The sequence below is a fragment of the Cervus canadensis genome, chromosome 12, assembly GCF_019320065.1.
Source record: "Cervus canadensis isolate Bull #8, Minnesota chromosome 12, ASM1932006v1, whole genome shotgun sequence".
NCBI lineage: Eukaryota > Metazoa > Chordata > Mammalia > Artiodactyla > Cervidae > Cervus > Cervus canadensis.
In genome coordinates, this window is record NC_057397.1 from 76278295 (window position 1) to 76422279 (window position 143985).

Here is a 143985-nt window from a genome sequence, read left to right on the forward strand (position 1 = left end):
TCAAGGCAAATTCCTTCATCTACTTCACTCCTATCAAAGGAAGACAGTGCCATCCACACCACGGCACTATGGTGGTCCAAACGGAGTGTGAAAATCATAAACTTGGTCTGTCCCGGAGGAGGCACTTCTAAGTGAACAGACTAACAAACGACCCCCTGCACCCAACAGCATCACCTTGTCCCTTCAGGAGTCTCCCTGTGGACAGGAAGACACTGGAAATCCTTCATGAAACTGACATTGGTGGACGGACTGAATGTCATTTGTTAACTAACCTTGTTATTCCATCATTCACCCTATCTTTCACATTTTGAAAGCTCGAGCAGGCTCTGTCTGCTTTACTGATGGTCTTTGTTCTAACCACGCTTCGCCATGACGTAATCCGTTGAGAATGCATGTTAAGTCGCTCAGTCGTGTCCCACTCTTTGGGACACCATGGACTGTAGCCCACCAGGCTCCCCTGCCCACGGGATTCTCCAGGCAAGAGTCCTGGAGTGGGTGGGTTGCCATGCCCTCCTCCAGGGGATCTTCCCGACCCCGAGATCGAATCCACGTTTCCTGTGTCTCCTGCGCTGGCAGGCAGGTTCTTTCCCACTAGTGCTGCGTGGGAAGCCCTGTCTATCATGTGCTTAGCCCTTTCAATCGTGTCCGACCCTCTGTCACCCCACGGACTGCAGCCGCCAGGCTCCTCTGTCCTTGGGGCTCCCCAGGCAGGAACACTGGAGTGGGGTGCCCTGCTCGCTTCCAGGGGATCTTCCCCACCCAGGGATCAAACCCCCCTCTCCTCCATCTCCTGCATTGGCAGGTGGACACTTGCTGGCACCACCTGGGGTAGAGGATGGCCCTTCAGATTAATCTTAAAATGCTTTTTCAATATATAGGATAATGGAAATCTGCATAATGATTGCAATGGGGCAATTTATAAAGTTTGAACTGGTGATTAAGCAAGAATAATTTAAAGCAAATATTTGTGTGGACAAACAGGGCTTCAGGGGGCTTCCCAGGTGGCGTTAGTGGTAAAGAACCCACCTGCCAACACAGGAGACATAGGAGACTCAGGTTCGATTCCTGGGTTGGGAAGATCCCCTGGAGGAGGGCACGGCAACCCGCTCCAGTATTCTTGCTGGAGAATCCCATGGACAGAGGAGCCTGGCGGGCTACAGTCCGTGGGGTCGCAAAGAGTTGGACAAGACAGAAGCAATTTAGCACGCATGCATGGGGCTTCAGGAAGGCAGATTAGTTAGAGATGAAAGGTAAGTGGAGACTTTTGTAAAGAAATAATGGGAGATTTCCAAGTGAGCCAGGCCAAACACAAAGAGATGGTACAGATTTGGAGTTTGCTCAAAAATGACACGTCGGGCCACCTCAACTAAATGGGCCCACAAGCAGTGCAAACGGTTTGCCAGAAGGATACAGATCGCTTCCAAGCCAGCCTCCAGCCTGGCGACTCACGCAGCACACTCGGGGCAACAACCACACGAAGTCACGGACGCAGAGAAACCACCGGTTCCCTCCCCGTGTTCCGTCTGCCCGCTGAAGTGGAAGCACGTCAGCCCACCTCCTGCCGAACAAAGGAACCCCTGCCGCGCCACCATCACCTAGAGTTACTTCTATTTCTGATGTCTTCATGCATTCATGTTCCACAAAAGACTGTCAATCACCGGCTCTAATTTTATACTCATTAATCAAAATAAGGGCTGTGCTTTTGCTTAAAATGGATTAATAATGCTTTACTTATGATTATGGACAGGAATTGGAAGACAGAGGAAGAAGTGAAAGATGGCCCAAGGTGAACTAATGAAAGTATGCATAATGAGGAAGAGCAAGTTACAACAGCATTTGGGCTCATGCCCCAGAAATGCAGGAAAGATGAGCAGAAAAATACGGTGGATAAAAGTGGAACAGACAAAAACGGGAGGGCACTCAGTGTGGGAGGCTGATAATTCCGTTTCAGACCTCAATCCTTCAGATGCTCCATCAATGATTTATTTAGCAGGATCTTGGAGAAACTGGTTTTATAATACGTGAACGGCTTTATGTCCAAGTAAGATTTTACTGTATGTGTTGAAAGATTTAAATATGTTTAGAAATGTCTTTCGTTTTTTAGCTAGGTAATACATTAATTTCTCCTTTACGGAGGAAACTTTGTGGCTGATACAGCTTGTGTGTATGTGTGTGTGTGTGTGTGTGTGTGTGTGTGTGTTGCTTAGTCGTGTCCAACTCTTTGCAACCCAATGGACTGCAGCCCACCAGGCTCCTCCGTCCATGGGATTCTCCAAAACCCAATGGACTGCAGCACTCCTCCGGAGTGGAGTTGTCATTCCCTTCTCCAGCGGATCTTCCAGGCCCAGGGATTGAACCCAGATCTCCTGCATTGCAGGCGGATTCTTTACCATCTGAGTCACCAGGGAAGCCCCTGATATAGTTTACGTGGATATATTCATAAAGCCATCCTCAAAATATTGTGTAAAAATCTGTGGGGTTTACTTTTCTGAATATGTCATATCTACAAAATGTTTCCTTATTTTCTCCAGTTCTTGGAACCCCAGAACCTTCCAAGTTCACTTACCCCTTAATCTGAAGCTAGTTAAGAATATACTTTAAAATTAAACAGACCTACGCTTGGGTTCTTGCTTCTTACCAAGTAAAGCAGATTACCTCGCCTCTCTGAGCCTCGGTGCTCATTTGAAACAGAGATAATGAGAGTGCTCACCAGCTTGTTGTGTTGAAAGGCGGACACGTGGAAGGGCGTGTCGGGCGTGCAGGTGTGGACCCGGCATCTCCTGAGGCTTGGGAACAGCCGAGCCCAGGGCAGCGGGGGCTTGACCGGGTGCTGAGCGGGCTTGTCTGTGCACAGGCGAGTCACTTCCGCCTCACGCGGTGCCCACCGGCTGTGCCACTGGGAGCTCAGAGTGCAGCCGCAGCCGGAGGCGCAGGAGGAGCAGAGGAAGCTCCCTGAGACGCGGAGCTGTCCATATTCCTACCAGTCAGAGTTGTCTTTGGTGATGGTGGGATCTCTGCGCATGTTCACGGACTTGCACGTTTAAGGCACCCTAGTTGACACTTAATCTGAGGTCACCTCCTCAAGGTCACCTCTCACTCTGCTTCCGACTTCTCAGTCACACTAGCCTTTTCAGCACCTGGAATGCTCTACTTTCCTGCCCCAAACCTTCAGGGACGACATTATCGCTACATTTTCTTTCAATAGAAGAATAAAGCCAAAACCGACGGAAACCTCAACTTCCTGCTTCTGCAGTCTGTCCGATAAGTCTTGTTTTATGAGTGATGCTTACAAACTGTTCTATAAACATTGAAATGTAAAATGTAAATACATAAAGCGAATAGGCATGTGGTTTAAGGACACAAAGAAATAGGGAAATGAGAGAAGTTGATGTATTTGTTGTCAGATATCAAATTCCTTCAAACATTCTTGGAAGCGTTTTTCTTTTGGTCTAGTCTCACCTTTCAAATATGTCAGAGGAATACTATTGATTCAGTGTGCTGTCAAGGCATAAAAAGCTGATACAGAAGTCACTTCCTAAATTTATTTTCAAGGTACAGAACAGCCATCCTGACCAGACAGCATGCCTTGTGCCTTGGTCGATGCCTTACTCAATTGCATAGAGAGGTTTTAATTTTAAAATGTTTGAAAGTAAATATTATTTGAGTAATGTTATTCCATTCTTTGTTCACAAGCTTCTGCTAAGAAGTGACATCATCTAAGAAATTTGTATTTTGAGATATGTAAATAAGAATTTCCTCATGTACATGCTAAGTCACTTCAGTCGTGTCTGACTCTTTGTGACCCCATTGACTGTAGCCAGCCAGGCTCCTCTGTCCACGGGATTCTCTAGGCAAAGATCCTGGAATGGATTGCCATTTTCTCCTCCAGGAGATCTTCCCGACCCAGGGATCAAACCCACATCTCTTATGTCTCCTGCATTGGCAGGCGGGCTCTTTACTACTCACACCACCTGGGAAGCTCTAAGAACTTCCTTAAATTTAACCAGTTTACTCATGAAATTCTTGCCCACATCAATAGCGTTTCTGGAAAAATGATGGCAACAAAAACACAATCTGCGCTGGCCTTGGATTCTGTCTACAGAAATATGACAGGAACATTTTAGACTTTGCTCTCAATTACCCAACGTTTTGTGGTCTGTATGCCCACCTGAACAGTAGGGCCGGCTCTGGACACGTGTGCAGTGAACAAGGCCCTTCCTGACCCAGCTACTTCCGCAGGCCCCTCTGAGGGCCCCGGACCCCAGACATCCTGTCTCCCAGCCCTGCATGGCGTGTCTCCACCGGGACGCCCCGGAAGGGGGGCCCCCAGCACCGTGTGTGTGCCTCTAGCAGGGCACTGACTGCTTTGGGTGGTACTTGTTTAAGTCCATTCCCCACGGAGATGCTCAGCACACGCACACCAGAGGTTCTACAGAAACGTGATTCATATGAATGGATGGCCTAATCTTGGAAATTAAAAATAATTTAAAAATAAGGTATCTGAACCTTTTAGCCCTCAGACAATTAATGCCTTATAATTAATATGGACTCAGAGGGTCTATTATAACTAGAAGTACTTTGATAATTAGCTGGTTTAAACTGACCCTCGGCAATAATCCCGTAAGTAGCAAATCTGCCTTTCCCCCAGAAGCTACTATGATTCGAAAAGCTCTCCCACAGCGGCTGAGGGGTGCAAGTTTGCAGACAGACTCTACTTCACTAGCTCCAAATCCTAGAACTGTCATGGCTGATGGGGCCCATCAAGTAAGTCTTCTGCTCCAAACCCTCATCTTACAGGTAAAACCTCACTCCAGGAAGATGACCTGAACACTGACCGAGCGGTAGAATGCTGTGGAAAACAGGGCTCTGATACCCCGCCCGCTGCTGTTGTGTTTGGTTCTATCCATAAAGATGGCATGGATGTTGGATCATAGCCGCTATCTGTGTGTTAACTTTTTCACAGCCACCGGAGAGAGGTTCTCAATTTTGTCCTTGAGTCCAGACTCCAGTTCTACCGTTTAGGCTTACATCGATCGAAGAGACTAGTGAAGAAAGGTCATCAACATATTTTAAGTAATTAGTTATTTAGTTGAAGTGTAGTTGCTTTAAAATGTTGTGTTACTTTCTGCTGTGCATCAGAGTGAATCAGCCACATGTATACATATATTCCCTCTTCCTTGGGTTACATGCATCACATTTTAATACCAGTAAGTGTGATGCGTGTGTGCTAAGCTGTTCCAGTCCTTTCCGGCCCTTTGTGACCCCCATGGACTATAGCCCACCAGTATCCTCTGTCCATGGCAAGAACACTGGAGTGGGGCACCATGCTGTCCTCCAGGGGATCTTGCAGACTCAGGAGTCGAACCTGCGTCTCTTACATCTCCTGCCTTGGCAAGCAGGTTCTTCACCACTAGTGCCCCCTGGGGAGCTCAGTATAGATCAGTCAATTCAGTTCAGTTCAGTCGCTCAGTCGTGTCCGACTCTTTGCGACCCCATGAACCTCAGCACGCCAGGCCTCCCTGTCCATCACAAACTCCCCGAGTTTACCCAAACTCCTGTCCATTGACTCAGTGATGCCATCCAACCATCTCATCCTCTGTCGTCCCCTTCTCCTCCTGCCTTCAATCTTTCCCAGCATCAGGGTCTTTTCCAACGAGTCAGCTGTTCACATCAGGTGGCCAAAGTACTGGAGTTTCAGCTTCAACATCAGTCCTTCCAATGAACACCCAAGACTGATCTCCTTTAGGATGGACTTGTTGGATCTCCTTGCAGTCCAAGGGACTCTCAAGAGTCTTCTCCAACACCGCAGTTCAAAAGCATCAATTCTTTGGCGCTCAGCTTTCTTCACAGTCCAACTCGCACATCCATACACGACCACTGGAAAAACCATAGCCTCAACTAGACAGACCTTTGTTGGCAAAGTAATGTCTCTGCTTTTTAATATGCTATGTAGGTTGGTCATAACTTTCCTTCCAGTGGTCAAGCATCTTTTAATTTCATGGCTGCAATCACCATCTGCAGTGATTTTGGAGCCAAAAAAAATAAAGTCTGTCAGTTTCCACTGTTTCCCCATCTATTTGCCATGAAGTGATGGGACCGGATGCCATGATCTTAGTTTTCTGAATTTTGAGCTTTAAGCCAACTTTTTCACTCTCCTCTTTCACTTTCATCAAGAGGCTCTTTAGTTCCTCTTCACTTTCTGCCATAAGAGTGGTGTCATCTGCATATCTGAGGTTATTGATATTTCTCCCAGAAATCTTGATTCCAGCTTGTGCATCTTCCAGCCCAGCATTTCTCATGATGTACTCTGCATATAAGTTAAATAAGCAGGGTGACAATATACAGCCTTGAAGTACTCCTTCTCCTATTTGGAACCAGTCTGTTGTTCCATGTCCAGTTCTAACTGTTGCTTCCTGACCTGCATATAGGTTTCTCAAGAGGCAGGTCAGGTGGTCTGGTATGCCCATCTCTTTCAGAATTTTCCACAGTTTATTGTGATCTACACAGTCAAAGGCTTTGGCATAGTCAATAAAGCAGAAATAAATGTTTTTCTGGAACTCTCTTGCTTTTTTGATGATCCAGTGGATGTTGGCAATTTGATCTCTGGTTCCTCTGCCTTTTCTAAAACCAGCTTGAATATCTGGACGTTCACGCTTCATGTATTTCTGAAGCCTGGCTTGGAGAATTTTAAGCATCACTTTACTAGTGTGTGAGATGAGTGCAATTGTGCGGTAGTTTGAGCATTCTTTGGCATTGCCTTTCTTTGCAATTGGAATGAAAATTGACCTTTTCCAGTCCTGTGGCCACTGGTGAGTTTTCCAAATTTGCTGGCATATTGAGTGCAGCACTTTAACAGCATCATCTTTCAGGATTTGAAATAAGTGGAGTCGCTCAGTCGTGTCTGACTCTTTGCGACCCCTTAGACTGTAGCCTACCAGGCTCCTCCGTCCGTGGGATTTTCCAGGCAATAGTACTGGAGTGGGCTGCCATTTCCTTCTCCAGGGGGAATCTTCCTGACCCAGGGATCGAACCTGGATCTCCCACATTGTAGACAGATGCTTTACCATCTGAGCCATCAGGGAAGATCTGGATTTGAAATAGCTAACTGGAATTCCATCACCTCCACTAGCTTTGTTTGTGGTGATGCTTCCTAAGGCCCACTTGACTTCACATTCCAGGATGTCTGACTTTAAGTGAGTGATCACACCATCATGATTATCTGGGTTGTGAAGATCTTTTTTGTACAGTTCTTCTGTGTATTCTTGCCACCTCTGCTTCTGTTAGGTCCATACCATTTCTGTCCTTTATTGAACCCATCTTTGCATGAAATGTTCCCTTGGTATCTCTCATTTTCTTGAAGAGATCTCTAGTCTTTCCCATTCTGTTGTTTTCCTCTATTTCTTTGCACTGATCACTGAGGAAGGCTTTCTTATCTCTCCTTGCTATTCTTTGGAACTCTGAATTCAAATGGGAATATCTTTCCTTTTCTCCTTTGCTTTTCGCTTCCCTTCTTTTCACAGGTATATGTAAGGCCTCCTCAGACAGCCATTTTGCTCTTTTGCATTTTTTTTCTTGGGGATGGTCTTGATCTCTGTCTCCTGTACAATGTCACAAACCTCCCTCCATAGTTCATCAGGCACTCTATCAGATCTGGTCCCTTCAATCTATTTCTCACTTCCACTGTATAGTCATAAGGGATTTGATTTAGGTCATACTTGAATGGTGTAGTGGTTTTCTCCACTTTCTTCAATTTCAGTCTGAATGTGGCGATAAGGAGTTCATGATCTGAGCCACAGTCAGCGAGCAGGGTCAATAGCTTCCAGACTGAGCCTGGCTGCGCGCATCCTATCCTCCTTCCTGAAGGCCTTGAGAATCGCTGCCCATTCCAACGCTGGAAGCTCGCAGCTAAGGATCGCTGTGGCTCTGAATTTACTCAGTGTTGCGCCCTCAGTCGCAGCTGCAATCTTGTCCCGATTCCTCTCTGCCCTGAGCCCTGAAAAACCCGCCCCTGGGAGCCGCCTGCTGGAGAGGTTACTGGTGCCTCTCGCATGGCTGAGCAAGCACGTTGGCTCCTACCAGTCCCTTGAGAAGCAGTCAGCCCAGGCGACCCCCAGGGAGCGCCGTCGCAGGCCCCTGTGCTGGGGAGGAGCCCCCAGCGCTCTTGCAGCAAACTTGGGGTGGTCACCGGCCGCCTCACCTCACCGGTGCACAAAACGGAGCGTGAGACGAAGCAAAACAGGGTCCCAAAGACAACCGACTTTCAGGCTCAGTTAAATCATACAGGTGGCCTTGCTGCCTAGGTCTATAAAGAAGCAGGTATCCGTTCTAAAATGTCGATGAATAAAATCCAAACAGCATTTTTTCACGAAAGGGGCTGCCTCTGGCCGAGTTTAGCCGGTTGCTAGTCTTGGCCTTGGCGTTGAGCTCGGAGGGCCTCCTGGTGGAGGGACGCCGGTGGGAGGGGCGCCGGGGAGGGGCGTGGTGGGAGGGGCGGCGGTGGGAGGGGCGACGGGGAGGGGCGCCGGTGGGAGGGGCGACGGGGAGGGGCGTGGTGGGAGGGGCGCCGGTGGGCGGGGCGCCGGGGAGGGGCGTGGTGGGAGGGGCGGCGGTGGGAGGGGCGCCCGTGGGGGGGACGCCGGTGGGGGGGGCGCCCGTGGGGGCGACGCCGGTGGGAGGGGCGCCGGCGGGAGGGGCCCCGGCCGGCGGGGCGGTGGCGGGAGTGACGCCCGTGGCCCAGGGTGGCATCGCGGCCTCCGGGGAAGCGAGTCCGGGGAACCAAGGCCCGCGGGTCTGGGCCAGGCCGCTGTTCCAGGGTCTGTCTGACTGTAAGGAGGTGAAGCCCAGGAGGCGTCTTCTTGAGTGACTGTCTCATCTGAGAAAACTGGGCTACCATCCCAGCCAGATCTTCAAGAGCCAAAGAGGAAGGCATTTCATTTACTGTAGAATTTTTGGTCAATTGTTACCTTCACAAGGGAGGAACATAAAACTGACTTTTGCCTTACTCACACTTATATCTGAAATTCCAAAAATCATTATCAACTACTTTTTCATTGTAGCCGACTTCAGTGTATCCGTTTGTGTTATTTGACCTATTTTTCACTTAGGATACCAGCTACACAAGGTTGAAAGTTGCCTGTTTCTAAAAGTTTTTCGTAATTCTACTCCCTATATTACCTTTTTCTCACATTCTCTTTATTCTGTTTTCAAAACTTTTCTTGGGCTTTAACTCCTTTTTTACTTCAGCTAGTTTTCTAAACACTGTATGCTCGATAACTTTTGTCACCTTATTTTGAAAAAATGAAATTCTTCCTCTTTACTCCACGTCTTGCTTTTGAAGAAGACGTTCAGAGAGAAGTGGCTTTGCTCAAATAATTAAAAGAAAGCTGCTTCCTGACTGCGTGGAAATAGGTTTTTCCACACTGTCAAAGTACACGGTAGAAGCTAGAAAGCCTCCTGGACTTCCCGTGGTCCCAGTCCTTCCTCGTTGCGATTCCCACCGCCCGGCTGTTGGCCAGTCCTCTCCCAGCCCCCAGCCCGCCGCATTCTCTCCACGGCTGCAGTCACGAGCTGCATGCTCTGACCCTCCCGCAGACCGCCCTCCGCAGCCCTGGGGTCACCGACGGGCCGCACACCCACACCGGTCTCCGCCCCACCCCTGGCCCGCCCGCCTCCTGGTACCCTCTGCCCAGAAAGGCCCCCGCGTCCGCCGAGCCTCTCGAACCCGAGGTGAGCGCCTCTGGCCTCCCTGCGCCCAGTCCCCGAAGCCCGGGTGGGTCTCCTCAGCTCACTTTGGCCCCTCTAGCTGTGTCTCTGTTTTTGTGACAGGCTGCGCTTTGTAAACCGCAAGTTGAGCAGCACTTAAAAATCTTCCCTTGCCTTCCCAGTACCTTCAGCGTGACCCAAACCCTCCCTTAGGGTACGGAGGCCTTCGGCACCCGCTCCCAGGGGCCTCACCTTTCCCCAGGCGCCGTCCCTAACCTTCCCCTCCCGCTGTGCCGGTCCCCCTGGAGCCCGGCCTTCTCTTTCACCATGCCCATCGGCAGCGCAGACCAGACCTTTTCAGCACTCAACCCGGCAACAGCTGGTCCGGAAGGCCAGCCCAAGGCAGCCAGGCAAGGCTGGAACCCTCACACATCACACTGCACTGCCTTGGGTGTGCCCGCGTCCCCTGACCAGACTTCCTGAGGGCACGGAACTGTGCTTACCCGTTTCTGAAAACCTAGTGCCCGCCAGAGTGGTCGCTGCGTACACTGGAGAAGCTGTGAGCAAGGGAACAATGGAGAATTTTTGCAACTTCTCATGTGCCGGGCACAACATGGATGTTGCCTGTATTGTTATATTTAATCCTAATTTTGACCGTGTAAAGATATCTTCAATACTTATCTGACACACGAAGGAAATGAAGACCAACAAAGTTCAATGATGGAAGGTCACTGCGGTGGAAGCTGTAACGTAACTTCCGAATCCCCTTCAGCAGAGGACTGACGGGCTCACCCCCTGGCAGCGTGGCCTGTGGCTCTCCTCACCCCGGGACCATGCCCTCTGCCAGGCAGCCGCACTCTGAGTGAGCGCCTCGGGGTTGCCCGCGCTCAGGCACGGCTCCCTGGTGCCCTCTGGGGTCAGCAAGGCCTCCCGTGAGCCCGCACCGCCCCTCAGCTTCTCTGTCTGATCCCGTCCTGGGGCATGGATGCCGCAAGTCGGCCTCCTTCAGCTTGCTGTGTTCTCTTCCCAGGGAGCCTCGCCAGGAGGAGTCCGGCGGCCAGTCATTGATGGACCGCGTGGACCAGACCGCGGCCCACCTCAGCGGCTCTGCTGGTGGGTCCCTGGACTGCACCCCTCCTGTGGTAATCAGGCCTTTCTTTCCTTTGTGTCCGCGGTACTCAGCGCAGGTGTTCAACAAGCATCTGTCAGTCAGCTTTTGCTCTTTTGGCTTGGTTGCTTAGGCTCATTTGTTGACAGTTCTCGCCCTCGGAAACCTCACAATGAAGTCTGCTGCCTCGAAGGGGCAGGCAAGTGATCTTCTCAACTCATGACTTAGGCTCAGGTCAGAAGTGGTCAACTTAGTTGCAATACCGAAACCCTCTAATGTTCGACTTTGTTTTCTTTATTATAATGTTTTCAGAAACTCATTTAGCAGTTATATTTCTCCTCCTTAAATAACCAAGCCTGATCCAAGTCTTATTGATGTTATTTTACTAAGTATCTTTAAAGCCATTGAGAAGGGAATGTTTTAAGAGAAGGAGAGAGAACTCACAAGCGCTGACCCTGGGCCTGGAGGGTGTGTGTCACACGCGTCCTGTCCTGCACTGTGTGACCGGCGCTGAGTGACTTCACGTGTGCAGGCGTCAGAAGCCACGGGATGGCTCCATGCCCCAGATCCTGCACAGGCATCTTCAGGAACGAAGTCAGAGCGAAAGCAACTCAAATGCCTTTGAGCCTTCCTTTGAAAACATGATCTTGAACTTGTCAATCTTGACTAAAAACTACACAAGGGCTACATTTTCCAAGGGGACTCGGGAGTCAGCGTTCGAGCTATTATTGGCTCAGTCTTCTCAGCTAAAGTTTGCTTTCTTTCTCTGCAAAAAGCATACATGTTCATTAAAATAAAACCTCTGTCAGAAAAATGTTAGAAATGTAACCAATCTGGCCCAGTTTCCCAGGAGCTTCTGATACAGTTTTAGGCTTATGTAATTTTGTTATTTTGCATTGCCCGAAGTAAAATAATCTTCTTGTTGTTGTTCAGTCACTAAGTCGTGTCAGACTCTGCGGACAAAATAACCTTCTAGGAGATATACTAGTAGGACACATGCACTTTTTTCTCAGTCTGGACCTCTGCTGCCCTCTACAGCCAAAGAAAGACAAAGAATGATCTTTTCTTAGGTTCTACTTGCCTGGAACTTTTTTTTTTTTTTTTTTTTTAAGGCTTTTATGCACATGTCATCTCGTGAAGGAAGCACTTGTATCAGCAGAAATACAGGGAAGAAGTTAAGGATATAGGTATTGAACTAAGTGAAAATGTTAGTCGCTCAGTTGTGGCCAAGTCTTTGCAGCCCCATGGACTGTAGCCCGCCAGGCTCCTCTGTCCATGGATTCTCCAGAACACTGGAGTGGGCTGCCATGCCCTCCTCCAGGGGATCTTCCCAACCCAGGGATGGAACCCACGTCTCCTACACTGCAGGAAGATTCTTTACTGTCTGAGCCACCAAGAAAACTTGATTTCAAATTCTTCATCCTAATTAGCAATTGTATGACCTCAGAAAGTTGCTTCATCTTTTTGAGCCACTTTCAGATTTATTAATGACTACATATATTAATTAATTAATATCTAATTCAAAGCCATGTTTTACAAACTAGTGAAATATTGAGTAAGACCTTTTGCACTCAGTTGGCATAGAATTAGCACATGACAGGTGGTGACAATTGTTACCTAAATTGCCTCTGTTGCTTTGAGAATTGGCAAGAGGAGGAAGAAAGTAATTATTAAGCATTAATTTTGTATCAGGTACTGTACTAGTTTTACATATATATTCCCGTTTAATTCTCACGATAATCCAGTGATGTCAAGTATATAGTCATCCCATTATGTCATAAAGGTATTTCAGCCTCAGAGAAGTTAGGAAACTTTCCCAAGGTCACAGAGCTGGACTGTGGCCTACCTCAGAGCAGGGTCTGTGTCCTGCTTAAGCTCACAGCGTCTGTCACCAAGTAGTCTTTGGTGAAAGAATATATGAAAAAATGAATAATCTGGGGAACGCATAAAGTAAATATGAACCTTCTTTCCCAGGCAGTGCAGACTGTGCATATGTCACCCTCAAGGAAACAGGAGTCTTGCTGAAACGTTAACAAATCACGTGGACTGTTATTATGCTTTCGTAAAAGGCACAGAGAGCTCTGCACACCACTTTGTGCAGGATATTTTGTTTTATACATTTAGTTCCAAGTACTTAAGGAAATCTGTGTTCAGTTATTAACTGACTACCATGGAACAGAGACTTCACTGGACACACACAACAAAGACGACAGACAAAATAAATAGTTCAGAAAAGTAACTAAGCAAGCAAATAAGCTCAAGAAACAACAAACACTAAGGGAAGGATTATAATATTCACATATATGATATTCAAAATGTCCTGTCTTCAACAACAAAACAGCCTGACACACACAAATAAATGAGACAGTGTGCTCCAAGGGGAGCTCCACAAGGGGAAAGCCGTCAGTAGAAACTGACCTTAAAACAAGCCAGATGCTGGACTTATTAGACAAATATTTTAAATTGGCTATTTTAAAATATCTTCAAACAGCTAAAACAAACCATTTCTAAAACACTAAAGGAAAGCATGAGAATAATTTCTCACCAATAGCAAATATCAATGAAGAGAGAGATTTCATGAAAAAAGACCTAGCTGGAAATTCTGAAGTTGAAAAACACAGTATAACAACTGAAATGAAAATTCACTAGAGAAAATCACCAACAAACGAGCAGGCAGAGAGAAGGAATCAATGGGTTTGAAGACAGATCAACTAAGATTATCTAGTCTGAGAAGAAAAAATGGGGGGAAAAAATGAACAGAGTGTAAAAGACCTGTGTGAGACCACCAAGCAAAGTAACACATGTAATTGGATGCCCGAGGGAAGAGAAAGAGACAGAGAGAGGAAGAGGAAGGAGCAGAAAGAATATGTGAAAAAATAATGACAAATACTTCTCAACTTCAATGAAAGATATGAATCAACAAATCCAAGAAGCTCAATGAAACTCAAGCTGGAAAAACTCAAAACGTCTACACACATTTTAATCAAATTGTCAAAAGACAAGAATCTTTAAAGTAGCAAGACAGAAGAGACTCATCACGTACAAAGAATCCTCCATAAGATTAACAGCTGTTTTCTCATCAAAAACCATGGTGCCCAGAAGAAAGTAGCATATTCAAATTTTTAGGAGAAAAAAATTGTTACCCAAAATTTATAACTAGCAGAACTATTCTTTAAAAAAATGAAGGAGAAATTAAGAACTCCCTAATAAAGAAAAACTGAAAGAATTCATTGTCAGTAGACCTGCCTCACAAGACACGCTAAAAGGAGACCTTCAAGCAGTAATGAAAGGGCACCAGACTGTAATCTGAACCAACGCAAATAATGAAGAATAGCAGTAAAGGTAGCTACATAGGTAAGGGTTAACCAGCATGAGTATTTTTAGTTGTAACTCCTCTTTTTTCCTTTTTATTTAAAAGGCAAGTATATGATGTAATCACTGTAAGTCTGTGTTTACAGGCACACATGCCTAAAGATGTAGTTTATGCACTATAAAGGGGGATGGGAGATATATAGAAGCAAAGTTTTATATAATATTCAAGTTGTTTGTATTAATTTGAACTAGTTTGTTATAATTAAAGTGTTATTTGTAATCCCCAAGGAAATCACTAAGAAAATAAATCACACAGTGAAAGAAGCTGCAAGGGAATTAAAACAGTACACTAGAATGTATTTATTTGCTATTTATCTACTAACTTTTTGAAAGAAAGAAGAAATGGAGAAATTAAGGGGGAAAAGACATAAGACATATATTATAGAAAACAAGCACCAAAATGGCAAATACAGTAAGTACATTACATACGAATGATTAACTTCTCCAATGAAAAGGCAGAGATTGGGGAATGGATTAAAAAAAGAAATATCTAATTTTATGCTATCTACAAAAGGCTCATGGTAAATTAAAGCACAAATATAGGTTGAGAATAAAAAGATGGGAAAAGATACACCATGCAAAATGTAATCAAAAGAGAGCTGAGGAGAGTAGCTATACAAACACCAAAGTAGACTTTGAGACAGAGATGTTGATGTGGAAGTGACGGCAGGAAAACTAAAGTGAACCTCTAGCCTCTAATTGAATAGAGCTTTAGAGGTCACAGCTAGAAATACACATGCCAGCAGGACTGCTTCAACTTTAATCCCCATGCTGACTCAGAGCTCAGAGGATAGTGTTTATTAAATATTAGTTGATTGAATAAATGTATATGAGCAATTTAAGTCATTCTCTCATAGAAAGCATAGCTGAAGCTATAATTTAAAATGATACCTATGAATAGTATAGAAAAGAGAGAGCAAATAACTGAATTATTAAAAATCTGGGAAAGATTCACATTTATGAGTCAGGAAGAAGACTGAGCCCTCCAAAGAGAAAAAGATGCAAGAGTTGGGACTGACGGAGCACGGGAGAAAGTTGGAGCGTGACAATCAGCAGCCTTTCCAAGAGCAGGGGACAGACACATACTGTATTCATGTAGAGAGTATGTGCGACTGTTGGAGGAGGTGGTGACCCGCTCCGGTGTTCTTGCCTGGAGAATCCCATGAACAGGGGAGCCTGGTGGGCTACAGTCCATGGGGTCACAAAGAGCTGGACACGACTGCAGCTATACATGTCTTAACACACGTGTATAATTTGTACTTAAGCATATATGACCCACTTGGGCACATTTCATACATATAAACATACTACATAAAACCATGCCAAATGCCACCCATGTGTCACCCTTTCGGTGCTTCACAGAGAAGCCTGGATTGGAGATTTTTTCTGGATGCTGAAAAGAAACATTTACCCTCCTGATATCATAAGTAATACTGTAAAGACAGCCTTCAGTAGCCTGTGAATATCAGAAATGTTCAGGAGAAGGATTCATAATCAGAGGCATTGCCTACTTGCTCAGTGTTTGAACATCTCTCTTCTGAATAACAGTTTTACTGTTTTGCCCTGTCTGTACTTTGTCAATATATACTGTCTTTTCTTTTTTTTTTCCAAAACAATAGCTCCAATGTCTTCTATAAAGTGCAATAAAACTTCTGGTCAGCCAGGAAACAAATAATGTAAAGTAAATTTGAAGTTGAAGTATTTTAGCTAATTTAAGAAATACTGTGGATCACAACAAACTGGGAAATTCTTGAAGAGATGGGAATACCTGACCACCTTACTTGTCTCCTGAGAAAACTGTATGCAGGTCAGGAAGCAACAGTTAGAACCGGATATGGAACAACTGACTGGTTCAAAATTGGGAAACGAGGATGACAAGGCTATATATTGTCACCTTGCTTATTTAATTTATATGCAGAGTGCCTGCTCAGTCATTCAGTCATGGCCGACTCTTTGCAACCCCATGCACTGTAGCCCACCAGGCTCCTCTATCCATGGGATTCTCCAGACAAGAATACTGGAGTGGGTTGTCATGCCCTCCTCCAGGGGATCTTCCCAGCCCAGGGATCGAACCTACCACTCCTGCACTGCAGACAGATTCTTAATGGCTGAACCATCTGGAAAGCCCATTATATGCAGAATACATCATGCAAAATGCCAAGTTGCATGAAGCACAGGCAGGAATTAAGATTTCCTGGAGAAGTATCAACAACCACAAGTACAAGTGATACCACTAGGACTTTAGCAAAGAGGAACTAAAGAGCCTCTTGACGAAGGTGAAAGAGGAGAGTGAAAAATTTGGCTTGCAACTCAACATTCAAAAAACTAAGATTATGGCATCCAGTCCCATCACTTAATAGCAAACAGAAGAGGAAAAAGTGGAAGCAATGACAGATTTTATTTTCTTGAGCTCCAAAATCATTGCAGATGGTAACTGTAGCAATGAAATTAAAAGACACTGGTTCCTTGAAGGGAAAGCTATGACAAACCTGGATAGCATATTAAAAAGCAGAGACATTACTTTGCTGATAAAAGATCCCTATATTCAAAGCTATGGTTTTTCCAGTAGTTGTGTACGGATGTGAGAGTTGGACCATAAATTAGAAGGCTGAATGCTGAAGAACCGATGCTTTCAAATTGAGGTGCAGGAGAAGACTCTTGAGAGTCCCTCGGACAGCAAGGAGATCAAACCATTCCATCCTAAAAGAAATCAACCCTGAATATTTACTGGAAGGACTATTGCTAAAGCTGAGGCTCCAATACTTTGGCCACCTGTTGGAAAGAGTGGCTCATTTGAAAAGACCCTAATGCTGGGCAAGATTGAAGGCAGGAGGAGAAGGGGACGACAGAGGATGAGATGGTTGGATGGCGTCACCTTCTCAATGGACATGAATTTGAGCAAACTCTGGGAGGTAGTGGAGGACAGAGGAGCCTGGCGTGCCAAGTCTGGGTCAAAAAGAGTCAGACATTACTTAGCGGCTGAACAGCAACAAGAAATACCTTCTCCAGCAGAAACATCAGTATGTATCTTGAAGAAATGAAAAGTAGAGACATGAACTAGACTTTGACCAACAGTTTATAAGTTGGTTCCACTGGGCTGTAATGAAATGCTACCAAGGTATCCTTATTGGTCCTAGCTTCTCTGGAATTTTTCCTTTCTCTTTTTCTTTCTTCTTGCTTGGACTCCTAACTTTAACAGATTATTCAGTTTGTTTTAGTAAGACGTAAACGATTGTGGTGTGTAAAGTATCTACTACTCCAGTTTCTACTAAATAAATCAGTGCTCAGACTCAGTGTTTGCCAAGAAGGAGGAAATGCTGCAGTTAAACTTAATCATTCTCCGTGGGTGAGTGGGCATTTGCTGTTTGAGGTAGTATTTTAGATTTAGAAGGCCAACATCCATTCTGTCTTCTTCAGGTAAGAGAACCTTGATTACGCTTTAGCAAACCTCCCTTCCCGCTTCTCAGCTCATGAGCATCCAGGAAGCTTGGCCAATCAAATATTCTGGCTTTGAAATTTGATCCTGAACGGGATACCAGCTTCTTCACAATGGCCGCAGCTTACCTTTCCTTGTTGTTGGGGACTGAGAAGACGGGGTCCCTCAGTCTGAGCTCCAGGGCCTCTGGTTTCATTCCTCTGATTTGCACTTCCAGCATTTTCTTTGATTATGGAAACTATCCAAATCACTTCTAAAGAATCCAGGTTTGTCTCTTAAGTTGTGCTGAGTGTGCTGCATGCATGCATGCCAGTTGCTCAGTCGGGTCTGACTCTCTGACCCCACGGACTGTGGCCCTCCAGGCCCCTCTGTCCACGGGATTCTCCAGGCAGGAACCCTGGAGTGGGCTGCCATGCCCTCCTCCAGGGGATCTTCCTGACCCAGGAATTGAACCTGTCTCCTGCACTGGCAGGCGGAGTCTTTACCGCTGAGCCACCAGGTGTTTCTTATAGCCAAAGAGAAGGAGAAAAGCCTGAGAGATATATTGGAAAACACTTTATTTAAAAATACAAAACAGCCCTGACCAAATGGAGATCCATCCCTGGGGTACCACTGAATGCAGTGAAACCAGCTATTAGCAAACATCCCGGACTTTGTAACTTCCAAACAGAAGTTTTTCCATTCTAAGATGCCTTGCTGGAAACATATTTAGCTGACTGATTAGTACCTTTATTCTTTTGAATATCTCTTCAATCTAAGGATGATTTATACCTTTTCTCTAATTTCTTTCACTCCTTCCTTATTGTCAACAGAGGGGTAGCATTATGATTTTATTTCAATGTATTTTGTTTCTTTTTAGAATAAGAGGTCACCTTTTACAAAATTTATTTTGAACACAGGCATTTTAGTACTTCAAATCTACCTGTGCACTCATTGATAATGAGAAACTGATCTTCTTGCCCAAGGCTAACCAATAGAAATATAATGTGAACCACATATGTAATTTTCAATTTCCAAGTAGCCACATTTTAAAATGGTGAAAAGAAACAGCTGAAATTAATTTAATAATATATTTTACTTATACATTTAAAACAATATTTCAATATAAAATCAATATAAAGGTATTAATGATTCTTATTATACTGTCTTTGAAATCTATGTTTTACACTCAGAGCACATCTCAATTCAGATGCAAATTTTAATTAGAAATACTTGCTCTGTATAGGGCTTCCCAGGTGACTCAGTGGTAAAGAATCTTCCTGCCAATCCGGGAGATGCAGGAGACCCTGGTTCAATCCCTGGGCTGGGAATATCCCCTGGAGGAGGAAATGACAACCCACTCCAGTGTTCTTGCCTGGAGAATCCCATGGATAGAGGAGCTTGGCGTGCTACCTGACTGTATATATATGCATATATATTTAATGCATGCATATACACTAAGTACTTGAAAAACTAAATACCCAAGTTTTTCCAGCATGCTTAATCTTGTCAAATAACTGGATTGGACTAGTTTTTACATTTAAATTAATTAAAACTGAATGAAATTAAAAATTCAGCCCCTTAGCTGCACTGGCCATGTTTCATGTGCTCATTTCATATGGCTAGTGGATACTGTTTGGACCTCACAGATCTAGCAGAACTATCTGGGAATGTGTGTTTAACTGGCTGGGGAGAGATGTCCAAACATGTCTCGGGTCTCGTTTATGAGCTTTCGATGCCTGAGGTATGTTAGGCTTCACTGAAGGCTTCCCAGGTAGCTCTAGCCTAGTGGGCTACAGTCCATGGGGTCACAGAGAGTCAGCCACGACTGAGTGACTCAGCACGCATGCACACAAGCTTCACTGAACTGTAGGTTTATTGTTTTCATCAAGCTTGGGAATTTCTCAGCCATTATTTCTACAAAGTTTTTTTTCTATCCTATTCGATTCCCTACCCCAAACAAGCCACCTCCTCCCAAAATTCATCCAGTCCACCACCAAAATTCCAGACTTCAATAACCTGCATGTTAGACAGGTTAATGTGGTCTCAAAGCTTATTCTTGCTTTATTTTTTCCATTTTTTTCTTTAGTGTTTTATTTAGGGTAATTTCTGTTGCTATGTCTTTAAGTTTACTAACCTTTCCTTCTGCAATGTCTAATCTGATGTTACTCCCATCTACTATATTCTGTTTTTCATTTCAGATAATGTATTTTTCATCTCTAGAATTTCAATTTGGGTCTTTTTTTCTTAGATCTGCCATTTCTCTCTTCATTGTTATCATGTTTTTTTCTTCTTTTTCAAACATATGGAGTATATTTACTATAGCAATTTTAATGAACATACAGAATATATTTATAGTAGCTGTTTTAATATCCCTTGCCTTCAAATTCTATCATCTGTGTCACTTCTGAGTCCGTTCCTACTGTGTGACTTTTCTCTTGGTTATGGGTTGTATTTTCCTGCTTCTTTGCCTGCCTGGAATTTTCACATTGGATGCCAGACTTCGGGAATGTTATCTGTTGGGTGCCAGTTTTATTTTATTTGTTCTGTTGTTATTAATTATTAGCTTTTATATTCCTTTAAGCATCTGGGGATTTCCCTGGTGGCTCAGAGGTTAAAGCGTCTGCCCGCAATGCGGGAGACCTGGGTTCGATCCCTGGGTTGGGAAGATCCCCTGGAGAAGGAAATGGCAATCCACTCCAGTATTCTTGCCTGGAGAATCACAAGGACGGAGGAGCCTGGTGGGCTACAGTCCATGGGGTTGCAAAGAGTCGGACAGGACTGAGCGACTTCACTTTCACTTAAGCATCTGGGGGTTTTGTTATGGGATGCAGTGAAGTTACTTGGAATCGTTTCATCCTGTTGCAGCTTGCTTTTAACCTTTTTATGGGTCTTCCCTGGTAGCTTAGACAGTACAGAATCTGCGTGCATTGCGGAAGACTTGGGTTTGATCCCCGGGTCGGTAAGATTCCCTGAGGAAGGGAATGGCTAACCACTCCAGTATTCTTGCCTGGAGAACCCCATGGACGGAGGAGCCTGGGGCTACAGTCCATGGGGATGCAGAGTCGGACACCGCGGAGTGACTAACACTTTCACTTTTAAGCTCTTTAGGGTGGACCCGGAACAGCCTTTAGTCTAGGCATAATTTGACGTCACTAATGAGGCAATATCCTTGCAAGGACTCAATCTGATGCCCTTTAGTAGGAGGTCTTCCCCGTGGCCGATGGAGACGCGTTCCCCTGCCCTGTGTGAGCTGTCGGGACTGACCTGCTGCTTCTTTCCAGGGATCCCTTCGTGTCACTCACTTCCTCAGACGTGCACACAGATCCGTCCTGAGCCAAAAACTCTGACGGGGCCCCTCTGCGGACCTCCAGCGCGCGCTCTCCCTCCCCGTGGAGCAAGCTGCTTTCCAGAAATCTCCCCTTTGGCTTCCCTGCCCCTGTAAGCCCAGCAGGCTCCCGGAGGCAGCGAGCAGAACCGGAGGCCTCCGTCTGCCCCCGTCGTAAGCCCAGCAGGCTCCCGGAGGCAGCGAGCGGAACCGGAGGCCTCCGTCTGCCCCCGTCGTAAGCCCAGCAGGCTCCCGGGGGCAGCTAGCGGGAACCGGAAGCCTCCGTCTGCCCCCGTCGTAAGCCCAGCAGGTTCCCTGAGGCAGCGAGCGGGAACCGGAAGCACGCGCTTCATCTGCCCCCGTCCTCTCTATTGCCTTCCGTCCAGTGTCTGAAAACCGTCTCTTCATATGTTCCGTTCAGTTTCCTAGTTATTTGAGAGTAGAAGGTAAACCCACTTCCTATTACTCTATCATGACCCAAAAGAGGTGAAAACCGTCTTTCAGGCGATACTGATAAATCTCCATTAAACGACAGCTGCAGGAGAGGCTGCAGGGACACCGGCTGGGTTGACCGGGAGGAGGCACGTCCCTGCCCCCCACGCAGCGCAGTGCGGCGGGGACGAAGCCGTGTGGGTCACCGCCGTGTCCCGGCGCAGGGGCCTGGGGGACTCAGTCACGCTGAGAGCCGCTGGGCACCGCCGCTGGGTCGGGCGGGCGAACGAGAGTTCTCATGAAGCCTGGCCCACCGGAGCGGGGACGGGGAGAGAACCCCAGGAGACAAACCGTGGGATTGCAGAGAGTCGGCACGACTCGGGGACTGGGGAGCAACAGCAAAAGAGGGGAAGCAATAAGAAAGTGATCGTTTAAGCACATATGCAACATAAACCGGGATAGGCGGCAGGGGAGAAAGTAGATGGCTACCAGAGCATTTAGGAGGGAGACCCCAGTTAGTCTGCAATCAGGAAAATATTTCCCAAAACAAAGGACGTTTTAACTGAGATTGAAGAACTAAGTAAGATGTGGTATCTGTGCTCTGGTGGGTAGAAAGACTGCTAAGAAGGGCGTCACATGCCAAAGGCCTGTGGCAGGACGGAACCGTCAGCCGTATCAAGTCCAACCCTTAGATTTCTCAGTGAAAAAACACAGACTGAGTTTATGACTTGCCTAGTTGTATTGTGTTCGTGGCAGAGCAGGAATAGGATCCAGAACTCCTACCTCCAAGTCTAGTGTTGTTTCCATTCCACTGGACCTTGTATTCCCTAAGCTAATGTTGGGAATTACTAGATCATTTTCTATAATGATACTTGTCATTTTATGGTCCGTGATACATTTATGGGCAACACATAATTTTGAATTTTACTTTCATTTAAAAATCATTATGGCCAAATTTTATCTAAGATATATTTTTAATTGCCTATATTTCTATGTATTTACAAAGAAGATGACGCAAACTGTAAATAAATGAACGACAGAGCCCAAAACATAAAAGAATGAACACACATTTAGCACACTGAAGCCACAATAGCATCATAATGGCCTGGGAACAGAAATGCAGCTCCCTAAACGGCTCAATGACACCCAGGAGATTCTCGCTCAGCAGTGGAAGCTGTTAGTGCTTCCAGACATTTTGGGAAATGCAGCCATTGCCCCATTCCAGGCTTAATTGGCATAATAAATGTCAATTAAAACTCCCTTAAGATTTTAAATTGCAAAACTCAATGAAACTATTTATGTGTAAACTCACACAAGACTTCTTTACAAGAAGCCTCGCCTAGGAAGAGTTGTATTTCTTGAACATTTACCCTGGGCTACAAATCTAACATGGACACACACTGCAAACCCACCTTCACAGGGAGGCCAGTTCTCTCCTCCGTCTTCCCTGAACACGTCACTCTTAAGTGGCTTATAGTCGATTATATGTTTCACATGTAATAGGATTCAGTTTTCTTTCAACAGATACACAGAGAGTACCAACCATGTGCCAGGACTGGAAATACAGCCGGGAACAGGGTAGAGTGGTCCCTCCATTGGGATGAAGAGATCCTCCAAAATGCTACTGGGAAGTCCCTTTTCATCTTAAAGGGATCCTAAATCTACACACGACTCCTTTAACTTTTACCTATGAGGCTTAAAAGACAATTATTCATCCAGTATAAATATAAAACAGACTCTGTGATGGCTTCGGTATTTGGCAAAAACATCGTCATGTCTTATGTACAGCTGTGTCCAAAACTTCCGTTCTAAGTAGCCCAAGCTGCCAAATGTTGGATGTCATCATCCTCTCCTTCTGTCCTCCTAGAAGATGCTGGAACAAAAAAAAAAAAAAAGGATAAAAATCAGTCACTGGTGACATTCACACCTTCAGCACAGAAAACAAGTAAGAATTATTTATTAAAAGGTCTATATTTATGAAATTAAAAATAAATGCTAAAAGAGATGTGTGTGCTAAGTCGATTCAGTCATGTCCGACTCTTTGCAACCCCATGGGCTGTAGCCCACCCAGCTCCTGTGTCCATGGGATTCTCCAGGCAAGAATACTGGAGTGGGGTGCCATGCCTTCCCCCAGGGGCTCTATATTCCTGACCCAGGGACAAACCTGTGTCTCTTCCGTCTCCTGCATTAGCAGGCAGGCTCTTTACGACTGGCACCACCTGGGAAGCCCATACACGCTCATTACTCTTGAAAGTTTCTTTTTTCTTGGCTGTGCAGGGCCTGAGGGATCTTACTTCCCTGACCAGGAATCAAACCCACACCCTGCAGTGGAGGCACTGCGTCTGAACCACTAGACCACAGTGAAGTCTACAGGAGAGGTCCCCTTGAGATAGGCCTGGCCATCATTTCAGGTCAGTATTTGACCACGGGGGCTGGGGTGAGGCACAGACCTGCTCGAGAGTGGTGTGCAGAGGACGCGCTGGGCATCCTACCCGACCCTCTGTCTGGCTGAGCTGGGAGCGAGGAGGAAGGCACATTCGGAAGTCTGATATTTGTCATCTTCTTATTTAATTCTTCCTGCTCCAGTTCTTCAAGTTCTGCCATCAGCTCATCCTGAACATAGGAGAAAGAAAGAATTATGGAGTTAACGTTTCAAGAAGTGGGTTTCCTCAAACACAATAACAAAAACATCTGCTACCCAATTGATATGTGAGAACCCAGTGAAATGGAATATTTATTTTAAGACTAAGTCTTTTTTGCAACACTGAGCAATAATTAAAATATGAATATTTGGGGTTGTGCAAATTTGTTGTAGCTAATCTTATAATACTTCAGTCAACAGCTTTTTTTTTTTTTAAGTAATTTGTGCTAGCTGAATATATAACCTCCAGAGCTTCTAGAAAATTTACACTTTGCCTGTCATTTTTGCAATGTAACTTTTATGTTCTACTGTTAAGAATTCAGAATCTGTGAAACTTTAATTAGAGGAAATATATATTTTCATTTTGGCTAATGCTACTGAAAATAAAACAGATATAGCAAAACCTTAACATACCAAAAATAAAAAGAATCAAAGATTCTATGGCTCCTTTGTTAAATTGCCAAAGCCAATAAAAACCATGCTGTGTGTCTGAGTTAAGAATAACTCCAGGTAGGTACATTGTATTTCTTTCTGTTAGCAATAGTCCCACACAGTCTGGTTTAATCTTAAACTACTCTGTCCCGAGAACCTTAGAAAAGCAAGTGCAGGTTGAGACTTTGAGGGTAAAGTCACCTTATGACAGAAATGGTATGACCTGAGATGACTAGCTCAGGCCTAACTGGCCCCAAGAGTCCTCAGGTTGAGTCCAACCCCCTGAGTGAGGTTGGGAGTCAAAACTAAACTTGTCATCATTATAATTCTGAGGTCGTTGTCATTAGAAATGACCTAAGGCACTCATATTCCACCAAGGAGACTTCTTCATGTATTCATTCGTCACTGAACAAATTTATCGAGAGCTCACTCCTGGCCAGGCCTAAGCTCAGGGCTCGGGACACAAAGTCCAATCAACAGTCCCTACATTTAAGGAGCTTTTTGAATGCAGGAGAAAGGCTCACAAACAAATAATTATTCTATCTTAAAAAATGAGAGTAACCATACTATGGCCAAGAGTGGAGATCTTGAAGTCAACCACAACTTTGGATCAAGTCACCATGTACCAGACATACAGTGAGCTGAACTGTCTGAGAACTGTTATATCTACCTCAAAAAAGGAAATAAACACAAAAATGTATAGCACAAGGTCATGTGAAATAGTGCCCCAGGGTAGTTGCTGGCTTCACAGTTCTCCACAGGCCGAATGAATAAAATACCTTCAGAATGACTATTCTGACATCCTATTTCTGCTCAAAAGAACAATTAGAAACAAATATAGCAAATGTAGTAACAGCAGAACACGCCACCCTACACTGAAAGTGCCCAGAATCGCCAACAGTGCTTGATGGCTATTAACAGCACTGAAGAGATTTGTATTTCCTACAACAAGTATGTGATCACAGAATAACCATCTCCATCATTTTCAGATTTCAGGTACCAAACACTTAATTATTCACTGGGAAAGGAATTTTAGAATGTAAGGAACTTTAGAACAGTCTAGTGATCATCATGTTCATTTTATAAATGAGAAAACTGAGGGTCCAAAAGTGAAGACTTCACAGAGCTCGTGGTGCATGGCAGAGCGGGCGTTCTCACGAGCCCAGGGCCCCCTTCAACACGTCGTAAAGCCTCCAGACGCTCACTAGCTAGCCGGGGCAGGCGGACTTCTCCTGGGAAGGGCCGGACAGCAATATTCCAGGCTCGGCCGACCGCAGACGGTCTCTGTCGAGTGGCCTCCCCTGTTGCTATTGTCATTGCTGCATTCATCCCTCAGTCATTCAAACATATAAAAAGCCTCTTGCTCCACAGGCCAAACAAAAACAGACCTCGGGAGAGATCTGGCCTGAAAGCCACCCTTTCCCAAGCCGTGGCCTACATCATTTCAAAAGCTGTTGAAGAAAGAGACCAGCAGACACAGAAAACAAGCTCATGGTTACTGAAGGGGAAAGGGACGGGGTTACATGAGGACTTTGGGATTAACATACACACACTTATGAATGAAATAGATAACTAACAAGGACCACGGTACAGGGAGCTCTGCTCAGTTTTTTATAATAACCTATAAGAGAAATGAATCTGAAACAATAGCTTTGTGTGTGTTTAACTGAATCATGTTGCCGGACACCCGAAACTAGACAACACTGGTAAATCAATTACACCTCAAGTTTTTAAAAAGGAGAATGGAGAAAAATGAGATGAAATAAAATAAGTATAGAAACAAAAAACGGTTGACACCCAGTCCTCACTTTCAAGGATTCTGTGGAAGGACATCTTCCTTACCAGATGTGCTGTTTTTCACAGTACATGAACGCAGGAAGTCAGATTCTTTCCCACTCGAATCTGAAACATTTCAAAACACGCACCAGGCTTTCCTGTGTGTGCTTTGAGGAGGACAATTGAAATTCACAGCACAGACTTCACCAGTATAATGATAGTCTGTTATTGCTGGACTGATGAATCTCAATGGAATGTGTGTGCTAATAAAGCCACTCCACGTTTGTTTCATATCCGGGTAATAAACAGAGGCCGCCCGAGCCCTGATTTAGCAGCAGCGTGCTCTGTCTGTCCCGTGCAGAGGGACACTGTCTGCCCTGTTTCACCCAGATGTGTGAGCACTCCATTTCTCGTGATGGGGCTATTTAGGAACCCGTCAACAATTAAACGTCACTGACATTACATAATCACATGCTGCTTTTCTTTAATAGCTGGGAACTTAATTAGGGGGCTATCTGCCAAACTGTGTTAATCTTTCCTTTAAATCAGAGCTGCCAGTACTTCATTCCCCTCTTAAGACAGGTGTTTTTCTAACAGACCATTTATTCTTTAGTGATATTAAAGGACATGTGTGAGGAAGCCTGCTTGCTTCTCATGGTGGGAAGCTCTCTTTTTTTTTAAGATTTTTTTTTTTGAGGTGGACCACTTTTAAAGTCTTTATTGAATTTGTTACAGTATCGCTTGCTTTATGTCTTGGGTTTTTGGCCCTGAAGCATGTGCGATCTTAGCTCTCCAACCAGGGATGGAACCCACAACCCCTGCACTGGAAGGTGAAGCCGTGAGCAGCACACCTCCAGGGAAGTCCCAGGAAGAGCTGCCCTTTTCAGTGGCCACGGGCTCCATTCTTTACACTGTGCTACCCACCTCATCGAAGTCACCGCCGAATCCAACCCGCTGAGAAAATGCTTCAGAGATTTCCTGGGCAATATCCTGTTGCTCTGTGATCTCTTGCATCAAATCATCTATTTTGTTCAGATCCCTGGGAAACAATGTTTCGTTGAAATATTGTAGAATTTTACTTTAAAATTATAAATTTAGATACAATCCCCTATGAAAAGTGAGTCAATTTAACATAAACTCTTAGTTATTTCAGTAGGACAATAAACATACCTGATGATAAAATTTATCAACTTTAAGAAGAATTTACACTTCAAGAAATTAATAATTCTGTATGTGCACATATATTTTAAATTATGTAAGTAAAATGGATAGCCATTACCTTTGGGAGTCACTAGGGGGCATACCTGTAGACCCATTTTGAAATTTTGTCTGGTAGCTCAGGGGCTAAGTGGTGTCCGACTCTTTGCGACCCCATGGACTGTGGCCCACCAGGCTCAGACTTTGTCCACGGGATTCCCTAGGCAGGAATACTGGAAGGGGTTGCCATTTCCTTCTCCAGGGTGAAAGGGCATATGAAACGGTTAAATACATGCTATGTATTAACTCTGCAGGAAGTGATGCCACGGGTCATCAAGGACCACAGTGAGTGAGATGAGCTAGGGTGGCACTCAGGGGCCGCCATCAGAGCTGCTTTCTGTAGAAGATGGACTCTGGAGACCAGAGATCTATTTTCCAGAATGCCACGTGGCCGTGAGATCCTGACTTCCTGAGAACTTCCCCACGGCTGCTGATGGGCCGGGAGACAATGGATGAGAGCAGGGTCAGGCTTGTGAAGGCCTGAGAAGAAGCACAGTGTCAGCAGAGGGATCACAGGCCCACGGCCGACGGCGACTCTCAAGCCAGTTCCCCTGAGCCCCTCTGGCCCCTGAAGCCCCGTGGGCTCGGGTCCGAGTGCCCCCCGCATCCCATCTCCACGTCAGCCCTCCATCTCTGAAGCCAGGCCACGCTGATGGGTACCGGGGAAGTGACAAGTTTACTCATTACTGAGTCACTATGCTGAAATTGTCATCCCCAGTGGAATTACTTTGCATGTTTTCCAAACTCCACATATAGGAAAAGCTGAATATTTGACAGCATTTCATGTAGTAATCAAAAAGAGAACGTCGACATCCTGCTGTGCTGTGCTAAGTCGCTCAGGCGTCTCCGCCTCTTTGCAACCCCACGGACCACAGCCCGCCGGGCTCCTCTGTCCCTGGGACCCTCCAGGCTCCTCTGTCCACGGGGGTCTCCACCATGGACCACAGCCCGCCAGGCTCCTCTGTCCATGGGACCCTCCAGGCTCCTCTGTCCACGGGGGTCTCCACCATGGACCACAGCCCGCCGGGCTCCTCTGTCCCTGGGACCCTCCAGGCTCCTCTGTCCACGGGGGTCTCCACCATGGACCACAGCCCGCCAGGCTCCTCTGTCCCTGGGACCCTCCAGGCTCCTCTGTCCACGGGGGTCTCCACCATGGACCACAGCCCGCCAGGCTCCTCTGTCCATGGGACCCTCCAGGCTCCTCTGTCCACGGGAGTCTCCACCATGGACCACAGCCCGCCAGGCTCCTCTGTCCATGGGACCCTCCAGGCTCCTCTGTCCACGGGAGTCTCCACCATGGACCACAGCCCGCCAGGCTCCTCTGTCCCGGGATCCTCCAGGCTCCTCTGTCCATGGGAGTCTCCACCATGGACCACAGCCCGCCAGGCTCCTCTGACCCGGGATCCTCCGGGCAGGACACGGGCTTGGGCCGCCAGTTCCTCCTCCAGCCGCCCTCCTACCACCCCTTATTTCCACTTCTTATATTTATAACAAATATATTAGGGTCATGTATTTAAAAATCGTATGTGAAAGGTACAGCTAAAATGTGGGCCCAGGAGTAAATTTTTCCCAAAAGGAACACCCGGGGAGGATGCGGCTGAACTGCCTGGGAGAAAGGCTGTGATTCTGGAACACAGCATCTAAGTCACAGCAATGACAGAGGGTAGTGACTCTGAGAGGGAATCTAACAATCCCTCAGAAGCTGTCAGAGCGACGGCTGATGGTCAGCTGGTTATCAGGACAGGAAAATGTCAGCAAAGCCGCCTTCACTGACCACAGCCTCTCTCTGCCCACCTTTCTCCCACCCACGGAACCATCTCCACGTCCCTCAGGCACTCGTGGCCCTTGTACACCCTTGGCCCAAATTTCACCATCATATTTAAGCTCAGGAAAGGATTAGGTCCCAGGCATTGATTCTCAGTGCAGATAAAAAGCAGTCAGGAGCCCCACTACCACTATGAATACTGATGACTGAGCGCTTACTTTGCGCTGGGAACTCCTAATGGCAAAGTATCTCATTTCTCATCGACTCTCACAAGAACCACGTGAGGTGAGTACGATTATTATCTTCAACTTACAGACAAGGAAACTGAATCGGGAAGAGACAAAGTACTGTCCAAGGGCAGTCAGCCAGGATCTGGGATTACAATCTAGAAAATCTGCCCCAAATCCACGTTTGTATCTATTATATTGTATGCCAGTGGTTCTCGAACATCAGTCAGGATCAGAATCACCTGGAGAACTTGGTTGAAAACAAAAAGGCCCAGTTGAGACCTTTCTTGAAGGAGCGTGGGCATCTCGGTTCTCTTTAGTGGTGATTTCTGAGCCGTCCCAAAGTTTGAGCCTGGGAGGGAAAGATCCCCTGGAAGAGAAAACGGCAACCCACTCCAGTACTCTTGCCTGGAAAATTCCACGGATGGAGGAGCCTAGTGGGCTACAGTCCATGGGGTCGTGAAGAGTCAGACACGACTGAGCGACTTCACTTCTGCAAAGTTTGACAGCCACTATGGTACAGTTCTAATACCCTCACGGATGTTACCACTTAAGCCTTTTTAAAATTATATGATGAAAATATTGGCAGGTGGAGTATCAGAGAACAGTGAGGCCTGGAAAACATGAAAGGCAAAATGAGTGCCCTTTATTTTCTCATGGTCTTTTCTTCTTTTGCTAATACATTAAAACTTCTGCTCTTTCTCTGTGGGAGCATTCCATTCCAACATGTCAAAGAGTCTCAGATGAGTAAGCCCATCCCTGCCCAAGCCATCAAAGAGTTCCAAAGCTCTGAGGGAACCCAAGACTCAGAGGAAGGCTGAAGTCACTCACATGTTCTCATGAACGGCTTTCATGGCTTTTGCTGCAAGGCCCATGTTCTTTAACACCTCCGTGTTCGTGTATGAGTTTTCCAAGGCTTCTCTCTGGAACTCAATGGTGGAAAGTGTGCCGTCAATCTGAGTGAGCTGCTTCTCATACCTCTTCTTCCTCTTCAGGGCCTGTAATGCAGCTAAATAAGGGAGAAGCCACATTTATAAGAAGCTTTACGTAAACTCACTTACTCAAGAGATATTTACTCAGCATCAACCATGGAGACCCGGGTTTGATCCCTGGGTGGTGAAGACCCCTGGAGAAGAGAATGGCATCCCACTCCAGTGTTCTTGCCTGGAGAATCCCATGGACAGAGGAGCCTGGCGGGCTACAGTCCATGGGGTCATAAGAGTCGGACATGACCGAGCGCCAGGTGAGTGAGTGAGTGAGTGAACCACGGACTCAGCACTTTAGAAACCCACAAAGAGGACCCAGACAAAGCTGAGGAATGTAGTGGCAGCATCTCTCTTGCAATCGCTTGTACAAACTGTCACTCCCTAAAACATTTTGTTATTCTCCCAAAACTCTGCCAGGTGTCAGAGGATGAAAAGTCAGAATACCATATTCTATAATACATACCACAGAAACATTTTTGTTAATGTTGGATTTTAGAAAAAGACTAGGTAAAAATAGAAGTACATATTGTGTAAGATGAAAATAAAGCTTATTTTTATGAAAATAAAGAGAAAGAGCCTGAAGGACTATCTATTTTAGCCCTATATTCTTACTTCAGTTAGCAATGATTGTGCCGTGAATAAACCTCACTGGTTATGACACTGCCACTGTGCAAAGTTATTCTTATTTCAAAGACAAGTTAGTTGAGACCCAGAGAAGTTATATGAGTTGTCTGACGTTAATAACAGCCCAAAACCTAGCAAGCCAACCATGTCGTGATCTGAAGTGACTATGAGACAATCAGTAAGGTTACACCTAATCATAAATGTCATGAAATCAACAGAGTCACACTCAAGGATTAGATGGCATACTGCTGAGGGAAAAGACTGCTGCGTTCAGAAAAATGATATCCAAATTCCCTCCCATCAGCCTCAGCAAAATCTTAACGCACATCTTTCATAAATCACAAAGCTAGCCAGTCCATTTGACTATGGCACCTTTGAAAGCACCCTGAAAAACAGGCCTTAAAATGTGAGTTTTGAAGAGGCACTTAGTGAAAGTACAGGAAAGAGCAGTAGAAGAATGCCAACACGAAGAAAATCAAACGGAACTGACGAAAGAACTCAAGTGGTTCTATGGTTTCAGAGTGAAACGTGATTGCAACAGATTCCTGAGAGAAGGCTCTTCTCTCTTTTGAACAATTTCTTCTTGCACTTCCAACAGATTTAGTATATTTATTCCAATGCTTTTTGTTTGGTGCACAAAGACTCCTAGCCATTATACTTTCTTGCTGGATTTTTATTAGTGATCAATAAATAAATATTTCTTTGTTGTTATTGTTTGTTGTTTAATCGTTAATTTGTGTCCAACTCTTTTGCGACCTCATGGATTATAGCCTGCCAGGCTCCTCTGCCCATGAGATTTCCCAGGCAAGAATCCTAGAGCGGGCTGCCATATGACTTTCTATCCATTTAATCCTCTTTACCTTAAATTCCATTTTGTTTCATATTAACATTTAATATAAAATTAGTACTTACAATACTATATATTAGCATTAAAGAAAATTAATATTTCAGCTTTCTTTTTGTTGAATTTTACCTGCAATACTTCTATGTGGGCCTCAATTTCAAATTTTTAAAAAAAAATTTTTTTGGTATGCCTATAACAGGTAGAATATATTTGAATGTTTAATGTGTATGATTATTTTTAACCATTTGGATACTCTCCAACCTTTAAGGTAAGTTTTTAAGTTATTTTTATTTATTGTAGTAACTGATATGTTATCCAAAAATGGTCTTTTTACCATCATCTTTTTTGTGTCTTCTGTTTGTTATGCTTTTTATTTTCTTTTTGCTTTCTTTTCTATATATAGATTAATTTCCCTTTGTTCATTTTATTCCCCTTTAATTGTGGGATAGTTATACATACTAAATTTATTCTCCTACTGGATACTCTTGTATTTAAAATATACACATGAAATTAAACTTAAGCTTTCTATTCATGTTGAAAATTAATCAGTATCTATAAAACTAATTGTTCCTAAACAAAATTGTCTTAACACCCCAACACCCCAAGTACTGAAATATCTTACTTTTATCAGTTCCAGATGACTACCAGTTTTAAAAATTATTCTTTCAATTTTTTAAGGAAATATTTCTTAACAACTGCATTAAGCTTCACAGACACAATTTCAACAGTTATTTACACTAAACTGAGAGTTTCTGCTGGCTTGTTTTCCTACTATGCCTTCTTGTATCCTATAATATCATGAACCCAAGAGAAGAGAGAATGTAGAGAATAAAATATGTTAAATAAAAATCTGTTAGAAACAAAACTTACATTAGTGTCTACAGAGAGAGCAAGAGGCTATTGTGTTATAAGACAAGAATGGGCTATCCTAAAAAATGAGCAACTAGAAAATAAGAAACAGTTCTTAGAAATTAAAAACATAACTAAAAAATAAATGTTTAAAAAGTAGAATAATAAATATAGCTGATGACTAAAGTAGTAACCTGGAATATAAAGTTAAGGAATTCTACCAGAACAAAGAACAAAAAGACAGGTAATTTAATAAATTAGAGGACAGAACCAAGGAATCCAACATCCAGCTTACAGGAAGTTCAAAAGAAAAAAAGACAGAATATTTCAGGGGAAGTGTGGATACTAATATAAAAATAAGCAGCAGTTTCAGGAAAAAATAGGCAGAAATAATGGAGGGGGAAGAAGCAATAAAGAAATTACAGAATGCGCTGGAACTTTCTGAGCACCCAGCGCTCAGGACTCTGCCCTGCCACTGCAGAGGGCCCAGGGTTTGATCCCAGGTTGGGGAACTAAGACCCTGCGAGCCACGTCCCGTGGCCAAGTAAATAAATCAAAGACAGTTACTGCTGACGACGAGATGAAAAGGAAAAAAGAAATTAAAGAGTACAGTTTCCCCAAGACGAAGGAAGATGATTCTTCAGAATACTCACTGAACACGTAGATGAGAAAAACAAAATAAAAGGCACATGCCTAGACCTCCACCAGTGAAATTTCGTTTCTCCAAGGTAAAAAAGAAAAAGAAAAAAAAAAACAAACTCTTCAATGTCTCCGGAGAGGAAACAAACGAAATGACCATTGACCAAGGGATGAGACAGTACTATCAGTAAACCTCACAAACTCTGGCTCTCCAACGGCATAGTGTCTTGCAACTTTGGCAATGTGTTGAAGCTAGAATTCTGAAAAAAATCCAAGCAATTATTTAAGCGTGAAACAAATGAAGTCATCTTGAGACGCATAGGTGTTTAGAGAATTTATATTTATGTACCCTTTCTGAAAAAGAATTCTTTAACTTTTACTCCAGTAAAACTAAAAAGAAAGAAAAAAAGTCTGAGGACAATCTAGGATACCGGAAGCAACATGAAGGAAATAAGCCAGCAGATGTAAATAGCTGCCGCAATCACAGCCACAGAGGTGTGTTTCTCCAGAGGCCTCCCGTAGACCCGGGCAGGGCGTGCCGGCGGGCAGGCCTGCTCTGGGGTGGGGAGGAAGCAGGCAGGCCGGGCGTTCCTGCAGCTGCCAAGGACGCGGCAGGTGTGGACGTTCTCCTGTCTCCCGCGCGGTGGTAACTTTTCCTCCCGTCCCCTCCGCCCGCGGGGAAGGCCCAGGGTCATCCCGCCTCCTCCCCGGGGCAACACCGCAGTGTCCGGGATCGCAGGAGCAGCACTTACTCCTAACCTTAACAACAGTTTTTATGTTTGTTTAATCTGTCCTTTAGGAAGGAAACTAAACAAAGAGGCCTCTGGCACAAGGGCCTTCCTACAGAATCGCGCAGCGCGGCTCTGCGCAGAGGCTCCGCACGGCGGCCCGGCAGCGCTGTGGGTCCGCCCGGGGGCCACGCTGCGCGCGGGCCTCCGCGGGACTGCAGTCCTGTGTTAGTAAAGTCTGTCCGACCCCATCTCCCCGCCCCTGAGGGTAAGCCCTTTGTCGAAGGATACAGCATCTCATTCACCTGCTTCCCCAGCGCCTGACCCAGCTCAGGGCACACGGCCAAACACAACAAAAACCAACTTTTTGGAGCACTTGAAGTGAAGTGAAGTGAGGGTGGCTCAGTCGTGTCGACTCTTTGCGACCCCATGGAGTCTACAGTCCACGGAATTCTCCAGGCCAGAATCCTGGAGTGGGTAGCCTATCCTTCTCCAGGGGATCTTCCCCACCCAGGGATCAAACCCAGGTCTCCCGTGCTGCAGGCGGATTCTGCACCAGCTGAGCAACAATTTGTTACACACCAACAGGTGTGAAGTGCTTCGTGTGCATCATGTGATATTGTTAACGCTCACAAAAACTGCAAGAGTAAACACTATCATTGATCCATTTCACAGAAGACAGGATGAATGAATGTTAAGCAAATAAATCTGATAATTTTGTGCACTGTCACAGCACGGTATAATGGAAAGAGCATGACCTTCAAGGCCAGAGGGTGAATTTTTCTTCCCTGACTTAATAGATGTATATTCTTGGATAAGTCAGTTCCCTTCTCTGAGCTCCAGTCTGCTGTGCTGGAAAAGGAAGACAGAATCCCCCAGAGGCTGGGTGATTATTCTAAGAATTAGGGATAATTTATGGAAACCGCCTTAGACTGAGCAACTAAGTATTGTTACTAATAACAGTGATTTATATAACATTCATTAATTAATGAGACTGTATATCTTATTTCTTTTTTGTTTCTTTTTTTAAAGTATGGACAGAGGAGCCTGGAGGGTTACAGTCCATGGGGTAGCAAAGAGTCTGACATGACTTAGCGACTAAACAACAAAACAGTTGATTTACAATGTTGCATTAATTTCTGCTGGATAGCAAAGTGACTCAGTTATACCTTGACACATTCTTTTTTATCCTCTTTTCCATTATGATTTACCTCGGGGTGTTGAATATAGCCCCGGTACTGTACAGTAGGGCCATGCTGTTTATCCATCCTATATTATAGCTTGCATCCGCTAATCTGAAACTCTCAGTCCATGGATATCTTGTTTCTGAGACCCTCTGGGCAACAAGTTACCTGTTTTTTCACCATAGCTCACCGTAACAGGAATATACTATTACAAAACAGCTCTACATTTCAATGGTGCAGTACAAAATATGATAATACAGCAGAGTATCCTAAGAAGTTAACTCTAAATACACATCTCCACCCAGCAGACCCAGAAGTGGAATGTCAAAGTACATCTCCTCCCTGCCTTGCCAAGCAGCCTCAGTGTTTATACTTTTTTGGAACCACTAACCCCAAGGCATTTTCTTTATATTTTGAGAACTTTACAAAACTTTTTCATTTAAAAATATGCCACATTTCCTAGGAAGAATTAATTGTAGATTACTTTCTGCAAATTGAGAAATATAATTTGGTATAAAAGACGGGGCTTTGGGGTCACTAGATCAACATTTTAATCCTACCTATACCAATTAAAACCTGCGTGTAATACCCTTAGTATGTGACCTTAATTCTCCTTAAATGATGCTTCCTCACTTGAACAATAACTGTTTTTGTTGCTGTTTAGTTGCTAAGTCACATCTAACCCTTTTGCAGCCCCATGGACTGTAGCCTGCCTGATTCCTCTGTCCATGGGATTCTCCAGGCAAAAACACTGGAGTGGGCTGCCACTCCCTTCTCCACGCGATCTTTCAAACTCAGGGATCAAACCCACATCGGCATTGGCAGTCGGATTCTTTACCACTAAGCCACCTAGGAAGTCCCCACAAACAACAATAATAACATACAGAAGATGAAAATAGAAGATTGTACTCTGGAATCAGGTTGCCTCCTTTCAAATCTAGCCTCCACCCGTCCACTGCTACATAGCGTTACATAGTTGCTTATTGGAAAATGGGAATAAAACTCACATTGTTGTTGAAGATTATATTAAATAATGTATGTAAAGTACTTAGGCACCTGGTGAGTGGCTAATAAATATTAGAAACCTTCATCATTATCATCATCTCCTTCACAAGATGTCAAACCATATGGTGGAAGCCACATGATGTAACGCCCAACCTTGCCAATATTTTTTTATTAATAATAAGTTTTGGTTTGGACACAGTTTTGAATGTTTGTGTTCACATATGGGTTTGGCTCTTCAAAATAATTGGGAGAAATGTGAAAATTCACCAATATGTGAGGTCTCAACTTACACTATAATCCACATACCACAAGCTACACAGTGGCCTGAATCAGAATCCTAAATTCTGAAAGCGAGCTGGTAATGAAGGAAAGTGACCAAGAAAGAGATGTTAAGGGGAAAGGCTTTATTTTCTCACCTTTGAGAAAGAGACTGTCACAATAAAAGACAGTGTAAGAGTGACAATAAACGGCAGTGGACGCTGGCTCTGGGATCGGGGCCAGCAGGAACAAGTGGGCCCTCTGGCCACCAGGAGAGGTCAAGCCTGACCCATGGAAGCAACACGTGTGAAGCCGCCGTGAAGCTGCACACCCAGCCCTCCACAGGCTCAAAACGAGCCAGATGTCTGGGTTTGCATCCCACATCCTTCAAATTTAAAAACTGAGCTACATTTTCAAAAAAACCTTGTGTGAGCCAAATTGATGAGGTCTGCATGGCTGGACCCAGCCCCAGGACAACTGACACTCCTTGTAGCTTCTATCTGGCACAGTAAGCTAAGACAGTAAGACAAGAGGCTTCTGTTTCAAAGAGCCAAGAGGTGTACATGTCAGGAATCACTCTGTGAACTGTTTCTCATGAAATGATGAGGCCATGGGCCCACCATGAGTTGGACAGGCTTTAACTTTGTTTCCTAATAACCAATCTAGGAAAGAAACAGCTGTATTTTTTTTTTCAAAGACATGCAATTAGTGTTGCAAATCAAGCATGCCGCCGGATTCTGCAAAGAAGGACACTTTTAGAATCCTGTAATTTAAGCTGTGTAAAATGTGCAACTCAATCTTCCAAGCTCCTACATGTGGTTTTCGGCAGCTGATGAAACCTGGGGAACATTGTTTTGAAAACAAAGGAATCTGCTGTACTCCACCGAGGGGGAGAGGCTCGCAGGGGCTTTGTCTCCCTGTGTGACAGGGATGCGCCTGTTGCAGAACAACGTGCCGTACGTGTTCCGCCGAGGGATACAGGAAGACCCATTACTGTCCAGCGCACCGAGGATTTGGGGCTGAAATGTAAGAATCACCTACTTGAACCAAAATTCAACTGGCCCTGTGCGACTTTATCACATTGCCAGAGGAGGAAGGCTTTCAGTCACCCGTTAAAAAGATACTTCAAACAACAGGAAAGAGCTGCAGTTTCATTGCTCAGATAAAGTACAGGGCATCCCGGTTAGAAAGGTCGATTTGTTCTTTGCTCATTCAAGGCATATAAATGTGTCCATTGTTCATCCATCAGGTGGCAAAAAAGGAAAAACCTTTTTGGAACCATCATACCCAGGGACTATAGACAAAACTGTTTGTGAAATACGCAACTGCTCCTCTCTCTCCCAGGAATGGATGATTTCTAGAGAAGGCCTAAAAAGACGAAGCCTGGAAGATTTAATCCTAGACAGCGCTTAAGTGACATACGCCACACATAACTGGTTATGGTTCTCTTTTAACTGAGAAGTCTCATAATCGTGTTGCTTTATATGAGAAACTTTAACGCAAGTCCTGTGACTCACATAAAACTCACTTGAGTCATTACCCAGTACCTTCAACTAATGGCTCCTTGTTATTGTTCTCAAAAAACACAATCTGAGTAAGCACCGCCACGAGCATTCCATAAATGGAATAAAAACAAAATGTCTCTCTTCAAAGTCACAGGTTAGATGGGAAACAGCCAGTGAAATATTAGAGAATTCTAACACTCATTTATTTGTCCAGGGCGAGGCCTTAATGAATTCTCTCTGGCCTTCTTCATTTATATATATATATATTTTTTAACTTATATAATGTATATATTCCTCATCTGTTCATTTTCAGTCACTTCACAAATATGTACTGAAGCATCACCACATGCCCATCATTGCGTTAGGCCACTGCAGGGACGAAGAAAGAAGGCTACGATCTGAGGAAGGAAGAGATAAAACGGGAGAGGGAAACCCTCACAGAGGAACACATCGACTCTCTGGAGGGTGACAGGCACCTTCACAGAGGAGGTGATGCAGATGGAGCTCGGGTCAGGGTGACTGTCTACACGGGTTCTCAAACACGCGACCCGCTAGAGACCACGAGCAAAGGTGTTACACAAAGGCCCTCCGCCCTCTCCCCTACTGCAGCCTCCTACTCAGTGATGCAAAGTTTCCGGCTGAGATACATCAGGAAAAAAGTGAGGTCGCTCAGTCGTGTCCGACTCTTTGCGACCCTGTGGATGGAGGACCAGGCTCCTCCGTCCATGGGATTCTCCAGGCAACAATACTGGAGTGGGTTTCCAGTTCCTTCTCCAGGGGACGGGATCTTCCCGACCCAGGGGTCGAACCCAGGTCTCTGGCACTGCAGGCAGAGGCTTTAACCTCTGAGCCACCAGGGAAGACACCAGAGCAAATCACACCAGCTGGCCACACTAGCTGAAACTTATAAGCAAGATCCCATTTTCGGAGGTCTCACTAATATTAAATGTCATAAAAAAAGGATGACTAGCAAGTTAAAGGGAGACTAGACCACGGAAATGATGTAGCAGATTATACAGTGGCAAAGCAGATGCCCAAGAAAGCAGTAAAAAAGGAATGAGACTGGACAAAGTAAATAAGAGACGTTCCCAGGGAAGGGCATTTGGAAGAGGAATGTTACTAAGCAGCTAGTAAGGTTGGGCTGAATTTTGTGTAAAAAAAAAAAAAAGAGTATTGATTAACATTGTACAGTGTGAAAGATTACGGTGAGGTGTCCTCACCCATCTGCAGAAAGACAGAAAGAGACAAGGGAAGCGGAAGTTGTTTTCCAGTAGAAATGTTCATCTCTTCATCCTAGAAAGCTCAGACTCTCTTTCAGAGATGAGCGGGTGCTTACTGTCAGGATGTCACCCAAGAGATCATGAGAGGAGATAAATCTGAGAGAAGAAGGTCATGACCTCAAAGTGCCATCAGGCTTGAGTTGACGAAAAAGGAAGAAAGTCTTGCATAAAAGACTCATTTTAAATATCCACTGAAATTCCTATTTTTTTTAAATAATTAATTGCTTCCAAGGTCAATTTCCAGGCAAGTAAATTAACTTGATATTGGAACATGATACTGAACTATTCATTAAGGTCTACTTGATATTCTTTGTAAAAACCCAATTAAGTGACCAGGCAGAATATATAACCAATTGAATGAATGGTTTCTTCTTGCTGCTAGTATTACTGGTAACCTCACACACTGGTAACCTCTGTGGGCCTGCTATTGCCGAGGATACAGAGAGAAAAGAATAAACCTGAAACCAGCAAATATGGAGCAAACTCTGAAACAGCTGAGTACGCTTCATTCTGCAGGGTAGACACAGGCACCTGTGGGTGTAATGTTGTGTGGTGTGTGTGTACGTTTGTGTCTGTATATACGAACGCATGTGTGTATGTATATACATGCATGTGTACATCTGTGTGCATTTGCATACATGTATATGCATGTATGTGTCTGTATGTGTATATACGTGTGTGTGTGATGTGCCTCTCTTTTCTGCTTGTAAGTAAGCATTCCTTGTTCACATGATGTACCGATATTTCCAACTACTGTCGCTGTGCCTTGTAGGTGCTGCTGACAAGCAACAAACCTTGTCTCTAGAGCCCCCTTCAGCTCCCACTGCCTGTGACTCCATGATTATTCCCCAGGGATCCCCAGGGATCAGCGAATCTGGAGGACTCCATAGCTCCTACCCCAAAGCAAGCTATCACTATCAATACCTTTAATTCTTAAATAATACATTTAACTTGATGAACGATATGCACTATTCTTTAGTTTTTCAAATGTGAGAGAAAAACACTCAGCAAATATAGTTCACATAAATAAAGCAGTCCAATTGCTCAAAAAACGATAAAACATAGGTTCTTGGGTGTATGATCTTTGAGCTACACAATATAAATTGGTTTAACATAATCGTAACTTTTTTCCTTTCTGCGGTTAACACAGTAGAAGTTCTGAGTTAGGATAATATCTTTATTCAAACTCCAAGGTTGTACTGACTTTCCCCTTACATGAATGAAATAGACGGGAAGAACTGGCGATGTAAATCGCACTGCTCGCTGAGAAAGGCCTGTTGAACAATGTTCCGGCTACAGCAAAGGCGCCACACTCACTATGACAGACAACATACAGCACCACGTGAGAAAGGCAAACAGATTCGCTAGAAACTCATGTTCAAACAGAGAATGAAATATCCAAAGTGCTTGTCAAATGTTTGGCCACACAATGGTCTCTTTCATGTGTGACCAAATATAAAAGTGTAAACTTCATTCATTTAAACTAGATGGTTGACATTAAATTTTAATTTGCAAAAACAGAACTTCTAAGGCAGGGATTCCCAACTTTTAGCAGAGAATAACCCACTTTTCCGTTCCTATACTTCTCAAGTCACCACTCCTGCCTGCTTGCTCTTGGAGAGCTTGTTTTGTCTGAGGGTAGCAGTTACACTGTTGGTATTTCCATCACTAGACTGCTGGATTCAGAAGAGCTGCCGGAAGCTGCACAGAGCAGATGGCTGGTGGGTCGGGCTTTAGCTTTCCCCATCCTCCCCCATCCTCTCACTGGAAATACCCACAAGGTAGAAACATTGGAGACAAAGGCTTAGCATGGGCTGAGAAAGCCTCTGGTCCAGGTTTAAGAGTTCTTACTGCTTTAAAGTATAACCATATAAACTTCGGACTGAGTCCTAGATATTTCCAGTGAGTTTGGAAAAGACCCTGATGCTGGGAAAGATTGAGGGTAGGAGGAGAAGGGGTCACGGGGGATAGAATGGTTGGATGGCACCAGCAACTCAATAGACATGAGTCTGAGCAAACTCCAGGAGATAGTGAAGGACAGAGAAGCCTGATGTGCTGTAGCCCATGGGGTCACAAAGAGTTGGATACAACTTAGCAATGGAACAACAATTCCCTATTAGTACCGTTTCTTTGAGGTAAGTAATTAAAATCTATGGTATAAGAAAGTTACTCAGGAAACAGTTTACTATTTGCTTTATATCTATTCCATACTCTTGTTTTTTTTTTTTGGTTACTTCACCTTCTGCAAATTTTTGAGCCAACTGTGTATGTTAGAACTTCTATCAAATGCTAGAAAAAGTAGGAGAAACTAAAATTACCAGTATATACTAGAAGTTCTGACTACAGTTTGCTAAAGCAGAGGACTGACAGTGTGACTTTAAAAAATAAATCCTCAATATTATCTATATATTTTAAGCATTGGTGATAATTTTGTCTGCACAAATAAATTCACGTGTACTTAAGCATGTAACAAAAATTAAATGCCAAAATAGATCAGTTATGTCCTTTCCAAACCAGAGCCCCAAAGCAAAGCATCATAAACTTTAAAACTCAGAATTGGAGCTCTTGCCTTATATCTCATATGTTTTGAGTTGTGGTATTATTCTGTTATCTTGAAAATAAAATCTGATCTGAAGTAAGTAGTCCTACATACTGAGAAACATACTAATAATACTAACTACACCTGAGGGCAATCTCACAGTCTTCTCCTGTCATAGTTTCTTAAAGCTACACAGGTCATGGGATTTTGGCATAATCACGGTATTAGTAGTAACTTTTCTATCTTATTCTATTTTATTGTGGCTGATTCAATAAACTGTAAGATAGCATAAATCATGGAAAATGATATTTTTGCTGAATGGATATATTTCCTAAAGTAAGCTGCTGTTTTTTTCAGCTTTCTGGAATTTAGATGAAGAATAATAACAAATGAATGATCCTATATTTATAATATTGCTTCAAATTTGTGAAGGAAAAAGTTAACTGTATATACAAAATGTTATGCAATACAAAAAATAGTAACAATTAGCCTCATATAAGGAACTCATATAAGGAACATCAGCAAACTGTCAAATTTTGTGCCACAGGTACTTGAAAGAATGATTCTAGAACAGAAAAACTATATACTCTAGTTTCCAAGGAAGTAGAAAAGAAGCCAGTGGTAACTAGAAGTCAATTCAAGTTCACAAAGATGAAAAGTGAGTTCAAAACTAATCTCATAGGCTTCTTTTCTTTGGGTTACTGAAAGCTGACCCTAAGAAAAAATATGGACCACCCACTGGCTTTCTAACCTTAAATATATCAAAATCACCCAGAAAGCTATGAGTACCACAATTCAAAGGCTTATCCCAGATCTCTTGAAACAGAATCTCCTGCTGGGGCAGCTTAAAAGCTCTCCAGGTGAATCTGATGAAGCTAACACACTATCTGTTCATAAACTGGCATTTGCGAACCAGAGGCGTGTGAATATAGTTTGGTTTTAGGAAGATAATTCACAAAGTATGTTGAGGCATTGTTAGGGAAAGAGAAAAAAGTAGAGGAGTGCGGTATATGGACCAGAGATAGAGGTCAGGTGTATTCCCAGCGAGAGCTGTCGAACGGGTAACCTCGCCTTAGCTGAATCTCACATGAAGCAGTGTTGCTCATGCAGACATGATCCTGGAATGAAGTCTCCAGGCGCATCCACCAGGCTCTGTCCTTCTGCGTGTGTGCTCAGCCGCTTCAGTCGTCTCTGACTCTCTTGCGACCCCACGGACTGTAGCCCGCCAGGCTCCTCTGTCCATGGGATTCTTCAGGCAAGAACACTGGAGTGGGCTGCCATTTCCTCCTCCAAGGGATCTTCCCAACCCAGGGATCTAATCTCTTGCATCTCCTGCATTGGCACACGATTCTTTACCACTAGCACCACCTGGGAAGTTTTATTCAGTATATTTTAACAAATACTTTGACAACAACAACAACAAAAAAGGCGACCGATTCAACTAAAAGAAATCACTCATAGTTTTTGTTGTTTGGTCACCCAGTCATGTCCGACTCTTTGCGACCCCATGGACCGCAGCACGCCAGGCCTCTCTGTCCATCACCAACTCCCAAAGTTTGCCGAAGTTTATGCCCATTGCATCAGTAATGCCATCCAGCCATCTCATCCTCTGATGCCCTGTTCTCCTTCTGCCCTCAGTCTTTTCCAGTATCAGGGACTTTTCCAATAAGTCAGCTGTTATCATCAGATGACAAAAATACTGGAGTTTCAGCTTCAGCATCAGTCTTTCCAACTAGCATTCAGGGTTGTTTTCCCTTAAGATTGACTGATTTGTCAATATGTCTTATGTCTCATTCATAAGACAATGAAATTGAAATTTAAAAATCTTAATTTTAAGACAACTGAAATTAAGATGATATTGAATAGACATAAATATAAAACACAGAATGCAAGCTTAACATATTGATTTACATAACGGGGCAAGGGTAAATCTGGCTGGGATTTTTTAACTCTTTCCAAGTCCAGTTGAACAAAAAGCAAGTAATATGGCATCTGAAAAAAGCAGATACAAACTCAAACTGTGTCAGCAAAAAAGAGACGCAACTCTGAGCTGGTCAGTACCTAAGTGTGTAAGTGAGTGTGTAAATCTATGCGGGACCCTTGCCAGGGCCCCGAGGGGAGAAGGAGGTATTAGGAAAGCAAGAAGTTTTTAGAGTTACAGCTTAAGTGAACAGAGCTCCCAGGGCTGGTTCAGGTATTTTAGGTCTCGGTAAAGAAACTGCCTGCCAACACAGGAGATGCAGAAGGCATGGGTTCAATCCCTGGGTCGAAAAGATCCCCTGGAGGAGGAAATGGCAACCCCCTCCAGGATTCTTGCCTGAGAATCCCGTGGACAGGGGAGCTGGCGGGCCACAGTCCACAGGGTCACAAAGAGTCGGAGGCGATTGTGCGGTCAGTGCTCCAGAAATAAAGTTCTTTTCCCTGACTCGGAATACAGTGTGGTGAAAATAATCAGATAACCAGAGACAAAAAGAACGCTTCATTCTGAGATGCTTGGGGGCACTCTGAATACTGGGGGACCCTGGCACCCTTCACGATGACTGTTATAGGACCCTGTGACTTTCCAATGCCGGTGCCTGAAAGGCCTGAAAGGCCTTGCCGGAGCCCGGGAAACGCGCCCTTACAGTCCTCATGCGGGAGGCGGTGGACGCTTCCCTTCCCACTGTCCGAGCCGCGGCAGGAGGATGGGAGAAACAGAGGGAGGGATGACGGAAAAGCAGAGCGAAGACAGTGCGCCCGTTTCCCGGCCGCTGAACGAGTCACAGGCCCGCAGACGGCATCCGAGTCACCGCGCTGTCTGTGCAGAGCTCAGGTTTCCGACGCCTCCACTCTAGGGGCTCAGGCCCGCGTGTAGAGAAGCTTTGTTCAGCAAGGAGGCCGCCCAGTCGGTGAGGCCTCCCCGGGGACCGTCCCCGCGGCCGGCCGTCTCCCGTTACCCGAGGCCCTGGCACTCACCACTGGCGCTGGGGTGGTTCTCGTCACCCAGTTCTTCGGGTCCCCGGGGTGAGGCTGCAGGACAAGTGTCACAAAAAGCCGGAGGAGAGCCCAGCACGATCTAACCCGGGGGGCTGTGCGCACAGCCCGACTCCGCGGAAGCCCCAGCCCGCACCCTGACTGCGCAGTCAGCCTGCACCCAGCAGCGCGCGGCTCGGCCTGAGCAGCAGACTCCCCACCCGGGCTCGCTCCTGTCACCCGCGCCTGCAGAAGGGGTCGCCGGCCTCCCCGGGGCGGTCCCCGCCCTGTGACCCGCAGGGGCCGCGGTCCGAGCCCCTCGGCCTCTGCCTGCCCAGGGCCCCTTCCCCGCAGCTCCGGCCCGGCCCCGCTTCCCGCATGGAGACAAGCCTGGATTTCCTGCGAGGCCGCCCCGGGGCCGAGAGGAGAGGGCAGAGAGGCCCCGACGACGCCCGGGCCCGCTCTCGGGCCGCGCTGACCTCGCCCGACGGGCCCGCCGCGAGCGGCCGTCTGCGAGCGGCCAGGAGCCGCGGGCGTGGGGCTGCAGACAGGGGCCCGGGGCTGGCCGCGGCCTCCACGCGCGCACGGCCTGCACTCGCCGCGTCTCAGGAAGCAGGACTCGAGCCCGTGCGCAGCCGACCTCACCTTCAAAAAGCGCCGCGGTGTCACAGAGGCGGACACTCACAGAGCCCCGGGTTAAGGGCTTTACACACTAAAGTCAAGCGCCCTCAGCTCTGAGGATCAACCTTATCAACAGCTTCACGCGGGTGAAGAGGCTGAGACTCAGGCCGGCCCAGCAAACGCTTCAAAATCACCTGCTTCCAAGCGGCAGGACGCGGCCAGGCTCACACCCAGGGCTACGTGCTCGGAAGCCCAGGCTCCCGAATGCAACACCAAGTTACCTTCTGTCAAATGTTTACATGTTTGATGGAAACTGAAAAGGTGTATGCTGATGTACGGCGGGAACCATCACAACGCAGTAAAGCAATTATCCTCCAGTTAAAACAAGTGTTTAAAAACAGATAACTAACGAGAACCTACTGAATAACACAGAGAACTTTACTTAATGGGAAGGAAATCCCAAGAAGAGGGAATATATGTATATGTATACACACACACACACACACACACAGCTGATTCACTTTGCCATTCAGTAGAAACACAACGTTGTAAAGCAACTAAACTCCAATAAAAATCTTAAAATAAATGAATAAAAGCATCTTTTAAAAAGTTCTCAAGCAGCGCTGGTCCTTGGTCATCCCAGGGACACATACAAATGTTATCAGTGCTCACGGATGCCATGATATGAACACGGCTAGGAAGCACTTGTATTTCCACCCCATTAACATGACCATGGATGTGGTTTCCTCATCCTGAACCCTGACCACAGGGCAGAGTCACCCCCGGAGGCACTTTCAAAAACTGAAGTCCCAGCCCCACTCCAGCCAGTTGCACTGGAATCTGCGGCGATGGGCTCCTCCGGGCATCGAGGCGACGTTCACATTCAGCCAGGATTGAAGACTGCTCTCAGGACAGTGCTCAGCAGAAGCAGGAAAAGGAATTAAGTGGTATCTAAAAGTTGTGCTTTTCCACAAAACAGGTTGCTAGTTATAAAGGAGTTCTATCATAGTAATTGAAATGAACTGTACTAAAGAATTTCTACTCTTCTCAAGTTTTTAACCAAACTGTGACCTTGCTTCCAAATGTTACTCTTTCAGATCAACAGGGCCTTGATACCACGGTTGTTATCATTCAGGATCGTTTAGGTAGAACATGGTAACTGCCAGAGAAGTCTGAAGGAAGCATTAGCCACCACTGCACGGCTTTGTTATGAGTTACAATGAAAGCAAGTTTCAGACTCATATCTGCAGATACACTTATTAAACAAACACATCTTGGCCACGCAGGCAAAAACAGTTTGTCCACCAGTTTTATGAGCTCACTAAAGCCCCAGCTCCATGTCTTTAAGTCCAATATACCTGATATGCAAGGCTCACTGAACACAGACAGTGACCTTCACTGGCAGGGTGCTAGGCTCTATGGAAGGCCAGACACCCACCTGAACCCAGGGCTGGACACTGCACTGATCTGACCAAGCCCCAGGCACCATCCTGATGCTAGTTATACACCTCATACGTTCTTAATGCCTGTCCTTACATTGCGAGCAAGGAAGCACCTCTAAACCCTTAGCCAATCCACATGTTTAGAATATCCACAATTTCACCAACGAGATCCCATTTCTAACATTTATTATGCTAATATAGCAGTTACTCATTTTACCAATAAAACCCATTTTTGACATTGATGATGCTAACTGTCAAAACTTCTGTTGTGGAGATCATGGAAGAATGTGAACTGGCCAGGAATGTGCAACATTCACTGCAGCACTATTTACAGCAGCCAAGACATAGAAGCAACCTGAATGGCCGCTGACAGAGGAATGGATAAAGAAGCTTGGTGCAGATATACAAGGAAATATTGTTCTTGTTGTTTAGTCACTCAGCTGTGTCTAACTATTTTGCAATCCCATGCACTCTGGCCTGCCAAGCTCCTCTGTCCACGGGATTTCCCAGGCAAGAACACTGGTGTGGACTGCCATTTCCTTCTGGAGTGGAATATTACTCAGCCGTTAAAAAGAGTGAAATAATGCCATTTGCAGCAGCAAGGATGGACCCAGAGATTGTCATAGTGAGTGAAGTAACAAAAAGAAGGAGAAATAGTATGACATTCTCTATATGCAGAATACAAAAAGAAATCTAAAAAAGAACCTAAAAAGAAATGATACAGATGAACTTATTTACAAAACAGAAACTCACAGACTTAGAGATTGCAGTTATGGTTGCCAGGGGCACAAGAATAGGAGGAAGAGATAGTGAGGGAGTTTGGAATGATGTGTACACACTGCTATATTTAAAGTGGACGACCAACAGGGACCTGCTGTAGGGCACAGGGAACTCTGCCCAATGTTACGTCGCAGCCTGGACGGGAGGGGAGAGGGGTTTGGGGAGAATGGATACATGTGTATGTATGGCTGTTTCTCTCTGCTGTCCGCCTGAAGCTATCACAACATTGTTATCAGCTATTCTCCAATGCAAAATAAAAAGATTTTTTTTCTTTTAATTGTTCTGTCTGGGAGTGTGGCCCTTTCTGAAATGATGTTAACTGGACAACCAGCAAGTGTTCTTGACAGCATGTTAGCTGACTAACGGCCTCTAGAAGTAAAACCTTCACTGCAGGTACACACATCACTCTGATTACCAGGTAACTTACAGCCATCCTAGCACTGACATTGTGTGGCACAAGACCCTTTTAGCACTAAGTATATTTGACTTTATTATGTGTGTGAAAATATTTCTTAGTGGCTAATGGAAAATAGTAGCCATGAGCATGTGAAGTTACTTGGTTTGTTTGCAAGATGCTGACACTGACAGTGTTTCCAACGCATGGTCTATGACGGGATTCTTTCATAGCTTAGATTACAGATGGCCTCACGCCAACCACACTCGTCCTATTCCAGGCCATTGCAGAACCAGGTGAGGGCCACACCAATGAAGCTCCCATGGATAAATGACAAAAGGTAAATGGCCTTTCTGAAATCAATTGATTATTAATATTTGAACTTGAGACTTACATCTGTAGATACTCTGATTTAAGGAAGTTAGATTGACATTCTTATTAGTGTTGTCTTTGTGTGTATCTTTATAAAGTCTACTTATAGACACTTTAGTGTATTGCCACCTCAAGAACATTTCTATATTATTTTACATTATTTTCTTCTGAAAGCAAATCTATATTTCCACCATGTCACAAAAGCAGATGTTTTTTCATTTTTCAGATTTTTTAAGCCAATATTTACTTAACAACCACTGTGGATAAAGCTACAAACAGATCCAAATGGATAACAAAACAAAACAAAAAAAAACCCTTGACAGACACTAAGCAAATGTCAGAGTGCCTATCAAACCAAAGAGGAAGGACCCAGGAAAAGAACAACCAATGGCTTTTTAGCAAGTCTTAAGTCAGAGTGTCTCTGCAGAAACTGCCATTGAATAACATCCCAAAATATTTTCAGACATGAAGTAAGAATAGAAACCAACACTTAACTCTAAAACAGGCCATAATGTGGACACAAGTTGTACAAAAGAGCATAGGAAAATGAAACTTGGTTTTTTTATTGTTGGTCATAAAATGGGCACAAATGTGGCGGGCACATTTTGGGGGGAAGAGCAAGACTTTTAAGGTCCATTCCAAGAGACATGATTCCTTTCCAGCATTAAACAATGGCAGGGTCATTTAGGGCGAATTAAACCTTCCCGAGGCTTCATTATGACTCAAGAAGCCCAACTTCTTGAGGATGCAAGTTCAGGGTTTGGTGGTGAGCAGAGTCCTGAACTGCCAGCCCAATTTCTGGGTCTGCCATCGACCTTGTGTTACAAGAGCAAATCATTTCAACTTGCTGGGTTTTTATATGCGCCCCCGGGGCTGTTTAAAATTGTTCTCTATAGAGAGAGCTGTTCATTGAGGAAAGCAAGTCACCCTGGCAAAGAACAAAGGGTTCAAGGTGCAAGAGAAGTGCCCAGAACCACTACTGACTCAAAGTCCTTCCCAAGCGGCAACAGCCAGTGGTAGAATTAATATTTAAATGTCTGAAGTTTTTTTTTTTTTCATATCTCAATGCACCACCGCCAGCTAAAGCCTTCAACAGCAAAGGGAAGCCGGAACACAGCAGAATATGCTCCCCTGGAGACTCACAGGCAAGTTACACTGTGATTCCAAATAACAAACGCAGGGCGAAGAGTTGGTATGTGCTGCTGGAGCCAGCAGGACTGGACCAGGGTGACACAAGCCAGGGGAAGACTTTAAAGTGGCACACACACACACAAAAAAAGATTATCTTATAATCAAGATAAGTAAGATTTTATTGGAATATTTTTGAAATTCAAAATTAAGGCAAAAAACTCGATGATGAAGAAGACATCACATTTTTACATGAATTTGAATTAAAAAAAAAAAGGCTGTACAGAACACATAGGTGTGTGGGTTAGTCGCTCAGTCCTGTCTGACTCTTTACGACCCCATGGACTGTAGAACACCAGGCTCCTTTGTCCATGGGATTCTCCAGGCAAGAATACTGGAGTGGGTCGCCATTTCCTTCTCCAGAATACTTAGGAGCCAGTTGCAAAAGACAAGAACCAATAACACCAATCCAGTCTTTACTTAAGATGTTGATATTTTGTTCATTACAGATGCTTCTGTGGCAACTTTGAGCTTTCTAAAGATATCATTAAAAACGCTGTACATCTTGATCACTGGGACTTTTGGCGTGTCTTCCTCTTTCGCCATCGAGGATGGCGCTGCGCTCAGCCCTCTCCCAGTCCGGCCCGGGGGTCACCGCCAGTTCCCAGAAAGGCCGGGCCAGGCGCCGGGCGGCCGGGCTGCCCCGCGCCGGGGCTGGGTGCCTACCTCGTTTGTTCTGCGCGCCGTGCTTCCTGGCCAGGCTGAGCTCTCTCTGGATGCGGCCTTCCAGGTACTCCTGCTTCTTGCCCAGCATCTCCTCCGTCTCCCGAAGTCGGGCCAGAGCTTCCTGGGCGCTGGGGGCCGCGCGGCTCTTGGAAGAGCCTCCGCCTTTGAAGAACTTGCCCAACTTGCTCATCGTGGTGGGGGGCCGGGCAGTCGTCCGCGGGGCTCGCGGCTCGGGGCTCCGGACGCGCCGGGGAGCAGGTGAGCGTCTCCGCCCGGGTCTCGGCCAGGCCCGGGAGGCGGCGCCCCCGAGTCCACACGCCGTCGGGCGCAGGTGACTCCCTCTCCCGGGCATTTCCTGGCGGCCGGGCCCGCCCCGCTCGCGGGGAGGGGAGGGCACCGCAGGCGGACGCAGCCGGCGCCGCCCGGTCCCCGGGCATCGGGAGGAAAGAGAAGGAAAGAGCTGGAAAGGCCGCCGGGGCCGCAGGCCGGGGCTGCTGCACCCACGCTGGGGACTCACCCGGGGCCAGTGACCGGTTTGATGTCGGCTCAGAGAAGCGCAGACCGCTGTCGGGGGTCTAGTGCGGGGCCCGAAGTTCAGTTCAGTTCGGTTCAGTTGCTCAGTCGTGTCCGACTCTTTGCGACCCCATGGACTGCAGCACGCCAGGCTTCCCTGTCCATCACCAACTCCTAGAGTTTACTCAAACTCATGTCCATTGAGTCGGTGATGCCATCCAACCATCTCATCCTCTGTCGTCCCCTTCTCCTCCTGCCCTCAATCTTTCCCAGCTTCAGGGTCTTTTCCAGTGAGTCAGCTCTTCACATCAGGTGGCCAAAGTATTGGAGTTTTAGCTTCAGCGTCAGTCCTTCCAATGAACACCCAGGACTGATCTCCTTTAGGATGGACTGGTTGGATCTCCTTGCAGTCCAAGGGACTCTCAAGAGTCTTCTCCAACACCACAGTTCAGAAGCATCAATTCTAAAGTACTCAGCTTTCTTTATGGTCCAACTCTCACATGCATACATGACTACTGGAAAAACCATAGCCTTGACTAGATGGACCTTTGTTGGCAAAGTAATGTCTCTGTTTTTTAATATGCTGTCTATGTTGGTCATAACTTTCCTTCCAAGGAGTAAGCGTCTTTTAATTTCATGGCTGCAGTCACCATCTGCAGTGATTTTGGAGCCCAGGAAAATAAAGTCAGCCAGTTTCCACTGTTTCCCCTGAAAGCCAGTGTGTAATGCACATGCACCTTGCTGACCTGGGCTGGAAGGACAAGATGCTAGTATTCCACACATGCGTTCTGCGTGTTTCTGTCTGTGATCACGTGTGAGCACAGGGTCAGGTCCCTGTCCTTGTGAAAAAGAGTATTCAGGTAGGTTCGTCCCTGTGTGCGTGGTGTGGGTTAGGAGGGTGGGGGGCACCGGCTTGCAGGGACACTTGTCTGCCTCTGTGATGCAGGTGTGATGGCAAGTGGCTTATTCTCCGAACACCTGGTCTGACTCTGGGCAGTTTGATGTGTGCTGGCTGCCAGTGGGCACGGGTGGATTCTAGATCACCCTCACACGGTTTGAAGTGGTGAGAGGCGAGGACCATCTCTTTTCCTAACGTGGGGGCTTTGGAGTGTGTTCGGTGGCCGCATTCAATTCAGCATCACTGTTAGTATCTCTCTCTCTTTAGTCACTCAGTCGTGTCCGACTCTTGCAACCCCATGGACTGTAGCCTACCAGGCTCCTCTGACCATGGAATTCTCCAGGCCAGAATACTAGAGAGGGTTGCTATTTCCTTCTCCAGCTGTTAATATATACAAAGTCTTTAATGGGGCGTCCTTGAATTTGGATCTATGTCAGATGCCTTTGCAGAGACACCTCAGTAACAAAAGGGAAAGAATGTCCTAGAGAAAAGCAACATTCTTTTGTTCCTTTTCAATACCTCACTCCCATCTATTAGAGCTGCAAACAAAGAATTTGGTAAGATGAAAGGACAGCAATAGGTAATGATTATGGATGATGAGATTCAACTGAAAATCTGTGCGGAGCATGCTACAAAGATGTGGAATATGGGACTGAGTCTGTGTCCTAGTTTTCCATGGCTATGCTGTCCTCCACATAATACATCGCTATTTGAGCAACATTACCCACCGCCATCAGGAGCTATTTGTGATTAGCTAACCACTGGTTATTAAAGGAGGGGAAGCATGCATTACTATGACAGACACGCCTTGGTGCTCAAGACCAGTAACCCACTTTTGTCTGCCATCACACCCACCCAGAAGCATCAGTTTGATCCATTTTACCCAACATTGGTAGATCCAGCATTGCATTTTGACAAAGAAATTGGATATGTTTCTAAGAGGCTTACTGGTCCTATATCTTAGACACACAAACATGTGAACTTATAATTTCCCAATAACTACAGCCTGCCACCTCTTACCATTTTCTGCCTGGCCATCCAAAGCTCTTATGAACTGTAATATATGTAATCTTGTGTATATTACACTATAATAAGCATTATCTTTTGTTATTATCTAAATGTTTCATAAATCTGTTTTGGAACTTATTTTCTTGCTTAGATTTTAAGCCCCGTGAGAGTGGAGAAACAGCACATGTTCTGCTGGTCAGTTTAACCAAAGTTTACTGAGAGTATTCTACACATAAGGCACTGGGAATGCAAATATAGTCTGCCCTCTGGGAGCTTACCTTATAGTAATAGCAGTAATGGGTGCCATATTTGAACACCTATCATATGGCAAGCACACCACACGTCCACTTAATAACCCCTACATCAACCACACAAAACAGGTGCTGCCGCTTCCATGACAGATAAACAACCCGCCTCAGCTGGTGACTTGGACAAGTTCACATAGGTAGTGAGTGTAAAAGATCCTTTTGTTTGAAAGCTTCTGGTCCTTCTACTGTTTACATGACCTTTCCCTCTGTATGGTTTGGACCAGAGGAGAAACTCACAGAGCATTTATTTAATTAAATAACATGGGGAGTATAGAGGGTGGTATGAGGTATCAACTTCCAGAGATCATACAAGCATTACTGAGTTCATAGAGGAGTATGTTTAAACAAGAAACTCTCCACTATAGAAAAGACATTCCTTTCTGGCTCACTAGACACTATATTTTTGTTGAGAGAACACTGAACAAGTGGAACAGAGGGACGGAAAGTTATAATGAGCTGCTTAGTCATCCATCTATCCGTATTTTCATTCAACAGCTATTTATGGAGCATCTCTGTTTCGGGCATTATGGTAGACAGTGAGGAGATGATTAAGAACAAGATGAAGGCATTTTACAAGTTAGGAGAGAAGACAGAAGGTAAGCAACTTATCCCACAAATAAGAGACTTTGTAAGTTAAAGTTTTATTAACTGCTGTGGAGAACTCGGAAGGACAGAGACCTGTCAGAACAAATTGTAGATAAAGTTGATTTTGTCTTGGGTGCCAAAAAAAGGTGACTTGAAAAAGTGACATTTAACCTGGAATTTGAATGATGAATAGAGGATAGCTTGGTATAGAGAAGGGAAACCGGTATTCCAAGATAAGGAATCATTCATTCATTATTTTTTTCTGAGTGTGTATAATATAGCCAGTACAGATCTAGACACTGGAGATTCAGCAGTGAAGAAAGAGAAACTAAAATCCATGCATTTTTGAAGCCTACTTTCTAGTCAGGAAATGATGGACAATTAATGAAGAAAGCAATGTACTCCATGAAAAAAATAAAGCAGGTAGTATTAGAGAATTAACGTCTCAGACAATGTGTGGAAAAACATTGAGTCTAAAGAAGACAGAAGAGCAGAGTGCTATGAGATTGTCTCTAAATGTCAGCTGAGTCCTGATCACATAGAGGCCACCTGATATTCTAAGGAGCTTGTTTTGTATCCAAACAGCAAATGAAACTCAGGCAGAAATTTAAATAAAGGATGTAGTCGTTAATTTATAATTCAATGGAAAAATCTATTTTACTCAATTTAGTGTGTCAGACTTTCAAAAACACATGTGGTGTGCAAAGCAAGCTACATTTGAATTAAAAATCATTCCCTTCCATTAATATATAATCTCAATAGGGAACAGATAACACTTGCAAGCAAGCAAGCCATCCAAATATATAGTAGTGTTTAATCCAGCAGTGGGATTTAGAGAATAAATGTTTAAATCAATGATGTAGAAGCTGAAAATAACACATTAATCTTCATTCAATACTCATCCTACAAATGTGGTTTAATAAAGAGTTCTCAGCATCTAGTATATTTTTCATTTTTTAATCTCAATTGATCTCAGCTAATAAGGAGGCTGTTGTTCAAAAGAATGATCTTGTTCAGAATGATTTACCATGGTTAAGATGGCAAAGGAAATTGGAAATTTATAGATCTGTTAAAAAGACTTAGATGTCAGGCTAATTGATACATTTTGGTCACCCCTTGAAATTACATCCATTTTTAGAATGCCAAATGAACTCTCCAAAGCAGCAGAAGAAGAATTATCCTTTAAACATACTGCAGAATCATCATCAAATAGTTATTTATTAAACAGCTCAGCCAGCATGTACACATTCTTTCCATCAGCAGTTTTTTGTTTGTTTCTCAGAACTAGATATTCATTGTATATAGCACAATCACAGTAATGAATACAAAAGTAGGCATTATGAAAAACAATAATTTTGCAAAAATAAAAGTTTTATTGCCCTAATTGATAATGAAGATCTATGGTGCCTCTGACTGAGTTTTGCCTGCACAGCTTTGAATCCATATTTTCTCATATCTTTGTCCATCCCTGATTACAAAGAAATTAAAGAATCTAAGTGTTATCAGATTGAGCTGTAAAGTGTTTTCTACACCAGCCACTTAATGAACATAAAAGGCGAGGTAACCCGTCTACCTCAGCACCATCTTTATCACATAACCTTCCCAAAGTTGATTCTTAACGTGCATGCTAAGTTGCTTCAGTCGTGACTGACTCTTTGTGACCCTGTGGACTGTAGCCCGCCAGGCTCCTCTGTCCATGGGGATTCTCCAGGCAAGAATCCTGGAGTGGGTTGCTGTGCCCTCCTCCAGGGGAGCTTCCCAATGCAGGGATTGAACCCACGTCTCTTACGTCTACCTGCAGCGGCAGGTGGGTTCTTTGCCACTAGTGCCACCTGGGAAGCCCCTGATTCTTAAAAAAGATCATTGGAGAATTGGATTCTCCCCCAAGAGCCTGCAGAAGGAACACAGTTATGCCAACACGTTGGTTGTAAGAGTTTTCACATCTAGTACTGTGAGATAATAAATTTGTGTTGTTTTAAGCCATTAAATATGTGGGAATTTGTTGTGGCAACAATAGAAAACTAGTACATATAACAAGGAGCTGATCTGATCTAGGGCGGGTCCTAGAAACTCTTTTGAGAGCTGGATGATGAGGAGGAGAAAACTAAATAAGTGAGGAAAGGAGAGAGCATCCCAGCCTGAGAGACTAGCCCACATGGTGGAGCAGAATAGCTGGTAAGAACAAGTACTTAGGTCAGTGGGAAGACAGAGAACGACAGTAGTTTTAGGTGCTAGGGACAAGGAAGCAGGAGGTGGGTAATTTTTTAAGCCATTCTATGAAATGAGGGTAATAATAGCATACATCTTAAAGTGTCATTATAAAGATTAAATGATTCACTTAAGTGCCTGGTACATAATAACATAATCCAAAATTTTAGCTGTTATTATTGTTCAGTTCAGTTCAGTCGCTCAGTCATGTCTGACTCTTTGTGGCCCCATGGACTGCAGCACGCCAGGCCTCCCTATCTGTCACCAGCTCCCGGAGCTTGCTCAAACTCGTGTCCATTGAGTCAGTGATGTCATGCAACCATCTCATCCTCCGTCATTCCCTTCTCCTCCAGCGTTCAATCTTTCCCAGCATCATGGTCTTTTCCAATGAAGTCCTTCACATCCGGTGGCCCAAGTATTGAAGCTTCAGCTTTAGCAGTCCTTCCAATGAATATTCAGGACTGATTTCCTTTAGGATGGACTGGTTGGATCTCCTTGCAGTCCAAAGGGCCCTCAAGAGTCTTCTCCAGTATTGTTAGGTTTGAATAAATATTCAAGATTTGATTTTGAATATATTGCGCAAGATAAGTATTAGGGATACAACAAACCTACTGAATGTTACGCAAACATATACAGACAGATTAACAAACAGTTATACAGGGAACATCTGTGTAACCACAACACAGCCCCCTGTCCTCATGGAGCACAGAGGGGAAGTACAGAGGGGAAGACAAACACTAATCAAATAATTGTATAAACAAATAGAAAATCAAATCTGGGACAAATGTTTTGGAGGGGATACGAGGTGAATGTTACAAAAGCAGGATTTGTCCTAGACAGGAAGAACAAAGAGGACTTTCCTAAGGACAACATACTTGTGGTCACAACTAAGGGAAAAGCAGAAATGAACCAGATCAAACGGGAGAGGGAAGAGCATTCCAGGTACAAGAACACCAAGGGTGAAGGGGGGAGACTGTGAGTGTGAAGAGGCCCTGGGGAGACAAACGGAACAGAAAGACGGGTTGTGCCAAGATTTAAAAGACTTTAAATGCCAAGCAAAGTCATTCCTTCCTAGATCATGTGAGCTCCTTGAGATCGGGTCTTAATTCTATATCAAACCTAGAATCATATTTGATAAATAATAGATATTCAAAGGACTTGCTAAATCGACTTAAGTGCAGATTTTATTTTATAGCTAATAGAAGCCACAGAAGTTTGTTTGTTTGTTTGTTTTTGGCCAGGTAAATCATAATTTTGCCTGGTTAGTGTTAGTAAGAAAAATATGTTTCAAGTCCCACTTACTATAGCAGATGGCTAATGTCCTGGAGGACTGAATTTTTGCCTGTGCATTCAGAAGTCTTTCCCAGGTGAAAGGTTGAAAGCATTACACTCTGAAGGTGGAGTAAGAGTGAAACCTGTTTGCTAAACTGTTCCAATCATAAGAATGACAGTGAGGGCACTTGTTAAAAACATAACTTCCCAGGACCCATCCTAGACCCTGTAAACAAGACCTCAGAAAAGGTGTGAGTAGCTGTATTTATTGACAAGCACTTTACCTGATTCTTATTCTCAAGAAGGTTTAGAAAACTCTGGTATAGAGGATCTTGAAGGGCAAAGGAAAGGCATGTGTAAAACTATGAACATCTGAAAGAGCCAGGAGGTATATTATGAAAATGACTGGGGAATAGGGCGCCTGAGAGGAAGTGGTTGTTACTGAGGCTGGAAATTGTGAAAAGCTTTACCGGTAAAGTTTGTTCTTACTAAGCTAAAAAATCTTGTGAATAATGGAGAACCAATGGAAGATCTTAGGCAAGGAAGTGAGTTTTGGGGGAGGAAATTATTCAAGAAATGGAAACAGGTTTGAGAGACATTTTTGAGAAATAATTGAGAGTGCTTAATGGCTACTTTTATGAGAGAAGTAAGAAAGGAGAGGTGGAGAATGAATCCAAGGCTTCTCATGTGGCAGAGCGCCTTTGTTAGGGAGCAGATGCTATGGTAAGAAAGCATTCCATTTTAGACTTAGAAACATGGAAGGAGAAACCTCCAATTTGGGAGGAAGTTCTCAAGGTAGAGAATATGGTTGTGGAAGTCACTGGAACCATGGGAGTTTCACTAGTATGAGGATGTAAATTGATAAATGGTCCAAGCACAAAATGATGGGGAAATGGGCATGCTTGAGTAGCACTTACAGAAACCTTTCCCAGGTGGCTCTGCGATAAAGAACCCACATGCCTGTGCAGGGGACGCAGGAGATGTAGGTTCCATCCCTGGGTCGGGAAGATCCTCTGGAGAGAGGAATGGCTACCCACTCCAGTATTCTTGCCTGGGAAATCTCAGGACAGAGGAGCCTGGCAGGCTGCAGTCCATGGGGACTCAAAAGAGTAGGACACGACTTAGCAACTAAACAGCAACAAGGAGAAATCAGCAAAGAGACTAAATGGGGATGGAAGAGTTAGCAGCTGTGATCTTGGCTATCCTCAGCACCTAATGGTGACCTCCTTCCAAAGGACTTACGCCGGGACTGTGGCCCTCAGTGCCCTGACCCCGCAGCAGGCCACCACTGACCCACGCCTCTGCCGGAGGCTCCTGGACACTCACAGCAAGTCCGGCTCAGTCTCCTGTGGGGCCACAAGGTTTCGTTTGTGCCCTCCAAGAGTCTGCTTCCCCAGTCCTGTGCAAGTTCTGTAACAAATCCCACCGGCCTTCAAAGTCAAATTCCCTGGAGGTTCTCAGCCCCTCTGCCGGATCCCCAGGTTGGGAAATCTGCGGTAGGTCCTAGAACTTCCACAACAGTGTGAGAACTTCTTTGGTATAATTGTTCTCCAGCTTGTGGAACCATCTGATGCTTCCTATACTCCCACGCTAGAGACCTGAAAGAACAAGCACATTTCCATTATTATTGCACTGATAAATATTTGCCACCTATCTAGAACATTTAACAGTAAAATTCTAGAAAATCTGCCCTCGGTTAATGCTATCAGATAAAGAAACACAAAAATCTAGATAAGCCACTGGTTTTTAATTTTTAATTTCTTTCTTTATTTTTTTATTGGAGTATAGTTGATTTACAATATTGTTTTACCTTCTGCTATGTTCAAGCTGGTTTTAGAAAAGGCAGAGGAACCAGAGATCAAATTGCCAACATTCGCTGGATCACTGAAAAAGCAGGAGAGTTCCAGAAAAACATCTATTTCTGCTTTATTGGCTATGCCAAAGCCTTTGACTGTGTGGATCACAATAAACTGTGGAAAATTCTGAAAGAGATGGGAATACCAGACCACCTGACCTGCCTCTTGAGAAACCTATATGCAGGTCAGGAAGCAACAGTTAGAACTGGACATGGAACAACAGACTGGTTCCAAATAGGAGAAGGAGTACTTCAAGGCTGTATATTGTCACCCTGCTTATTTAACTTATATGCAGAGTACATCATGAGAAACGCTGGGCTGGAGGAAGCACAAGCTGAAATCAAGATTGCCAGGAGAAATATCAATTACCTCAGATATGCAGATGACACCATCCTTATGGCAGAAAGTAAAGAACTAAAGAGCCTCTTGATGAAAGTGAAAGAAGAGAGTGAAAAAGTTGGCTTAAAGCTCAACATTCAGAAAACTAAGATCATGGCATCCGGTCCCATCACTTCATGGCAAATAGATGGGGAAACAGTGGAAACAGTGGCTGACTTTATTTTTCTGGGCTCCAAAATCACTGCAGATGGTGACTGCAGCCATGAAATTAAAAAACGCTGCTCCTTGGAAGGAAAGTTATGGCCAACCTAGACAGCATATTTAAAAGCAGAGACATTACTTTACCAACAAAGGTCTGTCTAGTCAAGGCTATGGTTTTTTCAGTAGTCATGTACGGATGTGAGAGTTGGGGCTATAAAGAAAGCTGAGTGCTGAAGAATTGATGCTTTTGAACTGTGGTGTTGGAGAAGACTCTTGAGAGTCCTTTGGACTGCAAGGAGATCCAACCAGTCCATCCTAAAGGAGATCAGTCCTGAGTGTTCATTGGAAGGACTGATGCTAAAGCTGAAACTCCAGTACTTTGGCCACCTGATGCGAAGAGTTGACTTATTGGAAAAGACCCTGATGCTGGGAGGGATTGGGGGCAGGAGGAGAAGGGGACAACAGAGGATGAGATGGTTGGATGGCATCACTGACACAATGGACATGAGTTTGAGTAAACTCTGGGGGTTGGTGATGGACAGGGAGGCCTGGCATGCTGTGGTTCATGGGGTCACAAAGAGTCGGCCATGACAGAGACTGACCTGAACTGAATACAGCAAAGTGAATCAGTTATATATATATCCACTCTTTTGTTAGGTTCTTTTCCTATATAGGCCATTAAAGAGTATTGAGTAAAGTTCCCTGTGCTATTCAGTAGGTTCTGACTAGTTATCTCCTTTATATATAGTAATGAGCATGTCATCCCAGTCTCCCAATTTATCACTTCCCCCAAGCTGGGATTCCCTGTGGCTCAGTGGGTGAAGAATTCGCCTGCAATGCAGGAGATGGGGCTTTGATTCCTGTATCGGGAAGATCCCCTGGAGAAAGAAACAGCAACCCACTCCAATACTTTTGCCTGGGAAATACCGTGGACAGAGGAGCCTGGTAGGTTACAGTTAATGGGGTCGAAAGAGCCAGACACAACTTAGTGACTAAATCACCAATCTCCTCCAAGCCACTGGTTCTTCAAAATACCGGAAGCTGTTGACACTTGGATTTTAGTCCAAACTCTTCCACTAACTTGGGCAAATCATTTAATTTCTCTGAACCTGCGATGCATGATACAGGGTGCTCAGGGCTGGTGCACTGGGACGACCCTGAGGGATGCGATGGGGAGGGAGGAGGGTGGGGGGGTTCAAGATGGGGAACACGTGTACACCCATGGCTGACTCATGCGAATGTATGGCAAAAACCACCAGAATATTGTAAAGTAATTAGCCTCCAATTAAAATTTTAAAAAAATTCACACACCAAAAGAATTTCTCTGAACCTGCTTATCTACAAAAAAAAACAAAAAAACAAAAAAACAGCTGGGATAGCTAGATATCTTCTGCTACTTCCAGCTCTAAAATCTAGTTTTTCTCCAGACCCAAACAAGCCTGAGATGAAAATTTTAAACAGATTTTTGAAGAGCAAATCTTGAAGTAAGAATACCTGTTTCCCAATCCACACTCCCCCTTCCTCAATGAATATTTGTTGGGAAATATTCAAAGTTATATATGACGCGTTGGATACTTTTACAGTTCTTGTCCTTAGCACAGCTTTGTCATTCATCCTCTCTGAGTCTTGTGGCGTCATGTCAGTGGCATGGCATCCATTTAACCCCACCTAGAAGAGCCTCTCTTTTCTCAGTACCTTTGGAGTGACTCATCAAGCACATGAAGCTTCCTACCTCCCCATGGAATGACCACAAGCTTTCTTCAGGATGTGTGTTAAATGAGTCTGTGCTCTCGCAACTGAGTGGCCCTAGGTGGCCCCTCAGGACTTCAAGAGCTAGAGACTTTTTGCCTGCCAGAACGTTAAACAAACAAACGTCTACATTTAAAAAACCCTGATTCTCTTGCAAGGAGTACTTATACCATCAAGTACTGGTGTAGGATGAGTCAGGAATTGAAACACACACACACACACACACACTCCTGAGGAAGCCTTCCGCCACACACACACACACACAACACACACTCCTGAGGAAGCCTTCCGCAACTCCAATTTCGCAGAAGGAAGATAAACACAGAGGGCACACAAGCACGCAATCTCCCAGAACACTGTGTATTTTTTCTAAGGACTGGGCGACAGGACTTCCACCCACAGAAACGCCCAACAAGTCAACAACCCTCCCACTGGCTCCGGACGCTCGGACCGGCCCGTCCCTCTCGGCACGGGTCACACCCCCACCGGTAGGCCCTGCCCCCTCCCCGCCCGCTCCCAGCGGGCGCCGCGCCGCCTTGCCCCGCCCCTCGCCCCGCCAGCCCCTCGCCCCGCCCCCGCCCCACCTGCAGGCCCCGCCCGCTCCCCGCCAGTTCCCAGTGGGCGCCGCGCGCCCTCTGGCCCCGCCCTCTCTGCGCCCGTCCCCCATCGCCCCGCCCATTTCCCCGCCTCCCACCTCATGCCCCGCCCCGCCCATTCCCAGCGGCGCCGCGCTCCGCCTTACTCCCTCGCCCCGCCCCTCGCCCCGCCGCCCCGCCTCTCGGCCCACCTCTCGCGCGCGGAGATGGCGGAGCTGGACGTCGGGCGGCACTGCCAGGTTGAACGCTGCCGGCGGCTAGGTGATGCGGCGCCCCAGCCCCGGCCTCGGGGGTCCTGGCCGCGCTCTGCCTCCGGGTCGGCGGGGCGTGAGGGCGACGGCGCGGGGCGGAGGCTGAGGAGGGGCAGGGCGTGTCCCACGGGCCCCTCAGTTGGCCGGGTCGGAGGCCTTCTGGGGGCCCTGGGGCCTGGGAGCTGCTTGTCCCCCTGAGGGGCCTGCGCGACTCCTGGAAGCACAGCCGGCAGCGCCCGCTCCGGTTTCTGAGACCGCCTCGCCGAGGAGCCGCGCACGCCCGCCGCTGTCTGACGAGCCCGGGATGGAGCGCGTTTCAGTGTGGGAACCGGGAGAGTCCCCCGGCCCGCCGCGGCGACCTGGGTCCTCGTCCGCAGCCCTTCCGTTGTCTGTCAGGGAAGGATGGGCTGGGTCAGCTTTGAGCCTCGTTTTTGTTGGCTGCTCAGGGGACGGACTTCCAGTGAGAAGGCCCCGAGCCTTGTCTTGGCAAGAGCGTCTCTGCTCTCTCAGCTCTGTCTTCTTTGGTTCTGTCTCTGACTCAGTAAACGCTTACTGAGCACCTGCTTTGCTTCTGGCCCACGTAAGGGTCTAAGATATGGCCATTTCCACAGAAAAGCTCTCAGGGTAGTTCGCTGCGTTTTAGAGCTTTAGTCAGGTGATGTTCTGTCTCTGCTAAACCGAGAGACCTTGTGACACTCGGAGTCCACCCTTACGGCCAGTGAGCATGTGGCACAGGCCTTAGGAACTGCAGCAGGCAAGTCCTGAAACCGAGAGCCACACAGAATGCCATCTGTCTCTGGTACCTGGCTTGCACTCCAAATGGGTGCTGTCACATCTGGCTTGTGCTGTTACACATCTCGGGGCCAAACAAGTTTTCTCTCCCATTGCAGCTTCAGTCTTTGGTAGCAGGTACCCTGTCACTGTTGAGAAGGGCTCTGGGGTCTAGCTCAGAATTAGTGGGAGTGCTCCCTGTTGGTCAGTGATGACATGTTGTGGACGATGGGCTAAAGGGCACAATCCCTACGAGGTTCTTGTTACTTACAGGACTCTGATTTGTAGCTTTCACCACTGACTGTCGTCCTCTGCCATCCTTCAGCAGGCAAGGACCGATGTTTCCTTGCAGACTCATAGGGAAGCTTAGCCGATTGGGTTTTGAGCTTAAGTTGTGTCATTCTGGTATACCTGATTATCAAGTCCATAATGTCTACCATCTGTTACATAGTTAATCTTCTTTTCCAACTTCAGGTGTCTCTTAAAGTGTAAGCACTGAAATGAAGCCAGGGTCTGGCTCTTTTGGAGTTTAGATTTCTCGCAGACTCTAGTGGAGAGCAGTTAAGATTTAGAGGATATTGTGAGTGTACTAAATTTCATTTAGCTTGAATAGAAGAATGGTGTCAAGTGTTAGGAAATTACCTTAATCTTAACTCTTACCCCTGGGTCCTCTTAGTTTGCGTCTAATACTTAGTTGGTCACCAAAGTCTCTAAAAGTAGCAAGCATGTACATTTTCCCCATTTTAAAGAGACAAACAGGTTTTGCAGAGTGATGTATATTTCAGTTTTCTTCTCTTTTTGACAAATGTATATCTACATACTTGGTATGGAACAGATGCTTACAGTATCATGCTTTCAGGACAATAGTGATAATGCATTAAGCTCACTTCTCAGGTGAGGGAAGAACTATATTAGAGTCCTCTTGTCCCACAAGCAGCAAGTCGGCAAGGGTCCCTTTGGGTTACTGTGCATATGTGTTAAGTCACTTCTTTCTGCTTCTGATGTCTGATTCTTTGTGACCCTGTGGACAGTAGCCCTCCAGTTTCCTCAGTCCATGGGATTCTCCAGGCAAGAATACTGGAGTGGGCTGCCATGCCCTCCTCCAGGGGATCTTCCCGACCCAGGGATTGAACTTGCATCTTTTACATCTCCTGCATTAGCAGGCAGGCTCTTTACCACTAACACCTACAGGGAAGCCCTGGGTTAAAATAGGACCTCTTTTTTCTTTTGGGTTAGGATACCCTGTAGGATGAGATCTTTTAGAGTGATAGTGGCTTTCTCTTAAGTGCAGTACTTCCTGTTTTCATTTTGTAAAGGCAGTGTGATTAGATATATCCAGCCTCACTTGTGTGTGTACTGTAATTTATTATGAGGTACATTGAAAACAGATTGGAGAATGAGTGAATGATTATATTCAGTGATTTGTGGTCAATTGCCAAATCTAAAAACAGATACTTTAATGTGCTTTCCAAAAATTCACTTCCTGACTTAATTGTTGCTTAGTCCTGACTTAGTTGTTCCTTAACAGCAAGGAAAGGAACAGTTCAGGACTAAATTTTATGCGATCAATCTGTCTGTTTAATTTCTGGAATATCTTTGAACATGTCTCTACCTAGTCACCCCAGGATTTTTCTCAGAGTTTGAGTATATTCAAAACAAGTGAATTGTTGTGATTATTCTTGTTAATTACAGTTTTTATCTTACTATTCTTATCTTTTACACATCTCATTTAGTTTTTACAATTACCCTATGAAGTAAGTGTGGCATATAGCACAGATATGGACACACATAGATATACATACACACACAGATGCACACAAACACAATGTACTTATATCCTATTTTTATCTATATTACCTAATAATATATTTTTTATTTTGTATACATATACATGCACTATATCATATACTGTATCAAGAAATATATATATATATATTCTGTGTGTGTGTGTGTGTATATATATATATATATATATATATATGTAAAACCCAAAGCTCTACCTTTAAGTAACTTGCCTAGCATTGCTGGATTAGTAAGCAGTGCAATCAAAATTGAAATCCAAGATTGTCACTTCAAATGCAGAATTTTTGTGATATATGGTCCTCAGAAGCAGCATCTGGTAAACCTGGGAAAAACACTCCCAGGACTTCTTTTTTTCTGATTTAGTTTGTCACTGCAAGTAATATTTATCTCCTGATAATCTGGTTACTCTCAGAGTACTTGAGGTTGTGATGGCTTTTGTTTAACTACTACTTGCTGCACTAGGATATTGTTCAAAAGGAAGGTTCTCCTGTAGCCACAGTTCAGTACTTGATTTTTTTTTTACTTAAGAAACCTAAATCAAAATCAGTACTGACCAGAACATATAACATTTTCCCTTTATTTTAGATTTTCTTCCATTTGTATGTGATGGATGTTCAGGAGTATTTTGGTAAGTTAAGGTTTTATGCAGGATTTGGCAGTAATTTTATTGTTTACAATATGAGATTTATTTCTAAAAAGCAGAATGATTTAAAATAGTTTGTACTTTAGCCATTGATATTTGATATTCACTAGAATAATCACCTGAGAAAAAAATAGATTAGTCATAGGCTCTGGTTACTTACGCATATATGTGGCTAGTCTTTAAATTTTCTATAGTTATGTGTGTGCTTTTATGTAAAACTTATGTATATTAATCACAAGGAGAGAATATATCCATAAAATAAAGAATATGATTTTAAAAATCCAATTATGATTATTAGTTTTTATTTTTATTAATACAATGAAAAGAGCCCATCCTATATATTTCTTAAATCGGGTACTTTGTGCATACATTACATGCAATGTAAAACCTGGGAACAAATAAGAATTTTGGATGTAATTTCAATTAAACTTTCAAGTATCAGGCATTTAATTTATTTAATAGAGCACTGAAAGAATAAGTTCTTTTCAGACAGTAGTTCAGAAAGACTTATTAGAAAGAAATAAAAATAGTACATATTTTTAAGTCATTCAGAACTAGAATACTCCTTTGACATATTATTATTGGTTATTTTTGAGAAATAAAAGGAATCAAAAGAGTCTGTGTTTTCACGCACCTTAAAACACTCAAAGTAAAAAGGAAATTGAGAGGTGAATTATTTGTACTCACATTGAATTTGAACAGTAGTTGGGTTTAAAACTTTTGAGACTACAGGTGCTCTGTCTTTTATTTGTCTTTTCAGCTTATTCTTACATGCAGAGTTGTTAATGTGGTGTGAGTGTAATTAATCTTAAGGATCTAACCATTAAATAGCTCAAATTTCTGCAGTTATCTTTAAGTACATTGTTTGATTACATTTAAATAAATACTTATCTTTGTTGTTATTTAAGCCTTGAACACAGGAGCAGAGAGTCCCATAGCTGTCCTGAGGTATGTTATTATCTCCTAGTGAAACGTGTTTGTATTTCAGAATTTGATTCTGTTTATCTATTTATTTTGGTTGTGCTGTGTCTTCATTGCTGCTCACGGGCCTTCTCTAGTTGCAGAGATCGGGGACTCCTCTCCAGCTGCAGAGCGTGGGCTCTAGGCACCGGGGTTCAGTGGGTGCGGCATTCAGACTCGGGCTCATGGGCTTCAGTAACTGTGACTCCTGGGCCCCAGAACGCGCAGGCTCCAGTAGCTGTGGCCCACGAGCTTCAGTTGCTCCATGGCAGGTGGGATCTTTCTGGACCAAGGATCGAACGCATGTCCCCTGCACTGGCAGGCGAACTGCTGTCCACTGTATTACCAGGGAAGTCTTGATTCAATTTAGTACCAGGGTACTGCAGATTAAAATTTGGCATACTAAATTGATCTATAAGAGGCTGTTACTTTATATTTTTTCTCAATTTGCTTTAAAAATAAACTCGTCTACTTGGTATTTATAAATTTTTATTCTTATAATTTTCTTTCCTTTATGCTACCGTCCTGTGTGGGTAGCCCACTTTTAGCTTCAGGCTCTGTATTTATAACTATGTAATGGAATTGACATCCTCATCATATGCTGCCTCCAGTTTGCTTCACTGTTGTGTTCGTTTTCACCGGTGCCTGGGGTTAGGATTCTGTGGTAATAAATTGTGCTGACTCCATCAGCCTTAGATCATCAGGAGCAAACCTGTAGTCCAGCAAAGTCCCTACCATAATTCTGCCCACATCAAGAGATTAAAAAGACCTGTTAGATAAAAGCCAAAATACCATCTTTGTGACTGGTAAAGAATAAGTTGAATGATGAAGCTTAATGTAGAGCCAAAAAGATCTTCAGAGAAAATCCGGAATTCGGTGGATTTGCCACCTGTCACAGCAGTGTTGCACCAGGTTAGGCCTCTTAGGAAATAAAGAAAAAGCTGAGCCTAATTAATTTTCTTGAATTTGTAATCAGAGAAGTTGCTCTACCTCCTCTGGGTCAGAGATCAGCAGGAAGTTAAACTGAATTCACTCCATTTGGAAAGAAGCATTTGCCTCCCATTTTGCAATTAATATTTCTTCCTTCCCACCATTTACCAGACACTTTACCAAGAATTTTTACCTCTGTTCTCTCAATTATAAAAATTAAGATTAAATGAGCTTCAGTCAAAATCTGGCCCTCTGAAGTTTTGGTGATTTGAGGGAAATAAAAATTAATTAACATATTGGTATTATTCAGGATTAACTGGAGAGAAATACTCAGTCATATAGTAAACAGTATTTCTCATGTAGCTTATAAATAAATCTCTGTGCTTTCTTTTTTCTTGTGATATAATTTGCTTTCTATGAATGTCTCATAGAATGTCTCTCAGTTAGATCTTATTAATTAAATAGTGAAATAAAAATCTTCTACCTTTAGACCATTGAAACAAATTTGGAAAAATGGTTAAGAAATTAATTCCGATGAGATGTAACTCTGTTTTTATAGAGGATACCCTTTGTTCATGGATTTCAAGCAATTACCATTGACCCTTGAATGATACAGGTTTGAACTGTGTGTGTCCCCTCAAACGTGGATCTTTTTTTTCTCTAAATATATGCTGCACAAAGCATTGAACCTGCAGACAACAGAACTGCAGATTTGGAAGGCTACCTGTGAAGACAGACTTGGATTTTTAACAGTGTGGAGAGTTTGTACCCTAAGTCCTGAGTTGTTCAAGGGTCAACTGAGTTCATTTAATTCTAGAAATCTGGTTACTTAGTACTCAAAATAGCCTAAGTGATCTGGATTTTTTTTTTTTTAATTTCATAAAATCTTTTTCCTCTGGTATAATATTTGCTAGTAATGCAGTAGGTGGCACTAGTGGCAAAGAATCTGCCTGACAATGCAGAAGATGTAAGAGGTGTGGGTTCTATCCCTGGGTTAGGAAGATTCTCTGGAGAAGGAAATGGCAACTTACTTCAGTAATCTTGCCCGGGAAGTCCATTGGACAGGAGCCTGGCAATCCACAGTCCCTGAGGTTGCAAAGACTGGAACCAGCTGAGCATACACACAAAGAGTATTGTATCGTTGTGAAAACTGTTTTTAACTGTATCATGGAAAAATATAATTTTAAGTGTTCTTTTACATATATTTAAGCCTCTAAAATCAGTGTGGAAAGTGGATATGACTTGTCATTTGAGGAGTGATGGGCTGATTTCCTCGTCTGTGAAAGTCACTCTAGTCATGTCTGACTCTGTGACCCCGTGGTCTATATACAGTCCATGGAATTCTCCAGGCCAGGATACTGGAGTGGGTAGCCTTTCCCTTCTCCAGGGGATCTTTCCAACCCAGGGATCAAACCCAGGTCTCCCACATTACAGGCAGATTCTTTACCAGCTGAGCCATCAGGGAAGCCCAAGAATACTGGAGTGGGTAGCCTTTCCCTTCTCCAGGGGATCTTCCTGACCCAGGAATCGAACTGGGGTCTCCTGCATTGCAGGAGGACTCTTCACCAACTGAGCTATTATTGGTACCTTGTGTAGTATGTTACAAAGTAGAAGACTAAACTTAGGGAGAATGACAGAGTAGTCATTTTAACCTGACTTAGAGGATAAACACACCACAGTAGGGAAATTTTGAAAATGTAGAGCAGTCTGCACAGTAATCATTCTGCACACAATTATTATAATCTATGCAAGATTGTGTGGGTTGCTTTTATAAGTTGAGGCAAAAATGCTCTGGATATCTAGAATAGATTTGTTGATTTGCTTTTAATGTGAAATATGATGCCATGCCCCCCTTCTTCCTTTTCAGGTGACTGTCCTCAACGAGAGACCGAAGTCAGACACCCATACATCTCACCCGTGCTCTTTCAGGGACTGTGCTGAGAGAGAGCTTGTGCCCATCATGTGTCCTTACTGTGAGAAGAACTTCTGCCTGAGGTGACCCCTGTGACCGTTCAAACTGTGTATCTGTTTAAGTCACATGCAAGCACATGAACCAGTGTCACTCTTTTGTTGCTCGCAGACACCGTCATCAGTCAGATCACAACTGTGAAAAACTGGAAATCCCTAGGCCTCGTATGGCTGCCTCTCAGAAACTCGTCAGAGACGTTATTGGCAAGTATCTGGACAGCGTGTCTGATGTTTACTTACTGCTGTATACTCGTGAGTTCCTGAGCCCTGCTTGTGTCAGCTTGCCAGTCATGGAAGGTGTTAGCCGCCCTGATGGTTATAACTTGCTGTAGATTTTGAGGACATTCTTGTGACAGTATTCTTCACAAGTCTTACCTAGCAAATGGGGATTTGGAAATTCCATAGAAATATCCGGCAGGTATTCTCTTTTGCTGGACCGCTTGTATCAGCTGGTTAACCATCTTGGCTAGAAACTACATTCATGAGGCTAAAGCAGTGGTTTACATTCTTCAAGACTAAAGTTAGGACTTTCCTGGTGGCCCAGTATTAAGAATCCACCTGCCAGTGCGGGGGACACGGGTTCAACCCCTGATGCGAGAAGATCCCACATGCCGTGGGGCAGCCGAGGCCGTGTGCCCTGGAGTCCATGTTCCTCAAGAGAAGCCTGGACACCGCCCCTCGGGAGGAGCCTCACTCGCCCCGACTAGAGAAAGCCCGCGTGCATCAGTGAAAACCCAGCACAGCCGAGAATAAATAAGTGAAATTTAAATTAAAAAACAAAATGTAAAATGATAAAAAAAACCTTTAAAAAAATGAAAGAGAAAGATTCCTTTTAAAAAAAAAGACCGAAATTTAAGCCTAGTCAGCTGTCCTGTGAATGCTGCTGATAATCTGACGTATGTGGAAAGAATATATCTGTGACATTGACCAGTCTCACTGCCAACATACTCAACTGAATTTTCATTTTATATTAAGAATAGTGATTTAAATTAAATTCTATTAATTAAGTAAAAATCTTCTGCAACACTTCTCTGCAGAAGTGCTAGTGATTGCTTTGGATTAAATAGATTTAAGTCGGAAAGCACATATAACTTAAGTATTTTAATGTGTGGCTCACTTACATACACTCAGTGGTATTTTTCCATTGTTCTTGTAAATATAATATCTAAAAAATGAATGTGGTCTCCATATATCTCTAGTATATGTAATTTATGTATGTTTCAAGGCCACAGTTAGTAATAATAAAACTTTGAAAAATGTGCAAGTTCCTATTTGCTTATATCCTTATGCTTGCTTCTTAGATTCCAAGACAGGAGAGACAGCAAGTAAACGACGGAAAGGTGCAAAAAATAGTGAAACAGCTGCAAAGGTAGCACTGATGAAATTAAAGATGCATGCTGCTGGAGATAAATCATTGCCACAGGTTGGTTTTAGATATTTAGGAAACAAAAAAGTTCCAGATACAATTGGGGCCCCCTTTGTACGCTTCCCTTTCATTAGTAACAACAAAACCTGAACTCAATATGTATCATTTCAAATATTACAAGGTATAAGCCTGCATAAATAATAGTCTTACGAGTTTTTTTTACCTTATAGACATGGCAGAAAGCCGTATGTATCCTTCTTCAACTTTTTTCTTTTACCCTTAGTATCATTTTTTTTAAACATATATCCGTGCTGATATGTTTAGTCTCTTTCATTCATTTTGATAGCTTACATTTTTCTATAGTATGTATATACCACAGCTTATCTATTCTCTTGGTGAACACGATTCAGATTTCTTTTCCAAGTTGTTTGCTGTTATAAACAGTTCAAAAGTGAGCACCCTGTGTACACAGGGGAACATTTCTCTAAGGCAGTTTCTTTCAAACCCCATATTATCACCTGTATTTTCTGTAACCACCCAGTACCTATATACCCACATACACACCTTAACACAGCTCCAGTAAGTGAGATCTAGCCTTACAAGGATGTGTATCTACTCTGATATTTTTTATTCTATTTAAAGACTATTAACTTTCTAGCCCCTGCAGGATTGAGACCATTAAAATGAAACATGCTATTCCAGGGAACATACCTAGAAATAGAAACCTGGAGAATGGGGTTTGCTCATCTTTGGCGTTATTAGATATCGTCCGTTTTTTATTGTCAGTAATTGTACTGATTTGTCTCCTTGCAGCATCTGAGTTTCCTGCCAGTGTTGGGCATTCTTCATTATCACCAGTCTGACAGATTGAAATGATACATCACTGAGGTTTACAGTTGACTTTCCCTGTGATTAGTGAGGCTCAGCTACTTTGCATACATTTATTGGCTCTTTGACTTTCTCTTGTGAATTATTTGTTCACATCCTTTGTGTGTGTATATTGTCTGCTAGGTTGTTTGGAACTTTTAAAAAGGTTTATAAGAGTCTGTATATTCTAAGTTCTGATCTTTTCTTGATTAAATATGTTGCACGTATCTTCTCTCAGTCTATAGCTTGTGTTTATTTTGGCTTTGATCTCTTTAGTGATCCAGACTTTTTAAATTTTAATGCATTATATCTATTAATGATTTCTTTAGAATTGTAATTCTTAAAATGAGTTTTTTGCTTACATTTTCCTTTAAAAGTTTTATTGCATTTTTTTGTTTAGCTTTTTATTCCACCTGGAACTTAATTGTAAGTAAGTAGAGGTAGAGATTTATTCCTCCCTCTCTCACCCAACAGGTTACTGATTGTCACAACATAAGAAAGTGAAGAGTTCATCCTTGTAATGTCGCTTCTGTTACACACCAGATTGTTCTGCATATGTGGGACTGGTCTGGGGATCTCAGTTCTGTTCCTTTGGTCTGTCTCTCTGCGTCAATATCGTTCTGTGTTAATCATAGTAGCTTTTACTGTAGTAAGTAGGACAAGGCTGTCCACCTCATTCTTGGCTTCCAACTGTGTCTATTCTTGGCCATTTATTCTTTTGTAAAAATTTTAGGATCACTTCATCTTGTTCTGTGAAATGGTGATTTTGATAGAAATTGTGCTCAATTTTAAGTAAGACAGTGGACATCTTTAAAATTTCATTCTTCCTTTTCATCTCCATAGTCTATCCCAACTTATTTAGGTCTTTATTTATGTCTTTAAATAACATTCTATAATGCCTACCATACACATTTAGGGGTCTTAAGTTTTTTCTTTGGCTCTTCATAATTTTTGCTGCCATTATAAATGGTAACTTTTTAAAATTAACATTTTCCTAATTTGGTTATTGCTGATTGTTGTATAATGTCTTTCTATCTAGCAAATAAACTCTAATAGTTCCCATATTTTGTAGATTTCCTGTCTAGTTTTCCGTGCAGTCACATCTTCTGCAAATGATAATTTTGTGTGGTATTTGTTTTTGTTTTCAAATTTTCTTATCTTTATTACTCTTCCTCCTCCTCATTATTCTTTGTGTTACTGTATTGGTCGAAACCTCCGCAACAATGTTAGATAATGTAAGTGATAGCAGGGGTCTCCATCTTGTTTCTGACTTCAGTTCCAATAATTCTAAAGTTTCATCACTAAATATTATATTTGCTGTAGATTTTTTGATAGTAGCTTTCCACGGGTTAACAATATTTTTCTATTCCTAGGAATTTATATCAGGAATGGGTATTAAATATTGCTATAATTTTTTTCCTCCATCTAGTAAGATGATTATATAGAGGTTTTTTTCCTTATTAATGTAATAAATTACATTGATCATCTTCTGTTGTGAATCACCCACATATTCTTAAATAAACCACTTGACTCTGGTATATAATTTTTTTAAAATGAACTGCTAAACTGTTCACTAATATATTATTTACTGTTTTGTCCTGACATTAGTAGCAAAAAAAAATCAGTTGAGTAGCTTTCCCTTTCCTATTCTTTGAAATAGATACATATTGTCCTTGAAGGTTTGGTAATAGTTGTTAAAACCTTCAGATTTGTTGCCTTTTGTAGGGGGAGAATTTTGAATACTAATTAATGTGTTAAATAGTTCTTTGGTTTATTTGGATAATCTATGTCTTCTGAAATATATGTTGGGAAATAACATTTTTCTTAAAAATTTCTGTTTAATACAGATTTTTCAGCTTATTGTTATGTTCCCAAATCTCTGTTGTGTCTTTCACTAGTCATTCTTAATATTTTTCAATTGTACTTTGATTTCCCCTTGAACGGACTTGCTAGAGGTTTGTGTTTACTTTTTTAATTGGCATTTTAGTTTTTTCAAAGAATCATGTTTTGGTTTTATTGACTTCTCTATTGTTTCTTTGCTTTCTGCTTTACCGATTTTGTTGTTATATTATTGTTTCCTTTTTCTGCTTTGTTTAGATTGTCTCTGATGTTGTTTTTCTAACTTCTCACACTGAATGGTGAGCTTACCCTTTCAACCTACTTACTTGGGTGTTTTTTTCTAGGGGAGGTGACTTTATTTTGGGTTTCCTGTGTGGCACTAGTGGTAAAGAGTCCACCTGCCACTGTAGGAGACATAAGAGATGTGGGTTCGATCCCTGGGTCAGGAAGATCCCCTGAAGGAGAGTGTGGCAACCCACTCCAGTATTCTTGCCTGGGAAATTCCATGGACAGAGGAGCCTGGTGGGCTATAGTCTATGGGGTCACAAAGAGTTGGACGCAACTGAGTGACTTAGCACACATGCATGCAACTTTATTTTAATACAGTTTCTAACATAGAAGAGTTCTAGACTAGTACAAAGAGTGTTTTCATACTGGTTACCCAGATGTTCCAATTACTTACATTTTGCCCTATTCGTTATTTAATGTGCAGTCATTCTGTTTGTCCATATGTATATGTGTGTGTGTGCTTATACTAATTTTTGGTCAGCTTGATCTATCAGGTTCTGAAACAGATGGTATTCAATAAAATCTCTCACTGTAGCTGTGGTTTTGTCAATTTTTTTTCCTATAATTCTAATAGTTTTGCTGAGTTCTATATTATCAGGTACATTTAGTTTTTTCATCATTATGTCTTCAGTATGAATTTTTTGCCTTAAATCTATTTTGATTTATGATGATGTTTCACTGCCTTTTTTTTGGTGAATAATTACTACTATGTGTGTATTCCTTTGTATTCAACTTTTCTGTGTTGTTTTATTTTTAGGGTGTTTCTTGTAAGCTGTATGTAGCTGGACTTTGTTTTTTTAATCCAATCTGATAATATCTCTCTTTTATAGGTGAGTTGAACCCATTTATATTTATTATGATCACAAGCATTTAAATACATTTCTTCTATCTTATGTTTTTTTTCTGATTGTCCTTTTGCTGTTATTATTTATTTCTTTCCAGTCGTCTTTTGTATTGATTGAATTTTCTATATTCTCTTCTATTCTGCTGGTCTAGAAACCATTGATTATAAACTTCTTTTAATAATTTTTTTAATGTTTCTTTTTTGAAGCATTCCTTATTTTTAAGTTATAGAAATACTGCATACTTTTAACAAGGGTAACTTAAAAACTATATAAGGGAAAAAAGCCCAACACACCCTCCCGTGTCCACGTTCATCCCACTAAAGCAGTGGTTCTCAACCGAGGGTGGTTGTGCCCCTCGGGGAGACCTGACCGTGTCTGCAGACAGTTTTGTTGTCACCCCGGGCATGGGGATGCTCTCGTGCCGCTCAGTGTCCCGCAGGGCACAGGGCAGCTCCCACAGGAAAGCATCGTCCAGCGCGAGGTGTCCGCAGTGATATAATTGAGGGGGCCTGCTCTAGAGTGCCCAGTACTGTCATTCCCATTACTGTGCAGTTCTTTTATGGCTTAAAACATAATAGCAGAAATTTCTGTAGCACCTACTTTGTTCCAGGCCCTCTTTTAACACATTTAATCCTTGCAGCAGCTTGTGAAATATATACTATTATCTCTGCCTAATAGATGATATAATTGAGGCACAAAAATGTTAAGTAACTTGGCAGTAACACAGCTAGTAAGTGGAGAACTGCGAATTGAATCAGGCAGGCTGGCTCAGAAACCATGTTCTCAGCACAGTTAATACTTTATCACAGAGCATGCAGGTCTGTAGATAGAACTTTTCCCCCTGCATCATTGTTTCTGTGTGTTTATACATATATGTATGTATTGACATAAGTTATTTTTATATATCCACACCCATGTATATATTAATATAAGTGTCTAATTTTACATAAATGAAAGTATCTACTGGTATATGTATGCAAAAATATAGAGTGCTTTAGGACCACTATTTCATTAAAAGGGCATTATATTCATTTAGTCAACACTTTTTTGAATACCTGCTATAAATCAGGCCCTGGGGATATGACAGTAAATTGTTAAAACAAAGTCCCTGCCCATATAGAGTTTATATTCCAGTGGGATGAGATGATTATTTAATGTATACTACAATTTTCAGATAGTGATAAAGCCTATATAAAAATAAAGCAGGTTTCAGATAGATAATATATTCTTTCAGCTCTATATATTCCTGTATAAGTTTCTGACAGCAGTTCCTCCAAGGGAACTAGTATGGTTCTAAATCATTTTCTTCAAAAGATGGACAATCCAAGGTATCGTGAGTTTCATCACCTTTTTCCTGTTAATGAACATTCTCTTTGTTTCCAGTTTTGGTGACTAGTTTCCTGTTTCTGATTTCCTGTGTCTGTGAGATAGATTTCCTGGAGTATGTTTGCTGTGTCCAAGGGTATGTCTATTTTAAATCTTTATAGATGTTGTCAACCTGCTTTACAAAGAATTTGCAACCATTTACATTTCTACCATCAGTAATTATGATAGTGAACTTTTATTGACTGATCATATCATGCCAAGCGTGGTCTTGTGGCTCTGGGTTTTTTATCTCCCTTAATACTCAGGACTATCCCGTGATATATTATTATCCTCATTTCACAGATGAGTAATCTGAAGTGTTGTTAAGATCACTCACCTGGCAGACCCTGCCATCCTGCCCTGTTTAGTATGCTGCCTCTTGTGGTCATACATGAGCATACCTCTCCTTTCCCGAGGTCTCCAGTAACTGTTTATATAATCTTTTTAAATGTATTCCAGTCTAAAGGCTGTGAAAAGATACCTTCTAGTTGTTGTATTTTGGGTTTCCTTGACCATTGTTCAGGTTGCTGCTGTTCAGTCGCTGAATCAAGCCTGACTCTCTGTGACCACACGGACCGCAGCACGCCAGGCCTCCCTGTCCTTCACTGTCTCCCGGAGCTTGCTCAAACTCACCTCCATTGAGTCGGTGATGCCATCCAACCATCTCATCCTGTCGTCCCCTTCTCGTCCTGCCCTCAATCTTTCCCAGCATCAGGGTCTTTTCTAATAAGTCAGCTCTTTGTGTCCTTGCGTTCAGTAGCCAAAGTATTGTTCAGTTTAAGTATCTTTTTATTATGTTCATTGGCCGGGTGTGAATGCTCTTCCCTGAATTGCCCGTGCATATCCTGTGATCATTTTTCTTTTACATTGTTATTTTTATTTCACTTTTGTTTTGCTTCATCAACTGTGGAAATTCTTGGAATAGAATAGATATTGATCCTTTCTATAATCAGTCTGCTTTGGAAACTTTTTTTTCAAAATCTGTCAAATAATCTTGATTTTGCTTATGTACCTTATTGACATATCAGTGTTCTAAATTTTTCTAGGTCTGTCTTTTCTTTCATTTCTGGTTTGGTTTTCTTAGGGTTTTAGTTTTTTTTTTCCTCTGTCTTTAATAGGTCTGGAATTTGACTTTAACATATTATATGAGCTAAGGATATTTTCTTCCAGTTGTTTAGTTTTGCCCACTAATTATTAAATAAATCATTTTTGTCCTATTAAGTTGAGATACCAAATATCACCTTCATGTTAAATTCAAGATTTATTCTTTACTAGGTTTGTTTTTGGATTTCCTATTCTAATTCCTTATCTGTTTTTTCCTCATATGTTAATACCAAGTTGACTTCATGTAATAAGTTTATAGAGTGTTCTAACATATGATCATGTAAGTCTCACCCATATTTTCCCATATTTTGTCTTAGCAGTTCTTTTCTCTTTTGGTTTGTTCATCCATATGGACCTTATGATTATTATATACACTTTTTTTTAATCCATCTTGGGATCTCTGTGGTTGTCATGATGGGACAAGGTTGTCAGTGACAGACTCTAGCAGGTACTGTTGAAGGACGTAGGCTCTTTAAAAGCAAAAATGGAGAAACGGAGAAAAAACATTATGAAAAGCAAAAAAGAACACAGCTTGATCTTAGAATGTAGTTTCTTATATCTGTCACTGTTTGCCACAAGGATGTAGGCTGTGAATAACAGTGCCTACAGAAGCCTGATTGCATTCTCAGGAGGATTTCTTACCCTGTTGGCCTCGTCCTCTTTGTGCTGGGGATTCTGGCTCCTTCCTTACCCACCAGGTCTAAGTAACTGATACAAAACCTCCTTCCTATTATCAAGTGATTTCTGCAAAGTTAGGTAAAGTAAACTCAATTTCCCTGCAGCGTCTATTAACAAGTCCTGACTGAGGATCATTCCTGAGGGTTTCTCTGAATTTGCTTTACATGATATATATTAATTTTGAGAGAAATGACATTTTTATAACATTATCTTCCTGTCTACAAACTTTATGTCTTCTCTTTTATTTAGATCATATTTTATTGCCTTCTGTAACATTTTATATATTTTTCTTCATCTAAGTCTTATTCCTTGTTGAATCCACCTGCAATGCAGGAAATGTGAGTTTGGAAGGTCCCCTGGAAGAGGGGCGACCCTCTCCAGTACTCTTGCCTGGAGACTCCCATGGGCAGAGGAGCCTGGTGGGCTACCGGTAACCTGTAGGGTCACAGGGAGTTGGACACGACTGAAGCTACTCAGCACACACACATAAACATCTCCAGTTATCTCACGGGTTTTCTTTCTTTGGTGAACAGAATATTTCCCTGTACCTGTTTCCAGAACTTACTGTTAACATAGGAAAAAAGGTCTTGATTTCTGTATATTCATTGTATTCAATCACAGCATCAAATTCTTATATTTATTTTAGAAGTTGTTTTGTTTTTACCTTTGATATCCTAGGTATACAATTACATCCCATTGGCAAACAGCTTTAGTTTTCACCTTTCAATAATTAGTTCATTTTCTTGTACTATATTATATATAATCTCCAATATAATGTTTTGTAATAATGGTGATAAGAGGCATGTGCTTATATTTAAAATTTTTGACATATATAATTAAATACCAATTCTTCTCTCAAAATCTAAAGTTACTTGAGATTGTATCCTCTTGAATAAGACCAAGAGTTTGACATGTTTTCTGCAGTTGAGTATCTCCCATCTCATTGACTTTGTTTATGCACATGATTGTTTTTAAGTCAGTTGCTTTTTAAATTTGCCAGTATATTTTTTGAGTTTCTTTTTTTCTTAAGACTCACTTTTATTTTGGCTCAAGCACATTCTTTAGTAGTTCATTCGTCAAGGGTCTTTGTGGTAAATTCTTTCCATCTTTTCTGTCTGAAACTGCCCTTATTTTCCCTCACTTGAGCTGGATTGTCTATTTGCCTTTCTCAGCTCTTCTAATAAACAGTTCATTGGCCTCTTTTGTTTATTGTTTGGGAAGTATGTGCTGTAGATCTTACTCTTGTTGCTTTATGGGTAATCTATACCTTGTTTTGTAACTTAAGATTTTTGTCTATGATATTTTACAGTTTCAGTGCAAGGTTTCTAGGTATGGATTTGTTTTAATTACACAGCTTGACCTTGAGGTGCATTTTAGCTGTTGATCCTTACCCTTAGAAAATTATTGTTGTTTTCTTTCTGAACATTGCTTCCTTTTCTTCTTTTCTGAAATTCTTATTGGACATGTTTTGGGGATGTATAATTTCTATCTTTATGTCTGTTTGTGTTGCCTTCTAAATGACAGCCTCAAATCCATCTTTCAATCAATTAAGCCTTTTTATTGAATATTATAGAAATTTGTTGTTTGAGTTTCTTATTTCAGAAACTGTATTTTTAAGTTTTTTTATTTCTAATTGGTTCTTCATAGCTTTTCATGTTTCGTTTCTGCCTGTTTCAGTTTTATAACTGTTTGTTCTGTTTTTATGAATATTCTTTAATTTTTCTCATTATTCATCCTAAATAGGGGCTTCCCGGGTAGCTCAGTGGTGAAAGAATCTGTTTGCCAATTCAGGGAACACAAGAAATGCCAGTTCGATCCCTGGGTCAGGAAGCTTCCCTGGAGGAAGAAATGACAACCCGCTCCAATATTCTTGCGTGGAGAATCCCATGAACAGAGGAGCTCAGTGGGCTACAGTCCGTGGGGTCACAAAGAGACAGAACTGAGTGACTGAGCACCCATAGATATCCTAAATAACTCTTTAAAATGTCTTTTTCCAGTTTAGTTTCTCCTGCCCATAATAAGCTAAGCTTTGATTTGTTTCGAAGTTTCAGCTTCAAGCTTCAGCATGTTCGTGTTGAGGAGCAGCTTCTTTCTGTGTCTCTCCTGTCTCACTCAGCTCTCCCCAAGTCTCGCCTTTTCTTCCACAGGCCCACCTACCCACGCCCTCTGTTCCAAACCCAAGTCTGAGACTGACGGTTTCTGCTTCTGCTCTGCAGAGATGTTTGGCCCACTGCAGATCCACTACTGGGCTGGAGGCTTTGGCTCTGTCCCCTCTGCGGAGGTTGTATCCCGCTCTCGTGCCCCGCTGAGTGTCGGCTTTGTGAGCAGTCGCCTGTCGGCCAGCAGCAGTGACTCCCTGAGGCTCCTCTGCTGGAGGCCCGTCCCACGCTGGCCGCTGCCTCCAGGCAGCCGGCCAGAGGCAGGGGCCCCTCACCCTGTGGCCTTGCTTTCTCTTGTTAACTCGCCTCTTCTGAGCCCTGGGGCCTATGGCTCAGCCTGCCTGCTGTCACTCTGCATTTCTGTTTCATTTTAGATACTCAGGCATAATTATTTTTTTACTTTTAGGTGAGGGTATATCTTTTAAAATTTCTCTTTTCATATGTATGCTTTTATTGCCATGTTACTGGAGCAAGAACTGTGAGGTTACAGAGTTTTCCCAAAGTTTGAATTTCCCATAATTTCTTCTTTTCCTGTTATCTGTAATAACGCATTCCACTGGTCTTTAACAAATCTAAATTTCTTAGTGCTGAGATGGAAATTGTGTTGAATCTATTGTTTCTTAAAATAATTGTGATCTCTCCCTATAACTGAGAGACCTTCCAGTTATGCCAAAATATTTATTGTAGCAGGAATTGGTCTATAAAGCCAGTATTTCTTTTAAGTGATTTTAGAAAAGAAGGGTAGCTCAGAAGCTAAATACCCTTGCTTCTATTCTTGTTTCTTACATTTGTAATTTTGCAAGAAAATACAATATATAAGAGGCATATAGGGTATAGAATACTAGAAGAACCATCTCTGAATTTCTGAGTTTTTCTCTTTTGTTGACATGATACTTTTCTGATTTTTAAAGTTTCTTTTTTTCTCAAAGGCCCTGCTGTCTCTAAGTGTGTACTGAGGTCTTTCAGGTGAACAGAAATGTATATGTATCAGGAATTTTTCAGTTGTAAGAGACAGAAACTTGACTGAAACTCACTAGCCATTTCTTTTCTCGTATAATGGGAAGTAATGCGTTGATCTGGTCTCACAGGATGACTGAATTCCAGGACTCAAATGCTGTTGAGAGAAGCCATCTGTTTTCTTGACTTCTCTCTTTCTCTGTGTTAGATTCACTGTTTTTCCTTTGAAGAAACTTTTCCACATTGGTTCAGGAGTGGCTGAGAGGCATGGGGGATAACTACAGAAACCCTTGGATTTAATTTAGCAAGACTTTTTTAAAAAAAACCTCTGAAAAAATTGTTGCTCCTCCCTACCCCCAGGTTTTGAATGCAAAATCCCAGGAAATGATTAGCCTAATTTAGGTCACATGCCTATTTTTGCACAGATCATCCAGACTATGGACTTAGGTTCTCTGCCCACACATTTAGATGGATGCTGGGATTCTATGATTGTCTTCCCAAAGTTGTGTCATTAGAGGATAATGGTTCTCTGGCCAGGAGAAGCAAGGAAGAGATGTCACCAGACAAAACCAGATGTCTACCTCATGTATATAACCTGTATTTTAACTTTTTATCTTTACAGACAGAAAGAATTTACTTTCAGGTTTTCTTACCTAAGGGGAGCAAAGAGAAGAGGAAAGCCATGTTCTTTTGCCGAGGATGGAGCGTCGGAAAGGCCACAGACTTTGCAGCTTCTTTAGCCAGCCTTAAAAATGACAACAACAGACTAACAGCTAAGGTAACAACAGGGTATAACTTGCCCCTGAAAGCTTTAGAATGCTCTATAAAAAGCATGTTTATTTACTGCCTTATGACGTATTTCTGTCTTAACAGAAATTGAGGTTATGTCACAGTGTCTCAGGAGAGGCCTTACCCTTGGATCATATTTTGGAAACCTGGATTGCTAAGGAGGATTGTCCTTTGTACAATGGTGGAAATATTATCTTGGAATATCTGAGTGATGAAGACCAGTTTTTAAAAAATGTTGATTCTTACTTGGAATAGCCATGCAGGGACTCAAGCCAGAAATCAAGAAGAAAATTCAACATTAGTCAACTTCTTTTACTACAAATACTATATATATGTATATTTTTAAAGTTCCTTTTGAATTCCATTATGTCATAATTTACATTATTAGTCTTCTATTAAATTGAATTTGAATTTTTGTGTTTTCAAGTGTAACCATTAACTGACATCCAGTTATTAACAAATTCTTGTACCTAATTAACTTTTATTAGTTTATGCTGTAATTACAACAACAAAGGTGTATTTCTCATTTGGTTAATGTCAGCTTTGATGGGCCGTGACTCTGCTCTATGTTATCTTTACTCCAGAATCTAAGATGAAGCTATGACCCTTTTGGGGGACATTACCATTCTTATTGACTATGCCAAAGCCTTTGACTATGTGGATCACAATAAACTGTGGAAAATTCTGAAAGAGATGGGAATACCAGACCACCTGACCTGCCTCTTGAGAAACCTGTATACAGGTCAGGAAGCAACAGTTAGAACTGGACATGGAGCAACAGACTGGTTCCAAATAGGAAAAGGAGTACGTCAAGGCTGTATATTGTTACCCTGCTTATTTAACTTATATGCAGAGTACATCATGAGAAACACTGGACTGGAAGAAGCACAAGCTGTAATCAAGATTGCCGGGAGAAATATCAGTGACCTCAGATATGCAGATGACACCACCCTTATGGCAGAAAGTGAAGATGAACTAAAAAGCCTCTTGATGAAAGTGAAAGAGGAGAGTGAAAAAGTTGGCTTAAAGGTCAACATTCAGAAAACTAAGATCATGGCATCTGGTCCCATCACTTCATGGGAAATAGATGTGGAAACAGTGTCAGACTTTATTTTTGGGGGCTCCAAAATCACTGCAGATGATGATTGCAGCCATGAAATTAAAAGATGCTTACTCCTTGGAAGGAAACTTGTGACCAACCTAGATAGCATATTAAAAACCAGAGACATTACTTTGCCAACAAATGTCCATCTAGTCAAGGCTATGGTTTTTCCAGTGGTCATGTATGGATGTGAGAGTTGGACTGTGAAGAAAGCTGAGCACTGAAGAATTGATGCTTTTCAACTGTGGTGTTGGATAAGACTCTTGAGAGTCCCTTGGACTGCAAGGAGATCAGTCCTAGGTTTTCATTGGAAGGACTGATGCTGAAGCTGAAACTCCAATATTTTGGCCACCTCATGCAGAGAGCTAACTCATTGGAAAAGATCCTGATGCTGGGAGGAATTGGGGGCAGGAGGAGAAGGGGTGACAGAGGATGAGATGGCTGGATGGCATCACTGACTCAATGGACATGAGTTTGAGTAAACTCTGGGAATTGGTGATGGACAGGGAGGCCTGGTGTGCTGCAATTCATGGGGTCGCAAAGAGTCGGACACAACTGAGCGACTGAACTGAACTGATCTGAACCATTCTTATGGTAGCAGAAAGAAATGGCTGTTAGAAGATAAGACACATGACCTTTTGCTTTAAGCAAGACACATGACCAAGCCTAGCCTCATGGGGCGGGGAACTATAGCCTTAGTATCTGCCTCCATTATGATGTGTAAATTGATGTGTATACATGAATCATAGAAACTTAGAGGTCATCTCATTCACTCTACAAAGTTTGTAAATGAGGAATCTCAGGCCTAGGAAGGGGTTTTTTTTGTTTGTTTGTTTTTTGTTTGAAATTATTTTTTTGTTGCCACCTAAGTGCTTTGGGGTATATCTCTGATAAAACCCCCCTCCAGTGACTTCATCATTTTGTCAGTATGGATATATTACAGTAAAAAGGAAGATGGGATAGCTGAAGTTTATTACAGGCCCTTTATATATACCCAAGCACAACACATGCCAAAAGTTACAACCTTGTACCAACACATTAAAATTAATGCTCCTGATTGATGTCTTCCATCTATACTCAACAAAGTACCACTATAGAGAAGGAATGGAAATTATTTCTGTTTGTTATCTGTCCCTTTCCTACTTTGCAATAGACAGGGATAGTGGCTTTAGGTTTACTTAAGGGAATAAACTCAGAATGTTTATTTCATCTCTAATTCTTTCTTCATACTGTTTTCATGCAGTGAATGGAGGTAAGTTCTGATTTCTATCCGCTGCTTATACATTCATTTATTAACCAAGTTATTCAAGTACCTTCTCAATGTAAGGATTTGATTCTAACTGCCATGGTGGATACAATGAAGAGATGGATACGTAATTAAAACTATAATACAAAGCAGTATGCCAAGTGCCAAATGAATATATAGTAAGTGCCATTATACTCTAATAACTCTTATCAGAAACCAGGAGACCAGAAGTAAAAATAATCCTTAAATATGTTACCATATACCAGAAAGTTTTAATACCAACTAATACCTTAGTATCTGTCATAATTACTTGCACATAGTAAGCTGACCAACACGTCTCATGAATTGAACAAAAGCTAAATATACCAGAAAAAATACCAGTGGGGGTTGAAAAGAGAGGAAGTAAGGCTGCAGAGATTGAGCTAAACTTAAGGAGACCAGAGAAGAGGTCCTGTCATGATTAGAAAAGAGAAAGCAGTGTGAAGGAAAGGACTTACTTAAATCATCAGAAATCTGATCTCAGATAGTTGAGCGGACCAGTTGGAAGACACAGGTGCCCGCATCTTGGAGGCGCTGTAGATCCAGGGTGCAGGGAGGCCTGCAGCCTGAGCACCTTCTGAAAAGAGCACCGTTGTGGGCAGGAGAGGAAGTCCCTCGAGGGTCTCACTCCAAATGACTCTTGAAATCCGACCCCTTTCTCAGGCTTTCTTTTAAGGCTTTGAGTCTGCTTAATATAATTCTAAGGTTGACTGTACCCACCTTCCCCTTTAGAATCTTTTCACTGCTCACAGGCAACTAGAACTAAGAGTAGAAAACCCACAAGTTGAAAGAAATTTTAAACTCAGATAAATATTTAACCTACATGATGATAGAAATGAGTTTAGTTGTCATGTAAGCAGCCAGTAAATACACGTGAATAATGAACTACTAGATTTTCCCCAGCTTTGTCAGATTTTATTCTGGATAGTTTTAAGGAGAAGGGGAGAGGCTGCAGATGGAAGGATCTGAGGAAAGTAAAATTTACATTTCACACCTCGTTGACCTGGGAGACAGTAATTGTGAATTAAGATATTTGATCACATAACATAAAGGTAGCTTTGGTTTCAAGTTCTTCCTGTTTGTTCTTGTCTTTTTAAACCAGGGAAGTTCCCTGAGAATTTAATTGAGATATCACAGAAACAGTTTCAGCTGCTATTTTCAGTATTAGTACACTGTATCTTGTTTTTCTTATTGTGATACATGGAAATAAAATTTATGAACTATAATGTATTGCATTTGAAATATTAACATACATAAATCAAATTTTCAAAAACTTGTAAAAATGTCCAATAAAAATTGCTTGGACAGTTTTTGAAGAGCAAACATTTTATGATCTGAAATAGTCAATACATAACTGTCATTGTTGGATGAGACACAGTATCGTGAAGGGTCTGCTGAAATGGTTGTATCATCAGAGACTACTAGACCTGTAGGCTTGGCAGTAAATGACTATAATGGGTTTTTTGTTGTTTTGTCTTTTTTTTTCCTGCTTAGCATCACAAGCCCTTCCTCTTCTCTGGGAAATGGAAAGCATTTGTGAGTCTATGGATTGAAGTCCAAAAAGCCTGATACTTTTCCTTATTTCTGGCAGTCCTCAAGCATATGATCTAAGTTGGGTCAATTGAATATCTTTGCCCCTAACTGTGAATAAGGAATAGTGTTACAAGGAAGGAAGAAGAGTTCAGAATTAGTCCCCGTGGCCTCCATTGCCCCATCGGGTCAGAGTCCGAGTGTCCAGCAGCAGTGGCCGCTAACCACACTGTTTCTTTGGCCGTGGGTACGGCTGTGTGCTTTCTCTAGGTTGCCAAGCTGTCTGGTCACCACCCAGGAAGTTGTTTTTCTACCTAAGGACACCACAGACACTTTCAGTTTTTGCCTAACTGATTTGATCACTGTTTAGAGTTGTGGGAAAACTTATTAGCCTAAGGTTGCTGCAAGGCCAGTTTATGGGCTCCGCAGTTTCCTAAGTGATGATAAAGAGCCTCCAGGACTAAGCTCCAGGAGAAAAGAGTCATCTGGCTTGATTACTGTGGTGTACCCTGCTCCTAGCCCAGGCCTCCATCACATGCGTTTAGTAAATTTTTATTTGATTTTGACCTGAATGAATAAAATAACAGTACTCAACTTTAGGCCTCCTCAACATCTATTTAAATTTTTGGATCCTGTCTGCTTTTAGCATAGAAGGGAACAGAACTCAAAGACAATGGCACTAAGGTGTTAAATTCAGGTAGGTGGGAGGCTGTTTTTCCAGTGGCAGAAATGAGGAAGCGGGGGAAAGAGCTTAGGTTTCGATGGTGATAAATTGAACCTGTTAAATGCTGTGCCTTTTACGTTTCGTAACTGGGTTAAACCGGTTGTGTCACTCCTTAGACAGCTCTGTACTTGTTTGAATAGTACAATAGTCCCTCCTACTGAACTTTGATCCAGCGGAAACAACTGTTACCTAACTTCAGACCATCAGTGGAACACCTGTACTAAGAATGTTCTTCGGTTTAACTAGTTTTGTGTACCTGATTTCTTTTAAACTTTTAAAATGATTAGAAAACTTTTTATTGTCCTGCTTTTGTCATCCGTGACTCTTGGAGAAGCCAGGAAACCCTTTCTCAGTTTGCTGAACATAGAAAAGACTGAAGTACTGTTTTTCACAAAGTCGGAAGAAACCGTTGTTGTAAGGTCAAGTTACAGAGATAAACAGCCAAACTCCAGCTACCTCCTCGTGCAACTGGAAGATGATAAAATGCTCCAAGTGGTGAATGTGACCAAGACCTTGTCGGACGTGACCAGCTTTACCATAAATCTGGTGACAGATGGAGACGGAGAGACAAATCTGACCGTTCAGCTGTGGGATTTGGAAGGTAGGCGCGAAAGCCTCATTGAAGAGATAAAGAATGTCCGAGTCAGAGTGCTCAAACAGAGACAAGACAGTCCTTTCCCGGCATCAAACCTCATTGACAGAAACATCCTAATGCTTTTTCTGCCAATGATACTGTTAAATAAATGTGCGTTTGGTTGCAAGATTGAGTTCCAGGTGTTTGAAACAGTGTGGAAGAGACCTTTGCCAGTAGTTCTTGGGGCGGTTATACAGTTTTTTCTTATGCCATTTTGCGGATTCCTTCTGACACAGATTTTGGCCTTGCCTGAGGCACAGGCTTTTGGATTTATAGTCACTTGCACGTGCCCAGGTGGTGGTGGGGGCTACCTCTTTGCTCTGCTTCTAGAAGGAGATGTCACTTTGGCCATCCTCATGACTTGCACATCAACGTTTCTGGCCCTGGTAACGATGCCTACCAATTCGTACATATACAGTAGAATCTTAGGGTTATCAGGTACACTGCATATTCCTATTTCTAGAATTATGTCAACCCTCCTCTTCATCCTCGCACCAATGTCAGTGGGAATAGCCATCAAGCGTAGACTGCCTAACAAAGCCAACTTCTTGGAGAGGATCATCAGACCTCTGAGTTTTATTTTAATGTTTATAGGGATTTATTTGACTTTCAGCATGGGATCGGTGTTTCTGAAAACAGTGAACCTCGAGGTGCTTCTGTTGGGTGTCTTAGTTCCTGCTTTGGGTTTGTTGTTCGGGTACTTTTTCGCTAAAATTTCTATGCTGCCTCTTCCTGTTTGTAAAACTGTCGCTATTGAAGGTGGGGTCCTGAATAGTTTCTTAGCGCTTGCCATCATTCAGCTCTCCTTTCCCCAGTCTGATGCAGACTCAGCTTCTGTGGCTCCGTTTACTGTGGCCATGTGCTCTGGATGTGAAATGTTACTGATCCTTCTGTTCTACAAGGCTAAGAAAAGATGCATCCTTAACATCGAAGAAAAAAGAGTGAAAAATCCCCCAGTCTAACGGTTAAAGCTTTCCTGAATTTTCCTACTCTGAATGAGTTACTGTGTGAGATGTGAAGAATATCTGAGATGATTCCTGCTCTCAACTCACTTATGATCTGATTGATAACTTGACATTAGGGGAGAAATACAGTCATATGTGCCTAATACCCAGTGGACAGTCCAGACTGTTAAATGTGCAGGAATTCAGAAGAAGGAGACTACTATAGCATTGGATTGGAATATAATACCTTATTATGATATATCCCAAGTATTTACAGGAGGGCTGCCCTTCCACAATAGGCGTTTGGTAACCACTCACACAGTGAAGGGACATGTAAATTCCTATTTGAGACCAGTCTGTCTTAAATGCAGCATCTCTGGTCTCCTTGGTGTCCCTCCCGTCGTCTCCACCGGAGATGCTGCCGTTTGCCCTGGAGCATGGGGTCCTCTCTCCCCACTCTTCTCCATTCTCCCCTCCTCTTTCCTTCATTGCAGTAGAACTGTTTCCTGCAGACAATCTCCTGTAATACCTCTCTATCGGTCTCCTCTCCACTCTCAGTCCCACTTTGGTTCTGCCCTAGATCTCTGCCTCCCTAAACCTTTCTTCCCCAGCTTTTGGCCTCTCTGTCTACTCTCCAATCACTGGCAGATTAATGTTCCTAAAACTTAACTTTGATCATGTGCTTTCCCTGCTGCAAAGCCTTGTCACCTCTTGAATAAAGTCTGTATTCCTAGTGAGGTATTTCCTACTCTCTGCTGACTTTAGCTTTCCGGTTTTATCTCCTCTCCCACTTTTTACACACAGGCTTTGTTCCAGTCAGCAGATAACTGGGTCACTCATGACTGTGCCCTTTGTTCACATTGTCCCTGCAACCTGAGGGGCCCATATCATCTCTGTCTAAATTTTGACCATTCTCATAGACCTGGCTCAAACACAAGCTTTAACTAATCCCTGTTAGCTACCAGGAATTGAAGTTTCCTCTAAATTCTCATCACAGTTTTTTACATTCATAGTATTTAGCCAGTCTGGCTTGCATTACAGTTCTTTGTGTTCCTATTGTATTCTCCCTATTTTGCTATAAGTCTTTGAACATGCATTTTATAAACATAACGTGTAAACAATACAATATAATAAGTTTGTATAATATAATAGCATAAACAGTATAATATAAACAGTAGAATATGATAATGGAAACAATATTTATTTTGATACATAATGTCTAGCACATTTCCTATGTGCTGATTCAGATAAAGTGTTGAAGCACAGACTAGGGCCCAAATGAACAGTATGCTTGTTTTTATACTAACATTGAGTTTTTCAAAGGCAATTTCTAGTATCTAGTTTCAGTTTTCACTTTTTTCCAAAGAGAGTGTGGGCATCAAGAAAGAGAAATACCACTCTAAATAAATCTGCTTCCCACATTTCACAGGCCTGTAGTTGTAGGCAAATTACTTAATCACCCTGTAGTACCATTTCCTCATCTAAAAAATGGAGATAATAGTGTAAATGCCATCAGATTGTCATAGGAGTTAACTGAGATCTTATGGACAGTGTACTTAGAACAGGGTACATGCTCCTCAAGTGTGAGCTGCTATAATTATTTTACTACACTTCAAACTTTTGACCCTTGTGTACCTACTACTGTTTTGAAATACCAATCTGATAACTTTAGTGTGGAGGCTAAAACTTTGAACATTTTCCTATCAGTGTCATTCACCATCTTACTACAGTATTAGGGAACTTTTGTTCAGTTTGCCAACTGACAAGACAACCATAGTTCTTTTTTTCTTATTTTATTTGTATTCAGTATTTGAATACCAAGATTTATCAAAGCCCTGGTTTGGCATGGTGATGGATGGTTATTATTCATTTTATAAAATGATAATTGCCTACATGAAACACTTTACTGTTGACTCTATTAAAACAGAAATCTCAAGGCATTAAATTATAATTAAGCTTGCATACATTTGACTTTTGCACATTTTCATGAACATATTTTACTGATCAGGAGACAAGAAATCGCCTTTCTAGTTGTACTTTATCCTTAACCTTGTGGCTTCAAACAAGACATTTCTCTGCAGTTCAGTTTTCAGATTTGTAAAAGGAAGAGATTCAATTGAAGTCTAAAATATTGCTCAACTCCTACGCCTGTAATTCTGGCATGAAACTCTGGGTCACTGACACCACAGACGGTGATGGATTCAGGTTGACAGTAATAACCACCCACAGCAGCTGCTTTCTCCTGGAGGCAAAAACCAAAGTACGAGTTTCTTGAAGGCGGAGACCACATGTTATTCTTTGAATTCCTTGTACTTTTTAACCAATGCCTTTAATCAAGTTAGTGCTCAGAAAACATTGAGTTAATTAATCATTAATGTCTATAAAAGTCAATATCATATACTCAGAGGCCAGGTTGTGCCTGGGGCTTCATTTCCAGCTCTGTCACCAACTGGGTGACATTGGTCAAGTTACTTAGTCTCTCTGTGCCTAAATTGATGTGGAAAGTGGGGATAATGATAATACATACCTAATGGTATTTTCGTGAGGAGTAAATGAGTTAACATTAGTAAGATTCTCAGAATAACACCTAACATACAGTAAACTCTGTAATTATTATGGTTACTCTATGCATGTTTGATCTTGCACTTAAAAGCAGACAAATGTGTATGAATGGAACTTGGAATGTATTTCATTCATCTTACAGATATATCATATTGAAATTTTACCTGAGAAAGCTTGTCTAATTTAGATGGGGATGAAGTTATTCAAGCTCCTTATTTGTTCTTTAAGAATGAGAGACATAAAGCAGGCTACCTAATTGCTTGAGTTCAGACCAACAACTTGTCCAGCAATAATCAGTATCAAGGCTACAGAGAACAAAGAGCTTTATTTGAGGTTTTCATAACTGCAGTTCAAGAGACACAGGTTCGGGTAAACCTGAAAGAGTATCACAGGGGAGAAAGAGTCAGGAGCTTGTACAGGTGCCAGTTATAAGGATGCTCACGAATTTTGACTGACCTTGATTAAAGAAAGGAAATAATTGTCCTTAGGGGACAGGCTGTCGTTTGTCATTTTAGGTTAAGGGCTCGATAATATCTTGAGTTTCTGGAGCACTGGGTAGATGTTCTGGGTGCTTGTGTTAAGATATTAAGGTGTGTTTGGGCTGAGACATAAATCACACTTCCTCGATGGCATCCTAACTACCAGCTCCATCTTGATTTTCTTTTCACACATTTCACACAGCCATGATTGGTTAGACAAAAGATCCAGGGGTAAAGGGGTAAGTCGTGTTTAAGAAAAGTTTCAATCCAATTTTTAATAGAGATGATTCTATGATATATATATATATTTTTTTTCACAACTAAAGACTCTATCAGAAATTTCAGCCTATGTTATGTCAAAACATAAAACCTTGTTAGGTATCCTGAAGATTCCACTCATGAAGACCCCCATTGTGTGTTTATAAATTCTTGTCATTTTTAATCAAAGTCCACTAAACAATTAATTATTAAGAAAATCTTGGTATGTAGAATCAGATTCTCTGTGTGTGTGTGTGAGAGAGAGAGAGGAGAGTCCATTTAAAAGAAATCCACTCCGGAGACTAAATAGAGTTAGCAAGATAGCCAGGACTGGGGAGGAATCACGATGAAGGTCACTCTCGACTACGCAAATAGAGTGCAGCTGGACGCCCATCACTCAGGCAGGTGACGACTGAGCGCTCCGCTTGACAGAGGCCATCCTTCCCAGCACCTCTCCACGAACACTCAGGTCTCGGCAGGTGTCAGCGGCACTGGATCTCACCTCTCCTCCAGGTTCTCATGGATGGAAATCAGCTAGTAGGAAAAGGTATCAATAGCCCTAAGAGGGATCTCCTTATTAGGGAAACCTGGAGTGGTGACCTGGACACCATGCCAGGGAGCAGATTCTGTCCTGAGGCAGTGGAAGCTGAGCCCTCCGTAACCCCCAAGCACTCTGGCACAGCAGTACACAATCGAGGGTTCGGAACAAAGCCTGCAGGCGTGACTGTAACTTTAAAAATTTCCCCTTTGGGAAGCCAAGAGCAATGCACCAGGCACCAGGTCTCCGCAGCTATCTAAACTGCTCAGCGCTGGACAAAAGCCTTGTGGATAGCGGGGAGCCAGTGTGCAATGCCGCCAAAACCAGATCTGAGCACCAGACCTCCCTGTGCCCTAGAGGACTCTTCATTTCACTTTCGGTCAGGCATCTGAAAGCAGAACAGCTTCCTTGGACTGAGAAATTTCCAAGTTACTTGACAATTGTAAAGTAGCAGCTGAGGCCCCTAGAAAAAGGCTGTACTTTCTACTCATTTGAGGTAGGGAGCTTGAAATAGTTTTAATTTGAAGGAGTGAGATAGTCCATCCATCTTATTTCACTTCCAGTACTCTGATTTTAGCAGCCTTGCCAAAGCAGTGGGACCATATTTATTTAAATGAGGTTTAAAGAGGACTCATGACATTTCTGCAAATGCCTGGAAAATTTTATTTGGTTAAAACCCAACACTTGTCATCACATAGTTGGCAAGATTATTCTTTTAAGATAACTGACAATGAAGAGCCAAAAATCTAATTGCTGAAGTTATTTTTTTCATCAAGAAAACAAAAGCAACTTTTATTAGACAAATCAAGGTTGTCAAATCAGATACAGCATCCTTCTTTCGAAGGAGACAAAGTTCTGGCTCTTTGTGAGGTTTGAGGATTGGTCCCATGCTTCATGTCATTCACCTTTGAGAATTCTCATTTGCAATACATTGGTCACAGTATCCCATCTTCTGCTCAAGCTAAGAGAAGAAATCACTGCAAATACAAAAAGCCAAATAACCTGCTTCCTTGATCCTGCTGTGACATCTTGTATCTGTGCATTGCCATATGCATTAAGATGGTAAGACTGTATCATGCCAGATGTGTTATTTCAAGAAGAGGAAACATTTTAAGGACCGTAGACTAGTCCTTGCACCTCATGTGATGCAACCTCATCATGCCAACACTCCACATTCCCTGAGTGTGGACTTTGGAGTCAGTGTTTTCTACGCTTTCCTCTTGCTGTGTGACTTGAGGATAAATAACCTCCCTGAGCCTCAGTTTCCTCATCCATATGATGCAGCTGAATATATCTTCTCACAGAACTGTCGCAACATTCAAGTAAAATAATGCATGTGAAAACACAAGTGCCTGGCGCTTGGTAAGTCCTCAGTAAACGGTAAGTAACCAAAAGAATTCTTAATAGGGGCAGTTGGTTCTGGCCAAGAAATACCTATCTGTCTATCTCTCAACTCTCTATTAATCATGGGTTAACTAGAATATATTGTTCGGAAGAAAGAAAACTTGACTCTAGGAAACCTTCTAAGTTCTTCTGGCTGGACTAAGAATTAAATTGACATGAAAATGAAAGTTGCTCAGTCATGTCTGGCTCTTTGCAACCCCATGGACTATACAGTCCATGGAATTCTCCAGGCCAGGATACTGGAGTGGGTAGCCTTTGCTTTCTCCAGGAGATCTTCCCAACCCAGGGATCGAGCCCAGATTTCCTGCATTGCAGGCGGATTCTTTACCAGCTGAGCCATCAGGGAAGCCCTAAAATGACATGAGACAGAGGTAGCAGGAGAAAATCAAATTTAGTTTTATACTTACGAGAATTCCACAAACACAAGAGGGCCAGAGACCCCACATGCAGGAGAGGGTCAGAGGCAGAAAAGCAAAATGAGGACTATATACCATCCTAAAGGAGATCAGTCCTGGGTGTTCATTGGAAGGACTGATGTTGAAGCCGAAACTCCAGTACTTTGGCCACCTGATGCGAAGAACTGACTCATTTGAAAAGACACTAATTCTGGGAAAGATTGAAGGTGAGAGGAGAAGGGGATGACAGAGGATGAGATGGTTGGATGGCATCACCGGCTCGATGGGCATGAGTTTGAGTAAACTCCAGGAGTTGGTGATGGATAGGAAGGCCTGGCGTGCTGAGGTTCATGCGGTCGCAAAGAGTCGGACACAACTGAGTGACTGAACTGAACTGATATACCATCCTGAGTTAAGGAATGGGATGGGTCCTGGGAGCTTCCAAGGATAGGAGAATGGTAAGAAAAGTAGATGTTTGGTAATTAGATATTTGCCCTACCATTTAGAAGGGCCCTTTAGATAAATTATATCTCCAGTAATAAACTGTTTTCTGAGAAAACCCCCCAATTTAAATTCTTCTGGGTAGTTAAGGGAGGGACAGTAATTTCTCTTGCATTCACCAGGTCTCCTTTGCCTTTAGCTCAAAATAATCCTCTTGCAAAAGTGGAACATTTGGAAGAGGCTCCTTATGAACCCCTACAACACGCAAACATATAGTGTAGGTTTACACAGCATCAGTTCAGTTCAGTCACTCAGTCGTGTCCAACTCTTTGTGATCCCATGGACTGCAGCACGCCAGGCTTCCCTGTCTGTCACCAACTCCCAGAGCTTACTCAAACTCCTGTCCATTGAGTTGGTGATACCATCCAACCATCTCATCCTCTGTCATCCCCTTCTCTGCCCACCTTCAATCTTTCCCAGCATCAGGGTCTTTTCCAGTGAGTCAGTTCTTCGCATCAGGTGGCCAATGTATTGGAGCTTCAGCATCAGTCCTTCTAATGAATATTCAGGACTGATTTCCTTTAGGATGGACTGGTTATCTCCTTGCAGTTCAAGGGACTCTCAAGAGTCTTCTCCAACACCACAGTTCAAAAGCATCAATTCTTCGGGGCTCAGCTTTCTTTATAGTCCAACTATCACATCCATACATGACTACTCTGAAAACCATAGCTTTGACTAGACGGACCTTTGTCGGCAAAGTGATGTCTCTGCTTTTAAATATGCTGTCTAGATTGGTCATAGCTTTACTTCTAAGGATCAAGCGTCTTTTAATTTCATGGCTGTAGTCATCACCTGCAGTGATTTTGGAGCCCAAAAGCATAAAGTCTCTCACCGTTTCCACTGTTCCCCCATCTATTTCCCATGAAGTGATGGGGCCAGATGCTGTGATCTTCGTTTTCTGAATGTTGAGTTTTAGGCCAACGTTTTCACTCTCCTCTTTCACGCAGCATAGGTTTAACAAAAGCTGTAAAGCTAGAGACATCCACAGGATGGAATAAAAGACAGGGAGAAAGAAATGGAAATAGGAAAACGGGAAGGAATGAAAGACGCGAGAGATGGCAAAATAGAGAGGAATTTTCTTTTAATTACAGACAAATGTATGGACAGGAGAAAGAAGCACAAATGAAAGAGAAGGTGCCAGACCCCGAAGGCCTAGGCAGGGCGGGGCGCCTCTGGTAGCTTTGAGCCGCGGAGCTTGGGGCTGGGGGCTGGGGGCTGGGGGCTGGGGGCTGGGCGCAGGGGTGCACGGTGTGGGCGGGGCATGAGCAGGCCCCGCCCAGGACCGGACTTCCTGTCGGGCGGACGCTCCAGCTCCCCTCCTCCCGCTGCCCTCTCGCTGCGGAAGCGACGAGCGTCTGACAGGCTGGTGCGCCCGCCGCCCTGAGGTGAGCCCGGTCTCCCCGCTGCACTTGGGCGGGCATGGGGGCGGCTGGCGCCCACGGCCCCGCGGGCCGGGGCGGGGGGTGGGCTCGGCCGGGGGCGCCCGGCGCGGAGGCCCCGGCTGAGAGCCCGGGACGACCCCCGCGCCGCGGGGCCTCTGAGCGGCGGGTGCGGGGTGACCCACTGGCTCTCGCCTCGCCGATCCCAGAGGAGCCCAGAGGCCCGGCCGTGTCCGGGGCGGGTGGTCTCCGCCAGCCCCCTACCGCGTGTCGCGCCGCCGCGGACGGGCGGCAGGAGGCGGCGAGCGGGGCAGAGACGTCCACCGCGCCTCAGGGGTTCGTCTCCGAGCAGACGAAGGCGGTGCTGCCTTTGGGCTTGTCGTAAGACTGGTTGGAAGGCAAAGGCGCGCACACAGCTGAGAAGTGTGGGGAAGACCCCCGAGTGCGCCAGGAATGACGGACGGCGGCCGGTGGGCTTCCGGGCGGGGCGGCCTCCTCAGAATGTCAGTCAGAGGCGGCGCTCAGTGGCTGCCTGCTCACGTAACTTACGTGTTTGTATCTGCAGGCCGTACTTCTCTTTTGAGGTCAGGATCCGTGTGTTCAGCGGCCTAATGGACCTCTCCTTTTGGCTTCACAAAGGCTCCTCACGCTCTCCTAATTAAACTTTTGATTTCCCCATCTCTTACCCAGATCTCAGATTTGCCTGTCTTCTATCGTTCCATGTTTCGGTTGATGTCACCGTTATCCATTCATTTGCCTAAGTGGGAAATCTGGGCCTCATTAAACTCTCCCCCTTCTCCATGGTCCGTATCCACTCTATTGTTGAGTGCCCTCACCTTTTCCTCCCAGAGCGTTTCCCTACCGTCCATTCCTCCCTCAACCCTCCCGTCCGTCTTGTTCTGCAGCCCACAAGTAATGATGCCTCATGGCTCTCAAATCGAAATCATGCCTCTAAGGGGTAATCACCATGGCACGACCCCCAGCCACATCCCTCCTCCTGTTCCTCTTAATCTCTGAGCTGTCACTTAGGCCTTTTGGTTCTTCTTCACATACCAGGAGTCCTGCAGTTGAGTTAGTCCTTCAAATCTTGGTTGAATCGTGTTCTTAGGGAAATCATTTCTGGTACCTAAGACCAGGTCAGTGTTCTCCTGTTAGGTGCTTCTCGTTGAATAAATAGTCAATGCATAGCTCTCAACTGATTGAACAAGTACAGCCTCTGGGTGGAGAACCCCCAGAAGAAAGGGTAACTTTTGAAATGAGCCTGGAAGAATTGGTAGGAGTTACACATATCAGTGCTGTGAGAAGGGGGAGATATGAGTGGCTTAAGCACAGTTTCCCTCTAGAAAGCAGATTCACCGTGAGAACATCCAGTTCTGTTGAAGCCTAGAAGAAGGGGACGGGAGTAAGAATGGAAAGAAGAAAGAAGATCTTAGAAACAATTCTTGAACTGCTCTGAGTAACTCAAAAAGTGGCTTCCTTCTAAAATCATTTAAATGCTTATATTAAGAAACAGGTTTCTCACGTGGCTCAGTGGTAAAAGAATCTGCTAGTCCAGGCAGGAGTTGCAGCAGACCCTGGATTGATCCCTAGGTTGGGAAGATCCCCTGGAGAAGGAAGTGGCAACCCACACCAGTACTCTTGCCTGGAGAACCCCATGGACAGAGGAGCCTGGAGGGCTACAATCCATAAGGTTGCAAAGAGTCGGACACGACTGAGCACACACGCATATAATATATATAATAAGAAGAAAGAGCTAGCAGAAACAGCTGAAAGTATCTGTCTTTTGCCCCCACCCCCATCCCCTCTCATCCCCATTCCGATACTGTGAACACCATGATTGGGATTTCAGACCAGTCTCCAGGGTGAAACTCTGTCAGTTATTCTCAACTGTAAAGATTAAACAATTAGGGTTGCTTTATAAATGATGCCACACATTTCTGAGTCTGACAGCTTAAAAAGCTTCACTGTCCTAGGTACAGATTTTGGAGTGTGGTTAAGCCTGTGGTGAGTTATTTTAGTCTTCTCTGTAAAAAGTCAGTGGAAAGTTGGACAGTTCCGAAGACAAAACTGTTGTATTTTTTGCCCTCTCTGAAACCTGGGGCAATTCATTTTTAGCTTTATATGTTTTTTTAGTCCTGGAATTTTCTTTCCTCAGAATGTCACAGTGGAAAGAGCAGTGGACTTTCGATTCAGAATTGAGTTCAAATTCTGGTTGTGTCATCTGTCTACAAAACCTTAGGCAGATTAGTTATATTCACTGAGCTTTAAGTTCTTCATCTTTACAATATCTTTAAAAATAATTTTACATGTACAAAGCACCATACTCAATTAGTGCTTTCTCCCCCTTCCCTTTAAAACTTCTTTAATTTCCATCCATAGTCAGTTGAATCCATGGATGCCAAAACTGCAGATACTGAGGGCTGACTGTTCTCTGTATTCTTTTTCTAATTTTTACTTTATTCTTAAACCCAAATATGCATCTATCTTTTAGAATATTTATTGTGTCATTTCTTCTCCATTCCTCAGATGATTGTTGTTTTTTTAAAGTGTGATATGGTATGGGCCCTTTGAGAAACACTTTCATAGAATACTTTTTGTTATGAAACTGTTTCTACAATAGAAGTGAATGAGGCTAGGTTAAAAATGTTTCTTAATGGACCTGTGAATGAATATTGAGAAAAAAAAAAAAGAGAATTCTAGAATCCGGAGGAGGGTGAATCCTGAATGGAAGTATTTTGCAAATTGAGATGTTTTTGTGAATGAACTTCTGTAATTAAGACTTTTTAAGCAATTTGTAACTGCTTTGTCTTTGTATGTTTTGAATTTGTTGAGAAGATGGCTGATCCTTGGCAGGAATGCATGGATTATGCAGTAACCCTAGCAGGACAAGCTGGTGAGGTACGAACTGAAATCTCAGCTATGATGTGATGGATGTGGGCAGTATGTGGTTGCCTTCTTAAACAAAACAATGTATTTTTATTGATCTGGATTTGTTTTCAGTTTACTTAATGGGTGAATACTTCCATTTTATGTCATTAAACGTTTTGTAGTAACAGTTGTATATCTAAAATTGGTTGTAAGAGTCTATGGTTTTATACGTAGAAAGTCATAACCACTAAGGGTTTATTTTATATACACTGTGGCAAGAAATATTTAAGAATACCATTCCAGACTGATTGATTGTTTCAGATCATTTCTATTATTCATCTTTTAATTTGATTTAAAATGACTTATATGCTTTTCTTATTTGCTTACCAAAACATATCTTTTTAGGTGGTTCGTGAAGCTCTCAAGAATGAAATGAATATTATGGTTAAAAGTTCTCCGGCTGATTTGGTAACTGCTACTGACCAAAAAGTTGAAAAAATGCTTATCTCATCCATAAAGGAAAAATATCCATCTCACAGGTATTGCTTATGTCAGTTTCATGTGATAAAAATGAAATCTAGGTTGGAGTCCAAGACTTTTTACTTTAGACTCAGAAATTGACTGTCCTTAATTTACGCTGAACTGGAGTTTATTTGGAGGGTGTCAGAATCCCTGAGAGTAGGACTGAGCAACCAGGAAGGAAGGCAGAGCTGGTTAGGGTTGGGTCAGTGTTAGGCGCCATCGTTTAGAAGCTGCCTCACTCCTGACTACTCTCTTTGGATGTCTTACCCCATTAGCTCAAGGTTACAAATCATATGCAAAAACATCACTTGCTGAACTTAGGTTTTTTTCCCTAAGCACAAACTTCCAGGGAGCAGTGAACAGAGGATATTTGGATTCCTTTATAGAAAGAGGAGTGTTGGATGCTGGGAAGTTAATGTGACAAATGTCTGTCATAGAGAAGATTTGAAAGTTCAGTTTTATTCTCTATATTGCAAACATTTTTAGGTGCTAAAGGAGTGGTAGCTTTGAGTTTGAGAGAAAATACTAAAATCTGTCTCTCTTACGGACACAGAAATATAACTGAAATACTGTCATCGTTTTAAAAGTTTTAACATTGTCATTTGCCAGTTCATCTTCATCATGCCATTGGCCTTTCCTGGTATTTTAGCCACTGAGGAGAAAAAAAATTGTTTAAATCTGCATATGCTTTCTCTTAGTAAAAAGGTTTATAGCTAAGAGAAAAAGACAAAAGAAATTCATGGTAATGATTATTAGGACTTTTCAGTTTTGAATAAAGGACATAAATAACAGAGAAAGTAGGAAAGGAAAGAAGAAATCCAATGAATTCAGACATCATTTACAGAGTTCACCTGACATTTACTGTGTAGTGTGTTTTAGGAATGCATATTGATACAGTGATTTTGGTGGGTGATTTTCTTTCTCTTTAACTTATTTCATGTTCTCTGTATTATCTATTGCTGCATAGCAAGTTACTCTTTAAAAACTTAGCAGCTCTAGATAACATAGAGTTTTCTAGGATCAGGAATACGGGAGTAGCTGGACTGCATGGTTCTGGCGAGGGTCTCATAGAGTTATAGTCAAACTGTCGATCTCCTCAAGGCTCAACCGGGGCTGAAGGATCCATTTGCTTATGGTTTTGGTGACCTCAGTTCCTCATGGCTTGTCTGCTGGCAGCTTCCTTCAGTTTCTTCACCATGTGGGCCCCTCCACAGAGCGGCTCATAGTGTGGTGAGCGGCTTCACCTAGAAAACAGAGGGAAGGGGAAGGTGGAAAAATAGAGTGAATAAGACAGAAACCTCAGTGTCATTTTGTCAAAGAGTCTTCAGAATTGCACGTTGTCACGTACACGTTGTTCTTTTGGTTAGAAACGAGTCACTAAGTCCAGATTCACACTCAAGGCAAGGGACATTAAGCTCTACCTCTTGAAGAGAGGGTTATGAGAGAATTGGTAGACTTAAACCTCCACATTTCCTTAGTAAGTTATCATCTGCAATAAAAGCCTTTTTCAGCATGTGTCTTTTCTTATCTTAGTAATACATTTGAGAATTTTGAATTCTGTCATATTTCACATGACTTGTTCTGGGGGAAATAAAATTTTCTCACTTTCATCTGTCTGCGGGAAAAACAATAGAAAAGTGTAGTTGTGTAGACTTTTGTTCTGTATTATAGTAGACTAAAGGTTTGAAAATTGTTGAAAACTGTAAAGATTCAGAATTTGTCATATTTGCTTTTAGTTTCATTGGTGAGGAATCTGTGGCAGCTGGGGAAAAAAGTATCTTAACTGACAACCCTACGTGGATCATTGATCCTATTGATGGAACAACTAACTTTGTACACGGGTATGTTTTTAAAATTTTAATATTGTAATTACTGTTCGTGTATTAACTGAATGAACTGTTCAATATGGTTTTCATTACCACATATACTTTAGAGAATTCTGTAGTTGTAAAATATGTTATGCATAATTTTCCTCAGCTGTGGATGAGGTAATGAACTATTAATGTTATAGACATGTGCAGTCAAGTGCTCTGTTCACCATTCTTTTTCTCATTGTTGAAACCACATAAAGATGTATGCAAGCAACATTGCTGCTTTGAAATCAATTAAGGAACTGACTAACTCAGTACTAGAGTGTGCCTTTATAGAGTACACTTAATCCAGGAGAAAAAACTTTAGAAAGAGCATGGGTTTAGAACATGTGACCTTGTGACCTTGGGCAAGTTAACTTAATCTTTTTAAGCCTCAGTTTTATTTTTTTCATTCCCTAAAATGGGCACATTGATGGTACCTGCCTCATAGAATTGTTAATGGGGCTTAATGAGTTGTACATTTATATAAAAACTTAACATAGTGCCTGGCACAAAGTAAGTATGTAATTCAGTATATGCTGAGAAGAATATGTAGGGGAAAAAAAAAAATATATATATAGACACAAATTAAGTATATAAGTCCAGATATATAGAAGAAAGCCTGATGGATTTAAGAGTTTCAACAAGTAGTTGAGTTTGGTGGGATGACACATAGTTGTTATATTTGAAGTTGTCGTATGTGGCTGTATGTATCTTTACGAATAGAACTGTTAAAGCCATAAAGCTAAGAGGTAGGATCTATATATGATAGAATGTTACTGCAGAAAGATGCTCATGATATGAGGTAACATACAGAAGATTATAGTACAGTGGATAGTATGATCCCATTTTTGTTGACCTTTAAGCTATATTCGTGGAACTTGGCATTCAAAAAGTATAGAAAGGCATGTGGTGCTAAGTGGCCTTCCCACTTCCAACCCCAGCTTCTCAGAATCTGTTTCCGGAGGCAGCTGTTGTTATCAGTTTCTTGTGAATCCTTTCAGAGCTGTCTCGTGCCTATAGAAGCATTCTGCATGTATGCATCTGTGTATTCCTCTGCCCCTGCCCTGCACTTATACAGAGGGTTGCATACTATACACACAGTTCTGGGAAGGGATGAGACTATTGATAGGAGAAAAATTGTAAGCAGTTATATCATGAAAAAAAGTTTGTTGAAAATAAGTTCTACCTTGGTAAATTTGTGTTTTGTTTTGTTTTGTTTTTTTAAGATTTCCTTTTGTAGCTGTTTCAATTGGCTTTGTGGTAAATAAAAAGGTATGTTGTTTAAATTTATGGTTGGTAAAATGCCTTCCTGTTGTTTTCTGAGAAAGAGTAAACGAGTCTCCATGATAAATTTAGGTTGTCTCTATTCAATATATGTAGTACCATTATTTTGAAATAAAGTACAGACCTGCTAAACTTGTGATACTTTTTCCCAGTGAAGAAAATGTAGTGTCTTCTGAGAAGATTTTACAAGGAAAAAATATGCACAAGTAACTGAAATATGATTCAGTATTTAATCACCATTATATATGTGAATATGATAGAAGTTGATATAGGATCTGAAATGTTTAATGGAAGAGTTGGGTGCTGAGCTAGGAATGCTTTAGTAGACATTTAGTGAAGGGAAAGACCAGGAAGTGGTAGGGGCCAAGTGTAATGAGAAAATACAGAGTATATTCAGGAACCTAAATACTTACTATATCTAAAGCCCAGTAGCGTACACTCTACACCTATTGCATTTCCATGCTGTTTGAGTATTTGATTAATAAAAAAATGAATGATATTTAACATTACATAACACCTTACATAACTGTCTTCAAGGAGCTTGCGATATATTTGATCAACATGTACACAAAAGAGTTAAGAAAACCCTGAAAATAAAAACATAAATTAAAAAAAAAAACATAAATTAGTGCAAATGAAATCTTAGGCACAGGATTGTATTAATCAGTGAGAACCTTCAAAAGGAGATAAGTGAGCATTTCTCTTATTATCCATTCTGGACTGTTGAATTCCCAGTTCAGTGCAAAAGTTAGATGTCGAACTACGAAAAAATAAAAAGTAAGAACGTGAAGAGGGTGTAACGCATCCTGTCAGCAGCGGTTTGAGGAAATCTTCATAATAAATTGAAGGGGTGTTAGAATTTGGTCATGTGAGTTGGGTCATATTGGGAATTTTCCAGGTAAAGAAGAAAAGGAAAGTATTTTAATCAGAAAGAACAGTCTGGGGATGGGCAGGATGTGTATGGGCGACAGTGAGATGATCGTTGTGAGTGAAACTCTGGAAATGGTTGCAGCAGAACTGGCGAGGTGAGCTTGCTGTGGTCAGGCCATGAGGCCATGTGGTCTGTCTGTGCCGGAACACTTAGTGGCTTCGAGGTGGTTGGAAACCAGGAGAGGTTTTTCAGTGCAGAGTGCCAGATAATTCCAGCACCGTTCGAGGTCACACCAGAGGGGTGGGCAATTCTGAACTGAGATGGAGGTGGTGAGAATAACTGAGGAAATAGCCAAAATCAGGAAGTGTTTACAAGATAAAACTGACTCATGGGGAAGGACTGAGGCATGCACGATCAGGTTGCGAGGGAGCGTGACCTCTGTGGGTGAGGTTTCTGCAAGCCTAGGTTCCGAAGCACAGCTCCTGACCTGCGTTGATGGGGTTGGTGGGAGCCACACCTATAAGGGTAGTTGACTTTGTGGACTGGAAAGAAAAAGCCTGTAAGAATCAAGAGAGCTAAAAGGGAATTGGAAGAAAAGGAAGGGTGAAAACGGCTGAGACACACAACTGTTGGGGGTTAGGCAGAGAGGAAAGTCAGAAGAAAAAGTGACCCCAAGAGAGAGCAGCGGGAGGAGGACAGCACCAGGAGCACAGAGTATGGGGTTAACTGTTGGTGGTCCGCAGCCTCCAGATCTTCAGAGAAGACACTTGGTCCATGAGAGTCCATTCACGATCTCTTTGCAGGGAGTTTCAAGAGATGCATGATCAGAGCAGAAGCCAGATTGTGATGTAGAAAGAGAATGAGAGACGCAAAGTCTAGACCACTCTGTGGCAGTGAGGAGAACAGGAGAAGGTAATGAAGGCCTGGTGAGGGAGGGTCACTCTGGCGAGAAAGTACCAGAATCAAAGCCCAAGAGACAGAGATCCGTTGATGGAGCAGGTTTTCAGAGAAGTGTGACACAGGAGGAAGGAGTCACCTTAGAAAACAGGGAAGATCTGCCTTCATCTGAGGCGGGAAGGAGAGAGGTCAAAATGTACGCCCTGAGTTTGGAAACTGATGGGAGGAGACTCAGGGTTCAGACCTGATGACCTCTTCCTCGGCTCAGCTGGGAATTAGCATTTCAAATAGCCCACAGTCTAGCCGTTTAAAAACATTAACGTACCAGATATTCTTGCTGCTTTCTTAGAAAAAGTATTGATTGAATGAAGAAAAATGCTCAGGTTTGGTAAAGAAAGCTTGCGTTGTTCCTTCCACAGATGGAGTTTGGAATTGTGTACAGTTGCCTGGAGGATAAGATGTACACTGGCCGGAAAGGAAGAGGTGCCTTTTGTAATGGGCAGAAACTGCAGGTTTCACACCAAGAAGGTGGGTTCACCCTCATGTTTGGTGTGATTCAGACCACACACTCGTACGGTAACCTTGGTGTTCTCCAAGTGTGACCTGACTCATAAGTGTGTGTGTTTTCTCTGTACTTTCTCATCGTGACCACAGTTGTGGACGCGGTCATGGAAGCTGGGGAGGCAAGTACAGCGAGCAGATGGCGTGTACGCAAGGCTGCGGCCTTGTCAGGGGCCCTGGGGAGCGAGCGTGCCTCCCACCGCACGGCGCTGTTGGGTCATTGCTTCAGCCCTGCGTCTCAGATTCTTTCTAGAATTCCTCTGCTCTGATGCCACTGGGACTAGTTATTAGTAAATTGAAAGAGAAAAGGCCCTTCAAGTTGGGAATCATTAAAAATGGGACATAAAGCTATTATATATAAGGATGGGTAAAGAGCACCTTTCTACTGTATAGCGCAGGGAACTATATTCAGGGTCCCATGGTAAACCATAATGGAGAAGAATACGGAAAAGAATACCTAGATACACACATATATATATAAAGCTATAACTGAATCACTCTGCTGTGCAACAGAAACTAACACAGCATCGTAAATCAACTATACTTCGATAAATTTTTTTTAAATGAGGCATAAAACTTTTTGTAATGAGCATAGTGATTGGCCTTTTTAAGTCTGCTTTCTCTGGGGCAGCTCACTGTGTTTTAGAGGCACTTACCTTCCCTAAAGCAATCCCAACATTTTCCACAGTTTACACTTGCAGGTTCGTTTCGTTTCTTTTTTTTTTTTTTCAGATTCTTTTATGTGCAGCAAAAACTTTATTAGAATCCTCCTCCGCTTTTATAATTTTTCTCCTCAGACTCTTAATTTGAGGGCAGATTTTGAATTTGTTTTCTTTTTATTGAACTCTAAGACCCCAGAGATTAGAAGATACATTCTAATTTTCGAGATGTTAACATGTGAAAAAAATGTGCATCTTAGAATTGAAGGAATGTGGCAGCTTTCATAGAAAGAACTCTTTCCGCTCTTCTGTTATTTCTTTCACTTAAACAGGTTATGTGATCATTAGAAGAGTTCACAGTTATAAACAAGGCTTGGAACAAGCTGGCGGGCACATCTCAGCTGTGGGCGGAGGTGAAGTGTGAGGTGTCCCAAGAGTAGCCTGTGAGCCAGGAGGGTTGAGTGTGTCCTGAGCTTTGGTCACAGTGCTTCAAAGAGAAAATGGAAAGCACTGGATAATTTGTCAAGTTAGTAAATGGAGGTCAGATGACTAAATTTATTGAAGTATAGTTGATTTACAGTGTGTGAATTTCTGCTATACAGCAGAGTGGTTCCATTGTACACATTGTATTCTTTTCCACATTCTTTTCCGTTGTGGTTGATCACAGGATGTTGAGCGTGGTGCCCTGTGCTGTATGGGGCCTTGTTTATCTGTTCTATATGTGGTAGCTTGCATTTCGCAATCCCAGACTCCCACTCCTCCCCTGCCCCACCTCTTCTCCCCTTGGGCCACCCCAAGGCCATTCTCTGTATCTGAGCCGCTTTCTGTTTCATAGGTATGTTCATTTGTGTCATGTTTTAGACTCTGTTTGTTTTTATCTTTCTCACTTCTCTTAGTATGATAACCTCTAGGTTCGTCCATGTAGCTGCGAACGGCATTATTTTGTGGTCGAGTAATATTCCATTGTATATATGTACCACATCCTCTTTATCCATTCATCTGTTGATGGACATTTAGGTTGCTTCCATATCGTAGGTGTTGTACATAGTGCTGCGGTGAAGGTAGGAGTGCATGTATCTTTTTGAATTACAGTTTTGTGTGGATATATGTCCACCTAGATCATATGGCAACTCCATTTTTAATTTTCTGAGGAACCTCCGTACTGTTTTCCATAGTGGTTACACCTGTTTACATTTCTACCAACAGTCAGTCAGTCAGTTCAGTCGCTCAGTCATGTCCAACTCTTTGCGACCCCATGGACTGCAGCACACCAGGCCTCCCTGTCCGTCACAACTCCTGGAGCTTACTCAAACTCATGTCCACTGAGTCGGTGAAGCCAACCAACCATCTCATCCTCTGTTATCCCCTTTTCCTCCTGCCTTCAATCTTTCCCAGCATCAGAATCTTTTCAGATGAGTCAGTTCTTCACATCAGGTGGTCAAAGTATTGGAGTTTCAGCTTTAACATCAGTCCTTCCAATGAATATTCAGGACTGATTTCCTTTAGGATGGACTGGTTGGATCTCCTTGCAGTCCAAGGGACTCTCATGAGTCTTCTCCAACACCACAGTTCAAAAGCATCAGTTCTTAGGTGCTCAGCTTTCTTTACAGTCCAACTCTCACATCCATACATGACTACTGGAAAAACCATAGCCTTGACTAGATGGACCTTTGTTGGCAAAGTGATATCTCTGCTTTTTAATACGCTGTCTAGGTTTGTCATGGCTTTTCTTCCAAGGAGCAAGCATCTTTTAATATCATGGCTGCAGTCACCATCTGCAGTGATTTTGGAGCCCAAGAAAATAGTCTCACAGTTTCCATTGTTTCCCCATCTATTTGTCATGAAGTGATGGGACCAGATGCCATGATCTTCCTTTTTTGAATGTTGAGTTGTAAGCCAACTTTTTCACTCTTCTCTTTCACTTTCATCAAGAGCCTCTTTAGTTCTTCTTCACTTAACTGTGGTACCATTTAATTTTAATTTTTGTTTTATTTCAAATCTATATATAAATTATTTTTAAATTCTACTTTTTAAAAACATATGTAAGGCATTTGGTGGCTAAATGTATCATGCGTGTAGGCAAACTGGTTATATTCTGCACTTTTGGGGAGGTAGGCTAAGAAGCTAGATGCCTTTTGATGATTATAAAAATGATGATAAAATGACTAGAAGAGAAGAAGAATTCATAAATATTTAAAGCCTTAGAAAGAAACAAATATGATTCAACTAGGAAGAAGGATAAAAATGTCCAATTTGTTGAGCTACACTGTCAAATTTTTTTGTCAGGTTCTTATTTATAAACTGTAGTAATTATTTGAAACTTTTTCTTTTAGATGTTACCAAATCTCTCTTGGTGACAGAGTTGGGCTCTTCCAGAACACCAGAAACTGTGAGAATTATTCTTTCTAATATGGAAAGGCTTCTTTGCCTTCCCATCCATGGGTAAGCTCTTTTTACTTTACCCCTGAAGTTGAATATTCTATTATATTAATGCTATAGATAATTTGACATTCTAAGGAATGAATTTTTATTTAGAAATGAACTTTTAATTAATAGACATGGAGTCAGTACCGTAATTCTAATTTTAAAATGTGATTTTTTTAAAAACCTTTATTTGAAAATAATTTGAAATTTTAAAAACCTTGCAGAAATAAAAACCTATAAGAAACAGCAGTATGCAGTTAAAAACCTATAAGAAACAATTCAGCTATTGTTAACATTGTACCCACTGCTTTATCATTTTCTCATTCCTTCTTTTCTGTCTCTTTCTTTGTGTATGTGTGTGTGTTTGTGTAAATATTCTCCTTTTTTCCCCTTCAGCAATTTCATGATAAATTACTTAGTGTGTGGCTCTTTACCCCTACATAATTCAGTTTGTTATTTCTTAAGAATAGGGATATTCTCTTCTGTAGCCACAGTACAACTATTGACTTCATAGCTTTATCTATCCACACATACTTAGTTTTGTCAGCTAATCTATGTCTTCTATAGCATTTTTTTCCTCCAGGGCAAGATTCAGTCTAGGGTTAGCATTACATTTGGTTGTCGTGTCTATTTCACCACCTTTAACCTGGAACATTTCCGTAGCCTGAGCGTTACCCACTTTCTCTAAGTTTTCAAGTTATTTGCACAAGGTAGGCAAGGTAGACTCTTACAGTTCATTTCTGACCTGTCTGTGTCAGTAGTTTTCTCCCCCCCTTATCATTTCTTATTTTATGTTATTTGTTTTTTTTTTTTTAAATCTTGATTAAATTACTTGGCCGTTTGTCAGTGTTTTTTTTTTAAAGAAAGAACCAGGATTTTGATTATTAATCTGGTCTGCTGTCTTTATCCTCCCTGCTTTATTGTTTTCATCATTGTGCTTTCTTGTCATTCATTTTGTTGTTTCCTGGTTTTTTTTTTCCTTTTTAAGTAGAGAATTTATTTTTATGCTTTGATTTTTATTGAGGTGAGTATTTAGGCTGTGAGTTTTTATCTGATTGCTGCTTTAAATGTATCCCACAGATTTTGATGTGTTTTCATTGCAATTATTTTTCACAAAATTTGTAACTTCTGTTTGTATTTCCCCTTTTACCCAAGAGTTGTATTCTTAAACTTCCATGGGGAAATGCTTTTTGTGTTTTCTTAGTTTTTTTTTTTTTAATCTGTAGTTTTATTACATTGTAATAAATAAATTTTATGGAGCTTTATGTTCCCTTTGGGCCTAGTATATGATCAGTTTTTGTGGAACTTCTATATACACTGGAAAAAAGTACAGTTTGTACTTTGATGTTTGGACTTGAAGTCTAATTGTTTGCATTTGTCCGGTTAATCTTTGTCCACCTTTATTTTTAGTGTTTTTGAAATCAGTGCATTTTAAGTGCACCTTTTGAATACAGCATAGAGTGGAGTTTTGCTCTATAATCAATTTGAAAATCTTTTCTTTTTAATAAAAAAGTTAGGCTTGTTCATTTATTTATATGACCATTTTGTTTGGTCTCAATTTTGTATTATGTTGTAATTGTATTGTGATTTGTATATTATGTTATGTTTTATGTTAAGTACTCTGTACTTATTTAGTGTATCCTCTTTTTTTTCTCTCTTTTTCTATTTATAAAAGATTCAATTTTATTCTCATGGGTTTCTTTTATATTAAAACTGTTTATAATGCCCTTAATATTCTCTTTTCTTACTTAACCATTCTGTTAGTTCTGTAAAGACTCCAGAACTGCTTAGCCTGTTGCCTATATAACATTCAGTGATTTTACTCTGCTTTTCTCTTTTTCTCTCCCTCTCAATCTAGTTTTTTTTTTTTTATTAAGTTATTTAACTTGCATTCTTTCTAATTTATCAGGCATATTATTACTACATATTGTTTCACGCATAGTCCCATCCTGTGGTCTTAGTTTTTCCTTTATAAAATGGTCACTGTCCTGTGAAGTTTTCTTGGTGTCAGAAGTTCAGAAATAAGTAAAACCACTGAATCACTGAATTCAATTTTTATTATGCACAAAAAGACACTTTGCAAACCAGGAACACCCAGACCAAAACATGGGATGAGGCTCAGCCATGCATTGTTGTAAAGCAGCTTATACAGTAAGAAGGCAGTGACTAGTTATTCTTCAAAATGATTGACTATAATAGAATTTTCTTAAATGATAGGGAATTGATTAGTGGTTAACTCATATCCACCTTGAGAAACAATTTAAGTTTGCTTGTAATTTTCAGAAGCATAAGCAAGAGATGATCCAGGTCTAGTTACTTTTGTAAAATGTGCTAAATTAACCTTTGTTTTCATGACTAAACTGATTTGGTCTGCTCAGGGAATTTTCAAGACTGGTCTCTTTTTTTTTGCTTTAACACCTATCACCTTTGTATTGGTGAAGCTCATCCTCTAGTAGATTTCTTGGGAAGGGCACCTGTGCATGGTATTCCATGATTTCTGGCATATTCCTAACTGTTTTCCTATGGTCTTAAAACTCCAAGGACAGCTTGGCTGGATAGAACATCCTTAGTGAAAGAAAGTATGAAGAATATTTCTTTAAAAATGCTGTTTCACTGTTGCTTTGCTTTGTATGTTGTTTTTGAGAAATCTGATGCCAGTCTGATTAATTGACTTTTGAATTATTTCATGTTTTGTTTGGAGTCTCTGAGAAATTTTTTTTTCTTTTAATCTTTCATGGCTGACACTTTTATAAGGATATATCTTGGAATTCTTAGAGTTGCTTGTTGTGGGATGGTTTTCTCCCTTTCATCGATAGATTAATGTCTCTCTTTCTTTTTTTCTAGCAAGTTTTCTTGAATTTTAAATATTAGTTCACTTATGCTGCTTTCATTTTCTTCTTCAAAGACACCAGCAGGAACATTCAACCTCCTTTGTATCTTCTCTTCTGTTACTTTCTCTCTGGCCCCTTTTACTTTCTTTTATTGTTTTTTTTCTCGCTGCCCTTTTTCAAGTTTTCATTTGCATCTCTTCTCTTTAAGGGTACCTTGTGATTCAGTCTTAATTTTTGATAAGGTTTTGTCTTTTTTTATTCCTCTTCATTTCTGAGTTCTATTATCTCTTATGTTATTTTTTCCTTCTTTTATTTCATTCACTTCTGTGCTTACTTTTCCTTTTGCAGAGAAAGTTTATCAGCCAGAAAAAACCCAAACACTTTATTATTAATGATGTTTGATGTTTCACTGTAGTTACGTGCAGCTGTGTCTACTTTTTTCCATTTCTGTTCACTTTGTGATCTGGGTTCCTGGTTTCAGAGTTTCTGCTTCCCTTAGTTCTCTTCTTCTGTGTAATTTCTGTTAGGAATCCCTGTTAGGTGTAGGAGACAGGGATTGGCATGTCATTTTCTCTTTCATTTCTCAGGATTTTTCATTTCTTTTACTTTTTAAAGACTTATTTATTTATTTCTGGCTGTGCTGGGTCTTTGTTGCCGTGCTCAGGCTTTCTCTCGTTGTGGCGAGCGGGGGCTGCTCTCCACCGTGGGCCACAGGCTGTAGGGCACACGGGCTCAGGAGTGTGGCTCACGGGCTCTGGGGCATCCGGGCTTCAGGAGTGTAGCTCACGGGCTCTGGAGCACCCGGGCTTCAGGAGTGTGGCTCACGGGCTCTGGAGCACCCGGGCTTCAGGAGTGTGGCTCATGGGCTCTGGAGCACTCGGGCTTCAGGAGTGTGGCTCAAGGGCTCTGGAGCACCCGGGCTTCAGGAGTGTGGCTCACGGGCTCTGGAACGTGGGTCAGTAGGTGTGGTGTCCAGGCTTAGTTGCTCCATGGAGTGTGGGGTCTTCCCAGACCAGGGATTGAACCCACATCCCCTGTATTGGCAGGTGGATTCTTTACCACTAGATCACCAGGGAACCTCACCACCTCCTTTATTTTAAGTGGAAGTATAATTGTATATTAATTGTAAATGACATTTATGAGGCAAAGTAAATCATTATGGATCCCATTTCCCTTTTTGGGGAGATTCATTTAATGAAATGCACTATATTTGTTTACTTCAATGATGTTTCTTGTGTGTTGCTTTAGGGAATGATTTGATCATGACTTGGCTCCTCTTTTGAGACCCTTTAATCTGCTAGGCCCTCGGCGGGGTGCTTTGCTTCTGTTGTTTCTGATCATTGCAGCTGTAGCCAAGTTGGTATCCCTATTTCGATGACAAGAAGACTAAAATTTGAAGAAGAAACTTCTTTCAAAATTACAGTTTTTAAGCAGCTGAGCAGGGAAGCAAACTCAAATCTTTGTGATTCTGAAGATGGATAGGTTCTTTTTAGCTCTATACCATCCTAACTGTAAAGGAGGATCAGACTAACATGGGATTCAGACAGAACACATTTGCAAAATCTAGGCCACAGCCTCAATTGTTTGGTGATTAAGTACTATCTTTAGTAATACTTACCCATAAAAGAATATACTTACTGATCAAAAGACCTTTTGCCAGAGAGCTATTGAGATACATCAGAAGTAGACAGAAGCATTTCATCTAGCGTTGGTCTTCCAGCCCAGGGTTCAGTGTCTGAGTAGAATGCCAAGAGATGATTTGTGGAAGATCTTGGTGTTTTCTTTCTGTGATGTGAGGTATGAACTATCACATATCCCCTGAGAAAGGAGGAAAGTACACCATTCTTGATAAACTGAAAAAAGCCATAACGTTAATTTGGGTTTATATATCTATGGACATTTTTGGAATTGCTAGTTCTTAATTTTGATATATAGTAAAATTGTAGGTGGTAAAATGTATTTAAAATCAAGGGCATCATGTAATTCTGGTCCTTTTTTGTTGTTAAATTGCTTTGGCATGAAGGGTGTACTAGGCACAGTACTAGTTTATATTTATTTTTTAGATACAAAACAGATATCACATTATTTCTTTTTTAATTTTAATTTTATTGGAGTATAGTTGATTTACAGTGTTGTGTTTATTTCAGGTGTATAGCAAAGTGATTCAGTTATGTACATCCATATTCATTCTTTTTTAGATTCCTTTCTCACATGGGTTGTCCCAGAATATTGAGTAGAGTTCGCTGTACTAGACAGTAGACCCTTGTTGGTTGTCTGTCTACATATAGTGCGTGTGTGTGTTCATCTCAAGCCCTGATGGATCCCTCCCCCATGTTTCCCCTGTGAACCATAAGCTTGCTTTCAGTATCTGTACAGTTTCTGTTTTGTGAATAAATTCATTTGTCTCAATTTTTTAAAAATTAGATTCCATGTGTCATACAATATCACTGACATGTGAAATCCTCTTATTTCTTAAAAAATAACGAAGGGTCTCAGTGAACAGACCTGACTGTGTTATTTTCAGAGGACTTGCCTGGTGGCTTAGAGGGTAAAGCATCTACCTGCAATGCAGCAGACCTGGGTTCAATCCCTGGGTTGGGAGGATCCCCTAGAGAAGGAAATGGCAATCCACTCCAATATTCTTGCCCAGATAATCCCATGGAGGGAGGAACCTGGTGGGCTACAGTCCGTGGGGTCACAAAGAATCAGACACGACTGAGCGACTTCACTTTCACTTTCAAACAATTAAAAGAAGACGTTTGAGTAAAAACCATTTGAAAGTAGTTAATTTACAGACATGGCGACTCCTTTTTCTTAAATACTTCAGTGTGTATATTTTTGATAAAAGGGACATACTCTAAGATAACCACAACACAGTTATAAAAATCAGGAAATTAGCTTTGATACATTGTCTAATATAGTGACAATTAAGTTTTGAAAGAATTCTAATCCAAGGTCCAAGCCAGTATCATATGCTGCACTTTAAGTGTTATTCTCATCAAGCCTTTTTTTTTTTTTTAAAAGATTTGTATACTTTGGCTGCACTGGGTCTTTGTTGTGGCCCGCGGGCTTTCTCGAGCTGCGGCGGCGGGGGCTCCTCGCTGTGGGGGCTTGTCTGCTCTGGGAGCACAGCCCCCGCAGAGGCGCAGGATTTGCCGCTCCTAGGCTCCAGAGCCCTGGCTCAGGAGTTGTGGTGCTTGCGCTTAGTTGCTCCTTGGCACGTGGGGTCTTCCCGGACCAAGGATCGAACCTGTATCCCTGCATTGGCAAGCAGATTCTTTACCATTGAGCCACCAGGGAAGCCCTCATCAATGCCTTTTAATCTGGAACAGTTGCTTAGCCTTTATCTTTTATGACCTTGACATTTTTTAAAAATGTAGGGCGGTTGCTTTATAGCATGTGTTTTGATTTGAGTTTGTTGGATTTCCTTGATTAGATTTGGGTTATGCATTTTTGGCAGGAATGCAACAGAAGTACTGTTATGTCCTCCTCCTCAGTGCATTCTGTCTGGAGACACAGGGTACCTTTGTTCCATCGTGCGTGTGTGTGTGTGTGTGTGTGTGTGTGTATCCAACTCTCTGTGACCCCATGGACTGTAGCCCGCCAGGCTCCTCTGTCCATGGGAGTCTGCAGGCAAGAATACTGCAGCGCGTTGCCATGCCCTCCTCCAGGGAATCCCCCGACCCAGGGACTGAACCCAGGTCGCGTTGCAGGCGGATTCTTTACCAGCTGAGCCACCAGGCCCGCCCTTTGTCCCATTACTGGATGCTAACTTTGATCACTTAGTAGTGATCTTGCCATCTTTCCCATTGTAATTATTGTGTATCTTATAGGGAGATACTTCAATGTGTAAATATCAATCATTTTAGCATTTATTGATGATTCTTTCCTGAATCAGTTATTATTACAATAGCTGATAAAATGATGTCTGTACTCACCCTGACTTGGTGTATTTCCAAGGACAAGGTTCAGTGAGAAGGCCCCGATGTCAGCAGAGCCCGGCAGGGCTGCCACCTTCTGGCCACACGTGCCGATGCCCATGCCACTGGGGGTGACCAGGGGCGCTCTCGCACGAAGGTCCGACAGACTCCTTGTGTCGTGGGGCCGTCGTCCCCGGGTTTTGACCACAGTGACGAGGCATGCATGCTGTGGCAGCAGAGTTACAGCGTTTTCTTCAGTGTTTTTCTTCCCAAAGTGTCATCGCTTTAATGTCTACCTCACACCTGACTGGTTTGTTAGGATTCATTCTGTCATTTATATAGTGTATCATGATAATTAGGTTTCACGTGTTTTGATTTTAAAATTCAGTGCCACCTTTTTTTTTTTTTAACATTCGGTAGATTGGTTCAAGTGATCTCAGTCCACACTTGAAACTGAAGCTAAGGAGGAATGCCTTACTTGAATAATTATATTTTCCTGTCTTGTCTGTTAGGATCCGGGGTGTTGGAACAGCAGCTCTGAACATGTGCCTGGTGGCCGCTGGGGCTGCGGACGCGTATTATGAAATGGGGATTCACTGCTGGGATGTCGCAGGTGCTGGCATCATTGTGACTGAAGCTGGCGGTGTGCTCCTGGATGTCACAGGTAAAACCGCGGAACCAGAATGCGTTGTTTTCTTTCCATATCTATGGGACTGTCCTCCAAATATGGCCTCTTTTTTTTAGATGTATCTTTTAATGTTTCCCTTTAATATTTTTTCAATGTTTACACTTCAGCTCTTCAAGGCAACACAAACCATGTAATTTTCTGCAGAATCAAAATAGCATATATTGGGAAACAGAGGCAAAAATGAGAAGTTAATGGTAGTGTGTAATTAATAATAATAAATGGCTAAGCTTCTTCAAGGCTTCCCTGGTGGCTCAGCTGGTAAAGAATCCGCCTGCAATGCAGGAGACCCGGGTTCAATCCCTGGGTTGGGAAGATACCCTGGAGAAGGGAAAGGCTACCCACTCCAATATTCTGGCCTGGAGAATTCCAGGGACTGTATAGTCCATGGGGTCACAAGCGACTTTCACTCTCACTTTCAAGCCTCTTCAACTATGAGTACCAGGAACTCTTGAGAGGCTACAGAGAAAGGCTCGAAGGGCACCGGGTCTGAGGTTGCACCAAGAGCGCTTTGAGCGGTGACTGTGGTGGCGGCATGCGCCTCCTCCACCACCCGTTCTGCCCTGGCCCAGGGCAGTCTCATACTTTCTCTGCACTGATGATGAAATTTTTAAAAGTGAAGAGTGAACCTGGGTTAAAATAGTTCACCAGCTGTCTGGGAGAAAAGCAGCAAAGAATTAAGAAGGTGGGAAGGAGAGCAGCGTGCAGATCCCTGGTCTCGGGTTTTCTGTCAATAGGTTCCAAACATGAAATAAAGATGATGTGTGTCAGACCCCCCACTTCCTTCAAAACTGGGATTTCTAAAAGATGCTGAGAAACTCATTTATGTATTAGCAAAGCTTAAACATTGTGGTTATGACACAGTGTAGTTTTTTTTCAAGATAATAGAAAATATATAATGTTATGATCAACCACAGTACATACTGCTATGCTTGTTTTATAGGAATTATTTTTTACAAGATATAACCATTTTCCATATTTGATTTTAGGTGGACCATTTGATTTGATGTCACGAAGAGTAATTGCTTCAAGCAGTAAAACATTAGCAGAAAGGATAGCCAAAGAAATTCAGATAATACCTCTTCAAAGAGATGATGAAGATTAACTCTGACAGCTTCACACATTCAGTCACAGTTGGTCTCCCCAGGTTTTCTGATGTGCTCGTGGTGTTACAAAATTCAGGACTTCTGTTTCACTTGAAAAATATGATTGGTGTAAATTGCTTTCAGAGTCCATATTTAAAAACTACAACTTGTTCTGTGTTTTACTAAGAGTAGGTGTGCAAGAGTGGATGAAGTAGTTCATTGTTTTAAAAATGTCTGTGTGGTAAGAATGTACTTTGGGAAAGTACACAGGCAGTTGGTGAGATAGGTTATCACATCAGCTGAAATAGCCAGTTAGCAATTTAGAGTTTCTAAGTATTTATGAGCCTGTGAAATTTTGGCTTACTATTTCTGTGCATATGCATTCTTAATGAGACAGTTAACTTTTTGGAAAATTTTTTCTTTAGTTTCAAAAGCCATAGTAAATTTGTAAGATGTATATAATGAATACTGCCTAGACCAAGATTTCTTTCTCTGCAGAAAACCTTGTTTTATTCATCAGTGTAGCACCAAACATGGTACCTGTCAAATGGGAGGCAATCCAAAAATAAGCATTGAAAGAATGAGTATTTTGAAGGTAGTAATTCCTAGTTGCTATGGAAAGTAATGAGCTGATCACTCTGTAATTTTACTTCAGGTTTGGACGTAAGAACATCTGGTCATCCTTTTTATATTTCACGTTACTGTTCCTGTTAACATTTCGTATTACCATGCCATTCCAGTGACTGCACCAAACAAAACTCCCCCCACCACTCTCGCTGTGCGTTTGTTTTAAATCGACAGTGGCGGCAGTTGGAGCCGAGGAGAAACCAGTGGGCCAGAGACAGCGCTCTCCCCGCACCCTCGTGGCCGCCTGTGTCGGTTTCCTATTGCACAGAACACGTGGTCCCCGAGCCCAGTAGCGTCCAATGGTGCCTGCTTACCACGGCACAGTCTGGGAGCAGCAGTCCCGGGCGCCTTCGCGAGGATCCTGTCCCAAGGGTCTTCCATGCGCTTGCAGTCAAGACGTTGAACGGAGCTGCAGCATCTTGGTTTGACTGGGGCTGAAGCTCCTCCTCAGTCTCGCTTGTGTGGGTGTTGGCAGCAGCTCCTTGCTGTCTGGTGGCCAGAGGCTTGCCTTCCTGTCCGTCTTCGTAGCTGAGGGTCCTCATTGCGTGGCGACGGCCTTCCGCCAGAAGAAGTGAACCGAGAGAGGAGGCAAGCAGGAGACCGCTGTGCCTCCTATAACCTGGTCTCTCAAGTCGTCACTCTCACTTCCATTCTTTTCTGTTCAGCAGATGTGACTCTTTAAGTCAGCCACACTCAAAGGCTGGGGAATTCCCTGAATAGATAGCATCATTCTAGAATTCTCTCTCTTGAGATCCAGACTTATGCTTCCAAAAGCCAAGTAAAATCTCTCTCAATGTGTTGCAGATGTCTCATGCTGAACGTGTCTCCAAATAAACTCAATCCCTGCTCCCATCCTTTCCTCTCCTTACATTTTTTTCTCTTAGTTCATAGTATTTTCCCAGGCAGACAGGTGATATTTTCCCTCCCGTGCCTCTCACCTCCTACGCAGTTGGCCACCAGTTGTGTTCAGATGTATCAGGAAGTCTCTCTGGAATTTTTCTCCAGTTCCACATCTCCACTGCAACACCTGGACAGTTACCTCCTGAATTGTTACAATAATCTTGAGTTACTACTGCCCCTCCAGTCTCTCCTCCACGCTAACGCCCAGATCTCTCACTTAAAATCTAATCCCTCACATAAATATGAAAAAAAAAGAAAATAAAGGACTTCTGTGGTGGTCTGGTGGTTAAGAATCTCCAAGTCCCCTTGCAATTCAGGGGACTCGGGTTTCAGCCCTGGTCAGGGAGCTAAGATCTCCGCTGCTGTGGAGCAGCTGAGTCCACCACCAGAGGGACGCCTGCCCACCACGACAGAGGGGCCTGCGTGCTCGACTGAGACCCAGCGCAGCCGGAGAAATCCTGTTCTCAGATCCAATCCCTCCCCAGGCAAGGATACTGGGGTGGAAGTCCACGTAACGTACACCTGGGCTTCCCTGGGGCTCCGTCAGTAAAGAAGCCGCCTGCAGCGCAGGAGACCCGGGTCCAGTCCCTGGGTCGGGAAGGTCCCTGGAGGAGGAGGTGGAAACCCACTCGAGTGTGCCGGCCTGGGAAATCTCACGGTCAGGGGAGCCTGGTGGGCTGCAGCTACAGTTGCAAGAGTCAAACACAACTCAGCGACTAAAACGCCACCACCACCACTCACCAGATTAAATTTATCTCTGATCCGTCATTTCCACCACGCAAACCCGAATTCCGCACGTGATGCCCGCGTCCTTGCACTGTTGGAGTCCTGTACTCAGTCCTGGATTCTTTTGGCCAAAGCCCCACAGGCAGCCTGTGATCAAGCCACCACCGGGAAGTACCAGAGTTGGCCTCACCCAAGCTTCAGCTGCCTGGGATTCCCTCCTCCTACCAGACCCAACACATGTGTGCCCACCGTCCAAAACGTAAGCCAAAGGTCCCCGCCTCTCTACCCCATCTTTGGCTCACCTCTTCTTTTGGATTTTGTGCAAACCCATATTGAATTTGTCTCAGTGAGTAAGAGTTTTTGTTTGTCTGTCTGTATCCCCACAATACTCTGAGCTCTTTGGGAGCAAGGATCATGAATAAGTTTTCTGACTGTCAAGCAGTAAAGGTCAGTATTTTAGTGGGGAAGAGAAATTGGTACGTATTAATTATTTTTTAAGAGAATGGGTTTTATTTATTCAGCCATAGTTTGTTCTTTTACGAGTGTTTTTTGGAGAAAGTGAAATCTTTTTAGATTTCTGAGTGGATAAATTGGGCTTAAAGAACAGAATATCTGCATTTCAGAATTCCCAGCCTATTTGCTGAAGACCACCTCGTCGTCCTCTGCGCTGGCAGAGAATGGCCACTAGGGGGCATCGTAGCTACGTTCGCGTTATTCACTGCTAAGTGATGAACTTCGGGGCAAAGGCCAGTTGTGAAAACAAAAAGCTCTTTATGACCCACGGTTGTTTAGCTGTGCGTGCCTTTTGAAAGAAAATTAACATTTAAACGTCCTACCCCTTATCTCCATTCTTCATGCCACTCAGAAATCCTTCGGCCAACAGTCATATTTGGAATGTTTGCTAAGAAAACTCAACTCCCCATTTTCCCTCTATCTCCAGCAAATTCTTCACTAAACAAACATTATCTCCAACTCTACACAAGCCACTTTGACAGAAAATATCGAAGATAGAACATTTTCAACCAGCATTTATTAGGCGGCAGGCACTGTGCTGAGCTGTACACAGGGGGAAAGTAATTAAGAGTCGGTACATAGCTGGTTCGTCTATTTATAACCTAAAGTGAAAAAAAGTAACTGGGCATTTTAAAGAAGTAACAGAAGAATAAGTGTGCAAATAAAGCAGCAATGCAGGAATTTGGAAACAACTGGGTTGAATCGCTAGGGTTAGCTGGACTTAGGGGAGGAGGAAGCCAATTTAGGGTTTTGGGGTTTTGGCCATGCCGTGTGGCATGTGGGATCTTAGTTTGATGACCAGGGATCAAACCCATGCCACCTGCTTCGGGAGCTTGGAGTCTCAACAACTGGACTGGCGGGGAAGTCCTGAGTAAGCCAATTCAGGAAGAGCATATACAAAAAAATTTAAAAGAACAACGCATAAGTTTCTATTATTGATGGCCTATTCTAAACAAAACAGTCAATCCTGCATAAAAATGTGCCTTCTAAATGGAAGAAATCCTGAGGTCTCTATCCCCAAGGTATGATGGTTCACTGAGGGAAACCTCAGTAAACCCTGAGGTTTCCTTAAGGATGTATCTTCAGTGTATTCCATACATTGCATTCAGCATAGCCAATGAGTCAGAAGACTAGCTTTGGAACAGGAGGACAGGGAAGGTGGACCTTAGAATCTGCATTTACCAAAGACCGCAAGAGAGGGGTAGAGTGGCTCCCACTTGGGAGCCTTCAGGCCAGAGCAAATAGGAATCTTCTCTGAAGGACAGCATTCTTAACTTAGACCTTGGGGTGCCCACAGATTAAAATCAACCATCTGTGAGCTTAGAATCGAAGGTCACCAAACACAGAATAAGCCACCACCAGTGAAAGCTACAGGCAGAAACGGTTTAGACACCTTAGGACTTCAGATCTTAGAACTGTCAGACCCCAAATAGGAAACAGCTGGATATAAACTGTTTAGCTAGGGTAAAGGGTGCACGCTTATTTGCTTCACTCGGGTCTGACTCTGCGACCCCGTGGACTGCAGCCCACCAGGCTTCTCTGCCCACGGGAGTCTCCAGGCAGGAATACTGGAGTGCGTTGCTGTGCCCTCCTCCAGGGGATCTTCCCGATCCTCAGATGGAACCCGCGTCTCTCATATCCCCTGCGGTGGCAGGCAGGTTCTTCACCACCAGAGCCAGCTGGTAACCCAGGGTAAAAGGTACACAGACAAACAAACAATGAGCAGATATGCTTGGGGAAAAGAACAAGACAACTTTTAGGAATGAAATAAAGATCGTTTAAGTACAGAACTTGGTATGAAGATAAAAGAGCAAAATTCAGATCTTCTGACATGATGGGGTCCATGTGCACGTGCATTCACTTTGGTCACGTCCGACTCTGCGACCCCGTGGACTGCAGCCCACCAGGCTCCTCTGCCCACGGGAGTCTCCAGGCAGGAATACTGGAGTGCATTGCTGTGCCCTCCTCTGGGGAGGTTCCCAACCCGGGGATCGAACCTGCGTCTCCTCCGTTGGCAGGCAGATTCTTTACCACCCGCACCAGCTGACGGGGTTACATCCCTGTAAACGATAGTAAGCTGAAAATACTGTTGAGCCGAAATGGATTGAATACACCTAACCTACTGAACATCAAAGCTTGGCCTAGCCTGCCTTAACGTGCTCAGAACAGTTACATCAGCCCACAGCAGAGTAAACTATGTAACATAAGACCTAACATACAGATGAAAATTAAAAACACTCTTGAATATCCAACGGATCAGAAAAATTCAATAATTGCACTCCTATTCATTTACCCCAGAGAAATGAAAACGTGAGCATACAGAAAGCAGCACCCGGATGTTCACAGACGCTTTATACATAATAGTCAGAAACGGGAAACAACCCGGATGCTCTTTAACAAAGGCGGCGTTAGCACACTCTACTACATGCATACCACATGTGACAGGCAGAGTCATGGACTCCCAGCGATGTCCACGTCCTGTATCCACAACCTGTGTGTATTTTCTCAACGTGTCAACATGACAAGTGACTCTGTAGGTGTGATGGTGGGTACAGGCCAACAGCCATCAAAGTGTGCGCGACATCGCTAGCCAGCAGGACATGCAAACTAAAACCATGTGACATAGCGTTTTAATTTTAGAGTGGCTAAGATTAAAACCTTCTAGAGCAAAATGGTGATAATGTGGAGGAACTGGAATATTCATTCATCATCACTAGTTAATATAAAATTGTACAAGCACTTTGGAAAAATTTTAGTAGATTTTTTTTTTTTAAGTAGACATCCTCTTTCCTTATGTTCTGGCAACTCCACTTCTAGGTATCTAACCAAAATAAACAAAGGCTTGTGTCCACAAAAAGGCTTGTATCAGAATGTTTACGGCAACTTGATCTAGAAGGGCCAAGCCTGGGGGAAACAAACCAGGTGTCCAGAAACAAGGAAAGGTTTAAATTGCTGTTGTTCTGTCACCAAGTTGTGTTCGACTCTGTGACCCCACGGACTGCAGCACGCCAGGCTTCCCTGTCCTTCACTGTCTCCCAGAGTTTGCGCAGACTCATGGCCTTTGAGTTGGTGATGCCATCTAACCATCTCTAAATGGATAAATAAATTTCTCTAAATAGATAAATAAATTATGGTATATTTTTTCAATGGAATATTACTAAAAAAACAATGGACTACTAGTGTGACGTAACTACTGAGATGATATTACTGTGGTGGTGGACATGTGACTCTCTACACTTTTAAAAACTCATAGAACTAGATCATTAAAGAGTCGTTTTTACCGTATGCAAAACGGAAACACTCAACCAGGACAGTGGGGAGGAAGGAAGATTAAATGTATACTGCAACAAGTGAATTTAACTTTATTATAGATGAATGACATAACCCAACTGGAGGGGAAGGGGAAGAAATAAACTGGTCTAAATATCTTTGTGAAGAAGTGGGTCTGGAAGGACTCACTTCTTGACACACCTGTAGAAAAAGAAACTGTTTTGACTATATTCTGCATGTAAACAGTATACAGTGGAAAACGCCCTCTGTGCTCTAGCTGAAATTTTTGTTTCTTACAGGGATATGAATAACCATTCCAAAACAACTTTACATGTAGACTGAGACTGAACAGTTTAGTCAATAAACTATCGAGGATGAGAGACAGGTTTCTCACCATCAGAGAAAACAAGTTGCAGATTAACAAAGAGGAGATGGTAGAATGAGCCCTGTGAGACTGCCGGGTTGGAATCAGAGATATCAACGTGATCTCAAGGTTCTCTTAATGTGTGTGCACCTTAGAATCTGCACATCTACTTATGTTTGTGTGTACGTGCATATACAGATTAATCAGTACAGACATGAACAGAGATGTGTGTATATATGGGCTAGCAGAAATGCATTTATTTCCTAGATGTTAACATAAGGAGAACCTGGGTGTAATATTTTTACCAGCTTCCAATAAGTATAAATTATTTCAACATTTAATAAACTATATAAACTTAGAATTAAGTTCTGTCATACTCGGAGGTCAGACCTGTGGTTGCCCCGGGAGCGGACGGCTGGGGGGGCCGAGCGGGAGCTGGGGTTAGCAGATGCAGTCTCTAGCTACAGAACGGAGATGCGCAGACCTACTGTATGGCACAGGGGGCTAGGCTCAGTATCCTGTGATGAGCCACAGTGGAAAAGGATATAAAAAACAGAGTAGATAGAACTGAATCACTTAGCTGCTCAGCAGACACTAACACGACATTGTAAATCAACTATACTTCAATTTTAAAACATTATACTGGAGTTAGGGAAAGAATAACAATTAACTAGTGACAGACGCAAAAATACGGATGGATCTCAAAAAAAATTATGAGTAAAAAAGAATAGACCTAAGAGTTCATAATGTATGATTCTATTCATACCAACTTTGAGAACAGGAGAAAGTAACGGTGATAGAAATTTTATAGTGAGTGCCCCTGGGTAGGGAGGGAATGACTGCAAAAGAATATGAGAACTTTCTGGGCGAGTGAAAATACCTTGTGTCTTAACGGAGGTGATGGCTACATGGGTGTGTACATTTCTAAAATCTCATCGAACTGCACTTTAATGGTGCATTTATTGTATGTAAATGATACCCCAGTCAAGTTGCCTTTTAAAAAAGATAAGAGAGTAGAAAAATGAATTTAAAGCAAAAATGTGTAAAACATATGAGACATAAATAAAATGACGCTTGATCAAGGAAAAGACCCAAGAACAAGCTCAGGTCTGTTTAAAGCTTTGAAAATAACCGTAACCTCCAGACTGAGCCCAAACTTCTGAGCGCTAAAACTGGAAAACGCTCTAAATTTCCAGGAAACTAGGGTGAAAGCAGGCTGTCCCCGCACCTCGAACTAGCCTTGGCCTCCGTGTCCGTCTGAGATTAGTTTACAACTATTGAAGTCCTAATAAACCGTCGGCACCCACAACACCCACTCTGTGCAACCGCTCGTTCTGACGTTCATGCCTTTTCCTTCCTTGGCTTGGAAGCTCCTGAGGCCGAAGACCGCTGTTATCCAAAGAGCCTGTTCAAGAGTGCATCCAAAGAGCTAACCACGCACACCCTGGAGGCACCTTCACCCACACCTCCAGCCCCACAGAAGGGTCCCCTGGGGGCCTGCCAAGCCCAGTAAGCCACTGACGGGACATTTAGCTGGGAAAAGTTCACGGAAAAGAGCTGACTTGGAGACCCTTTCCACGGGTCATCGGCGTGACCGGAATGGCGGCCTGGGGAAGAGACAGATCTGACGGAGGAAGGACCCTGGGCCCAGGTGTCACCGGGGTCAGAAACCTGGACGATGTGCTCTTGGGAAACTTTTTAAAACCATCTGGGATTAAGCTACCTCATCTAAAAAATGTTAGTCGCTCAGTCACGTCCGACCCTTTGGGAACCCATGGACTGTAGCCTCTGTCTGTGGAAATTCTCCAGGCAAGAATACTGGGGTGGGGTTGCCATGCCCTTCTCCAGGGGATCTTCCTGGCCCAGGGACTGAACCTGGGTCTCCCGCACTGAAGGCAGACTTTTTACCGTCTAAGCCACGAGGGAAGCCCCAGGTGACAGTGTTAGCCGCTCGGTCGTGTCCAACTCTTTGTGACCCCATGCACGGTAGCCTGCCCGGTCCCTCAGCCCATGGGATTCTCCAGGCAAGAATAGTAGTGGGTTGCCATTCCCTTCTCCAGGAGATCCTCCTAACCCAGGGATCAAACTCAGGTTTCCTGCATTGCAGGCAGATTCTTCACCATCTGAGCCACCAGGGAAGCCCCAGGAATTCCATGGACTGAGGAAGCTCGCAGGCTACAGTTCATGGGTCGCCGCAGACTCAGACAAGACTGAGCGACTAACAGTTCCACTTTTCACCTCTGAAAAAAGTGGGTATACCACATCAAGGTGTACCCACGCTACGTCATATGACAAACCTAAGCAAAAGGGCTTCCTTGGTAGCTCAGAGGGTAAAAGCGTTTGCCTGCAATGCGGGAGACCTGGGTTCAATCCCCGGGTCAGGAAGATCCCCAGGAGAAGGAAATGGCAACCCACTCCAGTACTCTTGCCTGGAAAATTCCATGGATGGAGGAGCCCAGTAGGCTACAGTCCATGGGGTCGCAAAGAGTCGGACACAACAGAGCAACTTCACTGGTTCAAGCAAAAGGTTATGGTTTTCAGGTCTCCTAACCCAGTGGCTGGGCTTCCCAGGTGGTTCAGCAGTAAAGAATCTGCCTGCCAATGCAAGAAACACAGCAGACTCGGGTTTGATCCCGGGTTGGGAAGATCTCTGGGAGAAGGAAATGGCAACCCACTCCAGTATTCTTGCCTGGAGAACCCCACGGACGGAGGAGCCTGGCGGGCTAAGGTCCATGGCATCGCAGAGTTGGACACGACTGAGCGACTGAGCACAATAATGTGTCCTCATGGTTCGGGCCAGGTTTCCGCCTTGGAGACGCTTATCCCAGGTGAGATGCTGAGGTCTTCTCATTGCACGTGATTTCAAACTGCCTCATGACTGTTCACTTTATCACTCATTTGAGAAAAGAGGGTGGAACTGGGTCACGTTGGAGACTGTAAAGAAGAGGAGTGGCAAGGCAGAAGCCTGCCACGTCGGCCCTGGGCTCCCTGTTCTGGTAATACCGGGCGTTTGGTGAGTGAAAATCTGCCTTACGGTTTCTAAACACAATCCAGAGAAGGAAAATACATCTCACGTCTCCCGTTCAGAGGAGATGGCATTTTCTTTCTCTTTGGAGAACAGACCAAAGTGAAAGATCTGTTTCCTCAAAGGTCTGAAGCCTTTTTTATAACCATTTCCTATTGAATCTGTAGCAGCAGTCTGCCTTCTTCCATTGCCAAGTTGGTCTGTATTATTGAAGCAAAACTCGAGGCTGTGGCTTTCAAGGAGAGAAAAAAATTCCTAAGAATAATAGAATAACAGTTGAAGGGGAACAAATCTTATTTCAAAGGGGTTCCACATCACCAACCATGCAGCCTAGCTGAGCACAGGACTGGACCAGCCGTGGCGTGAACAAGCCAGCAGGCCTTCTTATCTGTAAAGGGTAGGCTCCTTAAATCTTCAGCTACAGTTGTTCATTGGAAGGACTGATGTTGAAGCTGAAACTCCAGTACTTTGGCCACCTGATGCGAAGAGCTGACTCATTGGAAAAGACCCTGATACTGGGAAAGATTGAGGGCGGGAGGAAAAAGGGACAACAGAGGATGAGATGGTTGGATGGCATCACCGACTCGATGGACGTGGGTTTGTGTAGACCCCGGGAGTTGGTGATGGACAGGGAGGCCTGGCGTGCTGCGGTTCATGTGGTCACAAAGAGTCGGACACGACTGAGCAACTGAACTGAATTGAACATTTGTCTGAAGACGTGATTCCAGAATGAGAACTGCACTTTGTCCCTTCTTCCTTGGTCATCTGCTCCATGGAATAACTTATTTTTATACACTTTTCTTTCCTATACTCAATGCACACATACACATACACACATATACACAATTTTCTTTCCTTAGCTGAAAACATGGACAGTTTTAGATTAAAGCCATTAATGCCCTATCCTTGCAAAGTTGACTTTCATTTTTAATTTTCCTCGTGAGATTTTGGATAAACACAGCAGTTATTTCCATTTCTAGGCAATATTACATTAGTCACATAGGCTTTGAGGTCAAAGAGAACCATGTTCATATCCTTAAGTGCCAATACTTCCTGGGTGACTTAAGTCAAATCACTTAAATCCACATAGTAAATGACTTGCAATATATCAATTTAGTAGAATTTGGGCAATTAGACAGAATAAATATGAGTACTATGAAATATAAAAAATATTTGCAAAGCTGGAGGAACACAAAATTTCATTATCAGTAAAACTATCAGAGTATGATATTTAGTTTACAAATTTCTTTACATGTATAGTATCTAAATAAGATAATAAATAATGCTGCATAATGACCTTAATATGGTGATATTATCGGAAGTCTTATTTTACAGATCAAGAAACCCAGATGGCCAATAGTTAGGTAACTTGCCAAAGATCATGCACTTAGTAAATACATAATTAAGGCTTAGTTTCTGAAACTCATGTGATAGCTCTCGTTTTAAAGATAGTTTAAATGTCAAAAAATAATAAAACAACATTACAGAAAGTCTAGAGGTTTTGCTATTTACAGATTTTAGATTTTCAATTAATGTTGTACCTTTCATGATATGTTGGGAACATATTCTCAATATATTGACTCTATTTCTGACACAAATGGCTTTGAACCCAGTCGAAGATAACAGAAAATGAATTTGGGTCGTGGTCATCCACTACAACCCTGGATGTGGTCACCCACTACGTCCACGACCCTGATGTTGGGAAAGATTGAGGGCAGAAGGAGAAGAGGGCGACAGAGGATGAGATGTTGGATGGTATCACTGGTTCAACAGACATGAACTTGGGCAAACTCCGGGAGATGGTGAGGGACAGGGAGGCCTGGTGTGCTGCAGTCCATGGGGTCTCGAAGTCAGACATGCCTTGGCCACTGGACAACAACAGCATCCACTGCAGAGCCTCGAATAAATGTGAGCCTCAGCTAACTATTTATAGAGTGGGGATATAATAGCTTTAGGAAGATTACACAAGACCACATATGCAAAGCTCTTAGCGGGGTGCCTGGCAGGAGGTGGTCCAAACACATTGGTTTCTCTTTTCCTGTGTCCCCCTCCCCAGCTGCTCTGAGTATTCATTGGCAGCTCACAGCTGCCTGCCCCCAACTCAGGCAAGGAAAGTCGTCCAGTCCGGGAAGGTACACACCTTCCCGGTTGACACAGAAGTACGAAAGACCGACCTCGGCTTTACTACGGAGACTCTCTGATGCTCTGCGGGCCCTGTGGGCGACGCCAGGCCTGGGCTTTACTAACACCCCGATAGTTTTCCTTGGCTCCTTCCTTCTCCCCTTGATGTTGTTGCAGTTGTTTTTTAAACAGGATCTTCCTGAAAGGTGCTCCTTCAGCAAATCACCTTTATTCGTCACACCAATTCCTGCTACTAGAGAACCAGATGTGAGATACTTAAAGGGTCCAAGCTCAAATAATTCTCCTCAAAGTCTTTTGACAATAATTCCTACGGAAACTGGCTAAATGCATATTTCTATCTTGAATCAGCTCAAAACTCCTCCCTTCTGACATGGGCCCAGGGAAGTTGATTGCCTATCAGCGATCTCTCGCCCAAAGAAAGCCAGTCTCGTAGTTAATCTGATCTCTGCAGAGCGGATACTCTGTCTGTCCGCAGAAGCCATCTTGCTGTCGTTCAGTCAGTAAGTAGTGTCCCTTTGCAGCCCCACAGACCGCAGTCCGCCAGGCCTGTCCACGGCATTTCCCAGGCAAGAATCCTGGAGTGGGTTGCCATTTCCTCCTCCAGGGGATCAAACCCATGTCCCCTGTGTTAGCAGGAGGATACTTGACCACTGAGCCATCAGGCGGCCCAGACGCCATCTGACTCTGTCCTGCTACAGTTTATTGGGAAAATGGAGGTTATCTAGAGCTCAGAAAAAAATATGTGAGACTTCTTGATGTGGCATAGCCTGGTATTAAAACCGATAGGCTTCTAGAAGTAACTATTTTTAGCCTAAACCTGGTTGATTTTCCTTTTCCTTTATTTCTCATAAAGCAAGCTCTGGAGACTGGTAACATGAAGGGGAACCAGGGCTTCTTGAGAAAACATTGGGTTTAAAAATGGTTCCATGTGGTTCGAAATATATTTTAGACATTTGGTAGGAAAAAGTGTGCACTTAATCATAATAATGAGATTTGGAAAAGGTTTCTGTTAGCAGAAAACTCCAGGGAGGAGCTGGGGACTGTGAGGCATAACCTTAAATGGTTACGTGCAAAGCTTGTTCTCACCAGCAAGCTGGGAAGAGAGAATGGGTTGACTAAAAGAGGGATGAAGGTGGTGGGAAGAGCGCACAGGGAATGAGTGGGTGTGTGAGCGATCAGGAATCGTCGCTGCGGGCATTTCATAAGGACCCGTCTATTGACAGATACAGGGATTGTCAACAAGTAGGTAGCATCCAGTAGAAAATGGGTGGTAGAAATCTTAGTAAAAGTCAGATTCATTCATTCTGTCATGTATACATTCAACAAAATTGTGTTTCTATGAACACAGTTCAGTTCAGTTCAGCTCACTCTCTGTCGTGTCTGACTCTGCAATCGCATGGACTGCAGCACGCCAGGCCTCCCTGTCCATCACCAACTCCCGGAATTTACTCAAACCCATGTCCATTGAGTCGGTGATGCCATCCAACCATCTCATCCTCTGTCGTCCCCTTCTCCTCCCACCTTCAATCTTTCCCAGCATAAGGGTCTTTTCAAATGAGTCAGTTCTTTGCATCAGGTGGCCAAAGTATTGGAGTTTCAGCTTCAGCATCAGTCCATCCAATGAACACCCAGGACTGATCTCCTTTAGAATGGACTGGTTGGATCTCCTTGCAGTCCAAGGGACTTTTTAAGAGTCTTCTCCAATGCTACAGTTCCAAGACATTGATTCTTTAGCGCTCAGCTTTCTTTATAGTCCAACTCTCACATCCATAAATGACTACTGGAAAAACCATATCTTTGACTGACCTTCCTGGTGGCTCAGATGGTAAAAGCGTCTGTCTACAAATCAGGAGATGTGGGTTCGATCCCTGGGTCGGGAAGATCCCCTGGAGAAGGAAATGGCAACCCACTCCAGTACTCTTGCCTGGAAAATCCCATGGACAGAGGAGCCTAGTAGGCTACAGTCCATGGGGTCATAAAGGGTTGGATACAACTGAGCGACTTCACTTTCTTTCTTTCTTCTTTTTTTCTTTTGACTAGATGAACCTTTGCTGCCAAAGTAATGTCTCTACTTTTTAATACGCTGTCTAGGTTGGTCATAACTTTTCTTCCAAGGAGCAAGCATCTTTTAATCTCATGGCTACAGTCACCATCTGCAGTGATTTTCGAGCATAAAAAAATAAAGTCTGTCACGGTTTCCATTGTTTCCCAATCTATTTGCCATGAAGTGATGGGACCAGATGCCATGATCACAAAGATGAGTAAAACCCCTAGGGAGGTTTCCATACTCAAAGACCAGCTGTAAGAATGGATCCAGTCTTATTTCACTTAGCATTATGTCCTCAAAATTCATTCACATTGTTGCATATCGTAAGACTTCCTTTTATGACTGAATAATATTCCATTTCATGTCTTGCTGAAGCCTAGCTTGAAGGATTTTGAGCATAACCTCGCTAGCATGTGAAATGAGCCCGATTGTACAGTAGTTTGAATATTCTTTGGGTGCCAAAGAATTGATGCTTTTGAACTTTGGTGTTGGAGAAGACTCTTGAGAGTCCCTTGGACTGCAAGGAGATCCAACCAGTCAATCCTAAAGGAAATCAACTGAATTTTCACTGAAAGGACTATTGCAATACTTTGGCCACTTGTTGCAAAGAGCTGACTTATTGGAAAAGACCCTGATGCTGGGAAAGATTGAAGGCAAAAGGAGAAGGGGGTGACAGAGGATGAGATGGTTACATAGCATCACTGACTCAAAGGACATGAATTTGAGAAAACTCTGGGAGATAGAAGAGGACAGAGACACCTGGCTTACTGCAGGCCATGGGGTCACAAAGAGTTGGACATGACTTAGCGACTGAGCAACAACAAATGACTCCATTTACACACACACATCGTGCTGCCCATACATCCATCAGCGGACATTCAGTTTGCTTCCACTGACAGGAGGTATTTTAAATAGTCAAACTCAAAGAAGCAGAAAGAAGAATGGTGGTTGCCAGGGGCTGGGGCTGGAAAAATGGAGCAATGTTGTTTACTGGTTGTAAAGTTTTAGTAATGCAAGATAAATAAGCTCTAGAGATCTGTGTACAACATCATGCTTGTATGTAACAATATTGCACCTATATTAAAATTTGTTAAGAGGGTTGTTCTCAATTATGTTCTTAACACAACTGAAAAAATAAAAACCAGGACATCTTGATCCTGGATCTAACAATATCTTTAAAGGCAAATAAAAAGTTGAGAGAAGAGAGATTCTAGGGTTCTGGGAAGAGGCCAGGTTAGAGAACTGGTGAAGCTAGAAGATGGTTAAAATACAGAGAAAAGGAACAGAAGCCAAGGACTAGAAGTGACGCTGAGCACAGACCAAGGGGAGGAGCAATCGAGGGAGTCAGGGACAGAACGGAGGACGTCATGATTTGCTGCCCTGGATGTAGATGATTTAAGTTTAGGAAGCCCTCTTTGGGGGGATATATATTCTCTCAAACTTTTTCTCCCTCTACCCCATACATATTAAAAAGCAGAGACATTACTTTGCCAACAAAGGTCCGTCTGGTCAAGGCTATGGTTTTTCCAGTGGTCATGTATGGATGTGAGAGTTGGACTGTGAAGAACGCTGAGCACCGAAAAATTGATGCTTTTGAACTGTGGTGTTGGAGAGGACTCTTGAGAGTCCCTTGGACTGCAAGGAGATCCAATCAGTCCTTCCTAAAGCAAATCAGTCCTGTGTGTTCACTGGAAGGACTGATGCTGAAGCTGAAACTCCAATACTTTGACCACCTGATGTAAAGAGCTGACTCATTTGAAATGACCCTGATGCTGGGAAAGATTGAAGGCGGGAAGAGAAGGGGAGGACAGAGGATGAGATGGTTGGATGGCATCACCGACTCGATGGGCATGAGTTTGAGTAAACTCCGGGAGTTGGTGATGGACAGGGAGGCCTGGCGTGCTGCGGTTCATGGGGTCGCAAAGAGTCGGACACGACTGAGCGACTGAACTGGCTGAGCCCGTACATACAGGGTTTTGTGTGAGCTGATCAACCTCACCCTCCCCTGCTCAGTGAGTATTACACGCTATGCTAAACAATTTGATTCTTTTTTAAATTTTTTCTAAAAGCATGATTAGGAAAATAAGAAAAGGAGATAGGAATGGAGGCGTGGAAGGAAGGGGAAGAGAGTCATTCTTCAGGCTCTCCATGTCTGTTGAGAATCCGAGGAATAGGGAAGGCAGAGAATTAAACTCTAAATAAAATACCAGTGAAGCTAAGGCAATCTACGGATAAGAGCTGAGAGACACACATGAAAGAAAACAAAATCTGGCAAAATGGCAGAAAGAGAAAGAGAGAGAGAGATTCCTTTTAGAGCAACTATAAGAGGGGAGAATAGAAGGGAAGAAAAAAGGGCATTTAAAAATATTCTGCCCTGCATTACTGACTAAATTCCCCTACGAGATAAATGGCATGCACTGATTTATTTCAGCGATGATTGTTATAACTGAACGCTTCCTTTCACTGCCACATTTAGTTGAGATTGGGCCAAATTAATCCTGAGATTTATGCAGGATACAGAAGTTCTACCCTCGAATATAACTTCAGATTGGCCCATTGAGGATCGCTTCATACTTAGGATCATCTTCCAACCTTCATGTGCAAACCGGAGACCGCAGCGATGCACTGATTAGCCCCTGTCACAATACTAGTGAGTGAGACACTCATATTTGTCAGACTCCACACCCCAAATGAACTGATTCGCCCCCGTCACAACATTAGTGAGTGAGACACGCACATGTCAGACTCCATACCCCAAAATGGAGCAGCTCTACCTGAAAACCGACTTTAAGGAGTCACAGTCTTATATGTGTGCAACTACAACGGAACGGCATGGTGCTCACTGAAATTAGAAAGAAGGAACAAAAATGGAAAGCCTGCTGGTTTGTACATGGGGTGTGTGTGTGTGTGTGAGCCGCTCAGTCGTGTCTGAGTCTTTGTGACCCCATGGACTGTAGGCCGCCAGGCTCCTCTGTCCATGCGATTCTCCAGGCACTGGAGTGGGTTGCCGTGCCCTCCTCCAGGGGATCTCCCAGACCCAGGGATCGACCCCGAGCCTCTTGGGTCTCCTGCATTAGCAAGCAGGTTCTTTACCACCTCCCACCGTATTCTGTTGCTTAATGCAATCCCAGGACATGCTCAGATTCAAGGGGGTAGAAAACTTAATTCTACCCCTAATGAGGGAGGGGAAGACAAAGTCATGTTGCATGTGGGATGAGCATTATGACCATATTTGATAAGCTATAATCTGCCACGATTATTATTATTAAACATGTCAAGTTAAGTAACTTGCTTAAGAACACAAAGGTAGTAGGCAGAACCAGATCTGAAACGTAAGCACATAAACCCTACACTCGAACGCCCATCAGTGACTCCAAGAGCCAGTTCACGCGCTGAACCACAGTCGTGTGCTTGCCTGCCTGTGTCTTCAGAGATGGTGCGCTTCTGGAGCTGTTGTTTAGTCAGTAAGTGGCATCCAGCTTGTTGAAACCCCATGTTTCAGGCTCCTCTGTCCATGGGATTTCCCAGAAAGAATACGGGAGCGGGTTGCCATTTCCTCCTCCAGGGGATTTTCCCTACCCAGGGATCGAACCCGTGTCTCCGGCGTCTCCTGCATTGGCAGGCGGATTCCTCACCGCTGAGCGGTCACGCAGCCCTCGCCCCGAGCAGCTGTGTCTAATTCCTCTTTGTGTTTTTCCCAGTGTCCGGTACAAGCTCCGTCACAGGGCGGTTACTCAACACATGTTTTGCTGAGAAAACATGTGAATCATACAACGTCACTCATTCCACCAAGCTCAGAAGGAGCTATTTTCTGGAATGACCTGTGTTTTAGCCCCTCTGGACATAAATGATGCCGATGACAAGGAAATTCCCGAAGCAGATCAGCTCTGAACTAATCACTGCGGAGCGAAGACACGCTCCTATACGGAAGAGTTTATCATCTTTTTAATTCATCCTCATTGCGAATGTTGATGGTAAAATTAAAGCGTTGGGAAAGGAGTGCCCGGCTTCAGGGAGGGGCGTTTGGGGGAAATGACAGGTGTGCGGGCGTGGCTGAGGCCTTTGCCGTCCACCTGACTGTCACAGCACTGTTAAGCGGCTATACTCCAAAATAAAACAAAAGGTTTAATAGAAAAGAAGGGAACTCATGCTGGAAAACATCTTGGCAAACTCCTCTAGTCCATGTGTATAAGTTTGTACCTGATTTATTTTTAATTATTATTTCCATTTTTTATTCATAATTCCTGAACTCTAAGAGGTGATCTACATGTTAGAGGAACGTGCGGGGTGTTGCCCACTCTCTTTTTCCGCCCTGCTGGGAGCAGCAGGGTCGACCTGTGTGGGCAGAATCACTGGGTCCCCTGTCTCTGCAGGCAGTCCTGGCCGCGGGGATGACGGCGCGGTGGAAACGCAGGCGTACCCGCTGGGTGCGCCCTCGGGGCGGCCCCGCGCAGGGCCGGGCCGGGGCGGGCTCCTCTGCAGAAGCCGCTTCACTTTAGGGGCGGGCACCCCCTCCACGGCCTCTGCACCCCGGGTTCCAGCCTGACCACCAGGCCTGAGCCTCCAGGCTCAGGAGCAAGACAAGGGCCCGCGCCTCAGCTACCTCGCCCGCGGGCTCAGCCTTGATGCTCACCCAGTCATTCACTGCGGTCACCTCCACCACCTCGCGTAAGTGGATTTTCTGACAGGCCCTGACTGATAAAAATGGTGTTAGGAATTTGAAGCTTTGTAAACGCCTTGGAATGAACTCCCTCATGAATCATTCACGACTTTGGTTAATGTTCTAAATCTGTGTTACAGGGGGAAGTCTGGGCCGGTGGAGGGGATATGAAATCAGCTTCTCTTTGAGTCTTAGCTTAAGTTGTCCTTGGCTTCTATGTAATAAAAGAACATTTTACATGAGGTTTTCTCCCTGGCTTGATCCTTTAAGATACATACTTTATGTTCATTAGTTTCACATCATTTCGGAGTCGATCTTACTTTTCAATCATAAATTTAACCTCTTTAGGGAAAGTGATTAAGGCACAGATGTTTTTATGATTAAACTATATTATTTTAATTTATGACATAGAACTACAAAAGGATTTATTTCAGTGGATTTATGTCACAAAGGGAAATTAATTGAATAAATATATATATATTTTTAGCTGATACTATGTTCTAAGCACAGGATCAGGTTCTGAGGATGGACACATTGACTTAAAATATAGACACACACATACGTATCTTATCACTGCTTTACTGAAACATAATTCAGACACCATATGACTCCCCCTTTTTAAGTGTACAATACCCCACGCTGCTGCTGCTGCTGCTGAGTCGCTTCAGCCGTGTCCGACTCTGTGCGACCCCACAGACGGCAGCCCGCCAGGCTCCCCCGTCCCTGGGATTCTCCAGGCAAGAACACTGGGGTGGGTTGCCATTGCCTTCTCCAAGTTTAGTGAAAAAAATACTATCATGCCAGATTAAATAAAGTGAAATATTTAGCATTGTCTTCCATGTCCATCAATAATAGAACAGAATGATATAATAGTTGGAAAATCTTTGAAGTGCATTCATAGTTGTCTACTGAAAAATAAGTTATATCCACAGCTATTGATGTGGAAATATATCAGTGATGTATTATGAAGTGAGAAAGGACATTTGTAGAGTAGTGTACATGATATAATTTCACTTATTATTGAAAAAAAAGAAAAGATCAGCCAAAACAATTCTAGACATGTCTCTATACCCTTTGTCCATAAATAGGGGAAAAACTATAGAAGACTTTAAAGTGTTAACATTACTCTGGAGTAACTGGGATGAAGAAATGTATTAATATATACCTTACATAACTTTGCATTTAGGTAGTGAATGTGGTGTGAGCATTTTTTGTAGGTATTTTTGGTATGTCTGTAATTTTACAGAGAAATTTAGCAGGAAAACGTTAAGAGGAAAAACAAGACTCATCCTCACATCTAGAGCTGCTCCTGAATGTTTTGACCAGTAAATAGTGACTCTGACAGCTTACATCACCTGTCTCGATGCCACGTGGAACATGAGTGAGAAACTTCGAATCTATTTTGGTAAAATAGGGGCAGCAACAGTGTTGGTCCTTTAATGGACCGGAACCTGGTGGTCCAGAGTAGACGATAAGAAAGTAAGAGAGAGAGAGAGGCTGCTATCCCCTGGTTTACGCAGAAAGCCAAGAGTCCTGTTCTTAGGGCTCGCGCTGCTGCACGTGGGCACCAGGCGCCCTCTCGAGTGGGTGAAGGCACAGTGCGCCTTCTCGAGAGGGGCTTAGAAGCCCGGGCAAGAAAGTGAGCTCAGCGGGCCTCCGCGCTCCAAGAAATTAGCCAGAAATAGAGAGAGAGAGAAAGGAAAAGGAGAGAAAGAAAGACACGGGGACCCAAGCTCTGATGAGCAAAGGTGTTTTAATCAACATGGTGTAAGCATATATACTGTCTTACAAGGTAGTTATTCTCAGCAAAGATAAAGATTAAAATTCCAGATATACAAAACATAAGATGATCCCTATCTAAGAGAGAGAGTTGCAAACAATCACCTTTTACCATATGGTTCATAAAAAGGAAGAGGGTACTTATCACCGTAATGAGAAATGCCTGGATTCCTCAGCCCCGGGAAAGGCGTGCCTCTCCTCTTAATTCCTGAATATTCAGGAATTAATAAGGACCAGAGGATTCCTGACAGACCCCAAACAGCACACAGGAAGCCTCCTGTTAAATGCTTCCTGTCACAACAGCAGGTAAATGGAATTCAGTTTGTTTAAAAGAGAATAATCAGTTTTCTCATGTATTCACATTTCTCTCAATGATCAAAATATTGAACAGCACTGACTGGATGGCTGTATTTTGATCTTGCCTCCTCCTGAAATGGAAGGTGTAGCTGCATGTCCACCACCCACTGGACCTGTCCTCATCCATCACGAAACAACCACTATTGCCAAGGATATCCATCTCCAGCTTGGTATGGATACCAACTGCACATCCAATCCTCAACCAATCACTACAGGAGGCTGAAGCGGAAGCTCCAATACTTTGGCCACCTGATGAGAAGAGCTGACTCGTTTGAAAAGACCCTGATGCTGGGAAAGATTGAGGGCAGGAGGAGGGGACAACAGAGGATGAGATGGTTGGATGGCATCACTGACTCAATGGACGTGAGTTTGAGCAAGCTCCAGGAGACAGTGATGGACAGGGAAGCCTGGCTTCCCTGTCCATCAGTATCTTCCCTGACTGTCTGTGTCCACGGGGTCGCAAAGGGTCAGAGACAACTTCGAGACTGAACAGCAACAGGAAGGGAGATGGAATTCTGCTGCCTGATGAAACCTATTTGAAGCCACTAGCAACAAGAGATTGTTGGTAGAGTCAACAGTCTCTTCTAATTCACATGGCAACAGTGGTTAATTCAAGGATGGATTCATGCCTAAGCTGGTCATAAGCAGGCAAAGGACTTCGGTTTCATAGCAGAAAGACTTTCTCTCTCTCTCTGGGATGTAAGCAAGAAGACATTGGCCTGAGTTGCTGCCAGCAAGTATCTTAAACTGTGTGGGGACTTTATAATGACATTAAGCCCTTGGAAGGCAAAGCAGAACGATAAAAAGAAACGAACACCTTGATTCCGCTGTTGAGTCACTGGCTCATACCTAGCCTCAAGGGCATACTCACACTGGATTTTATAGTTATGGAAATCAATACATTTTTTAATTGAATACATCTGTTTATTTTTATTATTTTTCTGCTCACGCAACCAAAACATCCTAAAAAGTATTCCCCCCACACACCATCTGCATAGTCCAGATTGCTAAAAAAAAAAAAAAACACAGTTGAAGTTGTATTTCCCTCTACATGTTTTTACTGAGAAAACTCTGGCATTTTTAAAGCACCTTAACGAACACACCCCACTAAGGGAAGTGGAAAAGAAGCAAAACCCAGACCATGAAAAGAGCATGGTGGTTTTTCTCGGTGATGACACCCACCAGAGCTGGGACGTGCCCGCCGCCCAATCTCACATTTTATTCACTCATATCCTGTCGCCTGGCATTTGCTTTTCTCAGAAGTGAGCCACAGGCACAGTCTTTGTATGTCGTAAAACTCCTCGGCAAAGCAGATCCTCATCTGCACTGCTAATAAACAGAGCGGCCTTCGGCCAGCCTCGCCGTCTGCGGCGGGGGAGTCTGGCTTTGTCAAAGCCATCTTCTTTTTGGCTCCCCGTTCACCGAGCTTCACGCTGTGCGTGGCCTGCAAAGAAGAGGGAGACCTAACAGCTCTCCTGAGGGGCGGAGGGCGGAGGTCACGGCTGGGGGCTGGAGGTCACGGCTGGGGGCTGGAGGTCACGGCTGGAGGCTGGAGGGCACGACTACACGGCTAGAGGGCACGGCTGCGCGGCTGGAGGCTGGAGGTCGTTTGGAAAGTCCTGCTCAGAAGCAAGCACCTTCAGTGGCTTCTTGGTGGAGGCAGCTTGGTTGAATGGTTAGAAGAAGTGCAGCTTCTGGAGTCAGACACTCCTGGACTTGAATGAAACCTTGGCGCCTTAGAAGTTCTGGGCCATTGGACACATTTCTTCCCCAGACATACCTCTGTATTCTCCTCTGGGTGGTGGAGACGGTAATTAGGGCCCATCTCTCTGGCTTGTAAGGTTTAGCACAGAGATCCGCATAAACCGTTGAACATGGCGCCCAGCAGGCCATGAGCACTCAGGAGATAACAGCTAGAAAGAGGGAGGGTATGCAGCAGTAACAACCTCAGCAGCTGCACGTGAGTGCTTAAAGATCCGGTCAGGGAGATTCTCAGATGAACGTGGGTGTCTGAGAAGTATCATCAGGACCTCTGCAGCAAGAGTCTACACTGACGACTGCCTCGTCTTCCTAACGCTTCGCCGATTCTCCCACATTATCAATAACGAGTTTGCCTAGCCCATCTGTGGATACTCAGAGCAGGGCAAGACCTTTCAGGCACTTTGCTTCCCCATCAATAAGGTGAAATTGCTTTTCCAGTCCCCAAACGCCACACACACACACACGTGCGCACACGTACACACACAGACACTCTAGACAGCTTATTGAGGTGTATTTTATGCATGACAGTGGGCAAAAAGAAAAAAAAAAGAAAGAAAGCTATTCCTTAAGATCAAACATTGTTTTCAAGTCTAGGTTAGCCTTCCTGGAAAATCCATCCACAGTATTTTTAAGCAGGTTAAAATGTCTGAGCTGTGATCAAATGGTGTGCCAAGAACATGGTTAGACAGAGAGGCCTGGAAAATTGGAAAGGAAGATGTGTTTCCAAATGAAAAGTATAGCAGTCAGAGCTGGTACTCCAGCGTGAAGGGCTCTGCGGGTACCGGGCTCTGGAGAGAGAGAGAGGCTTTCAGCCTGGGGCCAGATCGCTATCAGGGTGCAACTGGGTTCCTCCAGACCACTATTCTGCCTTCCTCTGCTTTAAAGAAACAGCTTCATAACAGGACTTCTGCAATCACAGAAGTCGGTTACCTTTTCCTAATCTGAATCAGTAGCGGTTACACGTAAAAGCTTTGCCTTACTTGGTTTTGCTCTCTCTCCCTTAGTTGACTGCTGGATTCTCAGGACAAATGTTGTCCCTGGAGCCCATGAACTGGATATACCCTCCAAACAAATATAGGCTTCTCTCTCATCCAGGAGTTCTTTCAGAAAAGACTGACAGCTAGACAGTGGGACTTCTCTCCTAAGAGTCATCACAGAAAGGAACGAGGGTTTAGCTTTCATAAATAAGTCAGGTGGCACAGTTGGTAAAGAATCCGCCTGCCAATTCAAGAGATGCGCGTTCAGTTCCTGGGTCGGGAAGATGCCCTGAAGGAGTGCATGGCAACACGCTCCAGTACTTTTGCCTGGAGGATCCCACAGAGGAGCCTGGTGGGCTGTAGTCCATGGGGCTGCAAAGAGCTGGACACGACTGAGTGCATCCAAACACACAGATCCTCCCGACAAGTTGCATAAGGTAGAATCTGACCAAACCACCCCTTCCTGGCAAACCAAAGAAGCCTGAAATTCCAGGTTTAGCTTCAACAGCATCAAATAAAACATAAAGCATGCAATTTACAATTAAATGACTGTAAATGGTTTAAATAATCCTCCATTTCCTAGCTGTGTAATTTGAGGTAGGAAGGTTACATTCCCTGACTTTCAGTTTGATCCATTATAAAATGGAAAGAATAAGAAATGGCCTCATAGATTGTATATAACAAATGAGATCATGTAAGTGGTTCCCCTTTGCAAAGCCAAACAAAATAAGCATAGCTAACATGAAAATGTTTATAATTATTATTCATTACACATTTATCTTGTATTACTGGTATCTGTTAAAATACCTTTTCCCTTTGAGAAAAGCACTTCAGTCACACCAGTTATTTGCAGTTTAATGTGAATAAAAACAAAAGTAAGAGGCCTTGCCTCGCTTGATGACTGAGGAAAGGCTCTAAGAAATAATAATGTTAGACTAACTATAAAAGCGAACATAGGTCTTCCAAGAGGCTTAGAATAAACTTTCTCCTCTTCAAAACATCTTCTAAGTTGCTACTGGGTTAACTTTCTTTTCCCCAACAGAGAAATGTAGAAGATACCACTTTTCAGTCAATAAATGAAGTATGTATTGAGTGCTTGCTAAGTGCCAAGCATGTGACAGGTGCTGGGATGTAACAGACACACAGACAGTCAACGGCCCTTGGACCCCGCCAGCCGTGTAGGTGACTGACTCCTCCGAGAGAAGAAAGCCAAGACAAAGCCTCGAGATCCTCTCGTGTCTGAGGGTCAGGGGTATGTAAGAAAGAGGGTGAAGACAGGTCTATAGAGAAGCAAAAGGGGGAAAAGAGATGGATTCAGAGTAGATATGGAGATCAATTTTAGGCAAGAGAAGGAAGGTCTTCTGTTCTCTAAAAGGAATCAGTTATTCGGCAGATACGTTTTCTTACGCCTTAGCAACTGCACTGGGGCCCCAACAATTGCGTTATCAAAATCTCCCACATACTGTGTTTCCCAGGAAGTAGACTCTGCGATGCAGGCCAGCATGCAGGGGGTTTTATAGGAGTTTCTGAAGATCAGCCCCGGATGTGCAGGGAGCGGATGGACGCACGCTTGGGCAGAGAGGGGTCGAGCTCCAACCTCAGCAAAGCCCCCGGGACGACCCCCTCCCCGGCGCCGAGTGGGCCTGCTGGGCGTGGCCTCGGGCCGGGCGAGCGCTGCGGGTCAGCCCCCGCGCAGCGGGCACGGCCGTCCGCCCAGCACTCCAGCCTCTGGGAACAAGTCCTTCACGGCGGGGGACGTGGGGGCACACCCAAGCTGCTCCCTGCGGGTCACCTCACGCGTTTACAGAGGCCCACCCAGCAGCGGGCAGCAGTATGATTCGGGTCGGTGGGGCTGGGCTGAAGGGTTTGTTGAGTCAGGGTTCTTGAACGCAAGTAATCAAAACTCCAGCTAACTGAAGGACACCAGGATTTCTGGAAGGGCAGGGATTGGCTCAGGAAACTGATGAGAAGGCAAAGGAAACGAGCTCCAAAGTGGAAGAAAGAGCGAAGAGAGGGTGAGGCCCGAGAGGCCCTCTCCTCCGAGCAGCCTGCCCTGGATGCCTCTCCTGAGGCATGCACCCGGCGCCACCCCGCCTCTGGGACGAACTCGGACGTGCTCCCGGCTACTCCGCATCACGGGCTCCAGGCTCAGGGTCGTAGGTCGAAGCCCCTGCTTGGCTGTGTCCAGGCCGGCGCTCACTCGCCAGCTGCCAGGACTGAGCGTGAGGCAGGCTGTGTCCTGTCGGCATCCTTAGCCAGAGGGGAGGACCTGGCTTCCCCCTCGACTGGTGAAAAACGTGTCCTCGGGCACCAACATCAGAGGGGTTTCAGACCCTGGACTGGTTTTTTTTTTTTTTTTTACCGATCTTTTAAATCCTAGAGATAGATGATAGATGGATGGATGGATCGATAGATAAATAGATTGACAGATCATGCAAAGACCCGCCCGGCGACTTGGCCCTGCGCTCACGAGAAAGGTTGAACGGGGGTTACGCAGGGCTTCCCCTGGGGGCTCAGCGACATAAAATCCGCCTACAACGCGGGAGACACAGTTTCGATCCCTGACCCGGGAAGACCCCGCGGACCTCGGAGCGACACAGCCCGAGCTTCACGGCCACTGAGCCCACGCGCCGCAATGGCTGAGTCCCCGGCCCCGAGCCCGGCCCTGCGACAGGGGGGCCACTGCGATGGGCCGCCCGCGACTGCGCTGGGGGCCGCCCCCCGCCTGCCGCCCCAGGGAGAGCCTACAGGGCCAGACCCAGGGCGGCCCACACAAAGGAAAACGCTGTTTCAACAAGGGTGACGCAGAGGTTAGGCCCCCGAACGTACACGGGGCAGACGGGGTCTGATGAGACCATGGATACCGACTGCTCCATCACCCGCTCGGCCCGGTGGGCAGGGCTATGAGCGCTGGGGTTGGTGCGGGGCCCCGCCGGATGGACCGGGGCTGCCTGTCGGCCTCGGCCTCAGCAGAAGGAGAACGTCCTCGGGAGGCGGGCACAGACCGGTCAGAGACGGAGAGCAGAGAGAACTGAGGCCGCCGCCAGCCCGCCCAGCCCAGTGCTGCCCCGAGGCTCCAGCCCCGGTTCTTCCCGGCGGGCCGAGGAGGACCTTCCACATGCGGTCACACGCGGCCCCAAGGAGGCGCGGGGAACTTTCTGTTCCAGCAAGTCAGCGGGGCCCGAGAGGGCGACGCCAGGAAGAGAGAGGACCCAGAGAGAGGCTCGGAGAGCTCTTATCTCCTGATCTTCTCCTCCAGACGAAGGAAGGGCCAGTCACGTTTATTCACTGCCTGCAGGACTCGGGCTGAGTGTCTCACAAACACCTTCTCTTTAAAACCTCACAAAGGCTGCTATCCTCAGTCTTACCAGGGCAGAGGCGGGTGTCAGACTCTGAAAACACGAAGACGCTCAGAGATCAGGAAGGGCTGGGGTCTTAGCTCCCTGACCGGGATTGAACCCGCGGCCCCAGGGGTGGAAGCATGGAGTTCTAACCACTGGAGTGAGTGAGTGAAAGTTGCTCAGTCGTGTCTGACACTTTGCAACCCCACAGACTGCAGCCTGCCTGGCTCTTCTGTCCACGGAGTTCTCCAGGCAAGAATACTGGGGTGGGTTGCCATTTCCTTCTCCAGGAACCACTAGACCGCCATGGAATTTCCTCCTACGATGACAATTTTACTTGAGGATTCTGTAGGACTGGGGTTACAGGTAGGAGAGTGTGCAAAGTGGAATATTTTCATTGGATTGTGTTCAAAACATTTTTTTTTTTTCATTAAAGAAAGCACAGATACCTTTAAGATGTGAAAATGTAAGACCAAATACGCCATGTTGAAGAAATCGCAAGCTACGTTGGGTGGAGCCCTCTGAGATATGCATTCACTGGACTCTGCCATTAAGGATGTACTAATGGCAACGTTTGAGAAAGACTAGCTGTGAGGAGAAGACCTAGGGAAACTTGGCTACGCTCTCCACCACCTCCCAAGGACACTTGTGTGCAAAGCATCTCTGGGCTTCATGCCTGAGCTTCCTGATCTTGGGAAAGCGTGACTTGCTGATGGGTACTGGGAGAAGTCAGGCACTAGGGGAATACCCTGAGCGTGGCATGCCAGCCTCTGCGAAGGATGGAAACTGCCAGAGACAAAAGGATGAGTCAGAGGCCTGTGAGTATACTGGACGAACAATGAGATGAAGGGTAGCAAAGGAAAGCTTTGGCTTGGGGTTGGGAACATCTCCAAGCAGTAAGAACAGTTAGGTGGCCAACTCACAGGGGAAGCAAACGAGGTTCCCCCAGCACTGAGCTCATCAAACCCAAGAGCCCTCGGCCACAGAGAACCATCTGTACTGACTCCGGAAGGACAGGGTGGCCAGGCAGGTCATTTTCAGCTCCTATTTCTGTTACTCCATGGAACGAGGGTGATTCGAACAGTATGTCTTTAAAACCACTCTGCATGTTGGTGGTTTGGTTGTCTGGGTTCTTTGAAAGTGCCACGTGACCCTGGTCCTTGTGACAAAACACAGCGCTCTTACAAAAAAAGTTTGTTTCCATCCCGCCTCCCTTGTCCTCTCTTCCCCCAGCGTGTCGAGTAATGCGCTTTCTTTCAGAACTTGCTCCAGACTAAACTGGATTGATGTTGTGCTTTAGGTAAATCGTGAGGTCAAAGAACAGGAGAATATGAAAGATCCCACACTGGGGAGGATCAAGTTTCAGGACAGCCTGGGGTTCTGAATCTGACAATGGTACCCAGGGACATGTGGTTAAAAAAAAACACACTGGTTGTTGTTAACCTCAAAAAGACAGGGATGAGCCATGAGCAGACTAACATGCCTATCTTGTGGGCAGATGTTTTATGAATGTCTTATTCCAACTCTAGTCAAAACAGTAAAAACAGCCTGACCTTCAAAACCAGACAAAGCTGAGTTCTGGCATTCTGGCGCACAGAAAAAGACTTTGAAGGGTGCCTTTATCTTCTCTGAGCCTCATCTGTAAAATGGACACAATAAAAGCTTCCACAGAAAGAAATAGAAGATCTTAACAGAGCCATCACAAGCAAGGAAATCGAAACTGTAATCAGAAATCTTCCAGCAAACAAAAGCCCAGGACCTGATGGCTTCACAGCTGAATTCTACCAAAAATTTAGAGAAGAGCTAACACCTATCTTACTCAAACTCTTCCAGAAAATTGCAGAAGAAGGTAAACTTCCAAACTCATTCTATGA

General features: G+C 43.4%; 4 protein-coding genes across 6 annotated transcripts; 3 read left to right on the top strand and 1 right to left on the bottom strand.

The window, feature by feature from the left end:
• Positions 1-22312: 22312 nt before the first annotated feature.
• On the bottom strand, positions 22313-50680 carry CHMP4C (charged multivesicular body protein 4C). The gene is made up of 5 exons (XM_043484031.1): positions 50312-50680; positions 30287-30464; positions 27131-27245; positions 23808-23970; positions 22313-23230 (listed from the first exon to the last, which is right to left on the bottom strand). The coding sequence occupies exons 1-5, from the start codon at positions 50661-50663 to the stop codon at positions 23166-23168; spliced, it is 873 nt and encodes a 290-aa protein (XP_043339966.1). The 5' UTR covers positions 50664-50680; the 3' UTR covers positions 22313-23165.
• An 11344-nt stretch (positions 50681-62024) lies between these two features.
• ZFAND1 (zinc finger AN1-type containing 1) lies at positions 62025-81967 on the top strand. Its single transcript, XM_043483701.1, has 8 exons — positions 62025-62105; positions 65255-65297; positions 66221-66260; positions 69070-69197; positions 69283-69374; positions 70472-70593; positions 81261-81416; positions 81512-81967. The coding sequence occupies exons 1-8, from the start codon at positions 62051-62053 to the stop codon at positions 81680-81682; spliced, it is 807 nt and encodes a 268-aa protein (XP_043339636.1). The 5' UTR covers positions 62025-62050; the 3' UTR covers positions 81683-81967.
• Positions 81968-85360: 3393 nt separating this feature from the next.
• SLC10A5 (solute carrier family 10 member 5) lies at positions 85361-90993 on the top strand. The gene has a single exon (XM_043483337.1). It carries the CDS (start codon positions 86348-86350, stop codon positions 87662-87664), a length of 1317 nt encoding a protein of 438 aa, XP_043339272.1. The 5' UTR covers positions 85361-86347; the 3' UTR covers positions 87665-90993.
• A 1830-nt stretch (positions 90994-92823) lies between these two features.
• Positions 92824-117101, top strand: IMPA1 (inositol monophosphatase 1). 3 transcript variants are annotated; one of them, XM_043483339.1, is made up of 9 exons: positions 92824-92845; positions 97998-98060; positions 98436-98569; positions 100289-100393; positions 101632-101677; positions 103877-103985; positions 107011-107119; positions 114365-114516; positions 115527-117101. In XM_043483339.1, the coding sequence occupies exons 2-9, from the start codon at positions 97998-98000 to the stop codon at positions 115640-115642; spliced, it is 834 nt and encodes a 277-aa protein (XP_043339274.1). In that variant the 5' UTR covers positions 92824-92845; the 3' UTR covers positions 115643-117101. The 3 variants fall into 3 exon arrangements, with proteins under 3 accessions (XP_043339274.1, XP_043339273.1, XP_043339275.1); XM_043483338.1 differs by lacking the exon at positions 92824-92845 and adding an exon at positions 95071-95168; XM_043483340.1 differs by lacking the exons at positions 92824-92845; positions 107011-107119; positions 115527-117101 and adding an exon at positions 95071-95168 and having other exon boundaries at positions 114365-114514.
• Positions 117102-143985: the final 26884 nt, after the last annotated feature.

Excerpts from the sequence above, each read along its gene's own strand:
- CHMP4C (XM_043484031.1), bottom strand. The coding sequence starts at position 50,663 with ATGCCCGGGAGAGGGAGTCACCTGCGCCCGACGGCGTGTGGACTCGGG. Across the intron at positions 30,465-50,311 it reads CGGCGCGCAGAACAAACGAG|CTGCATTACAGGCCCTGAAG; the intron begins GTAGGCACCCAG and ends TCCCTTATTTAG. Across the intron at positions 23,231-23,807 it reads TGCACACCACTCTCGAGCAG|CATCTTCTAGGAGGACAGAA; the intron begins GTCTGTGCCTCA and ends TTTTTGTTCCAG.
- ZFAND1 (XM_043483701.1), top strand. The coding sequence starts at position 62,051 with ATGGCGGAGCTGGACGTCGGGCGGCACTGCCAGGTTGAACGCTGCCGG. Across the intron at positions 62,106-65,254 it reads TGAACGCTGCCGGCGGCTAG|ATTTTCTTCCATTTGTATGT; the intron begins GTGATGCGGCGC and ends CCTTTATTTTAG. Across the intron at positions 66,261-69,069 it reads AGTCCCATAGCTGTCCTGAG|GTGACTGTCCTCAACGAGAG; the intron begins GTATGTTATTAT and ends CTTCCTTTTCAG.
- SLC10A5 (XM_043483337.1), top strand. The coding sequence starts at position 86,348 with ATGATTAGAAAACTTTTTATTGTCCTGCTTTTGTCATCCGTGACTCTT.
- IMPA1 (XM_043483339.1), top strand. The coding sequence starts at position 97,998 with ATGGCTGATCCTTGGCAGGAATGCATGGATTATGCAGTAACCCTAGCA. Across the intron at positions 107,120-114,364 it reads CTTTGCCTTCCCATCCATGG|GATCCGGGGTGTTGGAACAG; the intron begins GTAAGCTCTTTT and ends CTTGTCTGTTAG. Across the intron at positions 114,517-115,526 it reads TGTGCTCCTGGATGTCACAG|GTGGACCATTTGATTTGATG; the intron begins GTAAAACCGCGG and ends ATTTGATTTTAG.